The sequence below is a fragment of the Python bivittatus genome, unplaced genomic scaffold (genome assembly GCF_059951505.1).
Source record: "Python bivittatus isolate LINGU-HERP-01145 unplaced genomic scaffold, Pbiv_v1 ctg000330_np1212, whole genome shotgun sequence".
In the NCBI taxonomy this organism is placed as follows: domain Eukaryota; kingdom Metazoa; phylum Chordata; class Lepidosauria; order Squamata; family Pythonidae; genus Python; species Python bivittatus.
Window position 1 is genome coordinate 23,242,866 of NW_028277058.1, and position 140,511 is coordinate 23,383,376.

The window sequence follows — 140,511 nt, forward strand, 5'->3', positions numbered from 1 at the left end:
TGGGGAAAAACCTGTCTAAAGTCAGTTGTTTTTTCCCGCGCTGCATAACCCTCCGGAAATGAAAGAACACGTTATCGTTCATCATATTCAACACTTTGTTTGTCACAGTTCTGTTGGGGTGGTGCTTCTCAAGGAAATCCTGGCACTCATTCCATTTCGCCATGATGGATTGTATCACTTCACTGCTCACCTCCTCCCCCTCCTCCTCTGTGGAATGCTCCTCGCCAAGCGCTTTCTGTTGCTCACTCTGGAGCTCAGCAAGTTCTTCCGTGGTCAGCTCCTCCTTATGGTCCTCAGCAAGCTCCTCTATGTCTGCATCATCGACAACCAGACCCATGCTCTTGCCCATGGACACAATCTCCTCCACTACCTCTGCATCAGACCCTTCAAAGTCACATTCAGCGACACATTCTGGCCACAGTTTCCTCCAGGCTGAGTTTAAGGTCAGGCAGGTGACATCTTCCCAGGCTTTGTCAATGAGGCTGATGCAGTGGAGGACATTGAAATATTTCTTCCAAAACTCTTTCAGAGTCAAGGATGTTTCTTCAGTGACATTGAAACACCTGGTGAAGAGCGCCTTTGTGTAGAGCTTCTTAAAGTTGCAGATCACTTGCTGGTCCATGGGCTGCAGAAGAGGTGTCGTGTTGGGGGGGAGGAACTTGACCTTTATAAAGTCATACTCAGTGTCCATATCATCCACCAAGGCTGGAGGGTGTGCCAGGGCATTGTCCATCAGAAGAAGGCACCTTTCAGGCAGCTGGTTGTCAGACAGGTATTTTTTAACGCTGGGTGTGAACACCTCGTGCAGCCATTCGATGAACAACTGCCTTGTGACCCACGCTCTCGCACTGGCCCTCCACATGACAGGCAGTCTGGCCTTGTTCACATTGTGTTGAACGCACGAGGGGTCTGGGAATGGTACACCAGTAGCGGCTTAATCTTCAGGTCGCCGCTTGCGTTCGCACACAGCAAAAGGGTCAATCTGTCCTTCATGGGCTTGTGCCCTTGCAGTGCGGTTTCCTCCTGCGTGATTAAGTTCTGTTTGGCATCTTCTTCCAGAAGAGCCCTGTCTCGTCGCAGTTGAACACTTGCTGAGCGACGTATCCTTCCGCCTTCATGAAGTCCTCAAATTCTTTCTTGTAGGCTTCTGCAGCAGCCTTGTCAGAACTGGAAGCCTCACCATGTCTTGCCACACTGTGGATGCCACTTCTCTTGCGGAATTTCTCAAACCAGCCTCTGCTGGCTTTAAATTCCTCACTTTCTGCGCTGGTAGAGGGGTTTGTCTGCAATAAATCACTGTGCAGTTTCCTGGCTTTTTCACAGATGATAGCTTCACTCACGCTATCACCTGCCAGCTGTTTCTCATTCAGCCACACTAACAACAGCTTTTCCACCTCTTCCAGCACATGTGTCCTCTGCCTTGTTAAGATCGTTACTCCTTTTGCCACATCAGCTCCTCTGATGGCATCTTTATTCTTCAAAATAGTCGAGATGGTCGACTTTGCCATCTTGTACTCCGAGGCCAGATCAGTCACATGAATACCACGACCGTGCTTTTCTATAATGTCCTTCTTCAGTTCGATCGTCACTTTTTTCTTCAAAGCCTTATTCTTGCCAAGCCTGCTCTGCATTTTCTGTGGAGCCATGCTGACAAGCACACCAAAAACCTTCCAAAACGCCACAAAACACACCACAAGCCTCACCGAACATCTCCTTGCTACCGCGATGTGGCCCACAGGAAGCCGCGACCGCGTGGCAGCAGGGAAAATGGCCGCGGATCCGGTTCGTAACCCGAGGCGGAGTTTGCAAACCGTGGCAAATTTTTGCGGCCGGAGCTGGTCGTAACCCGAAACGTTCTTTAACAGAGGTGTTCGTAACCCGAGGTACCACTGTATTGGACCCGGAAGCAAACCGGCACCCAATGCAGCAGAGGTGTTACATGCCCAATCCTAGGGGCGCCAAAAACTGCCCACACCGCCACATCCTGTACCAGCTGCAGCTTCTAGATACTTTTCAAGGGTAGCCCCATGTAGAGCGCATTGCAATAGTCCATGCAGGAGATGACCCAGGGCATGAGTGACCAAGAGGCCTTCCTGATCCAGGAAAGGACACAACTGGTGCACAACACAAAGTTGTGCAATGCATTCTGTACAACTGGAATTAAGATAAATTTTGATTACCCTTTTGTAGTTTGGAGTAATCTATTTTACTCATAAAATACCACTTCTCCCTGTGACAAAAACAAGCAATCCCATCCTACTTTTACTGCTTTGTCTTACAGTTAGTCCAAAGTAAGTTCTGATTCTGCTTTTTAAATATAATAATCAATATATTCAGAATTAGCCAAATCTTAGTATACTTCCTCCAATGTCCTACTGATCGTTAGAGTGAAATATTTCACATGCCCTTCCTTGTATTTTCAAAAAGACTCAAAGGTCCTTTCATATGAGCTGAAAAAGACTTTTATATCACTATCTTTTGTGAACGTCCTTAGCATCCTATTATCTGTACGCTTACTCAGACATGTCTAATTTGTAAATTAAGCCTTTTTTCTTTTCTGTATTATCTTTTGCCTAGTTTTCTTATTTTCATTGTCACAACTAAACCCCTGGGCAGAATTCCACTGTTCTGATTCTGTTGGAAGCTGGACCACAGTAGATAAATTTCCAACTAGAGTTCCCCAATAAAAGATAATTATTATTATAGGCTGGGATAGGCTGAACCTCCTGACATACTCCAGCTTGTCCAGCTGGATATTTGTTAGCCTTTGTACAAAGGATTTCACCCTTCAACTCGGTTTTAGGAAAAATAGAAAGAAAATTACCTGGGATCTTTCTGCCAATGCCCAGATATACAAAACTGAACACCCTAAGAACACAATGGGTAGCTATGCAACTGTAAAGTGTAAACTGTAAACCTCAATAAGGTTTAATGAGAGGTTCTGTCTTTCCATCAGTGAAGCCAAATCTCTAAATATAAAAAGAAGCTAATTGGGAAAAAAAAAAGCAAAGACAACAATTACAGTTTAAAAAATTCAAATAATTCTCAACAAGTAAACTAGCAATATATTATCTGCTAGATTAAGATATTGGGTTAAGAATATGTTCACAGAGCATATCAAGAGGATGGTTTGAGAGGAATCATCTGGGCTTTCTGCTTTGATGTTATTACGCAGGCTCTTGCTCCTGATGCTGATTTTCCTCCTTTATTGTGCAGTATCCTCAAGTTTAAGGTTAGGACTAGTTTCCTGGCAGACCAGTTGAGTCTGCGCCCATTTAAGCAAAATGCTCCAGAAACATACTTATCTGCCTAACACTTTCTTAATGATCCTATAGTTCAGGGTTTCCCAAACTGTGAGGTGTATGTCCCTTGTAGAGGTGCAGACAGAGTCCAGGGGTGTAAAGAACCTTTTAGTTGTATATTGTTACAATAAATCCTTTTCCGAAAGTTTCACTGTATTGTTTTGATTGTTCATTTGTGTTCATTTTGGTGTTTGGATTTTTAGGGAAGGTGTGTACATTAAGATTACACTAACAAGAGAGTAGTGGATTGTGAAGCAGAGGAGATAGAAATTAGTGACCCTTTCAAGGGAATAGGGAGAATGTTTCCACTTCCAAGGAGGCAGAAACAGGAGCATCCTAATCAATGGTTCTGGTTGTAGAGCTGAGGTAGGCCTCCTCAGGACCAGCACTAAGTCCATATTGAGTCTTTGAATGAATTTCAGTTCAGATTAAAGATAACCTGAGACTTTTTTTTTTAATCAAACTATGTATTTTAAGTGCCAATTCCGTGCAAAACATCTGTATTGTATCTAAATGCTACTTAGGACATTTCTTCCTGCACTTTTTATTTTTACCATTAATCCTCTCTCCTGTCCCTGCTAGCAATATACATCTATTTTTTTCTCAGAATGATAACCTCATATGAAAGCAGCTATATTAGTTTTTAAGATGCCACAGGACCCCTGGTTATTTTACTATGTAGAGATTGACATGGTTGCTGGCCACTCTCTTGGAAACAAGACCTCTTCTTTATGATGGTTACTATCTTAAGTATTTTTATCTCTCTACTATTGACTTTACTATTCTACCTTTTCCTGTCTCTCTCCTTCTCCCCACTCCCACGGCCACAAACAACTGTTAATCTATTATATATTCATCTCTCAGGACTGTTCTCAGTATATCTGATAATACATGCAAAGGTATCCTTTAAAATATTAAGGCATTTGCTTTTGTGATGTTAAAAATAGCAATGTGTATGTTGCTATATCCACACTGCTCATGAGTTATAGCTGGTTTTAAAATCACAGGTGTGATTATCTTCCATTTTCAGTTTAAAATTACTGAAGTTTACGACTGATACATAAACATGTTATTGGTTCCACTTTTGAAAGTGCCCTTGATATTCTGTGGACAGCTTTGTTTCAGAGGTTACATCTGTCTGTACGTACTTCTTGTTTATACAACTGACATTTATAATCACTAGAGAGAAGTGAGACAATTAGGGCTAGCACATGTTTTCATCTGTGCTCAGAGGCCTTACAATATACAATATGTACCTATATTGATTAAAGACAGTTGTCCAAGTTGTAGGATTTGGATTTCAAAGATTTATTAGCTAATATAGTTTGGGCTCAGGTTATTAAGATGGGAGATTTGCTTACTTTTAAAGAACAGAAATCTTAGCTGTAATATAAAAGTGAGATGAGTTGAGATCAACAAAGCCTTCGGGCAGGTATTTGATAATTTCTACTGAGGTTGCTAAAACAAAGCTGCTTGTTAGACAGATCTTCATCTCCTCAAATCTGAAAAAAAAAAATCCAACGAAGAATATTATGGCACCTTAAACACTAACATAATTTTCTACTGTACAAGTTTTCAGGTAGTAAAAGCTGCTTTCTGAAAAAATAATATTTTGGGGCAGAGTAGGGAAAGTAATATAAGGAGAGGTGAAAGGAAGAAATACTGGAGGTGCAAATAATGCTAACTTCCTAGAAACAGTGGCCTTTCACAAAACATTTGGTATGTCACACAGACTGAATTCACAGGTTATCTATTTTTCTAGGCCAAAACATGTGAACGAGGCAGTTTTGATTTGTAAACCTGAACCCACTGAGCTTAAAGGGATTGATTCCTAATTAAAGGCACATAAGAGTGTTGCCTAATGTGTGGAAAAGAATGTAAAAATAAATGAATCAGAGATGTTGAAGTGTTTGTAAACAATTTTACACAGAGAATTAGAGTAGTGAACAAAAAAAAATTAGAAACAGGGGATAAAAGGAAGCTGAATTCTAGTTTGCAGCAATACAATTCATTACCTTTCCATAGTTTTATTTTGCACTCACCCCATTCATATACCGATTCTTACACTGCCTTTAGCTCTTTAAATTTCTTGCCCCCCCCCCTTTTTAACATCTAATCAACCCATCCACCTATGACTTTCTTGGTCTTCTATTTCCTCTTCCTAATATATTTATTTTGATCCACACTTTTTCTCTCTATGTAACCAAAAGCGTACAACATACCCAATTCATATTAGTCACTCATTTTTTCTTTCAGCAGACCTTTACATCTGACCGTATTCTCTCTCTTCTTATTTCACCTTACACCATTCCTAAGCGCTCTATTCCCACTTCATTCATTATGTTTCTCCTGTCATACTTAACACTCCCTATCACACACAAGTGGGCAGCAGTACAGCATGCTGTCAGTCTTCTCTTGATAAGTTGGACTAGAAACAGGCATTCAAGAACACAAAGCTCACATAAGCAGCTTTATTACAGAAAAGCCAGTGAAGCATTATGAAAGAATTCCAGTAATTGCTATGTCTCAAACGCAGACCCTTTTTATAAAGAAATCAAGGTTTTATTTCTTGTGCTGTTTTCTCCCACCTGTGGGATGTAAGGGTTTGAAGTGATCTCTTTAAAGCCTGGACCGAAAGAACAGTTTCTACCTGACTCTTGTTCTGATAATAAACTACAGTAGCTTGATTTCAGTCTTTTTGTTTTTGACCTTGTAAGAACTAGCTCCCTTATCACCTTGGCTTTCAAGTTGTTCCATTTCTCCTTCCTGCTTCCTAGAAGAGCCTGGTACTCCTTCTCTCCCTTCCTCTGAGTAGCTGGCCCAAGAAAGCTCTGTGATTCTTCCACTGTTTCTCCCCACGTCTGTTGAGGCTGAAGAATTTGCCTCTCTTCCCTGCAATTTTCCAGGGAAATGTGGCAGAAAAATAATTACACATTATCTATTTATATGCATGTAATATGAACATTTTATAAAAAATTGTTTTACCACCAACTGACCAATGGGAAAAGGAGGATCAAATTATATAGCTTTGGATTGGAAAAATGAATTGTATACAAACATTTTTTAAAGGGTCCCATCATAACAAACACATTATTCCTGTTATTTGTTTGTTTGTTTGTTTATTGGATTTATATGGCCACCCATCACACAGCAGCAACTCTGGGTGCCTTTAAAAACAATACTAAGACATAATGTAAGATACAACAACATACATAGCCAAGGAACCAACCCAGTCTAAATGGAACAATAAACATATCATGGGTTCCCTCTAGCACTCTCACCCCCTTTATTTATTTATATGAGATTTATCTACCACCTCTACACAGACAGACCCTAGCCATTGCACAAATACTATACTATACTGTACTACACTACACACTACACTATATATATAAAACCAGAGACATTCTTAGATGGCTCCACTGTGATTGATATTCTGCTGTCTCCATGGGGTTTGTATATTCTAAATTTTTGATAATGTTTTTATTTTAATAATCACTTTTTATCTTTTTATAATGATTGTTTTTATCTATTTGTTGTTTTGTTTAATTGTTGTACTCCACCCAAAGGTACTTTGTGGGAGATGGGCGTCTATATAAATGTGACAAACAAAAAAATACACATGCATACATACATACATAGGTAGTCCTGGGTTAATGACAGAAATTGAGACTGGAATTGCTGTTGCTAAGCAATGTGGTCATAAAGCATGACATCATGTGACCACACCGTTTAGTGACAGCAATTCCAGCAGTCCTGGTTGCCATTGTTAAGCAAGGACCATGAGGGTTATTAAGTGTGGATCTCACATGACTGTGACTTCCAACTTCCGACTTCCTGCTAACTTCCCCATTGACTTTGCTTGGGAGGGAACACTGGAAATCACAATTACATGATTGTGGCTTGCTGTGATGTCATAATCATGAGACAGGTACCAGGTACCCAGATAATGATCACATGATTGCGGGGACACTGCGACGGCCAGAACTCCAATGACTGGTCATAACTACCACTCATTCAGCACTGTCATAAGTTTGAACAGTTGCTGAATGAGTGGTCACTAAATGAGGACTGTGTGTGTGTATGTGTGTGGTGTATATATATATGCATACATATAACACACATAATGTGTATAGTGGAATGACAGTTGATGTATTAAGTATATATTAAGTTGTTCTGTATTTACAAAAAGTATGTTTGGGAAATTATAAACACTTTAATTTTAAAAAATGACAAGTTCATCTTATAATCAAATAAGACAATGGTAGTCAACTTGTAGTTTGCTAATCTGACCATTAAAAATTCATAATTTCCTAATATTTTGAGAAAGAAAATATGCAAGAATTGTATAAATCCCTTAAATAGGATTACTACTCTTTTCAAAAAACTTTCCACAAAGCCTGAAGAGAGAACAATATCTCTCTTCATATACATATACAACGGTATATGCTGCATACAGCCTATTTTTCATAGTTGTATTATGAGCAAGGTTTATCTGAACCCACATGGGATTGGTTGCTCAGCTCCTGCCCAACTGCATCTCACACAGCTATGCATTGAGGGATTTTTCCCCCCATAGCCCGGTTTCAAACTTGATCTTTCTTTTGGCCCTCAAATTTTCCCATTCTGTTCAGTTTTAGGAGTTATCTTGCTGACAGATAGACATATAGAGGCTGGTCTCCTTTACATAATTTATTTTCCACATCCTGTTTGGTTGGAAAGAATAATAAGATAGCCTCTGGAATTCTTTCCAATCCTTATTGAATATCCTTATTGCTGTCAGTCACATGACCAGGAAGGAAGCGAGAGGGAACACAGAATGGAACAGTTGATAATGTTCCGTGCTGCTGCTCAGCTGCCTCTCTCGTAGTGTTGTGCTGGGATTTTTTTCCTTTTTCTTTTTTTGCAGCACCTGGTGGATCTTTTTTAATTCAACCTTTCTTCCGCTGGCCTCTCCCCCCCACCGCACTAAATTTGATCCAGATCTGTTTTTGAGAATTGCCCTGCCAGTAAACAGACAGATGAACAGAATTCCAAGCCTTTTATATCATTTCTCTCTACTAGTTAATTGGTGTTGAGTGAAAGCATAGAGAACATGTCTTCTGGGTTTTCCCCCCCAACCCTTTAATACTATCTCCCTTCCCAATCACAGAACCAGGAAGGGAGAGAGATGGAGTTAGAATGGAGCAGTTAGAGGCATTCCAAGCCATTTCTCAACAGTCTCTCCTATAGGGATGTTTTGGGATAATTTGTTCTGAAACATACTTCTCTGCTCCCCCCCACCAGGCCTGGCTTATTTTTGAACTTAATCTTTCTTTTGTTGGCTTCTCACACTATAGTACACTAAATATGATCCCATTCTGTATCTGGAGACATGAAGAGACAGTCAGTATATACTGAGCTCCCTTTACATAATTTGTACAGTATTCAATTTTATATTGTAGCTATGGCTAGCCCCATAGAGGCCTTCTGCCTTCAGCCTCAGATTTTTCATCCTCTTGGTCTCTCCTTCTTCTTTTTAGTAATGTAGTAATTAAGGTTTTATATGTTTATATATTTTATGTTTTAATGTTTGTTGTGAATCGTCCAGGTTCCCCCATTGGGGGGAGATGGATGGTTGAAAAATTTAATAAATAAATATTGGGTTGGAAAGAGTAAAACAGACTGCAACCTTAAGACTATTTCTAGCATCTAAAAGCAGGGACTTAATCTGCCTTTCTTTCTTCCTCAGCAAATAAAAGTCAGTTAATATGACAACATATCTATACTGTAGTCTGTCAATACTTGCCTTCCATAGCCCTAAACATATTTATAATCCCATCTCTCTAACATCTTTTCTTAAATTAGGACTCTCTGAGCTTCCTTTGGGCTTCTCAATACCCCCCTCCCTCTTGAATATAAACCTGGAGGAGGTATCCTGCATGGACATGCTTTGATTAGCAGTTCTATTACTCAATCATCAAAGCTTGATATCATGCAATTGTGGTAATATATCTGATTTATAATGTATTACTGTGTAGATTTTAAGATGCCTTCTGAAAAATTATCATACACAATAGGTGGTGAAATTTGAAAATAATTAAATTATTAATGTTGTGGCAGTGTTTTCCCTAGCCCTACATAAATTATACAGGTTGTCCCCAGGTTAAGAACGCCTGGGCTATAGATGACCCATAGTTAAGAATGGAGCCTACTGTAGCAAAATTTGAGTTAAATACACAGTGGTTCAAGTTCATTACACAAATACTACTTATGTATTCTAAGTACAGCCCCTCACCCTGCCAGTGTTGCACAAAGAACCAAAAGAAAGCAAAACAATACAAAACTAGATTAAAATGTGGAGTCCTAACTCTGCGTTCAAGAGGTTTTTGCACCACAAATTAAGCTAATTTAAGCTTGCTTGTATGTAACTTAAGTTACCTGTATCCAGACATCATAGTTTGTAAAGTATGGCTTATGGCTTCATTTGTTGTGCAAACCCTACCAATTTTGGCTTTCACAATTCATTAATAGTGCGTTGTGTGAACACAGCCAGCGTCCGGCTTGGGTCGCTTGCATCTGACGCATCTTAAAGCACTTTTCTGCAGTGCCCTTTTCGCCATTCGGGACTGTGCCCATCTCGAATCCTGCCAGTGTCCTGTTCCCGTCCAGCACGTTCAGAGGGCATCAGGTTGGGAAAAGCGGCTCTGACTGGATTGATAGGGGTGGATAACCCCAAGTTTGGCCCGGAATGATCTGTCTCTTTCTCTCTCTCCCCCTCCAACTTCCTAGTACTCCGACCAGTTAGGATCAGGATAAAAGCACTTATGTGTGCAAATGAATCGATCTCTTACGGTCCGCGGAAATGGACTAACAATTTTGTGATGACTGTTAGGAGTTCGAATTCCAGTTGCTCATCCAATCCGCTGTCCGTTTTCATCCACCGCTTCCAGCCGGGCTGGCGCTGCCCACCGCCTCCCCTCCCCTCGCGCACAGAGCGAGCGAGCGAGCGAGAGAGGTCGTGAGGGAGCGCGTTACCCGGCATGCAGCAGGCAGTGCGTTCGCACCAAGATGGCGGCGCCTCTAAATGAGTACGAGAAAGAAGCAGGCTGCGTTCCTATTTTGCACTCGGAGGTGAGGCCCTGTGGGTTTTCGGCCGTTTTGCAGCCCCAGTTGAGAGAGAAGGATCCGGTCGAGCGAACGGCGGGGGAGGAGCAGATACCGGTGGCTGCCGCCGCCTTCCTTGACACTCCCTTCTCGGGCGGGGGCGGAGGATGGCCCAGAGGCACGGGAAGAATTGTCAGAGAGAGAGAAGCGGTCGGGGTGCCTTGTTGGGTTATGAGATGAAGGGAGGTGGGTGTAGAAACTCTTGTCTCTTGTGGACAGAGGATAGGGAGAGAGATTTTGTTTCCGGCTATTCCCCTTTTTATTATTCGGTTCTCCATATAGAAGGGAGAGGAAGTCGGTTGAGGTGGCTATTCTGAGCTTGCGCTCCCCCGGAGTTGTCTTTTTCTTCGGTGTCCGAAGGTGTAAAAGCTTCTCTGTTCGCTCAAAGGTGGGGGTGGGGGTGGGGGGGGGGGAGGCAGTAATGATGGGGTTGTACCATCCCTGTTTTGCTCTTGAAAGTATTCAGATTCTGAAACTCTCTCGTCTTAACAAGCAGTACAGTTATATGTTCTGTTATATGCTTCATTTAGTTTGTTTATTTAGAAAAAGGCTTCAACCTTTCTTATCGTTCTAGCAGAGAGTTGCACAATTTACGAACTCCAGAGTCTTTCACGGGTTTAATTTCTGTGCCTGCAAAATGCAAAAGTTCTAAAGTAGGTTTTTAAAAAGCTTTCTCTGATTTCATAGGATTATTGATCTACTTTCTCCTAGTGTTACATATACAGATTGAGGCCTGATGTTATGTCTTGACCTATGTATTTATAAGTATGATTTAAAAGTATATAGCAATAAGCATTCATTGTTGCAGCTTTATCTAGTAATTAGACAAACTTACCTGTTTCTCAGAAATCAGTTGCTGGGAAATAGTGACCTTTTGGGGGCTTGTTTGGTTCCTTCCAAGAAACTTGTTTATCCAGTATATTTTCAGTTAGAAAGATGATTATATAGTGAGCATCTAATGGATGATATTTTATGTTACCTGTATTTGGCACATCAGTTGCCTGCAGATATACTTGAAATAATAAAAAAATAAAAGTGTTATTTTTTCTCCAGAAGATCATATGTCATATACAATCAAAACATCTGATGTTAATTGCTTCACAAAAGTTATCCCCATTCCTTCCAATATTAAACCATATGGCTAGTGCTAACAGAACAGTGGAACAGTTTTTGTATGACTGTTTAGAATATTCACTAATTGTTTAATCTGAAGCTTGATATTAGTCCTCAGAGACTCTTTAGGACTCTAGCAGTTCTTTTTACAATATGGTAAATGTCTGGAAGACTCTTTTTGTTGTTCTTTTTAGGTTTCTCCCACCTAGTATGAGGAAGAACATGTTTTGGTTTAATATCAAATATTCTGTCATTAAAAATGTGCTAAATATCAAGGAGTGTTTGTAGAGTGTATTTTTCTTCAACAGTTTGAAGTTTTATTCGAGATAGTACTTTAAATCTGGAAACCCTATTTTGCAAGTTGCAATTCTATATTTATCTTAAGTAAGTCTTATGGAATTCAGTGGCACTTATTTCTGAGAATACATATACAAAATTGTATTGTGTCCCAAGGAAAATAGTGCAATCCAAACTTTACAGTGGACATACGTTCATCATACTGTGATGAAAATATACACAATAATTCCAAAATTATAACAACTTGTCTGGAAAAATGTAACAGATTAAGAATTTTTTTACAGAGCAATCATGTGCACTGATATACGGGAATTATGGAATAGAAGAGATTGCTCTGAATACTGTGCTCTCACAAAAATCCAAAGGTGTTGTGAAAATGTAGAGATATTCAGAATATACTAGGTGTATTATTTTTCTCCACTAATCAGAAATTGTGCTTATAATTATGCCCTAATGCCACCCATATCTAGAAAGAAACAGTGGACTTTGACAATGAGATATATTTCCAGCACACATATCTACATCACAACTTCACAGTACTCCTCATTCTGTCAGCTTCAGTGAGATCACCAGTAATTGCTTGTTACTCTGAGCCTTCAGGGGTCAATTTCTGTATGCCACAGACACCTACAGTTGTGAGGCCTAATTCATAAAGGGAAGAAAAAACAAGATAATTCAGTGGGCAGGAGGATTATAAAGAGGCTATAAACCTACAACATATATACAAGTTATGCCTGTTTTGGAGTTATTCATGAATGCCATGCTAGATAACACAGCAGGCCATGACGAACTGTGGTTTGCTGGTATCACATCTTCTTTATGATGGCAAAATGTCCACCACTTCCTCTATGGTAGAAAATGAAAATTCATGGTTGCTCAAATGAGACCAAAGCCACTGCATATGGAATGGAAGAAAGTTGAATCCCATCCCATCCTCTTACTGTCTCCATGCCTCCAGAATGAAAATCAGCTCTGTATCCAGAGGCTAGAATGGGATAGCTTAATTTTATTTAAGCATCCAGAAGCTTCAGCTGGTGCAAAATACAGTGTGCAGGCAGTTATGTGCACACCTAGATCACCTCTGTGAACTACACTGGTTACCAGTTTGCTTCCAGGTTCAATTCATGGTGCTGATAATGACTTATAAAGCCATACATGGCATGGGAGTGGGTTATTTGAGGGACTGCCTGTCCCTAATCACATCTCCCCATCCCATCAGGTCTGGCAGGAAGGGCATGTTACGGGTCCAGTCCACAAAGGAATTTAATCTGATGGGACCCAGGAGGAGAGCCTTTTTTGAGGTGGCACCCATCCTTTGGAATTACATTCCCCCTGAGGTCAGATTGGCTCCCATCTTGTTGGCCTTCTAGAAGGTCCTGAAGACATGGCTTTGCCATCTGGCCTGGTGATCCAGTAATGTGGGTATGGAGCCTGCAAAAGGGATGTGTCACTAGGGAAATTGAGTGACTGTGACACAGATTATATTGTTTTAATGGTTTTTAATAGTTTTTATTTTTAATGTTTTTAATGATTTTATTTATTTTTGTTAGTTTGTTGTATCGTTTTTGTGTTTTTAACTTTATATGCCACTCAGAGTCACATATGTGAGATGGGTGGCTATATATATTTACCAAATAAATAATGATATCACCATGAAAATGGAATACCAAGTCATTTGTATTGGGGTCTGCTAAATTGAGATTCTCTTGAATGGGTAATGCAATAATTTATGTCCCTAAATTACCATTTATGAACAATTTATTTTAAAAATTTTTACTAATTGTTTAGAACTAGATAATTGTTAACTAGATAATTGTTATCTAAATAAGCATTAATGATAATAGATATTACATAATCACAAAAATATGTATTGGTTTTCATTTTTATATAATTTATAGCATGAATATTGACCTTTTTAATATTTAAAATAAATGAATTCTACAGTATGAATTGATATGGACATGCGGATTCTCCAGGTTAGTGAAATCATTGGAAAGTCTACCATTAATTTTAATGCATGAATATTTTGGTCTAAAGAATAGAACTCATCTACTCACAGGGTCTGCCTTCTTTTGGAATAAATCAAAACTTGGTCCAAGCCAATTGTGCTTGAAATCACACAATATTTTTGACCTCCAAATACAGTGTTTTCATTAAAGGCTCTGGTCATATATCTGTTCATCTTATTGCTATATAAAAGTTGCATAAGCATAATGTCAAATAAGCAGGATTAATCAGTGAGTTAAAAGTTATGCTGAATAGATCTTAGCTATTATGTTAATTAGCTTTTGGTGTCTAAAAACATAGACATTTGTTAATGTGTGCTTTCACAAAATTGTTTGTAGTTGGGCTTCAATAGACATATTTTGACATCTGTTTATCCCAGTTTCTGCAGTTGGTTTTTACAGTATCTCCCTTTAAAACAAGTAACAGCTGACCTCATGCATAGGATAGTTTTGATTGACAAATTATACATGTGTACCACTTACATTGACTTCATTCTACTGTATGGCCTTTTGGGGAGGCTTCTTTCAAAATTAATTTTTTGAGGGAAAACAGTAACATATTCATTTTGTAATTGTACCTTCCTTTTCTGCTTGTAGATGCCTGGCAGCTTATATCTAGGAAGATGTTAAACATCTATCCAGTTAGCTAGGATTGATTTTCCCAATTCATATTTTCTTTGACCAAACAAGATAGTCATCCAGAGATTTCTGGCTGAGGTATGAATGGTTTCATGGGATATGAGAAAATGCTAGGTAGCTATTTTGGAGATTTAATTGGCAATTTAGAATGGTTAGTTGCTGGAGTTTTTATTTTGTGACTTGTAAAAACCCCTAAATTGAACAATGTCTGAAGGCTTTGAATCACATTAGGCACATACTTGTGCATACAGTGGTACCTCAGGTTACGATCTTAATCCGTTCTGTGACTCTGGTCGCAACCCGATTTGGTCGCAACCCGAAGGAAATTTTCCCATAAGGTTCAATGTAATTACCATTAATCCATTCCTGCGTCCGTGGACCACGCGTCAGGGGCGGAAAAACGGCCGCTGACCACGCGGCAGTGCAGAAAAACGGCCACAGGACCATGCGGCAGGGCAGAAAAACGGCCACAGGACCATGCGGCAGGGCAGAAAAACGGCCGCAGACCACGTGGCACAGGCGGAATAATGGCCGCAGACTACGTGGCACGGGCGTAAAATGGCTGCGGACCACGTGGCACGGGCGTAGAATGGCCGCGGAGCACGTGGCACGGCGGAAAATGGCTGCGGATCTGGTTTGTAACCTGAGGTAAATTTTTGCGCCCGGAGCTGGTCGCAACCCGAAAAGTTGGTTAGCAGAGGCGTTCGTAACCCGAGGTACCACTGTAGTTCTTGCTTAACGACCATTTGTTTAACAATGGTTTGAAGTCATGACCGCCTCAGAAAGGGTTCTTTATGGCCTGTAAAGCACTTCTGGCCTTCATAAAATGTTGTGCTGGCCCTCCGCAGTTACGTGGCCGCATTTCAGGCACCTGGTAACCTGCTCACGTTTAAGACCAGTTGCCAAGTGCCCCGTGAACATGTGATCGCCTTTTGCAATCTTCTCTGCCAGCTTCCCCAGAAAGTCAGTGCAGGGAAGGTTGCAAGCAGAGGAGCCGGAGGGAAACCTCTCAGGAGTGTGCAGGAAGGGAGCTCAAACCACAAACATCAGTGGCACATCCTGAAGATCTGAGCTCCATTCCTCCAGCCCCATGAAGGATTTCCCCTCCATCCACAGAGGGGAGGGCAAACCCTTCGGTGGGCTGCAGGAACATTTGAGAGTGAAAGGGTTGCCTGTCGGGAGGATTTCAGCTCCACACTTAACAACCTGGGAGATCGCTTAACAACCGCAACCGGATGCCCAGATTGTGGTCATTGAGTGAAGCAGTCATGTGGGTGTCTCTCTTAACGACTGCTTTGTTCAACAATTGACATTCCAGTCCCAATTGTGGTTGTTAGGCGAGGGCTACCTATATCGCATCTGAGATGTAGTTTTAGCTTTGAAAGGCTTGGTGGCGGCAGGTACAGGTAGCCCTTGGGTTATGATTGCAATTGGGACTGGAATTTCCATCACTAAGCAATGTGGTCATAAAGCATGACATCACATGACTACATGATTTAGTGACAGCAGTCCCTTTTGCTGACTTTAAGTGAGGGTTGCAGGTCGTTAAGTGAGGACCTCATGTAGCCTTGATTTGCAAGTTGCTGGCTTCCAACAAGCAAAGTCACTGGGGCAGCCAGCAGGAAGTTGCAAGTCCTGGTCAGCTTGCAAGCAGGCTGGTGGGTGGACGAGTGCTATGGAGCGCAGCCAGGTGGAAGGGGCGCTGCAGTGCTGCACGAGTGCAGATGAGCATACGCTACAGAGAGCAGGTGGGGTGCTGTGGGCAGGGATGCATGACAGAATACGAGATCCCTGGGTTCTCATATTCTGTAGCAGGCTCCTTGGGAGAAAAAGCGGTAGGAACAATTTAGGAGAAGAACTTGCAGCCTTCCCTGCTGGCTTCCCCATTCACTTTGCTTGCAGGGAGCAGGCAGGGGAGGTTGCAAATAGTGATCACGTGACTGTGGGATGCTGTAACCATCATAAGTACAAGCTGGTTGCCAAGTGCCCGAATCACGATCACATGACCACGGGGGTGCTGCCATGGCCGGAACTTCGCAGACTGATTGTAAATACCACTCATTCAGTGCCATTGCAACTTTGAATGGTTGCTGAATGAGTGGTTGTTAATTGAGGACCACCTACATACATCTGCCTCCTTTGGCATGAAAAAAACCCAACACTTTTTTGATGGTATAGTTGGCTTTATGTGCTCGTAATGTATTCCTGCCAAGCTCCAGAGGATTGAAAACTTATGCCAAAGTATTTGAATGCTGTAACTTGTTCAATTTTTATTATTTCCAATGTGCCATTGATGTTTGTGGTGACTAGGTCTTCCTGAGAAAACCAAAATTTTGGTCTTAGAGCAGTTGATTGACAAAATCTTCCTCCTTATAGAATTCCATTAAAGCCTACAGACTATTCTTGAAGCCTGCCTATGTAAGTTAAATAATCGCTGCATCCTCAGCATAAGGAGTATTGCCAAATGCCTCTCACAAAGTTTAGGAGGATAGAATTCTTTTTTGGTTAAGGCAGCTACCACTGAATTGACATAGATACTAAACTTAGGGGAGCTAGAATACAACTCTTTCACTCCTTGATAGATTGGTATGTCTGCAAGTAGGTGGCCAGCTCTTTCATATCTACCGTGGGGCAAAAAAGTATTTAGTCAGCCACCAATTGTGCAAGTTCTCCCACTTAAAAAGATGAGAGAGGCCTGTAATTTTCATCATAGGTATACCTCAACTATGAGAGACAAAATGGGGGAAAAAATCCAGAAAATCACATTGTCTGATTTTTAAAGAATTTATTTGCAAATCATGGTGGAAAATAAGTATTTGGTCAATATCAAAAGTTCATCTCAGTACTTTGTTATATATCCTTTGTTGGCAATGACAGAGGTCAAACGTTTTCTGTAAGTCTTCACAAGGTTTCCACACACTGTTGCTGGTATTTTGGCCCATTCCTCCATGCAGATCTCCTCTAGAGCAGTGATGTTTTGGGGCTGTCGCTGGGCAACACGGACTTTCAACTCCCTCCAAAGGTTTTCCATGGGGTTGAGATCTGGAGACTGGCTAGGCCACTCCAGGACCTTGAAATGCTTCTTACGAAGCCACTCCTTCGTTTCCCGGGCGGTGTGTTTGGGATCATTGTCATGCTGAAAGACCCAGCCACGTTTCATCTTCAATGCCCTTGCTGATGGAAGGACGTGTTCACTCAAAATCTCACGATACATGGCCCCATTCATTCTTTCCTTTACACAGATCAGTCGTCCTGGTCCCTTTGCAGAAAAACAGCCCCAAAGCATGATGTTTCCACCCCATGCTTCACAGTAGATATGGTGTTCTTTGGATGCAACTCAGCATTCTCTCTCCTCCAAACACGACGAGTTGAGTTTAGACCAAAACGTTCTACTTTGGTTTCATCTGACCATATGACATTCTCCCAATCCTCTTCTGGATCATCCAAATGCTCTCTAGCAAACTTCAGACGGGCCCAGACATATACTGGCTTAAGCAGGGGGACACGTCTGGCACTGCAGGATTTAAGTCCCTGGCGGCGTAGTGTGTTACTGATGATAGCCTTTGTTACTTTGGTCCCAGCTCTCTGCAGGTCATTCACTAGGTCCCCCCATGTGGTTCTGGGATTTTTGCTCACCGTTCTTGTGATCATTTTGACCCCACAGGGTGAGATCTTGTGTGGAGCCCCAGATCGAGGGAGATTATCAGTGGTCTTGTATGTCTTCCATTTTCTAATTATTGCTCCCACAGTTGATTTCTTCACACCAAGCTGCTTGCCTATTGCAGATTCAGTCTTCCCAGCCTGGTGCAGGTCTACAATTTTGTTTTTGGTGTCCTTTGACAGCTCTTTGATCTTGGCCATAGTGGAGTTTGGAGTGTGACTGTTTGAGGTTGTGGACAGGTGTCTTTTATACTGATAACAAGGTCAAACAGGTGCCATTACTACAGGTAACGAGTGGAGGACAGAGGAGCCTCTTAAAGAAGTAGTTACAGGTCTGTGAGAGCCAGACATCTTGCTTGTTTGTAGGTGACCAAATACTTATTTTCCACCATGATTTGCAAATAAATTCTTTAAAAATCAGGCAATGTGATTTTCTGGATTTTTTTTCGCATTTTGTCTCTCATAGTTGAGGTATACCTATGATGAAAATTACAGGCCTCTCTCATCTTTTTAAGTGGGAGAACTTGCACAATTGGTGGCTGACTAAATATTTTTTTGCCCCACTGTAATTCAGATTACTGTATTTCCATACAGAGAGAGAGACAGCTTCCACCAGAGTCTGTCCCTAGGAATAGAATTGAAGGCCGATTTTAAGTATATTAAATCAAGATATAAGGAGCAGTATTGCCCATTATGTGTTTCTCCATTAGAAATGGTAAGATGGCACATGTATCTGTTGTGGAACTGTTCTCTCCCTTCCCAAATCCTGCTTACTCATCAGCTAGGAGTGTTGATGTCAGTGAAAAAGAAGGCCAAGACGGGATCATCAAGCAGCATTTCCCTTTAATAACTCCAGTGGTATTAAAGCTGGGGGCTTTCTGACTTTTCAGTTGGTTAATTAGTTTATGAATCTTTGAGTAGGAAGCTTGGGGGCCAAGGAGGAATGCTATGCCATGTTTTGAGTGGAGTCTGGCAAATAGGGAGGAGCTATAGTGTGCTGTAGACCTTTCCCCATCTAACAGCTGAAATCCTAGCTTCCAAGCACTGTTCACCCTCATATGTGACTAGCAAGTAATTAGCTTCCAAAATAGGAAGAAAAAGTCATTCCCAATTTGCCTGGGCAAAAGCTTTGACAAAATATTTAATTAAACTTTTATAAAGTTTTTTCTAGTCAATTAATTGATTTCTGGCACATTATCAGTCTGTAAATTTTAAAAGCTGTCATTAATCCCACCCGAACAGATACCCAATCCTGGTCACATCAGGGTTTCTGGGAGATTCAGGCAGGTCTTCTCCTAACATGTTTGGAAGATGTTTATAACTACTAGATGATGCTTATGTGACCTGGACCACTATTGAGGGTGATAGTGAGTGTTCCTGAAACCAGGAGCATTCATCTGAGGTTAGCAGTAGTTGAACTGCCTGTGCTTGCTTTGCAGTCCACGTCTGCAATCCATGACTACACGTTGTCCTCAACTTACAACCCATCATTTAACAACTGTTCAAAGTTACAACGGCCATGGAAAGGGTGCTTTATGGCCCGTAAAGTACTTCTGGCCATTGTAAAACTTTACGCTCTCCACCCCCAAGGTCACGTGACAGCATTTCTGGTGCTTGACAACCAGCTTGCATTTACAAGCTGGTTGCCCCCCAGTCCTTTGATCGCCAGTTGGAAGTCTGGAGAAGCCTGCAGGGAATGTTGCAGGCGGAGGGGAGTTGAAATCCCTCTGTGGGCTGGAGGAACGGAGCTGAAATCTTCAGAATTTGAGCTCTGTTCCTGCAGCCTGCTGAAAGATTTTCCCTCTGTGCACAGAGGAGAGGGGAAACCCTTTGGTGGACTGCAGGAATGGAGCTCAAATCATGAAGATTTCAGTTCCATTCTTGCAGCCCCACGAAGGATTGCCCCTCCGTGCACAGAGACAGCAGCAGGAATGTTTGGGAGTGAAAGGGCTATCTGCTGGGAGGATTTCAGCTCCGTGCAGGGCTGAGGTCCTTCAGGCAGCTCTTTCTCTCCGTCAGCTAATGAGCCGGGAGATCACTTAGCAGTGGCAACTGGGAATGCCCGGATTGCAGTCGTTGAGTGAAGCAGCCACGTGGGCATCTTGCTTAACAACCGCTTTGCTCGATGATTGAGATTCCAGTCCCAGTTGTCGTCTATCTGTAATTCTAGTTCCAGTAGTGCCCTCATTGCTTTTAGCATTGATTGGACAAAGTGAGTAAGGGCTAAAGTTCAGAAAAAGCAGTAAAGATAGGTGGTGGTTGTCTGGCCAGAGCCCAACTTTAAATGGTCTGGTTGATTTTGGTTATTTGAAGTTGCTCTGGTACAGTAGTTAAATATATGAAGTTATATTTAATGTTTTCATTGCTATCTGTTGTTTTTAACTTTGGGTGCTTCTCTGAGTAACATGCAATTGGGTGGCTATGTAGATTGATCTAAAAAATATCCTAAAGATTGGGGACCATTGCCATAGTGCATCCCATTCTTCTCCTTTAATTGTAATCTTTAGTTCCTTCTCCTTCCCTCTAGCGTCCAACCTTCAAAGCCTCATCCTATTTTTTTTTTTTTTAAGAGAATCAAAAAAACAGCATTTTCCCATGGGAAGAATTCTTATAATTCTAAAATCTCATTTCAAATCCATCTGGACCCTTAGTCTGTTTGTAACTTTCCAAAATCAAAGTTCTAATCACCCTTTTGCTGTTTATTCCCAAAGAATTTTTTAAAGTTTTTAAACTTGTATTTAAAACTTTTTTCACTGAAGATTGAAGGAAATTCATCCAGTGTATTCAGACTTGACAATTCAGAGGTCCCGAATAGCTGACAAGCAGCTAATGAACAATTTCTGAAAGTGATTAGAAAAGGAAGTATGCAAACCCAGTGTCCTCCCTCCAAAAAAGTAGCTATGGTAAGCATACTAGCTTAAACACATAATTATTCTAAAATATGTCCCAAGTCAATTACTCAAGGCAAGAGAGTACTTCTTTGCATATTAATCAGGTGATATTCCCAAACAATAATATTAATATTAATTTAATAGTGTGTTAAATTTGGGGATGGTGTAACTAGTATAGTTTTAACTATCACATATTCTTGTTTTGATTCCCTTTCTCCTACAGATTTATTTTAATTTGCTTCCATTTTCTACTGACTGATATTTCATTGTATTACCAGGCAGTCCCCGGGTTAAGAATGAGTTCCATTCCTAAGCCTGTCTTTAACTCAAATTTGTATGTCAGTCGGAACTTGTACTTACAAACAGGCTGCCTGTTACTAAAATTAGCGGACGGTGTTCTCCTTCCTGGAGCCGATGAACTGCCAAAGCCACGTGTTTTCATGAACTGCTGAAAACCTCTGTATATTAAACAGGTTGTATATTCAAAACACACGGCTTCAGCGGTTCATGAAAACATCATGCGGCTTCAGCAGTTTGTTAGCTCCAGGAAGGAGAATGCCGTGCACCATTTTTAGTAACAGGCAGCCCATTTGTAAGTATGAGCTGTCCATAACTTGGACGTTCTTAACCTGGGAACTGCCTGTAACAGGAGTTTTGTGTTAGTGTATCCTTTGGAACTCTCTGATGTTGTAGTTGAGTATTTTTTACTAAGCTTTAGATAGAGTTCTCATTTTGAAGGATTCATTATCATCTGTAATGGAATTTTAAGCTGAGATTTTCTTGTCAAATTTTTGAACTTGAAAGCACTCAGAGTGAGTAACAAAAACTGGATTATTAAAGTATACACACTGTAGATGGGGTACAGCTGGGAAGTTTGTAAATAGTAAACAGGTACAAAGCATAATACAGTTAGTCTGGTTTGTGTGCCTCATCCTATTTGTGTATATATGTTAAATTTGCCTTGAATAAGATTCCAAGGTTTGCTGAAGAGTTATTTTATGCAAAATACTTGGAAATTTGGAAATCTTTGGCACAATTAAAAGGAGAGTACATGTGGTGTAATGGTTAGTGTTGAACTAGGAGCAAGGGGACCCAAGCTGTAATCTACTCTTAGCCATTGGAAGCTCAGTAGGTGACTGAGGCCAGTCATTCTCTCTTAGCCCAATCTACCTTACAGGGATGTTGCTTTGAGGAAAAAAAAAATAGGATGAGAGACCACCTTGTATGCCACTTGAACTCTTGAATGAAAGGCAGGATGTGAATCTAATAACATTAAACAAAAGAACTGTGTATCACATCATCTCTTTTTTCATGGTAATGTTTTAAAGTAATATTTATTTTAATTGTACATCACTTTGCACAGTAGCTAGAACTATAACTACTAACAAGAGTTATTAAAACAGACAGCATATAAATGGATACAAATAAATAAGATAAACTGCACTGAAATTAATGTGCAGTTTTTGCTAAAATTGTTGATGCAGGTGCTTCCTGACTTTCACGGGGTCTTAGGGTAGCCATATGGAAGCCCCAGATTTAGACTCAGTGTGCCTGAATACCAGTTGAGGATTAATAATGAAAGAGGATTGTTACTCTCATCCAGATTGTAATCTATCTAGAAGAAAGGGGGTAATCAGTGGCTCAAACGCTAAATGCAATCTTCCAAATCTCAATTTGTGACATCTACAGCACCCTGAGATTATCCTTTTTTTTTTTTTTTTAATATAAGTCAGGATGGGACCAAGATGCTCTCAGAAAGAAAATGACTCCCATTTCAACCTTTTAAATTACTCCAAACCTGTCCAAAATCATGCCGCTGAAATTCTGCAATGACATGATCACATTTATGCTGTACAGTTAGAGGCTGTTTTATGGACAGGGAGGTTTTAAAGATGGCAGTGGGAGTAGTTTGCTTATTCTCACTTTTATCAAAGTTTTTCTTTTTTCTTTTTTTAAAAAGAAAGAGGGAGAACCTTTAAAAAAAAAAAAAGGGCTATCTCCAAGGCCTTCTGTGGTCCTCTAGAAGTCTGGAAGATTAAATTGCAAAATTTGCCCATATTTGATCTAAGGATATCAGCTATTGTGGAAAAGAGTATGGATCAGCAGTCTGATTTAGTGGAACTTATACTCTTCTGTTCTAGAAATTTTAATATTTTAATATTTCAAATAGTTTAATAAAATTGCTTTTTTTCAGGAAATCAAACCTCAAGCTCACTATAACCACGGATATAATGAATCTCTTGGGCGCAAAAGTCACATTGATGATTACAGCACATGGGATATTGTCAAAGCCACACAGTAAGTGTATTTTTTTAAAATTAGCATCTAGGTATTTATTTCATGTGGAAAACAACATTTACAGTATTAATTTTGTATTGTTATGTAATTGTGGATGGAAGAGGTAGAAACAAAGACTGTTTAGGATTAAAAGGTAGGGAGAAGTATAGTGAATGGCATTGGAGTAGACTAGATTTAACTGTTTCCTTTTTTAGCTAATGCTTTGAATTTCTTTTGGTTATTTGTTTCTGATTCCTTTTTTGTGCTTTGAATAATTATGCTTACTCTGAAAGGGAATAGCGGGATGGGAAGTTTCAGCTGCAGGGGCTGTTACAGTAGGCCACACAATCCCACATGGGTCTGCTGCTGGTCGTTTTCAGTGGGCTTCAATTCCAGCACTGCTTAATACCTTAGGGCATTTTTGGCAGCCACCCCACTAAGCCTCTTCTAACCTTCCCTACCAAATCTGACAGCAAGCCTCTTCAAGCCATGCTAGTGGTGGACTGTCCTGGGTCTTGCTACTCTAGCTTCTGTTAGGCCTCTTCATAGCTGTAGCTTTAGCTTTCCCTCTAGTTTTTAGCTTCCTGGCTTGTAGCACAATTCTGTTTTTCCTCAAAGGAAAGACTTTCGGCTTTCTTCATTCTCTTCAGCCAGCTTGAAGTGCTTTTTCTCTGTTTGAGCTGTAAATTCCTTTCTTTTATTTTACCTATGCTACCAGCATAGGCAGGAGGGGCCATTTAAAAGGAACAGACAAAGGAAGGGCTGCAGGGTATTCCTTCCCCTGTGTTGTACAAATTTGTTCTTCCACATGTGGTATAAACTGAGTTAATGAAATTGCACATGTTGAGAGTACATTTTTAAAATCAGGATTGCCAAACTCTTTGCGTTTTCATTCTGAATGTATTAGAAATGTAGAAGCTCTTATAAATAATTCATTGATGAAGGGTGGAGAAGGAATAGAGAAAAGTAATGCTCATGAATAGTTATTACCTCCATGATTTACTATCTAGCTGCATCACTGCAGAAGACACACACAAATTTTAGGCAAACCAGTTACTGCTTCTTGGTCCCCAATGATTATTGTAATAACACATATGTTAAAATGGGCATGTAATAATTATTTGTTTGGGTATTTGGCAACATACTTATGGTAGCTTCATAAAATACAAATGGTTTTTTGTGATAACTCTGATAATCTAATCTAATAAACATTTTTTCCTTGTTACAAAAATGCAATAACTAACCTTGGCTTATATAATGAAAGTATATAAAGTTTTTTACTGAAAGTGTTGATTATGTAGGGCAGAAACAATAAGATTTCATCTTGGAAGAACAGGAAAGGATGGGCACTGTGTTTTAAATGTGGAAGTCATTTGGAAAAAGAAAATAAGAGAGATGGTCTCCATTTTGCGGGGGGGATTCTGTCCAGTGTTTTTAAAATTCAAATAGTTTTATTAATTCAAAATTACTAACTAATGAGATTTTTCTTCAAGGTATGGAATTTATGATCGTTGTTGTGAGTTGGTAGAAGCAGGCTATGATGTACGGCAACCTGATAAAGAAAATGTTACGCTTCTCCATTGGGCTGCAATCAACAACAGATTAGATTTAGTGAAGTAAGTGCTACTTTTCTGTCACAATCAGTTTTTAGTTTCCTTATATAGGATTTTAACTCTTCATATTTTTATCATAGTAGGATTAGGCATAAATAAGTTGTGTACAGTCATATACTTTAAATAATGATTAGTTGATTGGCCAAAGGCTGTAATAAAATAAATCATTCATTCATTCATTTATTCATTCATTCAAATAGTGATTATTCTTTTTGTTACAATATTTGAACTACTTCCTCAGCAAATAATAATCATAGCAATTAATAAAAAAATCAAGTCAGGGTTGTCTATAGCTTTTGATAGCCATTTTATAAATACTTATTCTATAATGGTCAAAACTATGGATGGCCCAGCAGCCAAATTCCTATCCATTTTAGATTAGTAAACTCAAAAAATAGAGCAGCTGTTCATTTTTTCTGGCTCACTAATAAATGTTATAATTTCCATTTCCACTTTAGTCATTACTGAAACAGTAGTATGCAGTGCCTTGAAATAGCTTAATTTGTTCAGTTTGAAATGTAAGGAAAGCTGTATTTAAGGAATGAATGAAGCTAATTTATGTTCATAAAAAATAAATGCTTAGTATTAAAAAATCAAGCAAAACTGATTAGAGACATTGTAGAGAATTGTGCCTCAGTCACGCTAATGGTTTGCATTGTTTTTATAATATATTTAAATTATTTTGTTACTGTCACCTTGAGAATCACTGTTGTGGAATGTAAATATGAATATTTTAAACCAGAAAATACAGATATAATATTTTATATATGAATACACCTGCATATAAATATATGCGTAAAATAAATACTAAAAATTTTGGAATTCATACATTCATGAAAGTTCCTTTTAAAAGTACCCACATTAAAATGTTTAAATATATTTAAAATCTCTCCAGTCCTGATTTACTTGGTAAAACTACAAAACTTGAATTTGCTGCTTTTAAATACTGTGGTTGGTGTTCTCTTGTCGGCTGACATTAACATCTATCCTACTTGCACTATGCAGTAGAGGAACATCTGTATGGTACAGAATGGATTGGAGAGAAGCCTGCAGTTAACTCCTTATGTAGCAATGAAATGATCAAGACTATTTTTCAGCTTTTTAATGTTCAGAGAGTTTCTAAAGAAGTAGGAGTGCCATGTATGGTGCTTAGGGGAAACTTTGTTTTATGAATATGTATAGTGCTTTTCATTCTAAGATTGCTGGGTAATTTATAACATTAAAAAATGTACCATAAAACAACTGAAATAGCACTTTTTTAAAAAGCAGGGAAACAGATTTTAAAAAGTGCTTGAAAGTCATTGGCACTGAAGATGACAGTTTAGGCTGGATTAACAGAAGTGAAACTTTCTCTCTCTGGTCATTATCTCCTTTGACAGTAGGATATCATGCAGAGAAGTGCATTGGAGATAGTCAATTGTCATGGATTCTAGAGTGCTGTCTTTACATTACCCTTGAAACTTTTAATGCTTCTTGAGCAGTGATACTGCAAATTGCTGTATCGCCCCCCCAAAGTGAATATAGAGGGTTTTAAAAAATTAATTAATTAATTAAATTTATTGGCCACCCAACTCCAGTGGACTCTGGGTGGTAGAGTTGCTTCTTAGGTTTTTTGTAATCTGATAAAAGCTAATGGTAACAGCATGAACAAACATGCATTTAAGATATTTTTACCTGTTAATTTCTATATATACTTTTGTAAATAACAGTTTTACTTCTAAAAACCAGTTACTGATTAAACATTGTTCTTTGAGATCTGCGTTCACTTTAAATGTACTTTGATTTCCCTAATCTTTAACTATTTAAAAGTAGTATATCATTTACTGATAATCTAAAAATAAAATGAGTATAAAATACTGCTTTATATTCATATAAAAGCTGTTTTTGTGTCCTACATTTCTTGATGACAGTGTTGTCAGTTTCTGTCTTCCCGTTATTAGATTTGTATTTATTTTATATCTATAGGTACTACATATCAAAAGGTGCTATTGTTGACCAGCTAGGAGGTGACCTGAACTCCACACCACTACATTGGGCAACTAGGTGGGAAATATTGGATGCTTTCACGTAATTTTATTATTATTTAATATTTATAAAGCATTTTTGCAACACTGTACTGCAAAGTTAAAGCCTAGCAAGACAGAGTTGCTGGTTGTGCATTGGGACTCTGTATCATCTTTATCAGACACTGAGGAAGCAGATCTGCAACTTGGACTCATAGCTACTGCTTGCTGGGCAGGTATAGGCCACAGGCAGGTCAGCCTTTGCTCAATTTTGTGGTTCTATCTGGAGCGGAAGGACATACCTACAATAACTCACTCTCATCTCCACCCACTTGGACTACTGCAGTGTTCAGTGCAGGGACTGCTTTTGAAGACCAACTGGAAGTTATAGTTGGTTTGAAACTCTGTATAGCTTGGCACTGAGCGATCTCTAGAACCACATTCTGCAACTGGAACTGACCTGGCTGACTCAGTTGTCCCAGAAAAGATATAGATAGTAATCCACTTCCACAAAGTGGGGGTGGGGTGATACACAGAGCTGCTGCTTTCCATGGGAGTACTGCCTCTTTGGACAGCCTCGTAGTTGAGATCAGACCAGCTTCTTTGGTGTGCTAATTTCAGATGCTGAAAAGAGGTGCTCCAAAGAGTAAGCAGGTGCCATCTGGGCTTTTCTTTTGTTGCTGAGTTTGGTTTTGATTTTAGTTTGGGACATTAATTTGCTATTTTATTTATATTTACCATGGATGTTTTAGGTATATTTGATAACTGTCAGAAGTCTTAGCAGACCACAGAGAGTTATCAGTCAACTCAATAAATCAAAAGTTCATTATTTACTCTTTAGTGATTCTGGATATTAACCAAAAAAAGGGTTTATCTATACATTCATTAAATTTCTGAAAATCATTTTAAGTAAACATAGCCAAACATCTAGTATATTTACAAAGTGAAAGAGCAAGCTGCAAGGCTGAGGAATGTAAAAACTAAAAGAGCTCTATGTGCTTATGGAGTATTTCCATGTTTGAATTGTTATGTCAAAAAACTTGTGCCACCCAGATGTGTTACATTCTAATTCTCATCATTTAAAGTTATCATGGTCTGTATGAAAATGTAAAGGTGCAATTTTTAGTGGCTCTTGTTTGACCAGGAGCAAATACCAGGTGGCTTTCTATCTTTCCTGCAGATCTAGAGAAATTTAGATTGACAGGGCTGAAGAACTTAAGGAATTTTCATTATCTAAAATGTTAAGGACTTGGAATAGCATAAAAATTCTTCAGTCAAGTTGGACACCTGGCTAGGTAAAGGTAAAAATCTCACTTTCAAGAAATTTGAAGGGAGCAACGTTTTTGAAATTCTTTTCTAGGATGATCTTGAGAACAAAGGGTCTTGTGAATAGATAGGTTTAAATAGGTTTTTATTTCTTCTCTAGTCATCTGTACAATAATTTAAAAATAAAGTAAAACCTACATAACAAAATTTAATCCTGATTTTTAATGTTTTAGACAGGGTCATTTATCAATGGTTGTACAGCTTATGAAATATGGTGCAGATCCATCATTAATTGATGGAGAAGGATGTAGTTGTATTCATTTAGCAGCCCAGTTTGGACATACATCTATTGTCGCTTACCTAATAGCCAAGGGACAGGTATGTACTCTTGTTTCATAACTTTAGGAGTGATAATTACATATGCAGATATCATTTTGCTGAATTATTAATGCTAAAATATATACATGTATATTTTATAATTATATTTCTGAGATTAACATATGCAATACTGTGCATAACTGGGTATAACTATTTGAATTCAATAGAATTTACTTCTGAATAGTTGAGTACTAGTAAATTGTGTTGTACTATCTAAATGGAAGCTCTTAATGGTTTACAAACTATACAGCAGCTGTGTATTGGACCACAATAGATAACCTGGAATTCTTAAGAACCAAATGCAAATGTGGAATTTTATTAGTTGAGATAATACTATGTAGCTAAATTTGCTAAATTGTCGTCAACATACTACTCATGTTGATAGATATATGCCTTTTCTTTGTCAAAATCTCTAGATATTTAAATTTTAAAATATATCCATGCTTATTATTCTTTTGAATCCTTTTACAATGTAATTGAAGTGTGCATATTACTAGATTTTTAAAAAATTAATTTAATTTGGTAGTCTGGCACCGTTTCTTTCACAACTCCAAGGCTACTTGAAATCTCCAGAACAGCAATTTCTTGGATACAGGGGACTGCAAGAAAAAAAATGAAATTCCTGTTTAAACTTAACCCTGGTCAACTAGTGTAAAACTGTAGTTTTACTACAAGTAGTGAAAATTACAGAAGAAAATTACGGAAGAAAATGCAGGGACTAAAGATACATAATTTCTAACTCATTCCCTTTTCCTTTTCAGTAGTTGAAGCAATTAAAAATGTGTTTTTATGCGCAAATATTTGTGAATTTAAGAAGATTAAGCTATAGCTAACCATATAAAATTAACTCATACATAAACAAGAGGAATTCAAGATAATAACTAAGATTGAAAAACATATTTATTTGTTTGTTTGTTTGTTTGTTTGTTGGATTTCTCCCCTGCCCATCTCCCCCACTGTGGGGGACTCTTACAAAAAACATTAAAACTATAAATATATATAAAATACATAATACATCTAGAATTAAGAACAATACTAAAAAAGGAAAATCCAAGAAGGTGGGAAATCGGGCCGGGGACAGCCAGCCACTATGGGGCTAGCCAACTCCCTGCTTGAGGTATTCCCTCCTGACCCCAGGCCAAGTGACAGAGCCAGATCTTCAAGGTCCTTCGGAAGGCCAGGAGTGAGGGGGCCAGTCGCACCTCTGGGAGCAGAATGTTCCAAAGAGACATTTAGTCGAGTTATGTGTTTGTTGTGGATTTTTAGCTTACTTTGAACAAAACCCCATTTTGAATTAGAAGCTTTTCTCTATTTTGAAAGCAGTTTGCTATATGATACAAAGATCTCCACTAGGGTCTTTTGTTCAAGAAATGAAAGTCTGGACTTTCTTGCACATGAAGAATTAGCTGAACGTTGCTTCAGATCTTAGCTAACATTCATGTCCCCCCAAAGTTTCTGTTTCTCATACTAGTTAGAAGATTTAGTATTATAAATTAATAATTTCATTTACAAAGGTGACTGACGTAAAACAGTAGATGGTGCTCTAACATATATTACAAACTGTGATCAAATACATTTAGACAAAATTGTTTTATATATTCTTCAGTAAGAACTGAGTCAATATCTAAAATACTTCATAATAGCTTTTGCCTTACCATAGCAGTACACTAGTCTTAGTTTCCTTCAGAGGAGATAACTAGAAGTTTTCCCTCACTATTCTCTCTTTATATCTGATTATTTCTGTTTTCATCAGGATGTTGATATGATGGATCAAAATGGAATGACGCCTTTAATGTGGGCAGCTTATAGAACACACAGGTAAGTTGCTCGTTTAAACTTATATCTGTGGTTCTTTTTAATACAGGTAGTCCTCGCTTAACAACCATTTGTTTAGCGACCATTCAAAGTTACAACGGCACTAAAAAGGTTACTTATAACTGGTCCTTGCACTTATGACTGTTGCAGCTCCCCTTCGATCATGTGATCATGATCTGGGTGCTTGGCAACCAGCTTGCACTTACAACGGTTGCAGTGTCCCACGGTCATGTGATTGCCATTTGTGACCTTCCCAGCCAGCTTCCAGCAAGCAAACTCAGCGGGGTACCATGTGATTTGCCTAATGATCACGTGATTTGCTTAACCATGTGATTCACTTCACCACCACCGCAAAAAAAATGTAAAAATCAAGTGCAGTCATGTGATGCCTCACTTAACGACCACCCCGCTTAATGATGAATTTTCCGGTCTCTATTGTGGTCATTAAGCGAGGACTACCTGTAATCAATATACATAGCATAAAATATATTAGAACTTTGTACTCTTAAAAATGATTTGAAAGAAGTGACCTCCCACAAGTACAGCACCTTTTTACTGTTCATTAAGATACAAGTTATCCTCACTTAATGACCGTTCATTTAATGGCAGTTCAAAGTTACAACAACCTCAGGAAAAGAGCTTTATGACCTGTACTTGTACTTATGACAATTGCAAACTGTTGCACCACCCCCACAGTCACATGATTGCAATTTGGGCACTTGGCAACCAGCTTGCATTTACGACCGGTTGTAGCATCCTGCGTTCATGTGACTGTGGGGGTGGTGCGATGGTTTGCAACAGTCATAAGTGCGAGTACAGGTCGTACTCTGGCAAAAAAAGTCCATTGAGGAAGCTGGATTCGTTTAACGACCATGTGATTCGCTTAAGGACCGCAGTGATTCACTTTATGACTGTCATAAAAGGGTCATAAAGTCAGGTCTGGTCACATAGTGACTCACTTAACAACTGCCCCACTTAACAGCCAATTCTACAGTTCCTATTGTCTTTAAGCAAGGACTACCTGTAGTTCAACTTTTTGTCAAGTTCTGCAAAGCTAGCAAACTCAGGAAAAAAGAATCACTCAGATTTCCAGAAAGATCTTTATTACCAGTAGGGTAATGTAACAAAATCTTAAAAGCCTGTCAAAGCAGTTCTCATACCTAGCGTAATTAAGGTGAAGTTTTTCTTAATCTTTTTCTCACACCTCCCCACCCTTCCTAGTCTCTATGAGCTGACGGGTCTCTCTTGCAACATTCTTGTTTCCTCTTCTGCTTTCCCTGGGACTATTCAACATTCTATCACATTTTTAGAGCAGCAGCATCTTTTTTTCAAGTTTTAATAGAAACTTGAAAAAAGTAATTCTGCTTTAATGAGTATCTGAGAAATGTATTTACGCAAGGGCTGACACACTTCTTCCAAATAATTTTTAAAACATGCATATTTATATTTTTTATATTTTTTACTGCTGTGGAATGTCATCCCGTGCAATGGAGTGGGCTGTCATTATTATGTTGATGATACCTAGCTCTTGCTCCTTATCCAATTCCAAGGAAATATTCAATAGGCTTGGACATCACTGAAATGTAATAATGACTAAATGAGGAAAGAAATTAAATCTAGGCAACATGGCAGTCCAATTGATAAATACAAAAATGGACTGGAGGACTGAGGAAAGTGAAGAATTAATGTCACTGAACAGGCCTACATTTGGCAATATACAGTGATGATCAGACCAATGAAACATTGTACTTCACTGTATTTGCATTCTCAGAACAGCTAGGAAAACTGTCCTGCTTGCCCCAGCATCCCATTTGGAAGATTCTTTGCAGATAAAATTCCTGACATTTGCTCCAGATTCAACAGCTTTTGGACAGTCTAGTGACATAACTAGAGCAATATTTTGTAAGGTAATTTGGGACTTTTTTGAATTAGTGAAATCTGAGAAAGAGGATAAGATTCTCAATAACATGAGGTTAGCTTCCACTAAGTTGGATCCTTGCCCATCTTACCTCTTTCAAGAAGCTAGATGGGGTGTGTGTAGTGTAGTTGGATTTGGGAAGAGATAAATACCTCTTTGGTGAAGGGTGCTACATCGTCATCCTCAAGGAAGCAGTGTGTAGCTCTGCTTAAGAGGCCATCTCTTGATCTAGTCTTCTTTAACAACTTCCACTCAATTTTTAGTCTGCCTTTTTTGGGGAAGATTATAGACAAGATGGTAGGACTTCAGTTACAAAGGTTCTGTCAGGTTCAGCCCAAGAACAACAGCGAGACAGTCCAGAATCAGTTCAGCTCCTTTATTAGCTTACACCTAATAGACAGAATCTCGCCAGACTAATTCTAATCCCCAAAAACAGCAACTATAACCATGATGCCCTTGGGGAGAGGCCAGTCTCCTTCTCTTGACTTTCCCACACTCTGGCTGGGGCTGAGGAAGTGCTTTCCCTGGAACCTCTCTTCCCCCGCCCGACAACCTTGAAGTTCCATTCCGGAATCCTCCCTACTCATGTCTTCCATCACAGGTTGCTAGATAAAACAGAGTATCTGGATCTCTTCCACTCATGTTTCAGACCTGGACTTGGGACTGAGAGACTATGTTGGTTGCTCTGGTGTATGACATTTGTTGGGATCATTAGACCTCTTGAATGCATTTGATACCATTAACCATGATACAGTTAGTTCTCAACTTAAAACCATTCATTTAATGACCATTCAAAGTTATGATGGTGCTGAAAGAAGTGACCTATGACTGGTCCTTGCACTTACAACCATCACAGCATCCCTGCGGTCACATGATCAAAATTCAGGCACTTGGCAGCTGGCATGTATTTACAACAGTTGCTGCGTCCCAGGGTTACGTGATTGCCATATGCAACCTTCCCAGGGACTTCCAACAAGCAAAGTCAATGGGGGAAGCTGGATTCGCTTAATGACCATGTGATTCACTTAGCAACTGTGGCAAAATGGGTTGTAAAATTGGGCATGATTCACTTAATGACCACATCACTTAGCAGTGGAAGTTCCAGTCCCAATCGTGCTCATTAGTCGAGGGCTACCTGTCTCTTTCGGGACTGCTTGTGAGGGTTGGGTTCTGCTTTGATGGTTCTGCTTCTTCATGTATGAGCAGTTCCAGTCAAGTGAAGGGGGGTTGCTATGGTTATTTCAGTGTGACTCTCTCCACCATGCTATTTAACATGTAAATGAAACCACTGAAAGAAATAATCAGTGTATTCTGGGTCCAGTTCAAAGTTCATGTGCTTAACTATTAAAACTCTACATGACTTGGTTCTCAGTGATCGTCAGGACCATTTCTTCCAACTAGAATCAGCCTGTCCTGTTGTTGAGATGAAATGCATATGTTCCTTACCATATAAGAGGTCATAGGTAATCCATTAAGGAACCACTTAGTCCCCAAGGTGTGGTTGACCATCTTACTGGGGTTATGGAAGACCTTTAAGAGATTCACCTTCTGAGAAGCATTCAGGTGCTAATAATGATAGTAGGCTATTTTCTGGTTTATTTTTTTATTGGGTTGAGATTGTTTAGATTATTTTATGTTTACGTTTTGTAGCTGTGTATTTTATCGAGGTTGGAAGGGCATAAATGTTCGTGATTCTTCATTGTGTTTTGTGTTTCTTGTAAACTGCCTTGAACAGTACAGAAGCTTATGTAATAAAATAAATAATTACTCAGAAATGTTACTTTGCTCTAACTCTCTCAGCATTTAGAAAATCATTAAAGATGCATCTCTTTTACTAGTCTTACATGATTGTTGGTTCTACGATTTAATACCTATTTATTTTATTAATTTTTGCTTGTGTTTTTAATATTTTATATTCTGTTTTAGCTTTTAATGTGAGTAGCTTTGTTTGAATATTTTCCAAAGTAGGCAGAAAAGGTTGAAATGAATCCAATAAAAACATACATAATCAAACAGTTGATAGCTAATTGATTCTCTAGATTCAGCCAAATTTCTCTATTTTTTTATTTCTTTGTTCTTAAGTCAGATTTACATTAATGGGAAGAAACTTTACTTAGACTATTTATATTTTTCATAGTAATTTAGAGGAAGTTAAGATTAGGGAAGCTTTCATCTTCAGAAGCCAATTGCAATAGCATTCTTTTGCATGTTTTGTTTGCATTAATGTACCAGATACTGAGCATGCAGTTATTCTTAGGATTCTATATTGAAATTGTCCCCTAGATGAGGAAGAAAATGTTTCATGCAACAAGAACAAATATTTAGTTTTATATTAAAATGAGTAACAATATTTTCCTTTTTCTTTCTTTTTTAGCACTCCTGTAAGACAGAATTAAAAATAAATCATAGTGCCCTTATTTGATAGAATATTCTGTAAATTGAACTGAGTCATTATTTCATTTGTACTTGAAATAATACAGAACCCAGCCTGATCCAGTCCAAAAGAATATATACTCTTTCTCCAAGGAATTTGTTCTCTAGACTAAAATGAATGTAATTGTAAGTCTTTGTTTATATAATGTTTTTGTTAATTTTCCAGCGTGGATCCTACTCGATTGCTGCTTACTTTTAATGTTTCAGTGAATCTGGGAGACAAATATCATAAGAATACAGCACTACACTGGGCAGTTCTAGCAGGAAATACCACAGTGATTAGTCTTCTATTAGAAGCTGGAGCTAATGTTGATGCCCAAAATATCAAGGTAAGTATGTCTTCATGTAGTAGAAATCTTCACATTCTCTTGGTTATTTTTAATAAGAATGAGATTGAATATTCCAATACGTAAATTCAGAAAAAGCTCTCTTTTGCATTGCATATACTTTTGGCTCTTTCCTCACATCCATTGCCTGGTGTTCATTGAGCTTTTCAGCTGTTTAACTCTTCAGGCACATTCTCTCCATCCCTTTGCTGTGGTCACATTTTTCATGTTTAGTTAGCTTTGTTTTCTTTCAGCTGCCTTGTCTCTCGTATTATACAAGACTAGCCCCATATCTTCTAGGACCTCTTTCATCTTATACAGGTAGTCCTTAAATTACGACCACAATTGGGACCAGAATTTCTGTTGTTAAGCGATGTGGTTGCAAAGCATGATGTCATGTGACTGCATCACTTAACGATGGCAATCCTGATGCTCCCGGTTGATGTCGTTAAACAAATTCCACCAGTTGTTAGCTGAGGACCCACCCCAATCCAAACCATTCTGGGCTTGGTCCCTCCCAGCCTTGAGCCTCAGTAAAGTAAGGGATTGCCTCAACTCCCCCCATTTGCCTATCTACACCCCATCTCTGCCCTTTGGCCGCCCTGCACCCTGCCTTATGGGGTGGCAAGCAGGCCCAGAACCGTGCAGTTCTGAGGTTGCATGCTACGCTGTGACTCGGGGACTTCTTGGCATGCGGTGCTGCAGTGCAAAGCCCAGCCCCAGCATGGCCCAGCAGCATGGCGCAAAGGGGCTTCTTGGCATGCTACAGCTCTGGGGCTACAAGAAGCAGCCCCTGAGCTGCAATGCAGCATGAAGCCCAGGCTTAGCCCAGCCCAGCAGCATGGCACAAAGGAGCTTCTTGCCACCCTGTGGTTCTAGGGCTGCAAGAAACAGCCCCTGAGCCACAGCGCATTGCGAAGTCCAACCCCAGCCCGGCCCAGCAGCGCGGCGCAAAGCTGTAGCCACCCCAGTCCCAGCCACAGTCGCCCTCACCACCCTGTACTCCAAAGCCCCTGCCGTTCTATGCTCTACCACCCCAGCTGACCTTCACCGTCTTTTTGCTCCTGCTCCTGTTGAGACATGCCCACCCTGGCCCTTCACAAGGCAGCTGCTGGTCATGCAAGGCTATCTTCCCCAGGTTTTGTGAGGAAACAGCCATGCGTGACCTGGGGAAGAAAGCCTCATGCGGCCAGCAGCTGTCTCGTGAAGGGCCAGGCTGGGCATGTTTGGCCAGCAGCGGGAGCAAGAAGACAGCAAAAGTTAGCTGGGGCGGTGGAGTGCAGTGCAGCAGGGAGCCAAAAGGGCATAGGTGGGGGGAGATAGGCGGGTGGGGGGGAGTTGAAGCACCCTGCAGTTGTAAGTGCGGATGGGCTACCATGCCCCTGAATTTTGATCACGTGACCACAGGGATGTAGCTTCAGGGACCAGTCATAAATCCCTTCGTTTAATGCTGCCATAACTTCAAATGGTTGCTGAATGAATGGTTAAGTTGAGGACTACCTGTACAGGTAGTTCTCGCTTCAGTACCACAATTGGGACCGGAATTTAGGTCACTAAGCAATGCAGTCGTTAAGTGGATCATCACATGACTGCTTCCCTTAGCGACTGCAATCCTGGCACTCCCATCTGCCGCCATTAAGCAAGAATCATGGGTCGATAGGCAAGGCAGCTTCCTGGTGGCTTTCCACAATCAGGTCGGGAGGAAGCCGGCAGGAAGTTGCAAGCCCCAGGTGCTGCTGGGTGGGGGAAGGAGTGAGGGTGTGTGTGAGAGGGTTGGGGAGGGTGTGTAGTGGTGTAGGTTGGGTGCACAAGGGCCTCAGAACTGCTTGGATTTTCAGCCCCAGAGCTGAGAGGCTTCTAAACCTTTCCACTCTGGAGCTGAAAATCTTTCGTGGCTGAAAATCCTGCTTGGATTTTGGCACGGGGCATTTTCAGCTAGCCTCCAGAGTCAAGAAGACTCTCAGCACGGAGCTTTTTCAGCCAGTCCCCAGAGAGAGAGGTAGTCATCTTGTCTCTGGGGGCTGGCTGAAAGAGCTCCATGCTGAAATCCAAGCAGGATTTTGGTATGGGGCGTTTTCAGCCAGCCCCAAGAGTCAAGAAGACTCCCTCCATGCTGAAATCCAAGGGAAGGTCACAAGCTGCTGCTGCCTGCCAAAAGGACTCCCTCTCATCTCTGGGGGCTGGCTGAAAAACACCCCATAAGTACAAATGGATTGCCAAGGGCCCAGATTGCAATCACATGACCATGGGGGTGCTGCAATGGCCGTGACTTCAAGCACGTGTTGTAAGTCCCTTTGTTCAGCACCGTCATAAATTCAAAAGGTCACTGAATGAATGGTCGTTAAGCGAGGACTACCTGTATCACTGTCTGACTTATATTAGGACCATTGTTTTTATCTGTGACATGACTCCCAGTATTATGAAATCAGTGCTAAAGACTATGCTTCATTAAAATCTCTTTTGACTTAACATTTTCTGTTTCCCATTCCTCCACTGAGTTATTATTTTATGAAATATTCAGAGATCCCCAGTGTTTTTGGAGTGGTTAACATATTTAGGATTTTGAGAGCATGTCATGATGCTCTCACAAAATTGCTACCTTGGTGGGTATGGCCAGTCTTAAAAACCCCTTTTTCCACAAGGCAAACTGGTATGGTTGGTTTTCTTTGCCCAAAGATGTCAGCTTAATATCTCAGCTTAATTTGGCTGTTTTTTTCTGGACAGATGGGCACCCTTTCAAATCAAGCACTGAGCTGCAAGCAGCAATAATTTTATTCTCTAAGACTGTTTTTGGAAATACTGTAATTACAGGCACACTGTTTGGATCCCTGAAAATAAAGTATTCATGTATTTATTAAAGAAAAAGCAAAGTGCCCTATAATACCTTGAAACGTCTGAATATTATTATTATGTAATAATATTTTGTGGGACAATATTCACTTTGTTAGATTGTGATCCATCAGAACTTGTAACATCATATTGGTTAATTTTTAAGGTCCTGTGAGACATTAGTTTTGTTGTTGAAAAAGACTAATAAAGCTGTGTTCTGGATAGATTTATCTAAAAATAGCTTCCATAGTCTGGAATATCTTTGCTTTCTCTTCATTAAATGGCAAGCAGCAGTTGGCCATGGGATATTTACATGTTTTTTTTTTTTAATCTGCAAGGTAACAAATAGATAGAAAATCCAATAAAGAATTTAGTGGTACCTTAAAAACAAATACAGATATAACTGATGTTTTCATGAACTGTTTTCAGCAAAGTGAATGTAATGCACAGAAGGTTGGGATATAACAAATTAATCTTTACAAAGCACAGTTTTTCTTGTTTTTGCTGCAGCAGGCTAACACATCCAGATATATAGTTACTTGTTCTGTAGCTGGTGTGGGTCTTCCGGGCTGTGTGGCCATGGTCTTGAAGTTTTGTTTCCTAACGTTTCGCCAGCACCTGTGACCGGCATCTTCAGAGTGCAGGGGCACAGACAGGAGCAGTTCTCTCTGTGCCCAGGGTGATACCCCACCCACACCCCCCCAATCCCCCCCTTCCCCCCCCTCAGATCTCTATAAATACCCACAAAAGGGTCACATCACCCTGGGCACAGAGAGAACTGCTCCTGTCTGTGCTCCTGCACTCTGAAGATGCCGGTCACAGGTGCTGGCGAAACGTTAGGAAACAAAACTTCAAGACCACGGCCACACAGCCCGGAAGACCCACACCAGCCATTGTATGCCGGCCGTGAAAGCCTTCGACAATACACTTGTTCTGTAGTTTACTGAAGAGGGGGAGGTAACTCAAGAAGGCCTGCAACATCTGGGCAGTGACAATTCCAGAGGAAAAACTGAGGTTTTCTTCAGTGTATTTTTATAAAAAGAAAAGAGAATAAATAATATTACTCCGAGATTTGAGCTGAAAGCTGTCAAATGAGATATTACTAAAAAAACTAAAAGATCTTTTTCAGAGTTTGCAGAAGTGTCCCTTGGAAGGCATATTGGATACTTGCTTTGTTGATAACTGAATGCTCGATGTCAACTGCCTCTCTTCCAGCCAGAAAAATAAAAGAAATTATGTGCCTGTGTCTTGTGCTGACTCAGTGTTTTATAAACTTATCTGGTTCTAACACGGTTTCAATTTGAATCCATTGTTAGAGTTAGGGTTGTTTTATACTGTACAGAGTGAAAGGAAAACAAGGACTGAAAGCATACATGCTATGATAGAGGTGCTGTGTCTGTGAGAGCAGAAGATAGTTGTTGCTCTCTTATTTATGGTTACTGCTCATTGTCTTTCTTTCATCTTCTCAGTTTCTCAGTTCTTGATAATTGATAATTCTGTTATCAATTGCTGCTTTACAGAACCCAGCATTCCCATTACTTTTTAAGATCTCAGGAAAATATATTAATATGACCTCAGGAAAATATATTAACATAATGACATAAAAATAAGACACTGAGTTATAAGTTTGTGTTGCAATATCTTGAATCCATGCAGTTCTGTTCTTAAAAATCCATGTTTGCATGTAGGTTGACAATTCAAGTAGACGTTGTTTTGGAACTTTAGATTCAACAACAAATTACTATTTATTTTACATTAAATGGCAAGTTTTTTTCCCCCTTAAAAAACATAGTATCTTAGTCTGCTTCCAGTCAGAATGCTCCTGACATACAAAACCTTTGCTTTTCCCACAGAGTGATTTTTGTTTTTACTCCAACCATACTAATAGTTACTTTTAACCACATGATGAGGAAGGGACAGATTATTTTCATCCTTCCATAATGTATTTGTGATTCAGATTAAGTTCTGCTAGGAAACTGGGTCTTGTATTATTTGTGCTTCCTTTTTCCTTTTTAACCTGGCTCCATTTACATGCTTTCATATGCATGGTTCCGATATTAAAAATGAGCTAGAAAACAAAACTGCAGTTCAGAACTGTTGTACAAGTAGTCCTTAGGTTAAGAACGCCCAATTTAAGGATGACCCATAGTTAAGAAAGGAGCCTATGGTAGCAACATTCAAGTTACATACACAATGGTCCGAGTTAATTGCACAATATTACTTATACAGTGTTATACAATAATACTGTTCTGGCTTACATACAAATTCGACTTAAGGAGAGACCTTGGGAATGGAATTTGTTCTTAAACTGGGGACTATCTGTATTTCAATATGTAAAAAAAGAGTACTAGTACTTCCTGCTGCATTAGAGGTTCAAAATAGAGTACTTACTTCTTCATTTCTCTAGCATTTTCTCTAAAAGTAGCAAGAGATCGAACTGTTCTTTCTGTTTTCTGTACTTTCTAGTAGGCTAGTTAGGAATCATCCACATTTGTATGAAACCTCATCCTGCAGTTAACATGTTTTGGGGCTGAGTTGTTGTAGTGTTGTAGTTTGTCTCCAGAGACCAAAGCCATAAGCTATTCTTTTATTGTATTTGCACAGCCTGAAATTGTATTTAGGTAGAACCATAATGGAAAGGTGAACCAGAGCAAGATGGAGGTTCCTTTAGTTTGGATTTGTCCAACCTGGCATCTCCAGATTGTATAAACGTTGATTTCCTTATAGCAAGTGATGTCTCAAGGGGGGTGGGGTGGGGGCTCCACAGCATCTCTTGATCTTAAACTGTTTGATGGGGTAAGCTTTTTAAATACATAGTGGAAATGGAAGGAAACTCCTCCTAGGGACCAGAAAATACTGTGAGCTGATTTTTATTTCTGTTGAAATCTCTCATGGTGGTTTGTTGGCTAAGATTTTGATGCTGCTATGCAGGGCTTTTGTGTGCAAATCCTATCAATAGAAATTAACTACCTACTTCTGAGTATATCTAGTTTCTATTGATGTTGGAATACGTATGTGTAATCCTTGCAATTTGTACTTTGTTTCAAAGGATTTATGCCTTTACTGGGTAACTTTTCAGTTTCTAGTACCTGTCTCATTTTTTTTTAGGCGGGGGCCAAACGATGGAGGATTCAGCCATTTTTCAAGCCTCCATGAATATTTGTTTAGGAGGGGAGTTACCTTCAGTAGAAGAGAGGAGGAGTGCAAAACTGGAGCTGAAGGTACCTTCAGTTGGTTGTCCTTTGCCTCCTCTGTTCCATAAGAACTTTTCTTTCTTTAGGTGTAAATGAGCTCTGTTTTGTCCCAAATCTCTGATAGAAAGCTGGCCAGCATTGTATTGCAAGTTTATTTTAATTTTTTGGACATTGGAAGGATTTCTGCATTTGACATGAATTACATAAAGAGATTGCCACAACCTCATAGCTTTGTTATTTTGTTATTTTGTGCAAAATTTATGAGACTTGCAGATTAAAGTGACCAGAACCCATTATTAGAGGAAAGATGAAACCCATTATCTTAGAGGAAGGATGAAAATTATTCATTATTAATTTGTATTTCTTAGCTTTATTGTAGCAATGATTTTGAAAACTAAAACATTTCTTATAGTTTAAATTTCATACTAATATTGGCAGCTCTTAACATGCCTTTTCATGTACACAGATGCAGACTAAACAGTGAAGAACTGGGATTGCTCAATTGTTGGATTTAAGCTTTACAGAATGCCCATAGAGAATTCTTGAATATGTGATCTATACACAATAAAGTGTATAGAACCTGCTGATAGAATCTAGGTGTGCAAAAAGCACATGTAAGCACCTATTCATATATTTAATTAAAATATGAACATTTTGTGGGAGAAAAATTGATGGGTAGAATTCTGATATTGCACCACTAATAAGGATGTTTAAAACATATTTTAATCTCTAATTGTTTTGCAATCAATCTAATGTATAGAGTGAACATCTACATGAGATATTGATAATAGCACAAACGTATCTGTTAGCTAAATCCTGTAAATGAAATTGACTTTTTCCTTGCCTCTGCTGCTTGTTAATATGTGAAAGAGAGCCTCTTGTTCCAGACTAGTGAACTACATAATATAGGGAACTAATTTAATATTTCTAAAACTTTTAAATAATATTTAAGTGAAATTGTTATGTATTTTCCACTTTTAAGCTAAAATTATTTTAAATATTTTATATTTTAATAGGGAGAATCACCACTTGATTTAGCAAAGCAAAGAAAAAATGTTTGGATGATAAATCATCTACAGGAGGCAAGGCAAGCAAAAGGTTATGACAATCCATCTTTTCTCAGGAAGCTGAGGGCTGATAAGGTGAGAATAATATTTAATAAAATGATAAACTTTGAGTCTTGTTGACATGTAATTTTTTGAGATGATGTCAAGAGGTACTTAGAATTTTGTGCTTTTGCTTCTTTTAAATTAATTGACTTTTTAAAAAATTACTTTTCCTACTGTGATGAAGTGACTGACCGTACCTAGGCCTCATATACTTTACTGAACATAGATCTTCTTTGATCTTTTTTAATTACAGGTACTGTGAAGTATTTGAACAAAAATTATACTTTTCCACTAGCTCATTTAAAAAATAGAATAATAAATATTTGCTATTTTTTGTAGGAATTCCGTCAGAAGGTGATGCTAGGAACACCTTTCCTAGTTATTTGGCTGGTTGGATTTATAGCAGATCTTGATATTGATTCTTGGCTAATCAAAGGACTAATGTATGGTGGTGTTTGGGCTATGGTTCAGTTTCTTTCCAAGTAGGTACCCAAAAATGTTACTTTGTTTATTATGTAATATATTGTCAGATACATTAAGGTGCTTCTTTTGAAAGGTATTAGTTTTATCTAGTTTCATTCTTTCATTATACATTAATATTAGTGTAACATTCACAGATAGTGAAACATGGAGATATTAGATGTCTTATGTAAGGAAATATGTTGTGATGTCCTTATATCCTGAGTTCTTGATATTTGGTCATGTTCGATGCTAGATGAAAGTAGCATTCATAATGTAGCTGTCAATGGAAAATAACTTTACCAGTTCAATCAACATATCAATCATTATTTCACTTTGTAGTATGAGAGTGAAGAAATTAATCTTTCATAACTTTTATATGATTATCTGTTAGCCATAAATGTTGAAGTTTCTTTATTAATGAATAAACACACTTTCTGTAGCAGTGGACAATATTTTTCACTTATTTCCATAATGAAATGTTTTATTGTAAATCTTATTTCCTTTAAAAGGCTATCTTAAAATTTTAAGAGTGGACAAAACCTGGATTGCTTTTATCCATATAATTTTAGTGGCAAAAACAAATGCATTCAATTTATTGCCAGTATAAGAAATATAATCCATGTCAGATTAGTATTTTAAACATTGGGCTCTATTGTGTAAAAGTAAAAAATTGTATTACTACAGCTTAATCTCTTGGTTTAACTTTTACTTAAAGTCAGTTAAATATCTGTCATTTTTGAGTTTGGCTGAGCGGGGTTTTAAAATAAATTTCACTCTCGGACTTTAGAATAAACAATTTTAGAGCTCTGTTTATTATTAGCAAAGAAAAATTTTATACTACCTGTATGCAGATGAGTTTAAATTAAAGGAAGTATAGTCTTTCCCTCAATTACCATTGAACATATGTGAGATGTACGTGTACGTGAATGATTGTTTTATAATTGGAGAGTAACAAAAATAGGGGTGGAGTCTATAGATGAAAATGCGGGAGCAATGGCAGTGTTGTTTTTTTTCCCTGTTTTTTACTTGCCACGTTGTAAATATTCTGTACATTAAGGGCAAGCAGTATATCCCTGTTCAAGCTTTACAAAAGGATTAAAACGATTAAAATCTATTGGAGAGCAGTGGGCATAAGCTCCTTTCCTTTCAAATCCAACTGGCTGTGGCTATCCTTTTTGAAAGTACCCATAGTACGTCTTTGAAGATTTCAGCCCAACTTAGGGGGGATGGGATTCATCCCTGCTACCCAAGTGGGAACACTTTTTTGTAATATCTGAAGAGAACTTCACATTCTCTGTTCTTTCTTTTCCTGTATAGTTCTCTCTTCTCAGTGTTCTTCTTCCTCTTTCTTTTTCATTGATTGTGCTAGAAAGAGGGAGTGTGTGAGAATTTTTTGTGTGTATGCAGATTGACATAACATTTATAAGCATTACTGGACAAATGTTGTTTAAAAATTTGCTAGTGTTGTTGTATTTGCTGGACAATGCATCTTAACTGTATTATTCACTGTTAATTCCCAGCAACAGTCATGGTGAATTCCAGTTTTGAAATTCAGTTACCTCAATGAAAATAATACATCCAGGAAAAAGAGAACAATAGAGGAAATTGACCCAAATAGAGTACATAAATGCCAGACAAAAGGGTGCTTATTCAAGTGGCCATATAATTTATAGTAAGGGTCACTGGGGATGAAAAGGATAAAATTCAAAGGAAAAGCAGTCTGGTCAGCCTCAGTGTTTATGTACATTTAAAAAATAAACTGGATAAAATCTTTTGATGGAAATAATGCTTAATTGGCTTAACTGATACTTCATATGAGGACTGCAGGCTGAACAGATGCAATTTCTGAATCAGTCACTTGGGAACCTGGCAGGCGTTTATCGAATGATGTTATACATCTTTTCCAGTAATGTTAAACTGATCTATTATTTTAGCCTATAACTTTTTAAACAGATTAAACTATATTCAGCAAGCAAGGATATGTAGCATATATACTAATCAATTATGTGATGTTGTTTCTCTGTTCCACAGATCATTCTTTGATCACTCCATGCATAGTGCTCTCCCTCTTGGAATCTACCTAGCAACAAAATTCTGGATGTATGTGACATGGTTTTTCTGGTTTTGGAATGATATCCTTTCTCTCGATCTCAACATTTATGCCAGGAAGACAGTTTGAGTATATAGAAGGGAATAGTGCAGCCTTTCTTTACAATATACAGCTGAAGTAGCAATGGTTAAAAACTATAGAATCATTGGTCTAATGAAGTTTACCTGGTTTATGGCAAAATGAAATTTGTCCAGGGTTGTTTGCAAAATTCTTTTAGTATCTTTTAGTATCTTCCTTTTCCTAGATTCCACAGGGTTTTTTTCTCCCTTTTTCACTGATTATTACATTGGTAGTGGAAATTTTTGGGTCAATTCTAGGAAGAACTGAAAACAGCAGAGCCTCGGCAACCCAACTTCACACAGGAATTATACAGAGGCTGACTGTCTTGCATTCCAAGCAAGCTACACTGTGTGATCAAGGAGGGATGATTGTCAGCCTCCCCTGATGGAGAGTTATAGTTGTGGAAGTGGCCCAGTGGAGGAAAAAAGATTATGACAGAACTAGGAAGAGAGCACTAGGCTGTTCAGCAGATGGTTCCCCACTAGCAGTAGTAGCAATTAAGGTCCCATTTCTGGCATGGGATTCTGCTTGGCAGCTCAAGCACATTAACCTAAACTTCAAAGAGCATGCTTAGCACATTGTCATGGAGAAAAGAAGTATCTGTGGCTTGGGCAGCAGTGCAGAATGCTTCAGAAGTAAGTAAGTAAGCCAGAAGGCTACTCAGACTATCTCTAGAGATGGTCAGTGATGATGTTGCTGGGCTACAGATTCTGACCCAGTTGAATGAAACTGAAGTTATATGCACTCATATCACTCACACATAAAACATGGAAATGCTCTAGACAGCAGTAACCATACAGCCCAGACTAAAGAAAAAGAACTTTATTCTTTCTTTGCCACTAATCCCATTGCCTGACTGCCTAAAAGATAAACTATGGCTTATTTTTGTAGAGATTTCTATGTAGAAGTTGAAGTTCATATGGGTGGGTTAATGTTTGTGACCTTCTAAAGAGCAGAAGATGAAATGCAGAGACAACCTCAAAGGTCTGTCCTTGCATGTGATACATGTTTAAGTTCACACATAAGTTATGTGCATGGAAAAAGTACTAGTAAATATTGTTGGTCTGCTGCTTAGAGATGTGTGTGCATTCTCTGCATGCTCTAGATTCCTGTTAATGATGAGACTGAAAATCCTTTGCAGTGAGTTTCTTTTTCAAAAGTACCATGTGCATAGCTAAACTCAACAAACTTACCATAAATGTAGTTTATTTACTTTTTTTCAGAAAGTTTTGCATTTGAAAAGCAAAAAGTAGCTCTGTTTGATTGGTTCTTGGAGTATTTGACTTTGGTGTTGCCATTGACTCATCTTGCATTATATGCATTGCATTATCTTAAGTCCTTTTATTTGTGGAGTCCTCAAAGTGCATTTAAAAATACAAAGGTCAGGGCTGGGTGGCCTGCATGTGCATCTTGTTCATGCTGTTTTGCACTGTTGGTACAATCAGAGCCAGTGTGGTTTAGTGGTTAAGCTGTTGGTCTGGCACCAGGGAAATCCAGGTTCAAGTCCACCCTCAGTCATGAAAACTCACTGACTGACTTTGGGCCAGTCACACTTTCTCTCTCAGCCCAAACAACTTCTTAAGGTTGTAGAAAATAAAAGGAGGAGGAAGTGCTATGCACACTGCCTTAAGTTCCTGAATGAAAGGCAAGATATAAATCTAATACTGTAGTGCAATTTGGTTGTAAATATATTTGAGCTTAGGTTTTTTACCTGTTTGCTGCAGTTTGTTACCAATTCAGGTGTAAAAAGTTGAGACATTTTGCTGAGGAAAAGCATTTGTATGACTTGAGTAATTTTACTACTGTGTGTGATAAAAAATGTATGCAACACACTGTACTATAGCATAGTGTCAGCTAAATTTAATTTCATTACAGATGTAAATGCTGGCAACCAGGAAAGGAGGTAATTTTGAGTTTCCCAAGTGGGGCCTCTCTCCCAGGCAACATCTAACTTGCTTGTTCAGTCTACCAGGGAAAGAGTGGAGAGACTTGGTTCATGTTCCTTACTGACTGCAAGGTTAGTTTTAGGGATACATGACCTATGTATTGTCGAGGGCTTTCACGGCCGGCATACGATGGCTGGTGTGGGTCTTCCGGGCTGTGTGGCCGTGTTCTGGAAGTTTTGTTTCCTAACGTTCTTCAACGCATATGCAAGACAGAAGCCCTTACACCCAGACTATACGGACTCCCCAAAATCCACAAAGACTCGATCCCACTCAGACCCATTGTAAGCGCCATTGGCTCCCCAACATATGAATTATCCAAACATCTGGCCACCCTTCTACAGACCCACGTTGGACAGACTCCAGCCCACATCAGAGACTCAGGACATTTCATCGACAAAATCAGCACCCTGAAACCCCACGGACAAACTGGTCAGCTTTGACGTGGTCTCCCTGTTCACCAAGGTACCAGTGAGGGACACCCTGGCAGTCATCAACAGATCTTCCCAGAAGACATCACAGCCTTATTTCAGCACTGCCTAACAACCAGTTACTTCCTATGGGATAATGAGTACTACGAACAGATGGACGGTGTCGCCATGGGAAGCCCCCTGAGCCCAGTCGTAGCAAATTTCTACATGGAACATTTTGAAAAACGGGCTTTAGAAACCGCATCCATTACCCCAACAGTCTGGTTCCGATTTGTGGATGACACCTTCGCAATTTGGAGTCAGGATGAAGAAGACCTAGAGAAGTTCCTGAACCACCTAAACAGCGTCCACCCCAATATACAATTCACCATGGAAAAAGAAGTGGACGGCCAACTTCCATTTCTAGACACGTTGGTCATACGCAAACCAGACCTCAAATTAGGACACAAAGTCTACAGAAAACCCACCCACACAGACCGGTACCTACACAAAAACTCCAACCACTACCCACGTCAGAAAAGAGGCATTATCAAAACCCTCATGGATCGTGCCAATCGGATCTGCGAAACCCAATTCCTAAACTCTGAACTTAACCACCTTAATTGGGTCCTACAAGCGAATGGCTACTCCAAGAATGAAATAAAAAGAGCCATCAAACCAAGAAAACAACATGCGACTGAAGAAGAAAAACAGCCACCCACCAACAAAGTATTTCTGCCCTTTATCAAAGGGGTCACAGACCGCATGGGAAAACTGATGGAAAAACACAATTTCCAAACAATCTTCAGACCCACCAGAAAAGTACAAGAAGTGCTAAAATCAGCAAAAGACAAAAGGGATCCCCTCACCGCCGCAGGAGTATACCGCATACCATGCAGTTGCGGGCAAGTATACATCGGGACCACAAAACGCAGCATCCATACCAGGATAAAAGAACACGAAAGACACTGCAGACTACAGCAACCAGAAAAATCTGCAGTAGCTGAACATGCTGTCAAGCACACTGGACACAAAATCCTATTTGAAAACACAGAGATACTGGACAACATCAACAGCCACTATACCAGGCTATACCGGGAAGCCATTGAGATTCACAAACACCAGCACAGTTTCAATAAAAAAGAGGAGAGTCTAAAAATCAACAAAACCTGGCTACCAATCCTGAAAAATACAGCCTGCAAAAGGTCAACGAACTCAGCTCACCCACCAGGACATGTGAACAGTTCACACAATGAACTTGCTAATCACCCCCAGCAGCCCCTCGTTAACAGTTCAATAGAAGAAAAAGCCCTGCCTAATCCCCAGGAAGATACACACAGATGGTGACACCAAAACAAGCAGCCACTCAGTAACCCAACCCCCACACACCCCTAATCCCCCTTCCCCCCCCTCAGATCTCTATAAATACCCACAAAAAGGGTCACATCCCCCTGGGCACAGAGAGAACTGCTCCTGTCTGTGCTCCTGCACTCTGAAGATGCTGGTCACAGGTGCTGGCGAAACATTAGGAAACAAAACTTCCAGAACACGGCCACACAGCCCGGAAGACCCACACAGCCATCGATACATGACCTAGTTTGGGAGGAAATGCATAAGTGTCACCGTGATGATATACCACTTGGAATTAATTTAATATTTTTTGCCAGCATGCACTCCTACCCTAAAGAAAGTAATTTATTGAAAGATTTGTGTTGTATGAGAGATCAGAAACACATAGAACCAGCCAATCACCCATCACACTCCTTTCAATAAGAATATCTATATCCTAGGCTAAAACTTGTTTTTTTGCCTGCTCAGCTCAAGGAAGGCTAGGGCTAAGGCTACCAGGACTGGGCTGCAAAATCTGGATTGATCACTAGATGGCAGCAAGGAGGTCGGGATTTTTGTCTTGCTTTGCTGCCATCTAGTGGCTGTTCAAATTTGTGCAGGCAAGGCTCTTGTTCTGAATTCAAATGTATAACTTATGTATAACTATAACTCTTCTGGGTTTCAGATAACCCAAACTTAGCACAGGCATTATGTTCCAGATTTAGTTTTTCCAGATTTTGGCCAGCCCAAAACAGGGTTAACACAATCCAGGGTTGTAATGCTGTAATCAGAATGAAGCAAATTTTTGTTTTATGCACATCCCAATTTTGAAGAACCTAAAACAAATCATTATATTGAGAAATTTGTCATTGTTCTTAACATTAAGAAATAAATTATTCAGTCTATATAGAAATATTTTTTTAATTAAAAGAACTGTGGAAATTAAGAGCATGGAAATTTTCCATTTCCATGTGAATGACTCTAAATGACACACACTGCTGTTTTATAGGTTGTTTCAGCCAACTTTCAGGGATGATGTTTTGATGCTACCACTTGTCCATTCTTTCAGCTGTACTAGACTCTTTTTCCAGTAAGACCTTTAATTAAAAGGTATAATTTCTTCTTTACAGAATAAAAGGGATTCCTTTTAATGAATAGTAGATAAAATTCATATAAATTAAAAAATAAATGAAAAATGCAGTCACTTGCTTTGTGAATAATAAAATAAATTGCTCATACTGTACTAGACTCTTTTTCCAGTAAGACCTTTTTTTTTAGAAGGCCATGAACAGGGAGTGGGAAATAATTTCCAATATGTTCATTTGGTTTGTAGATTCTTAGTTAAAAGTTAATATCTGAGTTTGAAAAGAGCTGACATTACCAAAACTGTAGTGACAGACAATGCCATTCATCTTTTTCCTAATAAAATATGTGTAGTCTTCTTTGCCATTTTCTGGAGAAGTCTATATATATACTTCAGTATTTTAGAATGCATTATAGGACTTTAATTTGGGGGAGTTTGTTGCAATCATACATTTTAATTTAAAATAAATTAAATCCACTGAAAATATTTGATTACTTGGTCTTAAATCATTTTCTAGATGCAGTCGTAATATTTTATTGATATTCAGACTTCCCCAACCTGATGCACGACAGATATCTGCACTACAGATACGTTGTGCTATAATTCTCATTATTACCCATCTAGTCTTGTCTTTGGGAGAAATATGGGCAGAATAATTCTACCATGTTAATAATTATGTTCTGATCTCAGAAGCTCTGATGATTCCAAAGACATGCCAGCACAGACCAGTAGAGTGGAAATGAGGGCAGATAGATGGTTGTTACTTGGTGGAAAATTAATTGTTCTGAGGCTAGAACTTTGGGGGAACACTGGAATGTTCCATTTTTCTTCCAGAATGTGCTAATCTAGCAGTGGTTCAGTAGTTTTTGGGAATAAATGTTCTAGAAGAAGAAATTATTTGTGTTCCATGGATCCCAGAATAGCGATGTTTACCTCTCACTAAAGTGTACAACTTTCAGTCTCTTTCCTGGGTGTGCTTTAAGTTTTTCATTCCCTTTGCTTGATGTTAAGCTTGGGATATGATAGTAAGTAGGAGAGGTTTGAATTCTTTCGTACAAATGCTTTCCTTAACCTTCCAGTGAAACTTCCTTGATCCTCCTCTTTCCCCTGTCTCCTGCATTAGGAACACTCTTTGGTATCCATAGTAGAAGTAAATTTCGTTAATTAAGAAAACTTTGCTTTGAAGGACACTGCACTGTTTTTAAAATAAAACTAATATTAATTTGAGAATGTTGTATTTAAATTCCTTAATGATAGTACATCTCAGTTTTCTGTTTATCCACCTTCCATTTCTTGCCAATAGTGTTGCACTTTTCTATAATTTTGGAAAATCCTGGAAATCAGACCCAGGAATAATTAAAGCCACAGAAGAACAAAAGAAAAAGGTAAACAAGATTTGGCACTTGTTAATGAATAGTGAAGTTTAGTTTTTTGTATTTATTCTTAAGGCACTGTTTTATGAAAATATTATTTCTTGTTCATAGTCTCTGTGCATCAGCCACAGGTAAGGAACTTACCGAAGATCCCAGAGGACATTTTAGCAGAAAGATAGTCATATAACAGCAGCATTTTGATTCTTCTCATTGTTCAGCTATTTCAGCAATGTTTGTATTGCTCCATTTCCTTTTTTTTTTAATGTCTGTATTTTGTGCAGTTTTGTGTAGCTCTTTCCAGCCATAAATCATCACAGAGAGACTTAGCCAGTTTGAGGTTTGAATCAATCTATCAGTAATCACCTTTGGAATCAGCTGGTCAGGAAAGAGTGAAACTACTGAAAAAACATGCTCCCAACCCTCCTTATCTGCTCCAGAATGAATTCATATAAAACGAACAAGCCCCATTTCCCTTCTATATTTAGATAAATATAATCTTGCTAAAGCTACACTTCAACAAACAGGAATACTATGATCTACAGGGCTAAGGACTCCTGTAAATTAGAGGGATGAATTTCACATGTTTCTTGCATCTGTTTCTGTTTTTAATTTTATTAAGCTTAACAGTTTTTGGAATGAGTTGAGTACTTTGCCTAAATGTAACCTGTAAGAGAGTTGAAATTCTTAAAAATTATTTTTGGAAAGGTGAGATTTAGGCTGCAGATAATTTAAGCACCATAAATACTTGCATGTATGAAAATAATTTATTCTGCCTAATTCAAGTCCACCTTTAGCTGCAAAAATTCACTCGGTGACTCTGGGTCAGTCATACTCTCTCAGCTCAGTCTACCATATAAGATTGTTGTTTTTTGGATAAAATGAAAGGAGTCCCCTATGTAAGACATCTTGATTTCCTGGAGAAAAAGTAAAATAAAAATCTACAAATAAATAAGTACATTGTCCTAACCAAAGATAAGTACTTTTAGACATTATGCCGATAGTGCTACTAAATCCATGATTGGAGTTACAGAACTGAGGTGTCATGCTTGGTCACAATCCTCTGGTCTCTGAGCAGAAGAAGACTTTCACTCTGAAGAGTGACTTGCAAGTTTAGAGCATGAAAAACACTATGTATCATTTGGGCCTTGCCACTCATACTGAGCAACATCCCTCCCACATTAGACACTGTCAGTGGGCTGCAGATCTGATTCAGAGCAATGTTTCCAGCCTTACACCTTATCATAGACTGGAGGGTTAGGGTCTAAATACCCCTTTCCTTTTTCTAAGATCATTTCTTTCCTTGCATGATGTTCGAGATAAATTGAAAAATCATTTTTTAGCACTTTGTATCTGACTTTCTAGGACTGGGACTAATGTTTGGAGAAAGTGGCTTATTTTAAAAAAACAAATATATTGTTGGGTCTCAAAATCATTTCAAATAGATGTGACGTAGAGTATGATTTTCCTGTTCTAGTGCTGATTTGGCACCCCTCCCCACTTTCTACTTCTCTCATCAGCTGTGTAACAACATTTGAGAGACAGTGATATAAGTGATACCAGAAATCAACACAGTAGGAGTTTTTGTTCTTGGTATTTCATAGTCTCAAAGAAAGCTGATGCTTTGCATTCCATTCTGCTTGTTTTCATATTGCTATTGGAACAAGCTATTCCCATTTTCTTTGGTTTTAGAGAAGCTGGAAACTACAGTAGTATCAGGTGCTACCCTTCAGCTTTGCAATTGCACTAAGTTTGTAGCAGTGGTGATTGCTCACTTCAGAATGCTGGACATCATAATACTATCTTTCATAGAGTGGCTTCTCTTAGGATAGTTCCCAAAAAACAACTTTAGTTGGCAATTTCCTTCATGGTGAAGTTGGGTTCTGTAAGAAGCCTAGCTCATATGAGTATGTTCAAATTTCTTGAAGTGATAAACATCTCTACACTTTATAGGTAATGCATCCCATTATGTATACCATTACATAGGTCATGTACTCTCAGACAACATGGTGCTTTTGATATAAATAAACAGGAAGAGATACTTTCTAGGATTCTACTTCCCATCATATTTTGGATGACATATTTTTTTGGTGGTGGTTGACATTTCTGTGAATAAAATGTCTTAGCAAACAGGTTCAGTTGTACCAAGGCCTTGACTTTCCATAAAAAAAAGGCACACTGGAAATCTAAAATAAACCAGAACTGGATTCTGCTTTCTTGGGCACTGCAAGATATTCAAAAGCTGGGGCCAATTTTAAGTGGATATTTTTGCAGATGCACATAACTGTCAGTGTGCTCAGCATCCACAACTGGATGATAAAAGCTCACAATCCACTGGAGAATGAATTCCAGTACAAATGGTTAAGGATTTTTTAATGCATTTTCTCCAACTCCTCTAGTCACCAGGATCCTTGTCAAACGTATCAAGCTTTGTTGCAACAGGATGATAAACTTTTTCATAACACCATGATGACCAAGAAGATCATGATTATGATTCTTCAACTCTTTCAACTGGCAAATCAATGATTCTGATGTCTACCATGCCAATTTTGTTGTGAGGTCCAAAATCTTTGACTGCTTAATGGATCAACCAATTTTAGATGAGTCTCCTTCTGTTAATTTTATTTGCCATTTTAAACACTTCAATTTTATATTCTTACACAAAAGTGGCCTCTTTTTCAGAATTTTGTGGATTCAACTGGAATCAGGGTTTATTTTTGTTCACTTACTACTTCACATATTTATTTATAAATGTATATGCTACTCCATGTGTAACATATATAAATTTTTATAAAACCATTAAAATTAAACACTAAAAACCTCTGAAAGTCTAGGATAAAATTGCACATTTTAAGCTGCCTTGTAAATTGTAATAAGGGCCTGGCTTAGCTCAAACAGTGAATTATTCCACAGAGTAGACCCCACCACTGAAAAACAGAATTTTTCTTTGATGTTAGATATTTCTATACCAGTACCTGTAAAAAGCACCTCATTAGAATCTAAGAGTGTGGGTTAAATTATAGAAGAGTAAGCAATCCTATAGGCAATTTTATTAATGTATTCTAAATTAATAAATAATAGAATTTTCTTTTAAGAAAGACCTTTCTTGTTTGAATATAGGTACAATTTCAGCTTCATATCACAAGGTTGATGGCTTCTTGGTTTTCTCCCATCCCTTGTCTGCAGATTATGGGCTGAGCTCCTTAACCGTTACCTTCTAGTCCCTGGATGCATTCCTCAGTGAAGCTTTGGTTACTGTGTTATGGGCTCTTACCACATTATAAAAAAATATAGTCTCCTGTCTTGGGACTGGAAATAAAGCCCTTCTATATATCAAGATAAAAGCAGCAACATTTGTACTAATAGGAAGAAGTACTAGGAAAGGTCACCAAATCAACTTACTATTTATAATGTTAGCACAATTTTACCAGTTAAAATTGTTGTTATTTAGGAGTTATTTCTTTGCAGAATTTGCTGGTATTTAATGTGTTTTACTTGAATATTTGTTCACTTTTCTTGAATATTTTTATAATGCATTGTCATTATTAATAGCAGTGTGATAGAATGCAATAGAGACCCAGGTTCTCGGGAAGGAGGGAGTGCATTCCAGGAAGAAAAAGGGGGAGACAAGAGACAACATAGTCCAGAGCATGAGGGTGGGAAGAAGAGACTTAAGATAGCCGCTCCCTAGATTCTCCCAGAGTATATTTATTAGTTTAGCATAGTTAAATTTAGTCTGGCAAGATTCTGTCTATATGGTCTAAGCAACAAAGAACTGAACTTGGCTGGATTGTTTCCCTGTTGTTCTTAGGCTGGGCCTGACAAGCAATGAGTGAAGGCCCCTTTAGGTGGTGTGAGTTTGTTTTTGCTCCTGTCCAGTTTGCTGCCTTTTATTCCTCGTTCGTGTTTATTGTTACATTATTTTATTTCTTTTAAAGTTGTTTCCTTGTGAAATGCCCAGAGTTTTTGGGTGTTGGGCGGAATACAAATATTTAATAATAACAATATTCAATACTTAAATCAAAACCAACAGTAAGTAGTCAAAATTGTTAAAATAAAATGGTTAAATTTACAATTTAAAGCCTATACTGACATCAACCAGTATGTTAAATGAATGGTAAATAACCAATTTTTTTACAGTTCATTTAAAACATCAGCAATTTGATCCATAATTATGAGACCATGATTAAAAAGGCAATGGCATTATGAACTTAAACAATATTGTGTTAACTGAGACCTTAAAGGTTTAAGAGGGTCATGGAAGTGCAGACGGTCTTTCTAGTAACAGATACAAAACATATAAAACTGAATGCTAACAGTCTGGCAACAAACACAGCTGGTTAGAATCAGTGTTAACATGCTCTAATTGCTTGGCATCCTGGCAGCAGAAGCGTAGTGAAATTTCACAATTTGATTTACTTGTCAGACACTGAGATAGTCTATATGCTAATCTGACTGTATTTATAAAAATCGAGATACTATGTATAAAGTCAGTTCTTAAAAGATTTAATGTGGTTTTTGTTTTATTTTTTACAGACAATAGTGGAACTTGCAGAGACAGGAAGCTTGGACCTCAGTATATTCTGCAGTACCTGTTTGGTAGTATGCTTTTTACATTACACGCACACACACACGCACACACATCACACTTACATGTATTTAAACTATACATTTTAATGTTGAATGTTTTTAAAATAAATGTATACTTTAGGATTGCAAGAGGACATATTCACATAGAATAACATCATTCTTTGTTCATTCAGAATTCAGACATACAAAAGCTATAAAGAGCAGTATCGGTGTTCTTGTTGATATGAAACTAAAAGTAGGATATCAAGGTTTCTCATTAGAGTCTTCATATTGATGAAGCTGCAGCATCTGAAAACTAGTTCAGGTGACTAGTTGTTAGAACTTCAAATTAAAATATCTGTAACATTTTGTAATGGACCCATGTTAAAGTAGATAGAGAAATTCTGACAGATGTTTATACCAGAAGTTCAAGAGTTCTTTTTTTTTTTTAACTTTCTGAAGAGAAATGCATTTGGAAATTACAGGGAATGACAATTCTATTAAGATTTATTTAGTTAGTTTTTGTATACCTTTCCCAGTCACTAGGACTAGGACTGAAGGAAAAAATAATATAAGCAGCGTTAAAAAAAAACAAAAAACCAGTGGGTGCCCAATAACCATATTATAGGCCAAAAGCCTGTTGGAATAAAATTTTCTTCAGGGCCCTTCTGAAGGCATGGAGAGTTGGGCCAATCATGCTTCTGAAGTCAGACTATTCCACAGTGTGGGGGCTATAACCACCAAGGCCTGACCTTTTGATCCTGTTCAATAAGCTTTACAAGGAGACAGGATTCTTAACCGATCTCTAGATTACCATACTAGAAAAGCAGAATCATGCTTGGTAAAGTGGTCTCTCAGACATTCTAGTGCCATGCCATATAGGGCTTTATAGATACTGACTAGCACTTTGAATTGGGTCTGGAGGCTTATGCAGCCAGTGCAGCAACCTAAGAATAGGTGTAATTCTCAAATAGGTTTCCCCAGCTGATAATTTGCTGTCTCGTGGTCCGGTTGCAGTGTTCAAAGGCAGCTCCCAATTGAGTGCATTGCAGTAGTCCAATCATGCAATGAGCTGGGTGTGAGACACTGTTGCAAGAGCATCCTGGGCAGAGCTGGGTGAATGTCCTTCAGGCCACAGCTTCCATCTGCTATTTTAGCAGGAGCCATGAGTCCAGGAGGACTCTGGTCACAAAGTAGCGATTTCACGGAGAGTGTGCCCATCAGAAGCAAACACAAGGTGAATATTGCTGGATGCTTGATAACAGACAGTGGCTGTATTTTGATAGGGTCTAATCTGAACTTCTTTCTCCCCATTCAGACCCTTACCTCCTTCAGACACCAGTACAAGACTTCTGTAGCATCTCCAGCTTGGCCTGGAGTAGCGACGTACAATTGAGTGCCATCAACATAATGATGACACCTTACTTCAAACCAATGGATGATATCGTCCAGCAGCTTCATATAGATGTTAAATAATGTAAAGGATAGGACTGAGCCTTGAAGCATGCCACAGCGGAGTGGCCAGGGCTCAACCATTCATCCCCCATGACTACTGACTGGAACTATCCATTCAGGTAGGAACAGAACCACCATAAAGCAACAACAACACCCCTGAACCTTGCAGGCAGTCCATCAAAAAATACCATGATTGATTATATCAAACACTATTGCAAGGTCTAAAAGGACAAGGAAGGGTGTACTTTTCCTATCAAGGGCTGTCAAGCTTCAGAGCAATTAATGCTGTCTTGGTGCCATGATAGGCTTGAATCCTGCCTGAAATGGATCAAGACAATTTTCTGTAAGATCGTCTATAGCTGCATCCCGCCATCTTCTCAACAACCTTACCTAGAAGGAAGGTCGAAGACAGGGCAAGAGTTGTAAAATATGATCAGATAAAGAGTTGGCTTCCTCAAGGGAAAATGAATCACACCTATTAAAAAGCCAGTAGCATAATACCCTCCCTCAAGAAGCATTAACTATCTTCCAAATCGCCCAGCCACACAAAGGAGTCAGGAAGGACAAGGTCAGGAGCTCTGTAGATAGCAGAGCTCATGCTATATTGAATACCTTTTTATATAACTTTATTAAGATTTTAATAAAGATAAAAACTAACAAATTAATACATGGAATAAAGAAAAGAGGGGGGAAAAAAAACAAAGCCAAAAGTGCAGGAAAAAAAATATAAAGAAATAGCTTCCAGTTTTCTTTGTTGTTGTTCAGTCGTTAAGTCGTGTCCGACTCTCTGTGACCCATGAACCATATCATGCCAGGCCTTCCTGTCCTTCACTGCCTCCTGGAGCTTGCTCAGTTTCATGCTCATTGCTTCGGTGATGCTATCTAACCATCTCATCCTCTGCCGTCCTCTTTTCCTTTTGCCTTCAGTCTTTCCCAGCATCAGGGTCTTTTCCAAAGAGTCCTCTCTTCGCATTAGGTGACCAAAGTATCTGAGCTTGAGTTTTCTTTTTCTTTTCCAGTTTCCAGTTTTCTTTACAGCAGTTATAAATATAAATATAAATTTACCTCTTACTCTATGGTTACAGCATAACTTTCATTTTTTTCTATAATCTGTTTTTTTCTAATCATCAAAGCCATAAATCAAAAGTTCTTTTTTTTCTGTTTCATGCAAAAAGTCTGTAAGGGGTTTCCAGTCCGCAATAAACTTAGATAATATCTTTTCTCTGATCAAAGATGTCAATTTAGCCATCTCAGCAAGCTCCATCATCTTCACCATCCATTCCTCCATTGTGGATAATGTCAAATCTTTCCACCTTTCTGCATATAATAATCCTGCTGCAGTTATATATAAAAACAACATTCCATGACTTTTTTCCAACTGTTTATCATTCAGTCCCAAAAGAAAAGCCTCTGGTTTCAATTGTATATTAATCTTTAAAATCTTTTGAATTAATGTATGTATTTGCATCAAAAACTTTCTGGCTTTTTTACACATCCACCGAGCATGAAAAAATGTCCCTTCTTGTTCACATTTCCAATATAAATTTGACGTACCTTTATACATTCTAGTTTCCCCAGTGACATACACCAACAATATATCATTTTATAAGAATTCTCTTTAAGATTATAACATAATGTAAATTTCAGTCCTTTCATCCACATATTCTCCCACTGTTCCATTTGTATATTGTAACCAAAAATTTTAGCCTGCTTTATTTATTTATTTTATTTATTTAGATTTCAAATTTGGTCACCGCCCATCTCACTAGGAAGTGACTGAACAAAAAGGAATTAATTAAAATACAATAAAAATACAATAAAATACAATGTATATCATACATACTTTCACTTCTTCTTCTGTTTCAAATTTCAATAAAAGTTTATACATCTTAGCGATAACATGTTCATCGTTTGCACACAATTCTATTTCAAACTCAGTTTTACATTGCTCAAAGCCAAAAATTCTTTTGTCTAGTTTAAATCTTTCTAATAATTGTACATAAGAGAACCATTGACAAGTATATCCTTCTGCCTCCAGAACTTCTCGTTTTTATTTCACACTCCCCTTGACAAAATTTTAATATATCACAATAAGTCAACCATTTGTGTTTACATATCATCTCTCGTCTATAAAAAGCTTCTTGTATTGAGAGCCACAAAGGTATGTTTGGGCACAACTTGGGTTTATATCTATTCCATATTCTCAGTATGGCATGTCTAACAATTTTTTTTTTAATCTACATTAACCTTAGCTTTATCATACCATAAATATCCATGCCATACAAATCTCAAATCATGGCCTTCTAGCTCAAAAGCCTTCTATTTCTAAGCAACATCCACTCTTTAATCCAAAGCAAACAACAAGCTGCAAAGTAGAATTTCAAGTCAGATAAACCCAATCTTCCTCTTTCTTTTACATCTTGTAATACCTTATATTTAACTCGTGGTTTTTTTCCCTGCCACACAAATTTAGATATATCCTTCTGCCATTGCTTCAATGATACATCAATTGCCAGAACAGGTATTGTCTGGAACAAGAGCTCATGCTATATTGAATCCTATTCACTTTCTTGGGTTTAATAATTTCAAAAGAATCTCAGATCATGATGCAAGATGCTGCCCCACGCACCTCAATTGTGCCCTCCAAGCTGATCTCCAAACTAAAGGAAATATAGCAACCTCATCCACAGGAAAACCTACAAACTCATCCAAATGATCTGCAGGTGTCTTGTCCCCCTCCCCCCCTTCAGTCATATTCACTTTTGGTTTCCTGCTGTTGTTGCTCTAGTCGTTTTTCAAGCACTTCATCTCCCACAGCGTCACAAAAAACAAAACAAAAAACCAAGGAGCTGCTTGGGGTTTCAATTGGAGAGTGACTACACGAGAACAATATCTGAGCAGCAGCTTTGTGAACTCCCAGACCTCAGCTTGAGGATGGTTTTGGAATCCCAAGGCTTGTGATCTTGGGTAATTTCCATGTGCATACCCTAAAAGGGGATTTCAAGACTAGTTTAATAGTTCATGGCTCCATGGTGACCAAGGGCTTGTCACATGTATTAGTGGTTCTAACATATATATGGTCTTTTACTCTGAAGCAGATGAGACATGGTCTCACTCTCCCTTTCACTTTGTTCACTACTCTACCGCTCTACTTTCACAAACAGCCCTCTGTGCTAGTCTCTGCCTGCATTGCTGCCCTTCTTACTGGTCTTTCTGGAGATGGCATCTTTGCAAGGTCAAAGCAGATTTTAGGCTCTTGTCCTGGGTCAGTGTTCTCTTTGCCACTGCTAACATGATAATGGTGGCTGACATCTTCCATTCTCCTATGGATTCCCACACTGATGGTGTCACAGTGCAGCTCACCAACCATGTTGTAATCCAAGAACTTCTGTGCTACCTTCTGGTCCAATCCAGGCTCAGGGCTATGCTGTCATCTTTCTCCTTCAATCAGAGGACCATTACCATATTCCATCTGCTCTGTCTTGATACTCCTCTCACCTTCATCAGTCAATTACTATCTAATACCTCTTCTTACCTTATGCCTTCCTTTTCCCTTCTCTCACATCCATCTGGCTAACCATTTCCAAAACAACAAATACATCACAGCAGCTAAAATGCTACCCCTAGCTGGGCACCATTTTAAATATAGATGTTCCATATCTTGAATGGGACCATTTTGTCCTTTGTCTTCATCAACAGAACATTTTGCATAAATTCCATTGGAGCCTTGGGGAAGACATGCCAATGTATTCAACCTGTGTGTCACCACTGAGTTCCATAGCTGCTTACCAGCAGTTGAATTTCATTTGGCTACAGTAGAAGTAATGGGAAGGATAAGTACTATTCCATTTCACTTTGGCTAGTTCATTCTACTCAATTACATGTGTGCATGCACCCATACACATATATTTTCTAAAGGAAAATTTAAAATTTAATTAACCAATTACTTAGAGATGTACAAGTAGTTCAGTGGCTAACTTTTTAAAAAAACATTACCTTCTTAGCCCTTGGGAAGAAGACATGTTGCAGTGATGTTGAGGACACATTTTGAATGCCTACATTTTGATTGTATCAGGAAGCAGCTGTTTGTAGTGCTTGTGCTATCTCTGTGATAGCTGTCACACTCATAAACTGGCTTCAAGTACATCAGGAATATGGAAAGGTTTGCAGCTGTGCAAGCTAATCCAATTATCTCTGTTCTAATCCAAACTCTGGTCAGAAATACAAAGTCATCTTACTTCAGAATGTGAAGCAAATGAATTTCCCTAATTTCCTAAGTGCACTGTGTATTGAAACCATTAATGATAAGATTGCTGTTTCTACAGTATTCAGTAGACACAATTGCAATAATTGCTTGTACTTCATTATATTGTGTCATTCGTAAATATCATCATGGCAACTTTAGGTTACAGTTCTAAAGTCTGGAGTTCTAATTCTATTGCTTAAAATTGCTTCAAACTGTAACTAGACCAAGGGCTATGTTACTGTCTGGTTCTGGTTCTTGAAGGTATCTCCACAGCAACATGAGTACTAGTGTTACTTGCTTTCACTTCCACCTCTATCTTAGCTAACTGCATTGGATGTGAATCAAATATTTTATAATATTTATAATTTTATGAGGCCTCAGTGTGTGACTGAAACTGCTTTGGTCACTCTTGTTGAAGACCATTGGCAGGACTAGAATGGTGGAAATCAGATTATCCTGATGCTGCTCAGTCTTTTGGCAGCCTTTGATACCATTGACGGTGGTATCCTCCTGGGCCAGCTACAAGGTTTGGGAGTGGTGAACACTGTTTTTCAGTGATTCTTGTCCTCGAGTGGCCAGTGCCAGTCTGTGGTAGTAATTAGAGAAAGATCAAATTCTCAGCCATACCATTATGCTGCACAGCTTAATATCTACATGAAGCTGCTGGGAGAGGACATCCTCTTGAACAAAGTGAGGTATCATTGATATGCTGATAATAACAAGTTATATATCACAACCTTGGCCAGGCAAGAGATGTGGAGATCCTGACTTGGTGCCTGGAGATGCTTAGGGTCTGGATGGGAGAAACGGATTTAGACTGAATCTTACCAAGACAAATATGGCTGTGGATTTGTAAGACAACTGAGTCCAGAGTTAGTCCATCTTTGACTCTAGGTGGGGTAGTGCTTCCCCAGGTAGAGCTCGTTGTCAACTTGGGTGTCCCCTTGGAGTCATGGCTCCCACTTTAACAGCAGATGGAGGCAGTGGCCACGAGGATCTTTGCATCATTTCATCTCATGGTCAAGTTGCTGCCTTTCCTGGATCAGGAGGCTTTTCTCAAGTCACTCATGCCCTTGTCACCGGCTTAATGCAATGTGGTGTATATGGGGCTGCCCCTGAACACATATGGTGAAGCATGCAGCAGATGGATAGTTACAGGTGCACCAAGGTTTGCCGATGCAACATCACTACAATGAGAGCTGCACTGGCTGCCAGCTACCTTCTGGGTACATTTCAAAATGCTCTTTGCCACTACCTGGTTCAGGATCTTGGTATCTCTGTGACTACCTTCTCTAAGTTGAATTGACCTGTCCAATAAGATCTAGGAGAGAGGACTTGCTGAGGTTCCACTACTGAGGGATGCCACTTTAGGCATCCCAGAATTAAGTTGCCTTATTGATAGCTCCTATCCTTTGAAATAGTTCAACCTCAGATATCTGGACCATCTCTTTTTTCTTATTGGACAGCCAAAACAAAAACAAAGCATGGCTCTTAAGAAATGCACTTGGGGACAAGTAAGATTGTGCTACTTGAAATGGTCTCACGTTGGACTGAACGGTTATATTTGTATTAATTTTTGTTTTTAATCTTATGATGTTGATACTGCAAGCCACTCAGTGTCTCTGGAAATGGAACAGCATATAAGTTGTAATAAATATTCAATTCAATTACTGCTACCAGACTTTCCTGTTATTTTTGCTGCTAATTTGTCATTTTCATTCCACCCATTAAATTATTGCCCTCATCCTACTCCCATATTGTCAGTCTAATATAACTACAGTACTTTTATAATTATGCATGACATATTTCATGCTGAGTTCCAGATGATGGCTAGGCTGCATCATATACATTTTCTGTCTTAAGCCTGCTTCTTTCATTTTTCCTTTGGAAAGATGGAACATTCAAACTATTACATTGGTTCATTGACATGTAGATGTTACCTTTCTGTAGCTTGTTTTCTCATCTACAGTACTTCTAAATGTTCAGTATATGTAGTCTAAATGTGAAGTATCAACCATGAACTATGAGTATGTTTCTATCAGCAATTACAGATGAATTTTGCAGTTTTATTATAATTCTGTAAATCATATACAATATGTTTTTGTATGGAGCTTAGTTATCCAGTATATAAGCTTAAGATTAATCTGAATAATGCCCTAAAGCAGGGTGCTTTGGGCAAAATCTATAGTTTTGAAAGGAAAAGCACAATCATGATGTGTCAAACTAAATTGGTGGGCTTTATAAGTGATTCAGTACATAGGAATATTGTAGAAACGCCTACAGTTTCTGCAACATATACTTCTATATATGAAGTAAAAAAAAAAAAAAAGTATTGACACTACATGTGGCAGAATGTTAATCTTGATAGTTTTGAGACATTAGATCTAACTTTTATATAGTTTCTAATTTAGGAAATTAAAAGCGTAATTTTATACTTCCTACACTAATGTTTTACTTCATTGGTATGTGTGATATAACATTTGTTTTGATGAAATATGTTCATGCATAATACTGAAACTTTGTCTCTTGTTCAGTTTTTTTCCCCTGTATCTTAAAATTTATTATTCACGGGTAATCAGTTGATCTTTAGATAACCATAAATTTCCTTAAGACTTCATTATTAATCAGTAAAATAATTTTTTCATTAGTAAACTCTGAGCTATTTATATCTCAAGATCAGGATTCTGTCAATGTTGACAGCTTAAAGAAAGAACCGGGGAAGAGGGGATGAAATTCCAGTTCATGTTTGGCTATTTCAAAACCAATTATTCAGTTTCAAATTATCTATATTCTTTTAAACCACTGAATTTATATAAAAAGGAAGCTCCAGTTTAAATTAATATTCTTTCCCTCTGTCTCCCTCTTTCTCTCTCTCTCTCTCTCACATACACACACATATACCCAGTGCCACATAGTGAAATAGGCTTAAAATCTAAAGGATTTTTTTAATAAGGTCACATCTACAATTCTTGATGACACTGCATATTAAAAATTTCATATATATTTGTAAAGTTTTTGTTACATAGTATGCATATTAAAATCTGTCAAACAGATACGGAAACCAGTGAGGTCCAAACATTGTGGTGTATGCAATCGATGTATAGCCAAGTTTGATCACCACTGTCCATGGGTTGGTAACTGTGTAGGTAAGTAAGTATTGTTTAAAGATACTGTCCAGTGTGTTTATTTTATTTATCAAATTTGCTTTTTATTTTAAACATAACATGGTACTTTAGTTTTTATGTACCCAGCAATGCATTTTTATTCTGGAGAAGTAAGTGAGCATAGCCAGTCTTTTGCCTGTGCATTTGGTATGCGCAGAACTCCAGAATGTTCCATTTCAGCTCCAGGCCATGCTACTCTGATTGTACCAGGTATGATCCAATAGTTTTCCAGATTGCTTTCTTTCCTGAAGATATGTTTAGTTATTTAACAATATTTATAAGCTGTCCCAATCCATACTGACTCTGGGTGGCATATAACAGTTCAGAATACAACACAATAAAAACAAAATTAAAATGATAAGGACATTCAAAAAGAACAACAGGCTAAATTTCACTCGCATTCTACCAATTTAACAAACTTCCTAAAAGAAGGTAGTTGCAGCCACCTGAACTTTTGGCAGGTAAGATGTTCCTTAAACTGTGGGCCATCACTAAGATTTGTTATCTGGTCTACACCTCATGAAACCTATGAGAAGGGGGGAGTTTCAGCAAGCCTCTCCTTATGCCTGAACTGGACAAGCAAGACATTATTGCATCATGAGGGCTTGAAAGATAATGACCATCACTTTCAATTGGGCTGCAAAGTCTATTGGTGACCAGTGCAGTGTTATTCTATGCTAACAGGATAATGGGATCAGCAATCTTGCTGCTCTGTTTTCTACCAGTTGCAGCTTCCAGGTTATCTTCAAAGGAAGCCCCATGTAGAGCATATTACAGTAGCCCAATGTCTAATGTTGGTAATCAGGTCATAGGTAACTGTCAGCAAGGCATCTTGTTCAAGATAAGATCATAAGTGGTCACCAGCCAAAACTGGAGAAAGGCCCCTACCTGCTGTTTCAGCAGAAGCCAAGAATCCAGGAGGACTACCAAGTCCCATACCAGATTTTCTTTTGGGGTGGTGGTGGTGGGGGTAATCCAACCCCATCAAAAGTAACTATTGGGACTGCTGCAGATGTTCACTGATAAACAGCAACTCCATCCTATAAGGATTTACATCAAGAAAACTGTACCTTCCTAAAACAGCCTGATCTATGTTCTCCAGAATAGTCTACCCCTGAAATGGAACATTTTGCATATATCTATGCAATGCAGAGCTTGTCAGAATTAGTTTGGGCAAGGCAAGAAAATGGATGTGTGTACTATTTTGCAGCCAGTTCCATTATTGCAGTAATACAGAAAAATGTGTAAGAAAACAGTGTTGGGAATGAGAGGCCACAGACATTTTATGTATTATTTCAAAAGGTATAATTTTTAGCTGTTGTAGAGAATCATTTATGCATGTAAATCATTCCACATCTCAAATTATTTCCATTTATGAGAGTCTTGGAAAGCAATGTTTTCTTCTTCAGATTACCCAGTAAAGTTTGGCAAGCATTTTTCTTCATAGAGACATACAATTTAAATAGTAATCATATAATACAGTACAGTTGGGTAGGACTACTTCAGGAATGATTAAGAAGCTCCAATTCTTGTCATTCTAAGTTCAGGGATGTTATAGAAGTAATAATTAACCCTATGCTTTGGATAAGTCTTCTTCTAGACAGTGTTTATGATATTGGCACTATTATTATGATAGTGTGCTGGATTAATGTTGCAAAAATGTAAGAGGAGTAAATAAATCCCTTGGGGGTGAGGTGCTTTAATGAATTTGAGCCATTAACAAATACAGCCATACAGTACTTTATATAATAATGTAGGTAGAAATTGATTGTTAAATCTGAAAAGAGTCAAATTTTTAACTTAGTAGTTATCTCCAGCTTTCACCTAACATGATATTTAAATACGAATTTGGTAGAAACCTTTGAGATGAAACATGTTGATAAAAACAACAGAATTCAATAACTAACTGCTAAATAATTAGAGTAGGGCTAGATTTGGGGTAGAGGAAGGTACATTTTATAAACAGTATGATTCATAAAATAGTATGATTTATAAAATATTGGTAACTGCAAAACTTAAAACGTAAACTTGGGAATCAGCATCTGTCAGATAGACAGGATCCATTTGTTCAGATCTCCAGGAGAAAGTTCTGGGGCTATACAAGGTTGAGAAATCTGCAGGGCGTATACTCTCCTTTTCAGCAGCTGTAGCATCTTGATTGAAACTCTTGTGATGGATTATTCTCATAGGTTGGTCAAAATGTAGAATGCAACCCATAATTTTAAAGTTTGCATTTGAATAATTTCCAGTACTAATTTTTGTATTGTGTTGCCATCTCAGGGGATAATAAGAAAAACATTGAGCAAAACATCTGGTTTTATATTTCATATTTATGCTCATTAGTACAATTGATTCATTTCAGTATGTCTGTCTTCATTGGTTGAGGCTTGTGATTTATTTGCAAATCACCTGATGTGGTGCAAACAACATTCTCTTAAACATTATGGCAGAAGAGTTAGGCCTGTGCATTATCTTTGTTGTCTTAATAATGTAGTACAAAAGTGAATGTTTTGTTGCAATACTTTATTTTTTTTCAGGAGCAGGCAATCATCGTTATTTCATGGGGTATCTATTCTTTTTACTCTTCATGATTTGCTGGATGATTTATGGATGTATCTCTTGTAAGTTTAGTTTTCTTGTTTCACATATTTGCCTAGCTTAAATCAATGTATCTGTGCTCTGTGCATCAATTTTGTATATTTTTCTTCATATTGATTTATCTATTTATCTGATTTTTATTATTAAATCTCTTTCATTTTGAAATTATTATTGTATAGTTTACTCTTGGAGAAAAAAATTCAATTTAACCACCGAAAGGAAAACAGTACGGAATATTTTCTAAAACTGTGATATATATGTATATTTATTTTAGACTGGGGAATCCATTGTCACACCAGTTACACAACAGATGGTTTTTGGACATACATTACCCAAATTGCCACTTGTTCGCCCTGGATGTTCTGGATGTTTTTGAACAGTGTGTTTCATTTCATGTGGGTTGCTGTACTACTAATGTGTCAAATGTATCAGGTAGGAAAAAAAAACTTACTATGTACACACAGTACAGGAATCTTCTGTTGAATATATGGAATGTTTCTTGCCACAGAAAATAAGTATGTATATATTCTCTCCTAGCTATTCTTCTGTTTAATACAAATTACCAAATCTTAAATGAATTGATTTCTTAAGTTTGGATGGAACTGAATTTGACACTATTTCTGTAGGTTGTGGTTAGTTTAGTAGATCAAATGATGAAGGGCAAATTGTGATTTTAAATCTGTTCCCATGGATCTTTTATTATAAACTATTATAAGTGGAAGAAACATATAAGAAGCTAGAAAAAACTTACAGAAGTACATACTAGATGCAACTGTTCTGTTTGTGAAAGATAATTCCATATTGTCAGTAAGACTTTACTCCCAAAATTTCTGAGAACATGAAGTTGAGCTGAATAATGAACCTAAAATGCCATTAGTGTTTAGAAAGCCCGGGTCTGATCTTGGAAGTGTTCCTTCTATTAATAGTGAGAGCCATTGATCTGGTCATCCCTATCTGAGTAATATTTTAGTAGTTTGATTTCATGTTTCACTGTTTTGTTTTGTGTGTGTATGTGTGTGTGTGTGTGTTTGTTAGTATTGCTAGTCCTTGAAAGTTCAGCTGAATACTTAAAAAAAAAAACACCTTTCCTGACATTTTTGTTTGTACAGTTTGGTTTTAAGTACTATTTTAATTTATTCATAAAATGCACATGCCATTTTGTTAAATTACACCTATATCTAGTAAAAAGCAAAATACAGTTAGATGAAGAGAATTTTTTTTTATGAAAAGGGAATACTTTAATGCTAATTATATGTTATCACAACCCCATAGTTATTAGGACTGTACAGTGTTTTGGGTTCCATTAAGAATCCCGTTTTGGGAAATGTGTGAGTGCAGTACCTGTCTGTAAAAGACTGCCTGGAAGGAGGCATGGTTGTTTCATGAGTCACTGGCACCAAGGGTTGTGTTCACACTGCTCCAAGTTTTGAAACTCCTTTGCCCAATCAAATGTATTACACTGTCCTATTAGTTATCTCTTAAATATTTCACAAAGGAAGCATTGACTCAGATGTTGGCTTGGTATTTAACTTGGTTCAGAGTAGCTATTAGGGTAGCTGTAATGTATTGAAAATCTAATTGTGTGTGAAAAAACAAATTATGTTGTCATACAATCAGAAAAAATAGTAATTTTCATTATTTTCTGCAACTCTAAATGAATATTGATTCTGTTTTTAGTGGCTTGATATTCCTGTAATCTCAATGTTTCTAAATATTGGTTGGCTGTTTTGTTTTTTCCTAGATTTCTTGTTTAGGTATTACTACAAATGAAAGAATGAATGCCAGACGATATAAGCACTTTAAAGTTACAACAACATCTATTGAAAGTCCATTTAAGTAAGTATATGAATAAGATAGTGTTTAAATGCCTGTTTATTTAAATGTTCATATGATACTTAAGATGAAACAGGTTAGATATGAGAGACCACTAATCAATCAGCTTGTGTAGGTTTTTAATTTTTTTTTAAATTTTTCAATGAAATATAACAAACCAAAAAAATAATACTTCACGGGTTTATGTGGTGATGGTATGGAATTTTACATGGAAGAAAAAACAGCTAAGTGGCCAAAAAATAGCTTGTGGATTAAGTATCCAATTTTACTAGCTGCTACTCCATTCAAATTGACTTAATTTGTGACTTAATTTCAGCTTTTTAAATCTAAGAGTCTGCTCAAATTATAATCTTAAGGATGACAAACTTTGGATCCAACCAGGGTTATAATAGGACTGTAAGAATCATTCACTGAGAAGCTTCATTCACAAGTTCCAGTTGGCTTTGCTGCTATCATGGCAGGAGTGTTTTCTGGATATGCTGGTCCTTGAAGCAGCTTAGTTGTTTTGTAGCATAGATACAGAGGAGTACTTCATTTGTGAATGAACAAAAACACCTCAAAATATGCTTTTAAATTACTTCTTTATGGCCCATGACAAATGGTCCTATTTTCTAATATTCCCTTGAATTCCTCAAACTTTGTCTAGTTCCAGATCACTGTACCTCTGTTATCTCATTTCTCTCTCCTCAACTCTTTGAAATTCAGATAATACCTATTGTATGGTCAAAACAACAGTAATCTAATTTCATCAAAAAATTAATAGTCTTATGCATGATCTGAAAAATATTACCTGCAATTTACATTAATCATTATCTATGAATCTACTTAAATTTCCAAGTTTCCCTTTCCAATAAAATTCCAGAAAAGATTTCATTGCATTTGTTATTTTTTCCTTAAGTCTTTACTCATTCTCCCAGCCTTCATATAGCGCTCCATTTTCACTCCCAGCTGCTGTTCCATGCTTTCTTCTCAGAGCTATGTTCTACTGCCACTTCTGTAATTTGGGTTCCATCAGAACTAATGCTATATGGCATGTATTACTCCTTGAATATAGTATCAAATTAGTCCTTTTGGAAACCCAAAATACTGGATTGGTAGCACAGTCCCCATGACAAGGCTGAGAAAAGACAGTGTATGTAAGTCTCCTAACAAGCTATTTGAATCAGGAACTCAATTAACAGCTTATAACTGCATCAGTTCAGTAACAGTGAATGTTTTCAGTATCAACAGGCACAATACTTACTGTGAAAATCATATTATTAATATAGGTAACATTGCATATGTTAATTGCAATATTAAGTACATATGCCATTTTTTGTTTTTTGCTTTCTTTTTAGCCATGGATGTATAAGAAATATTATAGACTTCTTTGAATTCAGATGCTGCGGTCTTTTTCGTCCTGTTATTGTGGACTGGACACGACAGTATACAATAGAATATGACCAAACATCTGGAACTGGCTACCAGCTGGTGTAACACCCACTTCCAATCTGTGAGCGTATCATATCTGAGTGGTGCCTGGAAGTTTGTTTCTTTTGAATCCACGTCCCTTGAACAGTAGCATGTTATGAATAGAGCTAACAGTGAATCTAATGGCACCTTCTTTGCATCTGTTTTATTAACAGAAGTTTAAAAAAGGACAGAATAAAGTGACAATCCTGACAATGAGGAAGAAGAAGGGAATTTTAACTGTTCTTAACTACAGGAATAACTCAGAAAGACATATTCACGCAATTATTTTTTATTTTCACAATGAAGCATGAATTGTTAAAAGTGCAAACAGAATAAAATCATGCTGTGCTGAAGATTCAATATTTATTTCATAATTTGAACTGTTTCATTCAAAGTTAAAGTTAAATTTTTTGAAGCTATCAGATCTTGAGATCATTGTATTATATTTACTGCAATGGAATTTTTGTATAGATTTGCTGTAGTATTATGTGCATTGAAAAATGTGCATTAAATACTGTGATGAATCATGTAATTTTGTTGGGATCTACCATAAAGTGTGAAGTTGCAGAAGCAGAATGTTGGTCACAAAACTCTTACCTAAATATAATGGTAATTGCTATCAGTTGTTAGGGCTGATTTGTTTCTGATACAATAAATTACTCATAATAAATCTTATATGAAATTGTATATCCTGGGCAGAAAAAGCAACATAAAAGAGATAAACTTCTCTGCCTAACATAAAACACCACTTAGGTGCATGGTGATACTTTTTAAAATTAGACTACAAAATAAAATATGATCTGCAAAAATTAAGGAAAAATGTAATATATGCTGTTAATACAACTTTGTTTCATAAGTAATGTGAGACATTGTGCATGATATATTCTACCGTTATTAGAGAATTGGAAAACACAACAAGATGTTATATGGGAGCCAAAAGTGAAAAGGTAAATTGATAGTAATTATGATATGATTGTTATTGGATGCAGTTCCCAAGAAGTACAGATAGGTTAAAATAATTTTTTAAAAAAGATAAATTTAAGCTAAAACAAATTCCTGTAGCACATGTAAGTGAACAATGATATTACAGGCGTCATGAATTATATAGTATGTTGGTAAGTTGGAAAATACAATAAACATTGTATTTGTTCGTTTCAAATTATGAAATTTATGTATATTTGAAAGACAAGGAGTGGTGTAAAGTCACATTCCAGAAGCGATTTTTTGTTGTTGAATGTGATGCACTGATTTTCAGTTACAGCATTTTATATATTCCTTGTGAATTTTTCACTGCTTCCTTAAATATTGTTTACAGAGAGACTTGAAATATGTTTAGTTCTCTTAAGTGCTGTAGCAACATAGTGGTTCAAGAATCCTGTGAGGAGGATTTGGGGAAGGGATCTTTAATACAGAAATAGAGACCAGTGTAAAGAATGTGTATCTGTATATAAATAATTTATCAACTAGTTTTCGTAAGTGTGTGTGTACATGTGTGTATGTTAGTATATTTAAAAGCTGCTCATTTCATTTTATTCAACAAAAAATGTAGGATGATATCTAATGGACTTTTTAGTAATGATCAATATTGCTATTAATAGGCACTGTACCCTGCATCTTCACTGCATGTTTGATGCTTGGCAAAACTAGCATTTCCTGTAATATCAAGATTACAGGTATTAAAGCAATCCAGTGGTATTCCCACCCCTTGCCTTAGAAAGAGGAGCAGTGAAACTGTAAATAGTTGATGTTCAGTATTTGCAAGTATGCTTTTCCCCCTTCAAGGTGTTTCTTTGATTGCCAGGTGTCCATAGTTTGCAAGTACCAGATATCAAGATTTACAGAAATGCAACCTTAGTATAACTTGGCTATTGGGAAACTTCAACTTATTTATAACATGCTAATGTTGAGGTTAAGAAATTGAAGTTAGGTGCAGGGAGGCAAAAGGCCTGTGCCAGTTTGACAGATACATGTTAGAAAAATAGTAAGAATTTAATATTCTTGCATCATTCCTTCTAACTTTTAATTTCAAAGGTGAAAAAGATTGGGCAGCACTGTGTTTCATATTTTAATACCTCAATCCTCAGCAAGCTTAATGAGAAGTAAACCCTACTTATTTTCTCCTTTAATAAGCATGTTTAGGATTGCAGTCTTAATACCCTTGGTTCTGTTTTGGGGGAAATGTACAGTGGTACCTCAGTTCACGAACTTAATTTGTTCCGTGACTCTGGTCGTGAACTGAATTGGTCGTGAACCGAATCAAATTTTCCCATAAGGTTCAATGTAAATACGGTTAATCCGTTCTGACCCCTCCGAATTTGGTCGCGACCCGATTTTTGATCGCGTCCCGAATCAAATTTCCCCATAAGGTTCAATGTAATTACGGTTAATCCGTTCTGAACCATATGTTGTTGTTTTTTAAACCGCAAAAATATGACACAAAGTACAGTACGAAGAGAGAGAAAGCTAACCTTGCTCGACGCGACTTCTGGCGTGGAGGACAGGAAGGTGGGTGGGGAGGCGGTTACTGCTTGGAGGGAGAGTCCCCCTCCCTATAGGAAGCCACGACCACATGTCACGGGAGGGAAAATGGCCGCGGATCCTGTTCGTCACCCAGTCCGGCGTTTGTGAACGGAGGCAAAATTTTGCGAACGGAGCTGTTCATGAAACGAATTGTTCGTGAACAGAAGCGTTCGTGAACTGAGGTACCACTGTATTTCCACAGAAACAATTACTTTTGAAAGGCCTCAGAAGATTGATGTTACATATATTTGTAGTTCTTCTGCTATATCTAAAAATGTGTACCATATAGTCCTTGTCCGAATAATTGTGTCCTTCATTACAAGAAAAAGTAAATCCTACTTAAGTGGGGAAGAAGTATAAATCGTCTTTTTGCACTCTGCATAATTGTCAGAGAAAAAATAGTGGAAGATAAAGATTCAATATTTAAGACACCTAGAATTATTCTATTGCCAAAAATTTTGAAATGTATATTCTGAAATTTGAAAGGGGAAAACCTGTAGAGCATTTTTCTGCTTGTTGAATGTATTGCTGCACAATACATCACCTTAAGGCCTCTGTGAACCCAATTAAAAGGATTAGAAGTTTGACATTCATTGATCTACTAAGGATTAACATATTGTCTGTGACCTAGAAAAATTATACATATATTATGCAGGTTTTAAGTTTTCCAGTGCACAACTTTCTCCCCATGATTTTCTTTTCAACAATTAATATGCATTAAAAGTGCATCACTGTTTTAAATTGAGTATTTTGCTTTTCTAATTTATTTATAACTGTGCCAAGTATTATTTTACTGTTAAGACTGATGTATTACATTGTGAACAAAATCTGTAAAAGGTTTAATAAAATAGTTCTCCTTCCATAAAGTTGTCATTTTTGTAAGTTATTAATCAAATATTTGTCTCCTAGATACTAGTGTTTCTCTTAGCTTTTGCACTTGCTTTGTTTACTGTCTCTGCTTGTTATGGTCAAGTGGCCCAGCTCTGTAGGATCTCTTCTCTTAACCTTTAGAATCTGACTGAACCCAAATTAGGAGGCTCTTGTTTCTCCTCAAGTGTCAGGTTTCTATCAACTTGACAAACGACCATAGCTCTTTTAATCTATCCTGATTAAAGTAAAAAAAATTATCTACTTCATTAATGTTTTTACTAAATACATGAGAAAGAGAAGGAAAAATAAATGCAATTGTTGAAGGGGGAGAAAATTATTTTTACAGACTGTCCTGCAGTTCTACCTTTACCTTCTTATCACCTCCCTGGTCTTGAGATCCAAGAAAAAGCAGGAAGTGCTTAATGGCAGTTAATCTTGCCTTTTGCAGATATATCAAAACTGGGAAAACTCACACTTGCTTTGGTAAACCCACCTCATAGATGTCACTCGTGACATTAGCCTCAGAACACTGATAAATAGTGCATATGTATGCCTGAAAAAAGGCTTCCTGCAATTCTGTTACTCAGGACCCTTGTTCACCTGCAAAGGGCTTTTTGCTTATGACACCTGTGCTATTACTATGCATGTCCTAAGGAGGCTAATACTATTTGATTGATAAAAGGAGAAAAGTTCCCTCAATTTTTGAACACCTGAGTAAGAATTCTGCCTTAACTATGAAATGCACATCACTCTACAATTTGTCTTGAAAGTTAACGAGTAAATGTTTTGAGATACAGTGGAATAACTGTTGTGCATTGTAAATAGGGAAAAGGACAAAGTTCTCAAATGGATTGTAATGTTTGCTAGCAGGGATATTTTCTTTGCTCTTGGTCATATATGTTGTGGTACTTCCAATACAGCTGGAATTTGTGGGAACAAACACCTTCACATAAGGAGCAGAGACAGCGGTTGAAGTTTACGCAATGACAACTGTCTGCAAATGGTCTGTGCAATTATGCAAATTGAATCACAGAGATTGATTCCTGCAGCTTTGGTTTGTAGACAATTGGAAAGGGACCAAGAGCCATCTAAACTTTCATAGTAACTTATTGAATATCTGTGTGGAATTGCCTCAACTGTACAGATGTAGTATTATTCAGCTGAACAATGTATCTGCTAGAATCAGATCAAATGGTTATATATTTCACCATATTTAATATGTTGAATGAAATTACAAAATAATGAAAATTCTGATTCATTGGAAACCAGTGTATCCATCTTCATCCTTTTGTTTTCACCCACTACTTTTAGGGGCTTGCATGATTTACACAATCCAAATAGTATGAATATGGTGGTAATCAAGCAAATGCTACCTCCCATATGCCTAGGAACAGACAAGTGTTCCCGTGATTTTGGTTACAATAATCTTGAGGATATAAATAATTACCATCAGGAGTTCCATTAAAAGCATCACTAATAGGTGGGACTTCAACATCCAGCCACAGAACCACCACCTCTGGCTTCCAAGAGCAAATTCCTGGAATGACTTGTATCTATTTTGTGCAGAAAGTCACCCTTTTATTTCATGGGTTTGACGTTCTTAGTTGTGACCTTACTCTAAAGTGTGTGAAAAGTTGGAATAGAGATAGTCTATTACAAATTCCTGTGCTTAGATTCTCTAATGGGCTGGTAGTAGACTTCAATGGTGCTACACAAGATACAAGGGCTGTGCAGAGATCCCAGTTCAAAGGGAAAATTTTTGGAGTGTGCAAAAACATGCACACGGCATTGCATCTTTCCTGGCTTCACGGGCTGCCCTCCACAGTTGACATAATCTCAGAGAAACACTCATTTGGTTGAAGGTATTTCCCAAGAGGTCTATCTCTGCTTGCAGATATCATACTGCAGCATGTTATCTTAGCAAAACTAGTTTTTACGTAAAAGTATGTCACTGGCTAGCATCAACTTGTCTTTCTGAAGTTTAGGGCTCTGCATTTGCTTCATATGACTGAAGTCCAAAGGGCAGGGTGGAGCTGGTGTCAGTTGTTAGTATTTTTCCTAGAGTGCTGAGAAGGAAAGCTTTTGCTGAATTTTCAGCAGCCATTTTGTTTTTCCTGAAATGCCTCTGAGTTCTCTGGCATTCTGGGAAAAATACAGAAATAGTTGGAGCTTTAGCCAATGCTTAATTCTATTGCCCACCACTACTTTTCCCCTTGATGCAAAAATATATGATAGGTCTGAGATCTCTGAAGCAGAGAGCAACGTTAAGAGATACATTGCTTCTCAATCTCTTCCATCCTCTTGGCAAAGTTCTGCATTTTCTCCCCAAATGATAATTGTACAACTATCCAGTTGCTATGTTGGAAACCAATACATAGTTAAATTCAACGTCCAGGCTTTCTTCCATGTGGAAGGCATTGTCCTTCTGTATTCTTCAGGCTTTTGAAACTGTACTTAACAGAGATCTTGTTTGCAGCTTCCCAGCAAGATTGGGCAATGGCCTCTTCCCTGAAGGTAGGTCTTCCTGTTCATCAAGCTTGCAGCAGAAATGTTTTACAGTTTCAACATACTCCAAATTTCCTACATTTCGAATAATTCCGCTGCAAGTGCTAAATCCTAGATTTTTATATTTTGAAGACTGTCAGATGTCAAAGTATCCCAGAGACATTCACCTATCAATTCATAGAATCCTCAAGAATGACAGCATTCAACCCTTTGAACACTGATATAGTTAAATCATCACACAAGGCAAGATTACACAGTTTTTACAATCCTAGAATGAGAATAATGTTGCTAGGATTTGTATTTTTGTAACTTTGCTTGATCCTTCATCAACCTAAAGTAGCAGTGGGTGAAGTTGTGTTTGAGTGAACTAGGGACCTAAGGAATTCAAGCAGGAGAAACACTTCAAACATTGAAATATAGTTTTAGCCCCAGAGTGAGGGACAGCATTAAGACTGGATGAAAAGAGGCAACAGGCCAGGCAAAAGCCACATGTCCCTCAGGACACAGAGATTTGGGAACATTTACATTAAGGTTCAAATAGAAAATGCAATAGCTGATTTTTGAAATAAATATAACCCTTCCCGGTGCTTATCATGTCTGAATTTAGACTGATCAGTTAATCATTTCAAAACCATGTACAGGATTTGTGGGACAAACAAGTGGCAATTCAGTTAAAGGTCAATCTAAAGACATGATACTTCATAACTGTAGGGTATTTCCTATCACATATTGTATATTGCCCAGTTCAAAATATGCATTTTCTTTTCTGCAAGGATGGACAGGTAGGCACCTCAATGAACCTGAAGTTCCTGTGCTTGCCTACTGGCAACTTTTCAATACAGTTTAGACACGTAGGTCATGACTATGGAGTTCATTAACTGTCCACAGCTCAAACTTTACCATCAGTTAATGCCTGAATCTTTTGCTCCTGGCCAAATCCACACCTGTTGTTCTAAGACATTACAGGTTTGACATTAAGACATTACAAAATACTAGTAAGATTGTTACAAAACGTAATTGTGAAAATCAGCCTGGCTGGTTCTGAATGAGATGGCACTCCCATTTAGAGCTGATGCGCTATTCTCTGTTCACTGGTGTACCTAAAGTAAGATGCAAGTATGCTTATTCTATTTAAAACATCATGAGCCTGATATGAGAGCAACACTGCAGGGACAGTGATTGTGACAATGTAATATCCCGGTCAAACATTCCAATGACTCTACTGGTAGAGCTAGAAACTTAATGAGATGGGAGAGAAGTCAATTAATGGGATTCAACGTGTGCCAAGTGTCTGTATAAATCTTACTTTTCTACTACATGAGCATTAAAATTTAAATATATGTAAGTTCTGATAATAAAAATTAATTAAGTAGCTTAGTGCCCATTTGGCTACTGTGGGGTTAATAAACACCCATATTTGATGGCTCCTGAAGCCCACAAATCCTTTTGCAGCCTTCAGCCTTTCAAAAATATTAGGCCCAGGCATTCGCCACCACAAAGAGGCACACCTCTGTTCTATCTAAAGAGTTAATGTTGTTGGCTGTAGCCAGAAAGGAAGCAGTGCAGCATTGATAAATATGAGGCTATTTATTTATAAGTTTAAAAGATGTGGCAAATGGCATTAGCAGAGAAATTAAGCTTCCGAAGGTATGCTACGGAGAGCTTAACAGACTACTTTGAAATGGTTTCCTGATCTATCTTTATATGTAAGTAAATTATGTACTAGTAAATTCAATATCCATTCCAAAAATATTCCTAATCTGATGTCTTGCAAGACTTCCTTAGTGTCTGATTGAAGAATTACACATTAAGTGGGTTATAAAACGTGAAAATAAATAGTACAATTTCCACATTCAGATTCTATTTCCGTGTTGGTCAAGGGTTACATTTTACTAAGCATGTTCTATTTGGGCTGCAAAAATCCAGATGAACACTTGAGAGCAATGAAGTAGAGATAACTTCTAGCCTGCTGCTGCCTAGACATGGTATACCTAATTTTGCTAAATTCAGAAACTCCATGTAAATGACCTATTCCTTACACACACCAATTCAGGCTGCAGTGGAATCTGGACTTTGTTTCAATGTTTCCTATTAGGTAGTTAATAAAAGGCCAGCTCATCCTAAGTGGTTGCTAAGCGTCAGCACTGACTTGATGGCACCTAATCACTCAACCAGTTAATATGTTAAAGAGTAGATTTCTAGCTGAGCTTTTCTAACTTCAAGGGTAACTTTCTTTGTTGTTTTATAACACCAAGTCAAGATTTCCTTTCCTTAAAAGATTAAAAAAAAAAAATTGATTGGGAGCGGTGTCTGCAAGTCAGTGTTGACTCCCGGCAACTGCCTGGACAAGTTCCCTGTAGTTTTCTTAGCAACATTTTCAGAAGGGGTTTGCCCTTGTCTTCTTCCCACATGGCCTCCCAGTTTTTAGCTCAGCACCTTTAAGCACTACACCAAATTGTCTTTTTAAAAGGTTTAAAGGCTGAAGTGATATTTTATCCAATGAAATTTTTGAACATTTAGTTTGGTTAGTCACTCCACTTCAGAATGCTGGAATCAAGTATTAATTAGAATGAAATATTATCATTCAGGTGACTTATTTCATGTCAAATGCCTCCAAAGTGTCTTTAAAGCTACATGCTCAATGCGCACAATTTGTTTTCTTTTTTGGGGGGGGAACAGAAGTTGTATCCTTGGAGGATATTAGGGATATCACATCTTTTGTTTCCTGAACTTCTGGAACACTTACATGGTGCACCCCAAACATAGTTGTACTGGATTAATATACTTTAACACCAACTTTCTATGATGTCATAAAATACTTGCATGATGTTTCAAATGTATTTTAGAAAGGAACAGTTGCAGTTCTTTAAGAAATGGAATCTGAATGATTTTCTCCAGCAGATCTTTCAACACAAATGAGTATCTAAATACAAAGCTTTATTGAAATTGACTGACAAGTTATGTAAAACTGCTTCAAGACTTGAAAACATGCAATACCTAAGGCAAAAGCAGTAGCATAAGCCAATAGCTGTTTCACAGTAAATGGCAGCATTTTAAGTTGTGCCTTGGAAAAAGAGAACCCTCTTCGTGCCAAGAAGCTAATGTGTCACTGAGCATGAACAAGAGCACCAGCTCCCTGACCATACCCAAATCCTTTGGGGCCAAAGTTCTTTGCATAACAACCTGCAAAGATGAAGAGTAAACTATTAGTTCCATTCAACTATAAATATGGTGGCTTTTAATACAGAGAATATCAGTTTACAAAGTGCTTTTACATTTATTGATGTGAACTAATCGCTCTATATATGTATCTTGTGCAGATGCTACATCAAATATATATAAAGATCTCTCACCATTCAACAGAGCTGTCCCATATGACAATAACTGGAGCATACTATCACTTATATTATCTGCTTAAGGTAAATCAGTGTGATAAACGACACCCTTTCCTTTTTAGATTCAAAGCTACATATCTCGCACTAGCACAATTCAGACACTTTATCTTACCTTTGCAATAGATTTCGCCCTCCTTCTCTGTCAGAGTTGTTGATTCAAGACTTTTACCACACTTGGCACACCGAAAACAATTTTTGTGCCAAGGCTAAAAAGAAAACAAATTATTTCAGACTTGCATTCAGTTACAAATACATTTGAGAAAATGAATTAGCCACCATTCCCTGGTGTGTTTTTTTACCAAATTCATCTAAAGCAAAAAACAAATAATCCAATTCTAACAAGTCAAGTTTATTAGTTTCAATTAAATTACCAAGCAAATCCAGAATAGTTTGGCAGGGCATTTGCAAGAATATGTCGCCTTACCTTTCCAGCTCCTATTACTTTCTCAGCTGCATACACAGAGTCATCACATCTGGAACATTTTTCTGCCCCTCCAAATTTCTGAGCAAATTTTGAAGTATTTGGACTTGTTGTAGGTCGATGAGAAGGTGTGCTAAAATGAAAAGAAGTCCTGAAATAAGTGTCTTCCTGAATCAGCAGTGAACAGGCAGGCTAGACCAAGCTCCCATTAACAGTACTGCAAAATCAGGGTCTCTTATTTTTCCTCCTAACAGTAACTATAGCTCTACTTTAGAGTGACAGCAAGGGAGGATATATTGTCCAGATCTGGTTGCCTTTATCCATCCCAGTAGGGTCACAAGTCAGTAATGAGTGAGGCAGCAGCAAATTTGAATCAAATCTTTATTGCGGTCAAAGACGAGCATAGCAACTCCAATCCTTCCATGTTTCTGTGGCAAGTGAAAGAAGGAATCCTTAGATAAATGATCAGGTTTGCTTGAGTAAAATGGGCTGCAAAGGATATAACACATTGGTCTATTTATATAGATCAATAAGTCTTTCAATGCTTTGGTTACGATTGTTACTAAATTTGTCTATCTCTATGACCAGAAAGCAAGCCAGTACATGCTGGTTTGGATACAAGAGGAAGTAACTACAGCCAAGTTTGTGAGCTGAAGAACATACAACCATATTCCTCCAGTAGGAAACCATGGTTTGTTGCATCTGAACTATAAGACTGCTCAATCTAACACTAAATGTGGCACTTAAAATTTAAGATCTTACTTAACACGATTCAACAAGGGACTAAATAGAAGTCTACTTCTTAAACATTCCTCACTGTCTTCTATCTGATCATAAAACTTTTTAGTCAATAGCAGGAATTGATCTTTGCAAAAAGATATCCTTGCTTTTTTGAGCTTTGCTCTCACAGGATGTAACAATCCATTACATACAAATAAAAAAAGAACTGACAATTTTCTCAAGATGCTGGTCCCTTGAACAGCCTCAGATCATCACGCTCAAGTATAGAAGCAGGGTGATCTTTTTATTTCATTTTCCTTTAGGGTGGCTGTGATGGTATGTATCTAACGTCTCAAGCTAGGACTAAGAGAAAGAGATTGCTATTTTCCGCATCCGGTTATTTGCTACAGTTCAAACTGCAGCCAGCTGGAAGTAAATGACTGTTGCACTTACTTGTCATGTTTTATGCCAAGCCTTTCCCCTCTGTCCATGTTGAGAGTGCCTGCTCCTTGCCCATAGCCATATCCTTTGGGACCATATTTTTTCCCATAGCAAGACTTGCAGTATATTTCTTCATCATGCATGGCCACAGTCGTGCTATCCAGGTTTTTCCGGCAAATCACTAAGGAAGAAATTAGATCTGTTTATTACCTGAAAGAAAGTTTCTTTTACTTGTGGCATCTTTTAGTAAGCTACTGTCTACTGAAAAACTGAGGGGGCTGGTTCTTCAAATGACTATTACATTTTGTTCTATTAAGACACTCTTAATAGCCCTCTTTGGCTTTTACGATTTGCATCTGCAGAAGGGAAACCTGACTCAGTTTACTTTGCCAGGCTATGAAAGAACCAGCAGTTTTTCTTCCTTGTTTCAAAACTCATGGAACTATCATTTATATCAGTGCCAATAAGCTTAATCATGCAACAGTTCCCAAGGCCACTTCTTTACAAAATATCCACAACTTTATGCCAATCAAGGACTACATTTTTGTAGCTGTTCCATTAATACTTCGTGTGAAACTATTAAAATACAAAGCCAACTTAAATCCATGTCCTAGAATATCATCACTAGCTTATTACTTAATCTTCTTTAGATGTAGATTGCTTTAGTTGGCTAGGAAACAGGCCAGTATCTCCATATTAATGAGCAAATAAAAGCAGCTTTTATACAATCACTTACAGTTCCCCATTATACACATTTTATGAAAGTGCAGAGTAAAATATTTCAACTTAGACTTGCTGAAAACAGTATTGCTTTAAGCATTTGATCAAAAACAGGCATTTTAGAATAAATATAGTAGTAGACTATAATGGTTACCCAGTAAATTAGATTCACCCACAGCTAAGACTATAAAAGCATCTACATTGAAACACTGGCATCAGGGCCAAACCAGATGTTAATACAAATGAAGAGCCACTCTAAATTTTCAAGCTAAGGTCAGTGGAAAACAGGATTGTAGCATGAAAGAATTAACTCTTTGTGGAATTATGTCTGTCTCCTTCACCTTTCCCCCACCAGGTTGTTATTGGCAAAATTTAGTGAAAAGAGATGCAGTTTCATTGACATGTCCTGTCTGGAAGTCACTTTTTCACATCAGAGCTTAGCTGCATCACTGCAGTGTTTCAGAAATGGTTTTGTTCGTTTCTGATTTCATTTTGTTCAGGTATTTAAATTGGATTCCATGCTTCAGTTTAATTTTAGATTGTGTACAGTGTACATTTCATACTTTCCTAAGACACTATCATGTTTCTAATTTTGAAACTCATTGGATTTACCAATTACAAGTCATGTATTTTGACAAAGAAGCTCTTGAGCTCAATCCCACATCTAGAGAAGCTAATTTTAATTATGTATTCCTTCATTAAGTATACAGTGGTACCTCGGTTCACGAACTTAATTCGTTCTGCGACTCTGGTCGTGACCCGAATTGGCCGCGACCCGAATCAAATTTTCCCATAAGGTTCAATGTAATTACGGTTAATCTGTTCTGAGCCATATCTATTTTTTTTTTTAAACCACAAAAATATGACACAAAGTACAGTACGAAGAGAGCTAACCTTGCTCGACGCGACTTCTGGCGTGGAGGACAGGAAGGCAGGTGGGGAGGTGGTTATCGCTTGGAGGGAGAGTCCCGCTCCCTACAGGAAGCCACGACCACGTGTCACGGGAAGGAAAATGGCCGCGGATCCTGTTCGTCACCCAATCCGGTGTTCGCGAACGGAAGCAAAATTTTGCGGACGGTGCTGTTCGTGACCCGAATTGGTCGTGAACAGAAGCGTTCGTGACCCGAGGTACCACTGTATTTTGTATATTTTAGAAACCTATTCCTTCTTTTTTTATAGTAATTGTATTAAAGTTTACAAGATAAAAGACAATACAAACTAAGAAAAATATAAAGCATGAAGAAAAGAGGAAGTACAAAGAGAAAAAAGAAAAGAAAAAAGGGAAAAAAGATATATAAAAGAATGACTCCCCCCTGCCCCCAGGCAAGTATAAACAACTTCAGTAACTTAGCACCTTCTTTAGTGTTTCAATAAAAAAAAGGTATCTTCTTCCCATATCTCATCTCTTATCAATAAACAAATTGTAAAAACTCATCATTCAAGTCCTGAAACCTATTCCTTCTCAATGTTCAGTTTTGTAAAATGTGAAGAAGCAATCTGAAAGCAGAGTGTAAAATTTTTAAAAGTATTTCTTATTCTTCTCAGGTCTTCCCATTTACCTCTTGGATTTTACTGCAAGTGTTATCTTTCACAGCACTTGAAACTTGACCCAGGTTCTACTTGAATTGGAATCTTTACAAGGTACATTCAACTTTCAGTTTAGTCATTTACCCATTTATTTTATATAAGCTACAATTAGCATTTATCAAATGACAGTACTGTTCGTGACAACTGCATCAGCTGATTGTTTGAAATTATTCTTGTTTTAGCATCTAATTCAGTTTTTTAGTACAAAAATTCAGCATTTTAACCACCTGCTAGGATGAACGATCACAATCAACTCTGCTCTTAAAGGCAGTCAACAACCTCTGCAGCAAAGCCCAACAGAATTTTGCCTCCACTAGGCTGAAATAGAAAATCAACTAAATGACATCATTAACTTATTTGGTATAAGCACTGAAGAGAGCCAAACTAGTGAATAACTTCTCAAAATGATATTTAAAATGTAAATTGCTACAACAGCTTATAGTATGAGAACTGCATCTTGATGGAATAATTCTGCCTTCTGCTAGTAAAGCTGAAGTAATAAGGTTTATATTCAAAGCTGTCTACATGGATCAAAGTGACAATCTTGTGTATCATTATCAGGTATGGTGATACATTTCAGAATTATATTACTTTGCTGTTCTTTTAAAACTGCTAGTGTTAGTCAGAGCTAAATGACTATCTGAAAGCATTCTCTTAACAATACATTTGTTCTGCAAAGGCAGAGTCTGTATGAATCACACTAGAGCTATGTGACACAAATTTGCAAAAGACAAGTTATATCACTTTACATTCTGACATTTGTTCTTCAGAGCCATAAGATGGCAACTGTATAGCTCAATACTAAATTCAGGTTCTTGCTATTTATGATCTTAGGACTCATACTGCTCAAATGCTGGTACATCGTTCAAAAAGAGTTTCATAGGTACTTACTACAAAGAAAGCAGCATCTGTGGAAGCTTCTCCCATCACACTGGACTTCTTCTGCATGGTATACTATTCTGCCACAGGTTCCACATTTGTTTCCACCTCCCCAGTTTGGCATTTTGAGTCTGCAGAATAAATGCTAACAATTAGCAACAGGATAAAGAATGAGTTCCCATTAAGGGCTCTTTTGCACAACAGAACTAAAGCACCCTTATGCATGGTGCAAACTAGTTTAAAGTACCAACCATACTTCCAACCCTTATTCTGTCTTAGCAATAGAGAAAGGGGGTCCTGTCTGCAAAAGAAGTTGGGGGAGAAGAGAGGCATGTGACCAATGCCTCCTTTGATACCAATTACTAGTGCTGAAGACCCACTTGTTGGGATGGAATGGGCAAGGATGGGTCTCTGGGAGACAGGCTTTAGCCACATTTGCCTGTACGGGTAACTTGTTACTTAGGCTATTTCTGAACACAAGTCCACCAATTTTCTAAAAATCTGAATGAGAAGAATGGTAACCTTGTCTACCAGTCATTCAGAAGACTGGTAAACTTTTGTCCAAAAATAACCAGTAGCAAACATTAGGATGGAGGAAGGGTGTTGGGTGAAGCTTCCAGCTGTCTTCCAGTCTATTGATCTTTCAGCTGAGCTATTTTCACACATACAGTACTACAGACACTTGATAGACAGGTTTACTGTTCTTCCTGCCACTTAAGCTATAAGTGAAAAGTAGAACAGTCTGAATGTGTGGTTCAGTTTAATTGTGGTTTACTTTTCTAGTAGAACTTATATGTAGGAGTTGCTGAGCAATGATTCCTAGACCACTGTTTAAATGTAAACATGCTTGGAATGTGGAAAAGTTTAATAATTCATCCAAAATACAACATCATCATCTTCACCCAACTGTTGCACTGCAACACATACATGATTTAGTAGTAATATGCTAGTAATGCTATATTTTTAAGAATCTTAAATTACAGCATAGTTTGGCATTATGTAATGATCAAAATGAGGTGGAAATATTAGTGCCATATACTTCAGGAACTTGTAATTTTTCATAAATTTCAGTCTAAAAAAAGGATATATTTTATCCTATGGTTTGGTTTCACTACTATTCAACATCTACTCAAAGTACGAGCCCAAGAAAGAGACAACCTTGTTTCAAAACCTTTGCATTAGAAGACTGCTATATTTTATAGCATCTCCTAAAGATTAAGAACAAACTTCTTGTCATTCCACGCTTTGTTTTGACAACAATCTAAGTAACCAAGAATTATACACAAGTTTTTCTTCCATTTGAAAGTAATTATTATTACTAATAATTAAAATTGGTGTTCTTGCATTAAGGAATATTTGTTACCTTATCAAGGTATCAAAATTCCTGTAATGTGTAAGCAAGAAATTCTTATGACTCTAAATATTTAAACCTGTTGAGATTCCTTAATCTGCATTGAGATTCCTTAATCTGTACTATTCCCTGAATGGTTTTACAAATGATACATATTTTCATTTCTATGACACAGGCAAATACATGCTAGAATTTGGTGCTTCAGTCTATTCTGATGTGTTTCAGAAAACTGTTTTTCTTCATGAAGCAATTTAGAGATTACTATGACTGCTCCTTAAATGATGTGTTTCCTTACAGACCTACATTTTAAAATGAATATAGGACAATTTGAAGAGTTTGAGAGACTTTAGATGCAGTTGGCCCTCAAATTTCATGCAATACAACATCTCACTGCTTGATTTGTATTTACATTTCACACTTACAGTGATATGTATTCTGTTTACATCTCAGACTTGGCTTGGTTTACCACTGTAAGTGACTTAGTTTATGACTTAATTAGAAAATTGTTATCTCCATCAGCTTTCTATAAATGGACAATGCCCAAGATGTAAGAGGCAGCCAAGATGCCAGATGTTTTAGTCAATTGTTATGTTGTATCCAGGTTCTGGGTTACTGTTCACATAAACCTTCTCTTAAAAAAACAAATTCCAGCAGGATTCTATCAAGCAGCATTTAATACTATTCTGCATGAAACAGGGTACAATTGGGAGCCCTTTCAGCGACATACCTAGAGTCCCTTATAAGTATTTGTTTTTGACTTTGGTGCTGCCCAACTCCAGATAGCTCACAGTATAAAAATAACACAAATACAACAAAATAAATAGAAATACAGAAAGGGAAATAAAATGGCAGATCCAGACAACTACATCAAGACATATGTGACATATGACAAACATATCTAACAAGGGGGTTCTATAAACCCTATCCCAAGGCCTGGGAAAACAGGGTCTTTAAAGCCTTCCAGAATGCCATCAGGGTGGGAGCTGTCTGAATCTCAGGGAGAACCTCATTCCAGAGGGCAGGTGCCACTTCAGAGAAAGCACACTTCCTGGGTCCTGAAAGGTGACACTGTTTGACTGAGGGGATCTGGAGCATGGCTACTCTGTTGGCTCCTACCAGCTGGACAAAATTCACAGGAGACAGGCAGTTATTCAGATGACCAGGCCCCATGCCATATAGGGCATTATAGGTGATAACCAGCATCTTGACTCACACCTAGAAGCATTCTAGCAACCAGCTCGCAAAGCAGGAGTGTCACATGGGACTACTGAGTAGGCCCACCACTGCTCCCTCTGCTATATTTTGGCCCAGTTGAAACTTTTAAGTGATTTTCAAAGGCAACCCCACATAGTGCATTGAAATAGTTGAGCCATGAGGTGACAAGGGTGTGAGTGAGTGTCTGGAGAGCCTCCTGATTCAGGAAGAGGTACAATTGGTGCACCACATGAAGCTCTGCAAAGGCTGCCTTGGCCGCTTCCGCTCCTTGAGCAGGAGCTGTGAGTCCAGGAGTACCTCCAGATTGCCTATCACTCCTAAATGTGGAGTAAGGATAGAAAAACCTCCGGCTCAGATGGTCCTAACAAGAACAGCCATTTGGTTTTGGTAGCATTGAGGCAGAATCACTCCTCCACTGCCAGGCCCACACAGCTTCCAGGCACTGGGACAGGACTTCAACAACCTCACTTGGCTGGCCTAGAATCAAAAGGTATACTGGGTATCATCAGAATACTGATACCAGATCCCAAACTGCAGATGATCTCTCCCAGCAGTTTCATGTAAGTGTTGAACAAGAGGGGAGAGCATTGAATCTTGTGGCACCCCACAAAAGAGAGGTCTGGAGAGCAACCTCTCCCCCTCCCCACTAACACCGACTGCAACCAGCCTTGAAGGAAAAAAAAAAAAAAAAGAACCATCACAATACGGTGCCCTCAATTCCCAACCTTTGGAGCCAGTCCAGAAGGATGCCAGGGTTGACAGCATTGAAAGCTGCTGAAAGATCAAGGAGCACAAGGATGGGTTCACCAACTGCATTCCAGCTCTGCTCCAGATCATCAACAAGTGTGACCAAGGCTGTCTCTGTACTGAATCCCAGCCTGAAACCCAGACTGGAATGGGTCTAGCTTTCTCCAGGGTCCTCTGCAACTGCAGTCCCACCACTCTTCCCTAAAAAGTGAAGGTTGGAGACCAAACGGTAGTTGTCTGATAGTTGGGTCCAAGGATAGTCTTCTGGGGAGGGAACATATGACCACCTCCATTAAGGTGGAAAGCATCACTCCTTTTCTCAAGGAGGCCAACACCACCATACACACTTAACTATATATAGGTCACCGCCCGGTTGCCTTAAGGATCCCAGAGGGGCCTGGGTCCAACAAACAAGTGGCCAAACTAACAGTACAGAGAACCTTGTCCACTTCTTCAAGAATTACTGTCTCAACTTCAGCCCAGATCATACCACCAGTCCAAGCCCCAAGCACCTCTCCCAGACCTGCCTGGTTGGAGTTCAACACAGTATGGATCTGAGCAATTTTAACCACAAAATAGCCAGAATAGTCCTATGGCCCATTTCTGCCTAACAGAGAAAGGGTCACCCTAAAAAGGTTGCTTTTAATCTGACACATGTAATCATTTAATATTCTAGCATTTATTCATGTTTTGAAAAAGAACAGCTCTGCCGGATGAGCAAGATAGGATGCAAATTAGTACCAGATTTATTTTTTGTTATAAAAGATGACAGAACTCATTCTGCTCATACTTGTAGGATCTAAACTTTGGGATTAGTCCTCTAACTCAATCCTGTATGGTACAAAGAAACACACAGCAATTAAATGTGAAAGATAACCTTCTTAAAGTGCAGCTACTCACCAATTCAGCTCTTCATAGTTCAATAGATAATAACTAGGCTCAGATTTTACACCATTATCCAGAAGAAAATTTACACATACCTAGAGAATGAGAATACAGAAAGGCTGTGTTCACACAACACAGTACCCACGGTTAATGGAATTAACCAGATTTCCAGGTTCTCACACCACACTGAACCATCAACTAATCACACCGAGCTGCAAACTGGTCAACATTTTTGCTTACAATATATTGTGAACCCAGGCAAGAAAAACATTTATGGCAGTGATAAAATAATTTTCCAAGCATTGTTGTGCAGTTTAACATATAAAAAGAGCTTGATTATTCATATTTGAAACAATAGCTTATCTTACTGAGCATTTGCTATTGTTCAGATTTCAGTACCTGCTGTGTTAGATCTAAGCTCTATCTGAAGCTACTATATTTTATCAAAGAATCTTTAATCTTTATCCAATGACAATATTTTCAGTTTCTATTTTTAAAGTGTACAATATAAGGGCAATGTAACATGTACTTTGGTCCTAAGCCTCTAAGGCTGTTTTAGGAAAAAAAAATAAGTGCAAGGCACTTCATATATTGTAATGAGTTATAAAAAAGGACCTTATTTACTGTATTTCTCTTAATATGCATTTTATTTCATCTACTTCAAGAAAAGAATGACATGTTTACTAGTTCCATCTCCCTACAACTGTATTCAGTCCATTGTTTTGACAAAGTTTGACCAAGAAATTCTACAATAGTATGTTTTTATTATAATTGTAAAGCAAGATAAAAATGTAATGTCTATTTCCTTACCATTCAATTTTATCTTGAGTATGCTCATCACAGGAAAGGCAAATAGGGTAAAAGAAGTACAGTAAAACACCTTAAGTTAGCTTCTGTTACCCAACCATTTTCATTCTATTTAACACATCCAACCTTGAAAATATTCTACAGTATGACATGGAGGCGGTAGAACAAGTTCCATGAATCAGATATGATAGTTGTGTAATTTTTTGGCTCTATCCTCAGAAAGCCACAGCACTAGATTTTCCATCCTTCCTTTATATCTTCACAACAAAACCTGTCCTGCGTGTTGACAAATAAGAATTCATTCTAAAAATAAGATTTTGGTGGAAAAAATGGAAAAACACAAATTCCAGAATTCCTTGTGTTAGATTTTGTATGCTGCTCAAGATAAGAGTTCCTAAGAAGCTTCTAAATATTCCACTGGCAAAATTCAAACAAAACTATTTTGAAAGTACAGAAGGAGACAGCATCAGATTTACAAATCCATCCAGCAAAGGACAGTCATAATTTTGTTTCTCATGAATTGGTTGGCACAGAGGTAGAACATATTACCAAGGTTTATTATTACAACAGTATTCATATTTTCATATTTCTGCTTCAATATGTCCAGATATTGGGATAAGAAGCCTCCAAAACCACTTTCACTAAATAGCTTATTCAGCATTTTTGTTACACTTACATTTTCAATATGTACTCATTCATTTTCAGAAGACTGGAATTTCCATTATCACAGCCTTTGAGCACAGATAGTTAACATCAGCAAGCCAGCCACACAGACTGTCAATGAATGTGATTAAGCTACATTACATGCATCAGTTAGCTTTCTATTAAGTGGTTTACCACAAGTACTCCTACTTTTACTAAAGTACATCTAATTAAAAAGACATCTCACAAAACAGAAAAATGGGAATGTCCAGCAGATTAAGAGGCAGGCTGCATTTAAAAAGAAAAAGGACAGCTACCTTGCAATCTCCTCTATTATAAATTAATATCCAACCCCAATGGACATCCATCATAACTGAAGATATCTCAAAACATTTCCTCACTAGCACTAAAGGAAATAGAGTTTTACTCAACTATTTATTTACATCACTACTTCCAGTGATATAATTCAGAGTCTACATTACATGAGCAGCATACCTTTTAATAGCAATCTGCTGCTAGACATAAACTAGATGAGTTACAGTTCATGAAAGTGGATGCCTTTTAATAAAATGTGTGAGTTTGAAAAGGTGTTGTTACTAAACTCCTAATTTTTAGCTAGAGGCTACAATTCCACAAATATCCTGCTTTCTCATAAGCAGTACACTTCACACAGATTTCATAAGTGGGATCAAGCTAAACCCTTGTTCTTTCATTCCATTAAGCTAAATATTCACACCCATGTCACAAAATACAACTATCTTCAGGCCAAGACATAATAGATCCCTTCAAGTAGATTACTGCTCAATTAAAGATACAACTTTTCCAAAATATGCTCAGAAGGGGAACCCAGCAGTTGATCTGAAAAGCAACTGAAAGAAAAGTTCAGCATCCTCTAGAAAAAATCAAGTCAGGGTGGGACGCTGATGTCGTGCAAGACTCTATGGGAGGAAAGCTTGCAGTGCTCCAACACAGTGAAAAAAAAAATTAAGTGGAAGACATCTGGGTTGAATGAGCTCCTTACTAGTGCAATTAATGACGGGTGGGAGGCCGAGAGGAGACTGCAGGAGAAGAAAACAAAGACAATTACCTACTTAAGGGTGGGGACAGGATTTGGAAAGATCAATTTTAGAAAAATAATGAAACGCCCAAAGACACGGATGTACAGAGGTTCTGCATCCACCCATACTTAATTATGAGAGAGCCAGTTTTCCAGGCTAAAGAAGTAATTCATTCAAGGAGACGCTTAAAAAAAAAAAAGCTGGCAATACCTTCCATTTTAGAAATAAGCACCTTTGGAAAGGCCCCCGCCCCCTTGGAGGTGGTCGCATTTGACGGCCCTTCCAAAAGACATTCCGTCCGAGCCCAGCGAGACCTCCCCACACCACCTCTCAGGTTGGCCAGCCGGCAGCTAACTTCAGGAGTCGCCAGGCAGCGCTAAGGGGGAAAAGCGAGGGTAGACGAGGCAGATGAGGAAAATAACTCGCGGGAAAAGTCACGGCGTTGTTATTCCTGCCTCCCTATCTAGCCCGCTACGCGCACCTCGCTTCAACACCTACCCACCTACAGCACTGCAGAACGACGCCGCAACTCTCTAAGGAACAAATCACCGAGGCTCCAGGCGATCCTCCTTGGTGGCTGTTTATAGGCTTTCGCAAGGGGGTGGAGCAATCGCACAGCGTATCCAACCGAGTCCCCGCCTCCTACTGACGTTCGCCAGCTGCCGTCAAATCAGCTCTTCGTGCTGCGTTTTGTGGGGGTAGCGGCTTTCCTTCGCCTCCTCGGTTGCCCGCGCGTGAGCTTTTGATGTCTTCTGTGGAAGGCAACATCTTTTGCATTTCGCCAGAGTAGCAGGCAGTCGTGGAATTCGATAATCCTAGGATGCAGAGCGGAGTAAACTTGAAATGTGAAATCCGTTACTAGTTAAGTAGGAGCATTTCTTGATATTTTCTCAGCATCCATATTAAGAATATATTTAATAAATGATTATTTTGGATATAGGCTTGTATTTAGCTTTGAACACTGATGGGATATGGAGATTGTACCAATTGTTAGAGAGCAACTACAGGGAAGGGGGTTATAAACTTCTCAGTTGTGTCTTTGACTTATCCATTATGGCTTTTCTTACATTCATTTATTGTACATATAGCCTGCCTTGGTGGTGGTCATGACATCAACCATTCTTTTATTTCCATAGCCTTAAACCAGGTAGATTAAATAAGTAAAGTTTGGCCCACCTAGTGGCGCTATGCCTTCATCTATCCACAATATCCCCAGTTAAAAGGTCTCCTATATCCTTGCATGTTGCATATGGGGACATGCAAAGCCACTGTGGCATATTAACCTAGTTGCATGTCCTTTGCACCTTACCCACAATGAGGCTTATCTGAATCCACATGAGTCATGTAAACTGAGAAGGGCTGCCATTTTGGTTTGCAGAACTGATACTTGAAACCAAAGCTTCTCGCTGGTTGTCTTAAGTGGAAGACCATTACGCAATCTTGTGGTAGTGAACTGTGTGCATTGGTTCATCTTGAATCCATTTCATTTTATAATATTTTCTAGAGCTGTAAGAGAGGAAAAAGTGTTTTCTAAAGAACTTGCAAAAATGTTGTAAGCCACCGTTCTTTATCCCGCTAGGTGCTTTGTTTTGTTTCTAAATTAGACAATCTCAAACAAATTAGCCTTTTCTCTGTGAGAAAATTGTTCAGCCTACTTACTATTTTGTTTCCTTGAATGTGCATATTTTCCAGTTCTGCAATTTTGGTTTTGAAAAGAACTGATTAGAATGAAATATACAATTTATGTATATAGTCTTTTTATATAGTATGACTTTTTTTAGCTAATTTAATGTGGATATTTATATTTTTACTGTTTCTAATGTTTGATTTTAATTGTGAGCCACCCAGAGTCACCCTTTGGGGGAGATGGGCAGCATATAAATTTAATAAATAAATGATAGATATCCCAAAAAATAGGTCTCACCAAATATGTATATGTACACACACACACACACACACTGTTGTTTCAGTTCATTTTTTAACCATACCTAGAATGAAGTACATTAACACAGCACATTAATCTTTCTAATATTGTCTTGATGATTTTATTAATGGGTAGCCAGTGGACAGACCTGTACATGACTCTCAAATCCATTTTTTATAGCCTCCAGAGCCGCATAGCTGCTGAAAACTGATGGTACAATTTCCTTCCATTTTAAGGTGGGAAACATGCAAATTGCAGTGTATACCCTAATATTTACATATCACTTTCCCTGAAAAATAAAGTCCCATTTCTAAGTGTGATATATATTAAACCTCCCTGAAAATGTTAAGTTATGGGGGCTGGGGTGGCCTCCCTACATTTCCTTCACCCCACTAAACTTTTCTGGTTAAATGGTATGGCCCAGGGTGACTCAAAAAAACATGCCTCCCCCCCCCAATTCTTGGCCATAACCTTTTTAAAAGTTGGGTGGTTTAGCTATAATAAAAGTACAGAACTTTCATCTCGGTCTTTGCAAAGTGGCAAATATTAACAATATTATTTTTCTTCCCTTGAGAGCAGTGCCTTGTTATTTTGCAAGACCTTTGCTGATTATAGTTTAATTTAGTTCTGTGAAACCTAAGATTGGTCTCTTCCATCACTACATTAAAGATTTGCAAGAAAGAAACAGAGAATTGGTTCTATACCTTTCCTTGACCTTATATACAGAAAGCTACCTTCCTGTATCAAGACTGCCTTAGACTAAAAGGCATTAATTCAGTTTGCAAGAGGTTGTGCCAGCTGAAATTTGAGGATCAGTGTTTGTATCATCTGAGTAGTATTTCTAAACACAAGGCCCTCTTTGTTTTATTTTGTTATCCAGGCATAACTTCTAAATAACACTGTAATAGAAAACCATTGTTTTGGTTTGAAGGTAGGCATATTTTCATGAATCATTTAATTGCTTTCTATTTTTCTGTTAACGGGTTTGAATTGCAAACACCCAAATATGCATATTTATGTGGACAATGCATACTGTATAGTTAGCCTCTGTAGTATGAAATTAATATTCAAAGTGATTAATGTTGTATAAGTCAAGGGCCCAGAATGAAGCTATTCATTAATAATCATCCAACCATGCTCGGCAGGAAGCAGTGAAAGGGTCAGAGCCTTAAAGCAAGAAGTTTTTTAAATAAATGTTGGAAGAGATCATAGTGAGTAGAGCTTACTTATGAATTAATGCCTTATAGAAGTTTGTTAACAATAGCAAAGGGCATTGCTATTTAATATAGGTCAGCATTCAACACGGTACTCTTAAACTGAATTAGATTTCTTGCTTTCAAAATTCCTGTCCAGCAGAGCTATTTGCCATACGTTCTACAGATTATGAATAATGAAAGTCCTCTATCTGGGGTGGACACCAGGTTGGGGAAGATTAGTGTAGATTGGGTTCACACATCTTACTAAGTTGTAATGCTGTTCGTTTGATTTGGGCCTAATCAGTGTATTGATAAATGATGATTTATGAGAGCTATATGCATTGAACTAAGAGTAGGAAGACCTAGGTTTAAGGCAAGAAGCTAATAGGTGGTTCTGGGACAGTCATTATCTCTCAGCCCAAACACCTCACAGGGTTTCTGGTGGAAAAAATTGGAGGAAGGAATGTTAGATTTACTCTACTCTCAGAGTAAAAAGGGTCTATAAAACAAGCCAAAAAAAAAAAAAAAGTGTGTGTGTGTGTATATGTGTGTGCATGTGCGTGTGTGTGTTTAAAACATTGTGGCTTATTCTCTATATAAGAATTTCAGTGTGATTTAAAAATTCATCAATTAATGTGATGTTGTGACTGTAAACAGAGGATGCACTTGAGAGTTGTACTATACAGAATCTTTGATCATTCTGTATCCATCTAATTACTTAAAAATTGTGCTAAAGATTTCTGCTGTGGAAAAAAATACAAATATATAAAAATAAATTTGAAGAATTTTAAATCTGCATTGGCTCCAGATTGTCTTGCAGTCTTGCTTGAATTAATATGGTGCTCCTTATATGTATCTAGTTTCCTCCATGAAACTATTATGCATGATAATAGTGTCTAATGAGTTTTACTTATAGTCTTAAAAGTGAGTGATTACATGCTGTCTAGTCAGCAAAACTCTACAGTCTTATGAAAAATATGGTTGTTCATTAAATAGGTGAACATAGAGGATATTTTTTTAACCTTTAAGTTAAAATTTAAGTTATAACCTTTAAGTTAAAATTTAAGTTATAAAAAATAATTTTATAAAAAGCACACTCAGAAAGATAATATCTTTTAAAAAATGTTTCTTTTACCCATAGTTTTATCTATATGGAGGTGTTAAGCAGATGTATTTAAAACAAGAAGAACAGAGTACACAATTTCTAGGTAATCCTAAATGTAATTAGTGAAAATGTGCAATGCAAACCACTGATTGCTGATGCTTGTTTTCCTGGTCATGAGTATGTGACCCTCTATTTCTCCAAGGAAACCTGAGCTAAGATATACTTTTTTATGTTTGCCATTTATATGTTGTTCTAATGGGCTACCCAAATTCTTTAATGCTTCTCCCTCCTTCCTAGCTTTCCTGATAATACCTCATGAGAGTGCTGTGTGATTGCAGCCACCTAGAGCTGCAGGTACAGCTGAGCAGAGAAGAGGCATGGGTGATCATCACCACCAGATAAAGTGACCTAAAGATACAGTCAATGGAGAAGGAGGAGAAGATAGAGAAACAGAAGCGAACAAACAAAGCTTTGCTAGAAATTAAAGGAAGGCCAGGTAGGAAGTTTGGGATGAATCTGTGAAGAGGCTACATAGCTCTGGGAGAATAATAAACCTTTGCCTCATGGGCCAGAATGAAGGCTGTCACCACTGAAGTCCTGTCATTTAAACAACAATCATCTCAAACTAATATTTATCTTAGGCGACACCTTTTGCCTGAATACTTAAATACCTGTGCAATTCTTTCATATGTTCAAGTTTGTCCCCTTCCACATGGCAATGTTGGTATACTGATCTGAAAAGCTTGAGAGTAAAGTCACAGAAAAGTAGTTGCACCTAATTCCAGAAAACATCACAATATATAATTGTGGATTTCACTCTCTTATAGGAATCCAAAGATTTGGAGCTATGTAAGGATGTGATGAGTTAATAAAAACTAATAATATCAGTTGGCATGTTGCATGTCTTAGACCACACTGCAGTTGTATAAAAAGTGAGTCTATGTTTTCCTTTTAGGGAATTAGAAGACAACTGTCTTTCCTCCAAGAAGTTTGGTGTGATGGGCATGGTTCTTTCCTCATTACATTTAGCAAAACCCTGGTGGGATGGATTAAATTAAGGCTGGGTTTTCCTATTACTGTTATTGAATAAATCACAAATGTCTGGGTCCTTACAGTACACTAAATCATAAACCATGGTTTAAAAATCACAGTGGTTGGATTTTCTCAGCATACTAATACGGTTTGTTCAATTTTTTATTAGCATGATGTATGAATACATGGTGAGGAAATTAAAACTGGTTCAAGATTACCTACTGAGTTTCATGGCTGATGAATTTTGGAGTATTTACACTTAACTTCTGGCTCTACCATCATGAATATATCTGTTCATAGATGTTTGCATGGTATTAAATCAAGATGTCTAGTTAACAAGTGTAGTTACAGCATGATCATATCCCTTCAGATGTACCTCACAGCCACACCTTTTGCTTTAGGGAAACTGAAGTTGTGATATGCTGTGATGGAATATATCTACGAAGGGGAAGGTGATGTGATGGAATACAATAGAGCACCTGGTTCTCAGGAAGGAGGGAGCACATTCCAGGAGGCAAGGAGAGACAAGAGACAGCACAGTCCAGAGCAGGAGCATGAGAAGAGGAAGATATTTAGGATAGCCACTCCCTAGAATCTCCCAGGGTATATCTACTAGGTTAGAGTAGTACACATTTAGTCTGACAAGATTCTGTCTATATGATGTAAGCAATAAAAGAACTGAACTTGGCTGGACTGTTTCCCTGTTGTTCTTGGGCTGGGCCTGACATATACATAAAGGCTTAGTTACAAATCCTCATGTCCATAAATCCTAAATGGTGGCACTCTGGCTTGGACACCAATACTGGGATTTATGAACATGAGGATTTGTAACTAAGTCTTTATGTTTAGGACTTTGGTAAAAGAGCCACATATGATAAAAAGAGTGTATCATAAATTGGTAGAGTGCATATACTATACATATTAACTGGACTTTTTGGTTTAGCTGCATTTCTATTGCCATTGATTGATTGATTGATTGATTGATTGATTATGTGCCATGAAGTTGTTGACTCTTAACAACCACATAGATAGATTTTGTCCCTGGCGGTCTTTTCCTAACCTTGTCCTTCAGGTCTTCCAGCAGTGCATCCATTGGCACTGTAACTAAGCATCCACCTTGCTGTTGATTGTCCTCTTCCTCTCTTTTCTCCACCTTTTCCATCATTAGATCCTTCTCTAGAGAGCTAGGTCTTTGCATAATGTGTCCAAAGTAGGATAATTTGAACCTAGTCATTTGTGTCTCAAGTGAGGACTCTGGGTTGATTTGTTTGATGATTCATCAGTTTGTTTTCTTGGCTGTCCATGGTATTCTCAGGAGTCTTCTCTAACACCAAAGTTCAAAAGCATCAATACTCTTCCTATCTTGCTTCTTTCAAGGTTGCATTGCCTTTACTGATCCAAAAAGAAAATCAAGATTAAACTTGGTTCACTACTTGATTATATCTCTTAGATTCTAGTTCATCATTGTAATCACTACCCCACATTGGTGGTTCTGTTTTTTTTATTGTTTGGAATTACATCATTCTCCTTGCCTCCAGTATTGAGAGATAATAGCTTTGTACCTAGAGGGCTACTTGTCAAAACATAGCCTTGGCAATAGTGTCTCCTTTCTTTGAAGCAAGTTGTATAGCAGAAGAATGACAAAGACAGTAAGAATTTCTTTTATGTCTGATGACAATCTGTTATCAACATTTGTTCAGTAATTGTCCCCAGCAATACCACTTATAAAAAACATGGTTATGTAACACATACTCCTATAACACTACACAGTGACAGCTTCCTCAGACAGATCACAGCATAAACTGTAAATTTTTCTTTGACTGCAAAAACTAGAAACAGAAAAGTAGAGTCAAGCTCTGTGCCTGAAATCTGATTTGGCTCAGAATGTTTAGATTGAATCAGAGAAAAAGCAGAGTGGTGTTACATGTCAGGAAGCCCTGGATTTGTGTTGGAAGAGAGCAATTTAGAACATGTGATTTTTTGCCACAGACTTTGCTTATTATCTTACCTATCTACTTGTATGCATTGCCTTTTACAGAATACTGAAACAAAGTCCCTGTTCCTGAGTACTTTTAGTCTTGTCTTCTCATAGACTACTTTTGATTCAAAAGCTAATTACTGACAATAATTGGAACCAGGAACTCCATTGCTAAGCAATGCAATCGTAAGATGCAACATCATGTGACATGCAGGCACAACAAATAGCCCCTTTTTTTAAAAAAAAAATTCTTACTGGCCTATTACTTTCTAATGTCTTTTAGAACCTTCTATAACAGCACAATGATTATAATGTTTGTTGTGTAAATAGAAGGTTGCTGGTTTGAAACCTGCAGATTTTTTTTTTAATTACTATTTTTCTTTCCTATGGGCTATTTGGGAACAGGGGGTGAAACTCTTCTCAGGTGACTGGAAAGCAATGAAAACAGAGCACCAATGGATTTTTTAAATCATAGGGAAAAGTAGGAAGCTCAGGAAAAGAAAATAATAATAAAAATCCTCACATCTCTGCTGAGGTTCAAACCAGCGACCTTCTATTTGCAATGCATGTATTATAATCATTGAACTATTATAGTATTCACAATAAAGGTAGCTCTAAAGACTATTACAGACTATGGCACCTGTTTGTTTCAGGTAGCGTGCTTCAGTTTGTTGCAGGCTAACCCCAGGAATTCACAAAATAGCCAGTGAACCAGTAAAATTAGGCTGCAACAAACTGGACAGGAACCTTAAGGCAATATAAGATGGAAATGTGTACTTTGGAAGTGGAGCATACAAACATACCCTCAGGTTACTTTGATGGTGGCTGGGGAATGGTAAGGGTGGTGTTTGTTTCTGTCCTCCAGAAATGGTTGTCAGCCAATTCTGGCAAAGGACAATGGGGCAGTGTGGATAAGCCCAAAGAAAAGTGAGGTAAGTCAAAACAAACAAACAGCAAAGCAAAGACTTCCATGCATTTTTGCTGAACAATCCAACTCTACTGAAAAATATTCACTTTAATGAGAAATAAATATGGGCATCTGAATAAAAAAGAGTGACTTACGTTATCACTTGTTCTGTTTTTGTCTAATACTCTTGTTCTTGCCCTGATGTTTTGGGCTCCCTACCCAAAACACCCTTAAGGTGGTCACTTAGAGGCTAGGTTTTATTTTCGATACATGAGGAATAAAAGTTTGTTTTTTAAAAAAAAGTATTACAGATGATTGAAACAAAAAATAGTAAATCCAGCCAAAGGTATAAGCTGGGTTTATTGGGGGCAAATGACTAAAAATGTTACTCAAACTAATAGAAAAATTATACAAATGTTACATAAATTAACACATAAATCAATATATAAATGTACCCTCTTTTTTTAATTAGGTACAATCTAGATCTTATTTTTGTTTTATCCAGTCCCCCAACTTGACTTTCTTGATTGCTTTGACAAATTAACCAATCCCTTCGTCCTAATATACTAGAAGAGGATACATTTAAATGCCTCAATTTTTTTGCAAAGTCAGTACACAGAGGAGTTTCTATTTCTAATCTAAACTTCTGCCTGCTGCCTTCAATCTTTTGCTACTCTGCAGTGAGGTTCTCTCTGAGATCTGGATGGCTCCCACCTTGCTGCCATTCTGAACAGCCATAATTATCAGATAGAAGAGGTGACTGCAGAATTATCAAAGCAACAGATTCTTAACTCATGATGTAAACAACCTGGGAAAAAGAAATTAAAAAGCTTCAAAGAGACCCCACCTTACTGAACTCATTAAGAAAAGAGGGCTGGAAGGTTCCTACATGAGGTTAAAAGTCTGTACTCTCAAAAAGTCTGTACTCTAACCTCCAATTTTTGTCATTAAATCTCCTTCAGGAAGATCGCTTCTTTGATTATGCTCTGAAGTTAATGGACTTGAAACTAAGGCAAATGATTATATTATAGCTTAGTACAATGTATGAATCTAGCCATAACTAGACTTTGGCAGTTATAAATACTATTTTCTGTATTTATTTCTCTACAAAGACGTGTTTTGTTAATTTCATAAAATTAGTTTTTATTAATTGAACCAATGCATTCCAACCTGGATACATTTTAATTAAAATTATGTCACCCCATTTGTATGCTTTGATTTTATTAGCAAGCTATGGCTCAATTCTACAGGAAGCCAGCAGAGTTGTCACTTAGTGCCTCAGTAATTCTTACTTCCCTGAGGAAAATGTTGTGTCAATATGGATTTTGCAGAAAACTATTTTTGTCAGGTGACTTGCTCTGGATTCCTCCACACTGCAATATTAACACATCAGCAAAGAGCAGGCCTTTATTTTGGTGGTTCTGTAACACTGCATCACCAAAAGAGATTAATTTTTTGTAAATACTTGCTAGTTGTGAAAACAGGGTATTTCACTTGTGCTCTCTTAACATTATCTAGCATTCTATTTTTTCATTCCCAATAGTGCTAAATTTTTTGCCAATTAAAAAACCTCAATAAATAATTTACTGATTTGGAGACTAACTTTCCATTACTATCACCTGTAAGAAATGTTATTTTTGAAAGTAAAAGAAATGTATGTAATAGTAAAATTCATAGAAGCTGATATTGCAAGAAGGATGCTGAATAACCTTTGATATATGCATAATGAATCCCACGACACATTTAATGTGGCAGGACTGTGTATTGAAGTAAATATTGATGGTTTAAATAATAGCTCCTTTCCTCTCCAGTTCTTCAAAAGCGTAGTTTAGGCAGGCAGGCAGGCAGGTTATTTTGACCATTTTCTTTTCCTTTCTTTGGGCTAAAATTAAAAGCTGTTTTTCATTGCTGGCTGGGTTCAGACATTACATTAAGCTATAATGTGGTTGCTGGTTTGTTGTTTAATGAGGTATGTGAATCTAGTCAACTGTGGTTTATTCCACAAAGCATGCTTAAACAAATCATGGCTTAGCAATGATTTCTGAACCAAGCAATGCATTGATTAATGCAATTTGTAAACCAAGCTCCTTGTTCTCTAGCAATTGTTACTCAGTAGTATATGATGGTTCCTCTGATTTATTGTCCTTCTGATGACTCTGTGCTCTTAATGAGTGTTGTGTTTTACATTTGTAATTAGTAGAACATAGATTTCTGATTGTGTTTGAGATCCTATGCACGCTTCCATGAATTGTTTACCCATTCAATCAATGACATTTCCAAGTAAACATGCATAGAATTGTGTTGTTACTGGCGCCCTTCAAATGATTGAATTTCATTCCAAGAATTTCCAGTTAGTGTGGTCTTTGGTCATACTGGTGGTACTTAGTCTGACATATTAGGAAGGCTCGTAGTTGAGAAAGGCAATGCTTAATGTGTTGAGTAAGAAGTAAAACCTATTGATTTCAATAGAACTTATTGTCATGTTTACATGAGATTGGAGTATGTATGCATGTAGAGTGGTGGCAAAATTAGCTCTTGAAGGAGAAAATACATGTTCATAAAAATAGGCCACCTTTGGTCTCTGTTGCCTGTCTCTTCATGATTTACATTTTTCTTTCCAATGACTTTATTTCCTGCTCTATCTCAAGTGAGCTTTATTTTGTTTGAAAATTTTATTGGTTTTAGGTCTTTTTATGTAGCCGTCTATTACTATCATTTTTATGTCCCCACTGCTTTAGCCAGATCTATTCTCAAATGCATTAGGAAAGTGCTCCCATGTATGTTTTTTGCCAGGTAAACTGAGAGATAATGCCTGAAGAATTTTGACATTTGTTTTTGTTTGGATAAGGAATTTCCCTTTCTCACTGGATAGCAAGAAATAAATCTTTATTGACATAAGGATTCAGTTACAACTTGAATATTCTTGTTGAAGAATGTTGGTAATGCATCTAACTCTGAAATCTTACACATACCTACTTTGAAATGTGTCCACATAGCACACAGTAAGCCAAAAAACAAACCCTTTATGGCTTAGTAAACTGTGTGAATCCAGCATTGTGGTTTATAAACTACAGTTTGTTGCATTTCACCAAAACATGGTTCAAATTAACATAGCTTAGTGTGGCATAGCTACTGATATCTAGCACAATGTTATAAATATCATTGCATTATGAAGGATATATATGAAGACTGGCTCATTGCATAGATAACCTAGGAAGACCTACTGCAGTTTATATTCCAAAAGCAATTCTTTATTCCATTGATTTCTCACAAAGCCAGTTCTTGCCTAAGGTTCATATCCTATCATCTCCATATCCTTTTCTTCTTCATTAAAGTTTGAATGACACTTTTTTTTTTTATGCACTAAAAGATTATTGATCTATCAAAATCTCTGGGTTGCTTACATTTACTTTTTTTTTTTTTAATCCATTCAATCGTGTCCAATTCTCAGAGACTGCTTGGACAAGTTTTCTTGGTAAGGTTTTTCAGAACTGGTTTGCCATTGCTTCTTTCATAGGGCTGAGAGAAAGTGACTGGCCCAAGATCACCCAGCTGGCTTTATGCCTAGGTGGGACTAGAACTCACAGTCTCCCAGTTTCTAGCCTGATGTTTTAACCACTACACCAAATTGGCTCGCGCATTTTCTTTAGCAGCTCATTATTGATAGAACAGAAATTTATGTTTCTTTTTTAGGTACAAGGATTCAATAATCTTTGGACAAACAAATATATTATAGAAAATACAAATGTATTATGGAAATATAATTTAACAGTGAATTATTATATATAAATATGACTATATACACAATTAAAGTTATAGAAAAATACAAAAGTTTGCTGTATTTTGTCTTAAGTAGTCGTATAATAAATAATTGGGAAGACATACTTGATTAAAAGTACATATTACTGTTGGCAATAATTATATATACTTTTCATCAAAATATAGAGCAGTTTGGAAAAATAGATAGTTTTCCATATTTTTTTTTGGCAGCAGTCACAGTTATTTAAAAGTCTCCTTTACTCTTTCTATTTTGTTTAACTTTCTGTGGATTTTAGCTTTACTATGATATGTAATGGTTCTGATTATTTTGAAAATAGCCCCTTGCACAGTAAAAGGCATGTATTCATTGAAATGAAATGAAATTTCTTTATTCTGGTCTTTGACCAGAATACAAATAAGAAAAAGAAATTAGATTGTTACAGCAAACCCATTATCCTGCTACTGCCCCTGAATTACCATAAAACAATAGAACAACATATCTAATTCAAAAATGTCCGCAATTGTATTGCTCAGTAAAGGTATTTGGCAACCCAGAATGTGAGTGAACAGTTAACATCCCTTAAAAAATACTGAACATTTATTTGTATGACCTTCACATATACGCTCATTTAACTGGGTCTTGGGAAGGTTAGGTACATGGTGTTTGCAGATCACATATACTAATGTATCTGTTTGTTGCAGTGTCAGTATTTAATACAGGCAGTCCCCGGGTTAAGAACAAGTTCTGTTCCTAAGCCTGTCTTTAACTCAAATTTGTATGTAAGTCGGAACCTGTATTTATGAATGGGCTGCCTATTACTAAAAATGGTGAACGGCGTTCTCCTTTCTTGAGCCGACAAACCGCTGAAAACAGGCTGTATATTAAAAACACACAGCTTCAGTGGTTCATGAAAACATTGCATGCCATTCCTAAGTATGTTATCCGTAAGTCAGACATTCTTAACACAGGGACTGCCTATACTTGTGAAGGAGGGACTGTCAATCTTGTTATCACTCCTCAGTATCAGGGTTTCATTTAAAGTATTTCCAGATATTTTAGCTGCCGTTGCTTTAGGCCAGCATGAAACTTCATAGGTGTCATTTTCTATTTCACATACAGTAACTGATGAGTGCTTGTATAACTGCCAAGAAGTATTAGTCCTGAGAGGTAGTACAGAAAGAAGCTTAACCAGGAGTACTAGCTCTATCTTTATTGTAAGGTTACATTAACAGAATCTTGCAAGACTGAAAGTATTTCTCCCCTCCTTTCTTTTTACTCTCTGGAGAACTAGGGAGGATCCCTTCTGAAACTCTTCCCATGCCCTCCTTCCTTCTGTGGGCTGAGACATTTTTTACATGCTGGTTGCCCAGTGTCCAGCTCTCCCTCCTGTCTCCCAAGGTCATTCCCATATACCATTACAAGGAGAACAGCCAAAAAGGCTGCCTAGTAGCATGGTGAATATACTGTGACCTTCTTAGCTGATAATCAGTTTGAAAAATAATCCATAATGCTAACTAAAAGCTATTTGCGGGTGTCTTTGAACTTGGTCCTGCAAATATTAGCGTAGCACCCATTATTATTACTATTATCAACCGTTAATCATGAATGTCTAAGCAGAAATCTGTTTATATAAAAACAAAGCAATATATAAAAGTCATAGAGAAATACATGCACAATTAATCATAGGTGTCAGCAGCAGCTTTCTGCTTTTGTCCCTTCCCCACTCATATGCCACTGCAATTAATAGTAGTCTTCCAACATACATATTCTGCCAATGATAATGTAAAATATGTAAGTTTTGTAAGCCCCTGAAATGTCAGCAGAAATATGCAATTTCTTTTTTTATATATATATAACATTAAGAATTTTGAAATGTCTCCAGGAGCATGCAATTTCTGACCTTGCTTGCAAAGTTATTCTAAAACCATGGAGAAATTATGGCAAAAGTATTTCCTTCCTTTTCAATTATTTCTCCCTTAACCCAGCCTCCCAAAGAATAAGGATAATTTGCCCGATATTTTAAAGGTTTATGGTTTTAAGCGGCACCTTAAACTCTACAAGGCTTAAAATACACATGTTGCTTCTTAAACCATCACCCCAATACAAAAGTGGCTAGTGTTGATAACCTTGTTCATTCTGAAGTCACATCCAGGATGCATGTGACCCATAGGCCCATCTTCTCTCAGCTAAAGGATAAGTTAATGAGGACATGCAGACCTCCATCTTTCCTTGTTGTATATGATTCATTAGCTAAGTCAGGGGCTTATCTGAGATTTATTACCTGAATGGCCACCATTTTGGATTTGTGAAACCAACATTGAAAACTACAGGCTTTGATTTCAGATTCCAAAATGGCAGCTGTTCTGGGTTGAAATGATACCTAAGCCTCAGGTAGGTCTTCACTTACGGTGAAGAATAAGGATTGCAGTGAGTTTATCCTTATTAATCCTGATAGACTAGCAATGCTGGATAACATCATGCATCTAATTGTAGAGTCTATATAAATTTATGTTAATGTGTTTTTATGTGTGGTAAAACACTTGTGGGTTGTTTTTTTTTTCAGCAATAGACAAATGCATGGCAACTACTCTGGATTTTATTTAAAAAACAAATGGATATATTTATGCACCTTTTCCTTGAAACTCTCATACATTTCAGAACCAGATTTTTTTGACTGATTACATGCCATCAAGTTGCTGTTGACTCTTAGTGACAACATAGGTTTTCTCCCTGATGATCTGTCCCAAACTGGTCCTTCAGCTCTTCCAACGGTGCACTCATCACCAGTGTAACTGAGTCCATCCACCTTTTATTTTATTTATTTGATTTTTATTTATCAAATTTATATGGCCACTCATCTCATAAAAAGTGACTCTGGGTGGTATATAACAATTAAAACAATATATAAAAACATTCATTATTAAAATATATAAAAAGAACAAGAAACAAGAGAGGATAAATGTTAAAAACAGTAAAGTCATCTCAAGATCTTACTGGTCCCCTTGCTGCTTGTCGTCGTCTTCTTGTCTTTTCTTCTACCTTTCTCAGTGTTAAGAGCCTTCTCCAGAGACCTAGATCTTTGTGTAATGTGTCCAAAGTAGGATAATCTGAGTCTGGTCATTTGTGCCTCGAGTGAGAACTCTAGATTGATTTATTCAATGATCCATTTGTTTGTTTTCTTGGCTGTTGATGGCATTCTCAAGACACTGAAGTTCAAAAATATCAATACTCTTCCTATCCTGCTTCTTCAAAGTCAACCTTTAACTTCTATAAAGTGCCACAGGGAATACTATGGCTTGCATGATTCTGATCTTTGTAGGTATAGACATATCATGGCATTGAATATTTTTTCCAAGGCCTTCATGGCTGCTCTACCAAGTGCTAGTCTGAAGTGTATTTCTTGACTGCTTGTTCCTTTACTGTTGATCAGAACCAGATAATTCTCACTAAAACTGCAGCAAACATGTTTTAACAATGCTTGTTCATAGTTATTAATTAATTTGAACATTTTTCCTATGTGAATCACCTTTTAAATAATTTTAAAACACATTTTTGCAAAAAAAGATCCATCTGTATGAGTTAACATTGCTATTGTTACAATTATTACAATAACGAATCACTTTATTTTGGATTAACATTTTAGTTTTTTGTATCACTTCTTTTCTCAAACTTATGTGCAAACTACTAATGAACTCTTCATTTTTAAAAACATAGTATAGTTTGTACTGTACTTTTTTATTAAAAAATCTAAATATTAGGAAAAGTGCATATAAATGCATACATTAGAAATGCAAACAATTTTACAATTATGTTTGAAAATTATGTTTGCAATTATGTTTTGTGAAATTTGCAGAACTAAACTTTATAAATTCATCCATCTTTAGTTTTGCTGAAGAAGATAGATGTGATGGCAGGTTTAACCAGTTCTTTGTTTTCTATATTCTGCTCTCCGTTGCCTCTTTAATAGTTATATGGATGAAATATTTCAGCCAGTATTGATTAAATGAGAAGTGTAAGGATCAGTTTTTGATTTCTGTGCAGTATAACTACATACAATGAATGCAAAATAATTTTGCCATCTCATTTCTTAGCCACTATTCTTGTTTCTGGAAGTATGGAATTTTGTCTGAAATTAGATAATAGGGCTATTCTCTTAGTCATGAGACAAGCTCAGGCTAACATATGGCCATCATCAGATGTTGTTTTATACAAATCATGCTGTTTTTATGGATGTTCCATTGGTTTATTCCAAAAGCACAAAATGAAAGGTAAACAAGATCACAAGTTCCAGAGTCACTTGCTCTGGAAATTGTTATTTAGGCTTTTGTAGGGAGAAGGGATTCAATCTGCATCTATAAATGTACACGTAGCAAATTAATTATCTAATATGCCATCATACAATCATGTCTTATATAATTGTATCCAATTGCTACTGAAACTCATTCTGATTAGCAGCAATTGTTTATAAATTATTACCATTCATTAACTTTGAAGCAGCAATGACAGCTAATCAAGAGTATTTCACTACAACAGTACAAGCCAACTTTGGACTACATTGCTGTGTATTTCACATAAATCAGATTACTGAGCATAGATGAGATGGGGGTGGGGGTTTCCTACCCTTTATTCAGAAATGCTGAAATTAAGAATCAGTTTATCTGATAAAGCAAACATCCCCTCCAACTCTGCAATGAATAATTAGATTTCTGGCTTTGAATGGTGTGAGTGGAGGGATGGATGTGGAGAAATTAATTCAAAACAATACCTCATCAAATTGTATTTCCTCTGGATGGCCCTGTCTATATGCTGCTGCTTGTGTAACTCACAGAAGGCACAACTAATACATGTAGTAACATATAATCACAGGTTGTGAAAAATATTGTAATTCTGTTAGCTGAGACGTTTGGTGGGCCTGCACTAGCTTAGTGCCCTCCATATATGTTGAATGTCAACCCCAGAGTCCTTAAACAGATTAATTACTGGCTGTGTTAGCTACAAATTATAGATAATAAAATCAAAGTATTTAGAGCGCACTGAGCTGGAAAAAGCTGTTTCAAGTCCACTCAGGCACAACTATGCACCAAGCATGATTCCTAGTAAGAATGGCTTCAGAAGTTCCACAAAAGAGAGAATATGGAGTTGAGGTAACTTGTGGATTTATTTCTACTGTTTTCAGTGTAAAATATAAAGCCATATTGCAGGGTTGTGAACTGTGATCTAGCTAAAATACTGCCTGACGTAGGAATCACTGGAGGAAGAAGGAGTATAGAGCAAAGTGCCAGACAATCCTGACTCTATGAGACTGCACTCTAGGCCAATGGTGAAGCAGAATTGGGTTTCACTACTGATTCTGCCCATTGGAGACTCAAATTTTGAGCAGAGTTTCAACTACCCAGCGCTACTTCCTTATGAAAAACAAGGTGGCAGAGTGACAAAGAAGGGCAAGATTACTTTTGGGAGCCCATCTCATAGAAAATAAGACAAATTTTATAAAAAAATTAAATCAAACACACATCATATTACATATGTAATATCATAAACTAAAAATAACACTACTTCATTTAAATTTAGAAGTACTTGTATTGCTGTACAAGCTAAATCCTTTTTGACATCTTCTCACATTTTTTCTATGCTCAGTTCAAGTATTGATTGCAACTTCTTATGTAGAAATGCATGTTAAGTTTATTTTAATGTTTTAATTTCAACTAATTAATTTTAGATTAAGTCTCATGGGAATCTATGGTGTAATCAGCAGGATAAATTCCCAGATGTAGAGTAATTTGATTTTTTCTTGATAATTTATTTATTACATGTTGAGATGTAGATCACAGTTTTGGCAACCTTCAAACACTGAGTTTGCCCAATGTATTTTAGTCCACTGACTCCTCTTAGCCATCAAGCTCAATGGGTTACCTTAGGCCAGTCATACATTTTAACTATACCTACATCATAGGCCACAGTTAAATAAAAAATTGGAAAGGATATGTGTGTGTGTGTGTATTTCTTATTCTTTATTTATTACAGTCTTTGACCAATATGAAGAGATATAAAAAAGAAATAAAAACAGTAATACTAAAATCTGAATTAAGAATTATATGTTAAAATAAATTGTGTGAATATTGGGAACACACATATTAACCTACTTGTAAAGTAAGATAAAGTTTTAAATACATACTAAAAATAAAGAAAATGTTAAAAAGTAATACAAATATATGGATAAGGCTTTAATCTTTTTGGTAGATCAGATCTTAAATTTTTTAAAGTGAGAGAGAGCGAGAGAGAGCAAGCATTATAATATTATTGTATTGTTTAATCTTTCCTTAACCTATCTGCATCTAACTATATGGTTCCATGTTTTTAAATGCTAGTAATGCAAATTAGCAACCATGTACAGTATATCATTTTGGGATCTTTATCTATAGCATATTTTGAACATAGAATTCATCTGAATGACCAGGAAATAGCTTAACTAAGGTTTCCAGTGAAGAGCTATTAAGATCTGTATAAAATTGCAATATAACAGAATGTAACCAAGGATTGAAGGGCCCCTGAGCTGTATGGACAGAGTCTTTTTTATGTAGGGGATCTTCCTATATCTGCCTTTGGGAACTGCTGATGGAAAAACATTAAATCAGAGTAATGAAAAAACTCTTCGATATTTAGCAGTTGTTAGCTGGTCTAAATATCTTGCTGGCTTGAAGGAGTCTGTATGTATGTCATTCTGAGCTCCTTAAAGAAAAAGATGTACATATTTAATAAGCATATATGTAATGTCAGTACTGAAAATAATCCATGCAGCACTGTATTATTAATTGATTGAAAAATTCATGTAAATGTTTAATATGAAAATTCTGATCAGACAAGATGTAGATTATGTACAAGGGACGTTATTAGTGATCATTCAACATAATTAATACTCAATAATTGCGTTCATACATTATACTAAAATTTGTTTTGCTTTTGCTGGGTTTATACAATTCACTAAGCTATATAGGCTTAATGTGATATGTGAAGCATGCCAATATTTTCTTAGGTCACTACTGTGGAACTTTGGAAGGCTTAGTTCTTGCCTGAACTAAATCACTTTGTTTCCTGATGATCTGGAAGCATTGCCCAAACGCTAATGGACTTTGGTTCTGGAACTCTACCTTCATCAGTCCAAGAATAGCTGTGTACGTCTACTGCATACTACAGAACTTTTCCCACCCCTGACTGCAGCCAACATTGACTTTGCTATGGCCACAGTAACAACACTGGATAGGAACTTAATGGATTAAGCACAAAATGACCAGTGAACATCAAGGTTTACAGATTAGCTACTGGGATTAATTTACTTAGAAAAATAAATTGCATTAGCTTTGCAGATGTATCTCACAGTACAAGCTATATAATTAGTTCAGATTTGTCATATTCTAAGCTGACGGCCCTCTCGCTGCACAGGGCAGTCTTTTGTTAGAACTGTTGCTTGCATTATAAATGCTGGCCTTTAACATTTACTGTGAGAACAGATTTCCCATACATGGCAGATTTTCCATATGTCACAGTTATATGCACAATATCCAACTTTATTAATAGCAGTCTTGTTACAATAGATTCTGAAGGAGTTAATAATAATTTGCCACAAATTGTACAGTGGCCTTGATAAAGTTTCCAAATAAATGGATTCTCAAAACACATGTTTTCCATAATCTAGCTGGTAAATTTTAGTCAGAGAACAATACCACCATTAACAGTAATGTCAAATGCCATCTACAGTCACTCACATCACTGCTTCGTTTGTATCCATTTTTTATAACTGTTTAATGCTTCAGTTCACTCATTGGTACTTTTGTAGGAAACCATCATATAGACTCCCTAGGGGAGAGACACAGACAGACAGATAGATATTGTGCCTTTGAGTCAGTGTTGACTCCTGGCGACTGCTTGGACAAGTCCCTGCAGTTTTCTTGGCAAGATTGCAGAAGTGGCTTGCCATTGCCTGCTTTCTAGGGCTGAGAGAGAGTGACTGGCCCAAGGTCACCCAGCTGGGCTTTATGCCTAAGGCAGGACCAGAACTCACAGTCTTCTGGTTTCTAGCCTGATGCCTTAACCGCTACACCAAACTTGCTCTCAGGAATTATATTAGGTTTCAGAATTACAATAGTTCAGCATTTGCCACGGAGAAGTACAGTAATCTTGTTGGTAGTCTGGCTTTCATGCTGTTAGCATAAATCCAATTGTAGCTCCTCAAAAGATCTGATGCATAAAGGAATTCAGAAATGAAAATAATAAATGGTTGTTTTTTTTAAAGTGATCCTTCAACATTAGAACTAGGATTGTTTTTTTAATAGATAGTATGAGAGATGCAAATGGATTCATACAAATATAAATAAATCATCAAATAATTTAACAGCACAAATGCAATATATTAGGACTAGGGTGCAAAGGTTTTACTTATTCAACGCAAACCTAAGATTCTGCAAAGATAGATGATTCTATGGGTTAAGTTTAAGATGGCTAAGTTTAAATGCTCTCCACTGGTCCTTGACCTGTCAGAAAAGTATGCTGGCATAAATTGTGCCATCCCTATTGCCAATCCCTGTTTTGCTATAATAGTAAGATTGGCAAATGATGATTATATTTATTTATGGTGTGCCAAAGTTTGGTGAATTCCCGTGGCTTTGTTTCTCCTCCCACCAAGTGTCACTTATCAGCAGGAAAAACAACCACCATTATTCTTTTTAATATGGGGTGGCATGTGGCAGGACAAACTTAGATGTGTTTAGTCATCTGACAAGTTTCCCAACTAAGAGGTGGCAAGTACTAAGAAGGGCCATGAGGTGAAGCAAACAGGAGCTCTCTTGATGCTCCTAGCAATACCTTCTCAGCACCTGTTATCTGTCAATCATACTACTGAATATAGGTCTAGTGCTGTTCTGGAACAGTGCAAAACCATATTTAGAAATAACCCTGTGCACTATGCCTACTATGACCATACATCCTTTATTATAAAGGACAATCATTAATTTCAGAAAGCTGTCCTTTAGATTTACTTAATTTAATTATTTATTTTCTTGGTTTTGCTCTTGAATTTTCCTTTGTAAGGCAAAGTTATAAACATAAACAATTACATTTTTTTATCCTTATGAATCTCTTTCAGATTTGCCCCCTTTTTCAATTTGTCTTTTATTTTTTCCAAGAAAATATGGTCACTTTAACCATGCCCCTGATCAGCACATCCCCTCCTCCATGTCTGCCAGATGCTTCTGAACATAGTTGTAGTATTAAACCTATGAAAAACTCAGTTCAGGCATTATAGAGATAGATCCCTTTGTAGAAACCAGGTGTCCAGTCTTTCCTGCAGCACAATCAAATTGCTACTAATAGGAGGGGAGAAGACATGCCCCTGTAGCCTAAAGTGGGGAGTAGATTCTGGGCACATCCAGCCCCCTGATGGATCAATAACCATGATGGGTGCCAAATCATATGCAAGTCAAAAATTTGTTAATAGAAGAGGAAAATCTAACTTTAAAATTGGAACTGTTAAGGACTTTAAGAACACGAGGGCCACATTCATGAGGACATAGCAGTAAAAAGCAGTTATCCAAGCATGTTTTTGCTGTGGCTATCAGGAATAACCCACAATTACTATTACTGATATTGTTGTCATTAAAATAATTGAAAACATCATAGACCAGTTAATGGCTTAAGATATTAATTTCAAAGTCATGCAAATAACATAAATTATGACAAATTATTATTCAAAAATTCACTAAAAACTTGTTTTAAAGGCCTTCTCAAAGATCATCAATCTCTATAATTCTGAAGAATGATGTCTAGAGCTTTTTATGTTTTCTTATCATTGTCTGACTTCAGAAATAGGTGCAACCATACCTGTACAAGTAAATCTAAAGGGTAATTTAAACATATTAAAAATCTTTAGATCAATCCTAAGTTATATACTCCTGTCACAATGCATTAGTTTATAAATGTATATTGTTTGATTGTAATATTGACAAAATGGCTTATTAGCATAATAGAAAAGGAAAACAGGCTCATGATAGCAAATGAGACAAAGTACAGAATGTTAAGTAGCATGAACTAAAATTATGCTTACTTCATCTGATGTTTATGTCACTTCAAAGATGACATAGCATAGGCCATTGCATAGACATCCACATAAGAATAAAGTGAGAAGAAACTGTTTTTTTAAAAAATCTGATATTTAAACCATTGAGTACAAAGACTTGTATGTGCACAAACCCCCAAACACATTCCACTGAGTTCAGTGGAGCTTATCCCAGGTGTGTCTGCATTAGATGCAGTTCTGAGGTAGAATTCAATGTCACTTGAGTGAACTTCCACTCATATAATGAAACTATATCCTTCTCTTCTCTCCCAGCATCCCTTAAGTGTTGTTCTGGAAGAGATTTCAAGTGTGAGTTGGCAGAAAAAATCAAACCAAACCTTCCATTCCATTGCTGGAAGCCATTTTCTCTGATGGAAACTTTCTAATGAGATTTTGCAAAGCTGTGCCTACGGATGTTTCTGATAATCTATTTATTGAAAGATGATGCTCTTGCTTTTTTAATGATGTATTCTGAGTTGGTTTCCAACCTCTTAACATGTAGACTCAGAAGCATTTTTAGGAAATAAAGATGCTGGGCCCTGGCAGCTGGCAGCTACCATTTTGTTGTTGTTGATGTCATTAAGTCGTGTCCGACTCTTTGTGACCCCATGAACCATATCGCGCCAGGCCTTCCTGTCCTTCACTGCCTCCCTGAGTTTGCTCAGTTTCATGCTTATTGCTTCAGTGATGCTATCTAACCATCTCATCCTCTGCTGTCCTCTTCTCCTTTTGCCTTCAATCTTTCCCAGCATCAGGGTCTTTTCCAGGCTACCATTTTAGTGGCCACCATTTCACTGAAGAAAGCAACAGATCTGTCAGGTTCTGAGGAACTCAGTGAGACAGTTCAGGAACAGTTTAGTTACTTTATTAGTTTACACCTACTAGACAGAATCTCACCAGACTAACTCTAACCCCCAACAACAGCAACTAAACACTCCTTCCTTAGGGTGGTGCCAGTCTCTTCCTCTTAGTTTTCACCCACTCAGGCTGTGGGCTGAGGAGATGGTTGAGATTCCCCTCCCTATGACCTTGGACCTCGCTCAAGTCTTCCATCACAAGATCCCATTATCACTGCCTGGTAGGAGGGAAGGCTTAGAAATGACTGTGGGGCACTTGGTGCAGGACTGGATCAAGGTTGAGATAAATCCAGTGTAGTGGAAGGAAGAAGTAGGGAAAGGAGAGTTGACCTGAAGGCAACAAAATAGAGTAGGAGGAGGCAGAGAAGAGCTTGGGCATGGATAGAAGTGGCAGGAGAATGGGCCTGAGGAGTGGGGGCGGGAGTCTGTGAACAACCCCAAAGGGAAGGGGAGTTATGTGTCTTGGCTGTGTGTCTGTATGACACCCTGTGAAGAAGAGAGTGAGTTGGAGGTCTGTTTCTGAAAAAGAGAAGAAAATTAATAATTAGTATGAGTGGGTTGAATGTACTGGGAATGAGAAACAGAGAGTTTGGGATGATTGTGAATAAGAGCTAGAACTCTGTTCAAATATTGTATGAACATATCACTTCTAATTATGTTGGTATATGAGCTGAGGAAAATTTGCAGGAAGCATTATTTTACTGATGGACAAATGGCAACTGGAGAAATGTGCTCTGACTAGAAATGTCTTGAGTTCTTCAGAAAAAGTAAGTAAAGAAAAACTACTTTTGGAATACAATCTTTAATGTACTCTATACCATGAATGGTATTTTCCTAAAGAAATTAGCAAATGTTAACTAAAGTTCATTTGTCACTTTGTGTAGATTCCCCTTAGCAGTACTAGAGGTTCTGTAATAGAACAGTAATCATGTGACAACTAATACAAATATGAATCATTGGCTTTTGAAACTCTGAATTTGACAATCAGCCATCCTTCCTTGCCTTTGGCCTTTTCCAACCTTCAGTGGACTCTTTGTTAAACGGAGATAACTGAGAAAGCCATAGGAGAGCAGCGGATGTGAAACAAAAGGATCAGAGTGGAAAGTCCTTCAGGATCATACATTGAAACCCTGCTTGGGGAAATATCAACGACAGAGAGCTAGAAGAGATTCTGAACCATATTCTTTGGAGGAAGCAAGATGACTTGTCCATCTTGATTAGTAGTGTCTACACTGAGTGGCAGGCAATATTTATTAGGATTTCAGGTGGGAAGCTCCCTGAGTTCTGGAGATTATATGAACTAGACTAGAAACCTTATGTTATGTCATCTACTGTTTAGTTTGCTTGTGCTATGATTCTTTTGCAATAAAGTTTAATGTGTTCATTTGAACATTCATTGCATCCCACCAAAGATGTGTGTCAGCTGTAGCTAGCAGATGAAATTTTCTGATTTTCTGCTGTAGAAGATATAAGAGTTTTGCCACAGAAAAAGCAATAGTTCTTTATTGTGGTTTCTGTAATTGGCCCTGCACAGATTCCCATTTGGAACTTTCTGGAGCTTATATATTTTTTATGAGAGTCCATCCCTCGCTGTGTACCACAGTCGTTTAGGTGTGGTTCATGTTAATCTCCTTAGTCTGTGTTGAGTAGCCTGTTTGTTGACACAAAATGCTGTTTTCATCCACACATTTTCTTGTCAAAATACAGAGAAACAAAAAGAGGATGAAAGAGATAAAAAAAGAAATGGTTTCATCTCTATGGCCTTGAAGGCTCCATTCCACAAGTGCTAAAGTTGCAGTAAAATGCTTCCACCCTTTTGTGGCTTGGAAAAGAGGACATGGTGTAAGCCTGTAAGTATTTCTAGGCCTTCCTTTACTAAAGAGGCCTACTATAACTATCTGTCTTGACTAGAAGTGAATTCTTGGGATCAGACTTTGAAACTGACAGGCTCCAGAAATTCCAACCTCTGATACCTCTCTCATTCTAGAACAGTGGTTCTTAAACTGGGGGTAATTACTCCCAAGGGGGTAATTTGGCCATATCCTGGGAGTAATGGTACAATTTATAATTGCTTTTTTTGAGTTGAGGATCCAATTTGGGACTGCCACTGCTGATATGCTCATGTAAAACAACAGAGTCTGATTGTTTTGTGAGGGTAATAACATTATTTGAGACCAGGAAAAGGGGTAATTGGGTCAAACAGTTTAAGAACCACTGGTCTAGAATATCTGCCATGTCTCAGAAAAGCACTGATGTTCATCAGATGGTTTTTTGATGCATGTTGAGATCGATATCCTCCTGTAGGACTTATTCCAAAATACAAAACCAGGGAGATCATTGAACAAGCAATCAAAACCACAAAAATGGTCAGCCAATTCCAATCAGGGTAAAAAACAAAAGAACACTAAATGCGATTTCTGTCCCATCTTGTGAATAAGCTCTATACATCAGACCTCTTTATCAGAGCAGCCATCTCAGGCTGTGACCTGTGCTTTTTCTCAAGATTGTCTAAGTAGAATCTTCCATTCTCCAACAGACAACTAAGTAAACAAGAATCTATCTTGAAAGGAGATATCCTAGATCAGTTAATGATTACATCTCTTCAGCTATGCAATGCCTCTGTAAATGTGTAAACACACATTTTCTGGCTCTGTGTTATTATAAAGTGGTTCCCTATTAGGCATATATTTTCTACCAAAGTCTGTCACTTGGGACAAAATCTTATTTTACCTGTTTTCTTCTGGAAATCCTCAATACTGATGAAGATATCCTTAGATACCCTAGATGTCCAGCAGATGAGAGGCTTTTATTTATGAAGAACTGTAGTGTTCAGAAAGGATCACCAGTTGTTCTTGTCTGTTCAAGGTCTGTCTAAAGATTTAGGGCTGCTGCCTCAATGTTTCTCCAAACGGATTGTGGCTACCATGAAACTCCGTTGTGAGCTTTGAAGCCATTTTATAAATTTGGCTGAGCAGCTACCTGAGCCCAATCTTTTATGCTTATTCATCACTGTTGTCTAGACCTCCCTTCTTAGAAGATGCATTTTATAAATACTGTCTTCCATCAGGTAAGAAACTGACTACTCAGCAATAATGCAATGATTGCAATGAAGAAGAGGTTCTTCAAGTAATCATCTGTGAATTCATGCAACTTGCCCTCTAACCCTTCTTTGGTTTTGGTGACATCAGCTTTCTTGGTTAGGGAGATTCTCACTGTTCTTAGAAGCTGAGAGGTTTAGTGGCAGCTTATACCTGGTATGTGTGGCATGTAATGAAAGCAAAAACTTGTAAGCTATAGAAAGTTCTGAATCTGGTTTTGTGTAATTGCACAAATGACCACTTAAAGAACCTCAGATATAGAGAATGAACCAAATCTTATTCAGTATGCATGTTATGTATTCTGCTTTTATTTTAACCAAGACTTTCCTTTTAATTGGCTATATGTCACTGTTTCTTATTTAACATAATCTCTGCTGAAAGGATTGCTGCCTTGGAGATGGATGGAAGTTGTAGCATAGACCAACTGCTGCAGAATTGTCCTCTATTTTTTTTTTTTATTATTTTCAGATAGATGGATGGATGGATGGATGGATGGATGGATGGATGGATGGATGGATGGGCAGGCTCTTAAAAAACATTCTTTTTTGCATTATTATACAAAAAGGCACACAAATCTCCAATGGCAGTATGAAACCAGCCTTTTTATGAAACCCAGTTAACAAAGCTCTTAACGCTATAATCATTTACCTCACAAACAGCTAAAGTTTCCAGGATGTGCTGCTGAAATGCAAAAATTGGATGTTAATTACACATTTGGGATATACTAAGATATTCAATAATGCTAGAATTTGTATCTCATGTGCAGGATTGCATGATAATACATGGAAAGTGATTTGAATGCTCGTACTAAATAAATGTCAAATAATGTATGATTATTATATTTATAAACCAAACTTAACTGCAAGTTCTTGAAACAAAATTGTTCCATAGGTTTGCAAAATGTATCCTGCATTGACATATACACATACAAATGGCTTTTTAAAATAAAGAGTCTCTCCTTTGCATAAGTTTTGGTCCTTTCCACAATACTCTTAATTTTCTAACTGCATCCCCCACTGCATGTATAATTAAAGACAAGCCAGATTAGGTTGATTAGCATAAATTATAATCCATTTTACTAATTTGTGAGGGCATATCCCTGTAAGGGGTAACAGATACATTAGAAGGCTCATTAGGCCAAAATTATGTTTGCTAATTAATCTTAGCAGTCATTAAATCCTCTTATGAAGGGACCTTTTTGTGTAATAAATGCTGCAGGTATAATTCATGAAATTACTGGGCTAGCTATAATTTTTCAAAATTTAAAGGTTATGCAAGAAGTTTTATCTTGAAAAACATTTTTTGTGGAATTCCAAAGATTCTACAGTCATTTGTTCTCTTCATTCTGCTGTCAAACACCAGGATTCAAACTGCATCCAAGGCAACCTTTGTCTTGAGAGCAAAAACTGAATAGTAACTTTGGATTTAACAATGAAATAGCTGCAAACAACAGCAGAACAAGATTAGGGTCTCACGTTGCAACAAACCAAAATGTGATTTGATGGTTTTGACTTCCTATGTTTTCCTAACCCTGCCATTGTGTAAACTCAGTCAATGGTAAGTTTATACAACATAGTTTACTCAATAAATGGTAGTTTAACTGCATCTTAACAGAGAAGTAAGCAACCTGTGATATTCCAGATGTTGCTGGGCTACAATTTCCAGTACTGCTTACCATTTGCTACCTGGGCAGCACTGTGAGTTGCTTACTTTGATTTAGCATAATGTGTGAGTTGTAATGTGTTAGTGCTGCTTTGCGAAAGCTAGAACAAAGCTTTTGCAGTGCAGTTCTGAATGCATCAGGAATTGCATTAAAATATGAGAAATTGGGTACAATACATATCAACTGTTGGTTTTTTTTGTTTTTGTTTTTTAGGTTGTAAAGTGTATGTTCAGTCTTACATAACAGTTGGTACAATCGGAGGAATTCCTCTGGATGTTTGTGTCACTATTCTTCTATTAAATCAAAATTAGCCTTTCCATACATGAAAGGATGTTTTAAGGTCCATTCCTGTGTGTTTATATTTAAATGTATATAACTGGTGGAAGTAATTTTTAAAATAAATATTCAAATATTTCCTAGTCTAAATTTCATCCTATGGGAGATTCTTATTATATATAAAACGGTCCCAGGCTGTTTTGGTAGCCAGCCAGAATGTTTGAGTTGCTGTTTCAAAATATGATCTTACTGTGCTTAGAAAACACTGAGTGGAGTCATTCTTAAGGAAGACTGCCAATGTGAGAATTGTCTAATGGGCAGTACCATAAATTCCTGTAATTACAAAAACTTTTAGTTTATAAGACTAAAACTTAGTCATAAGTAAACTTAGTTGATATGATGCATCAACTAAGAATACATTAACATGTTATTAGGGCCTCATGTGCTAGATGTGAGCATTGCCTGGATTGTATGAAATATGAAAAGAGACAAAAGCAGAGATTGTTTAATCCTATTTTAATGCTGCATAATATTGAATAGAGGTGTAACTCTATGTCAGTTTAGTTCATTTAGTCAGGCCAAACCTCTAGCAACTGTGTAGACAGATGTCTGCCATCTTGACATGTTGCTGGCAACAATCCTTAGTTCTTCCTAAGACATTCTAGTGTTTTCCTTGATCTTGTCTGTCCACCTTATCCATAGTGTTTCTCTTCTTCCCTCAATCTTCCCTAGCATAAATGTTTTTTATAGTCCATCATATGCTTGCATTACATGCCAAAATATGTGAGTTTCTGCTTTGCTGATCATCACCTCAAGGAAGCAGTCAATCTTTATTTCATCCAAGAGCAATTGATTGGTTCTTCTTGCAATCTACGGTACTTTTAGTAGCTGTCTCCAGATCTACAATTCAAAAGTATTTATCTTCTTTCTCTGACTCTTTCTTAGTGCCCAGTTTCCACAGCCGTTCATTAATATGGAAAAAAATGTTGCTTTAACTGTTAAGACCTTTCTTGCTATAGAAGTATCTTTGTTCTTCATGATCTTGTCTATATTTATCATTGTCATCCTCGCTAGAATTAATTTCCTTTTTACTTTTGCAGCACACTTTATCTATTCTTAAGCCTAAGAAAACAAACTATCTACTACCTCATTTCTTTGTCATCAACTGTGAGTTAATGGAGCATGCAGGCTGACATTACTTTTGTCTTCTTAATGTTTAAAAATCACCCATTTTCCTCTTTCCCTTTTTACTTTAATAATGAACGTCATATTTATTTTTCAGCTAAAAAAGTGGTGTTTTCTGCACGTTTCAGACTGTTAATGTTTCAGCCTCTAAATTTGATTCCAATCCTCCCATACTTGTTATATATTTGCTGGTCAACTTAAACAGATAAGGAGAAAATAGACATCCTCGTTTTATTCCCTTTCATACTCTAGCTACTGTATTTCTCCAAACTCATGTCATATTATTCCTCAGAAGAACAATTAGGGGTTTTACAACACCCATTAGTTTTAATATATTCCATGATCCATACAATCGAAGGTCTTGCTGTAGACAATAAAACAAAGGTAAACTTTTAAACAATTTCTTTAGCTATCTGATCTCATGTCCCTCTACTTTTTCTGAAATACAATTGTTTATCCACATTTCTGTGTCCATATATAACTTTATTCTATAGGATGTGCATGTGCGTGTGTGACATTTTTCTTCCTGCTGGCTGAGTTAAGGGGTTAAGGATGTTTGCACTTTAAACACCTCTACTGCAGTTTCAGGTTGTTTCAAGTGGAGTCACATATAAGCCTTAATAAATAAATGACATACGTGAATAAATGTCAACCTCAAGATGTGTGTTTTTTAAAAATAGCTTGCTAGATATTTTAGTGCATTTCATTCTACCAAGAGGATAAGGAAATAAGTTGGTTGCTGACTTGAGTACTTCTCCCTTAGACAATGTGTACTTCAATTTTTACATTTTGATTTCTGAGATTTTTCAAATAATTATATTTACTATATCTTGTAACGAGAAATTTGGTAAATTGTACACACATAAAATGATATCACACATTGTGTTAGGCTGCAAATCTTGGTTTACAAACCACTATAGCTGCATCCCCCTTATAGGCTAAGCAACATCAAACCATATTTGCATTAGCATGATTGAGAATGTAGCCCATAAGCGTACTAGCTGTGTGTATGAAAGCTCTTACCACACAGAAGAAAACAACCATAGACTTTTACCTGAATGCATTGACAGTGGGAACAAAGGTAATGGATGTGATCCAAATTTTTCTTCCCACAGAATAGCTGTGTGGGGGAGCAGATATTATGTATGTTTTCAGAGTCAGGAGTGGTGCAATCCACTATAATTGGTAGTATGATATCCTACTGATAACTAAAGTAAACCTAATCAAGATTAATGATAAAGACTGAATCAACTGCTAGCAACTATTTCAAATTAAACCAGAATTATAACTTAAGAAATGTGTACAGCAAGAAAAATGCCTACTGTTGCTACACATATAATGGAGGTTACATCTCATGCAATTCTCCACTGTGTTCAAAAGTGAAAAAATGAGCTTTCAACCACATACAAAATAAAAAATTGCTCTATGAGCCAAGGAGAAAATTATCTATCTATCTATCTATCTATCTATCTATCTATCTATCTATCTATCTATCTATCTCCCTGAACCTTAAAGCTTTCAAAAGTTGTCAGTCATTTTTAAGTTCTTTCATATGTTATTTTTGATATTATAAATTTCTGTTGCAGCTGGAATATACCAATTTTTTTCTGCTTCAAGATTTTGCTTTAATTTGTAATTTGTTGAAATGTTCAGTGCTTCAAATGGAGAATTTCCACATTTTAAAAAATAGTTTAAATGATTTTATAAGGAGTGTAAGGTGTGGTAAACTCAGTGCTTAATGTCTCATATACATGCACATAATATATATGCACACAAACATATACAACAAACATAGGCTATGTTAGAGAGTACTGAGATTGGGTAGAAAACTGAAATCTAATAAGAAAATAGCTAGCTGGAAAAAAAGTACCTTACAATCTTGTACTAATAATAACAAAGTTATTTGAAGGTTACTGCAACAATTTTAACATGCGTAATTCTTTTTCAGTAATGCTCTGGCTAATAAATACTTTATGTTAGCTTCCCCCAACCTTGTGCGTTTCAGATGTTTTGTAAGTGCAGCTCCCAGAATTCCAAGCTAACAGGAATCATAGAATGTAGTGGGATCCTAAACAGTGATTGTCCGCTTGAAATATTTTGGATGGACCAAACATGCAACGAATGAAGCAACATTTGTGTACAGTATAAGCAAAGGACAAATTTCATGCATATCTTCTCCTTATTTAGATTAATGTTACTTTGTAGTCAGCAAAATAAATCTAAAGCTTGAATGCTGCTAGGTTAAAAGATACAGTTAGATTATGATTTTTTACACTAAGCATGTCCACAGTTGGACAATGGGATGGTACAACAGATAGCTAGCATATCCTCTCAGCTGGGAAAGATAGGGATTTGTTCTCCTTCAGGTAATATCATGCCCACTTGCCATGCCATATGTCTGAGTAATTTTCTCTTCATTTCATATATCAAGATGCAACTTCAACAAATGATATTTTCCCAGCATCACTCCTAAATAAAGGAAAAGGGAAATAACAGGTTTTTTTTATCTATCCCGTAATAATGCAATTAAGGCTCTTAATGATAATGGGCATAGCTTAAGGAAAAAGATATATAATTTGATTTTATTACAGACATAATGTGTTTTAACATCTTTTATCCATTCTGACTGTGTGTCAATCCTGGCTGAGCCCAGTAAGAATGGAAAAGTTCCATTGTATTAGTTCCTAACTAATAATTAGGAATGCACCAAATCTTTCTTAACAAAATAAGCCCTTAGAATTCAAGTTTCTGCATAATTGGTCTTGAATAAGGATAGTAAACATATAAAATGCAACATCCACATCTTTGATTTTCCACTTTGAACAACTCTGTACTCAGGTATCTAGCAATTTAGTTGTCTTAAATTCAGCCTATAGATTGAACAAATGAAGGGATCCTTTGTTGGCCATAATTCTTATAGGAGCAATGACTATTTAGCCAACATTTTGCTTTTCCTGCTGCAGCACATTTTTTTTTAATGCCTTCAATTGTGTCCTATTCTTGGAGACTGCCTGGACAAGTCCTTGCAGTTTTCTTGGCAAGGTTTTTCAGAAGTGGTTTGCCATTGCCTCCTTCCTAGGGCTGAGAGAAAGTGACTGGCCAAGGTCACCCAGCTTGGTGGACATATAATAGCAAACTAATAAGAAACTGTTGAGGTTTTCCCCATTGTTTCATTCCTGCTCAATTTTTATACAATCGTTTACTGTAAGTAGCACAGGAGCAGGAGCAGCAACCTTCTTCCCCCCCCCCGCCAACAATGAGCAGTTTTTAAAGAAGTTACTCCATTTCAGTATTGTTACCCTCTGAACAAATCCTTCAGCAACATAATTATAACATCATGTTAAATTTGTCTCATTGTATAATTACAGTGCAAAGTGTATTTATAAAACTAATTTGGTCAGACTTTAGTTTTATTTTATGTTTGCCATGAATTTGAAGATGTTTTGCAAAATATTCTGGGTAAAGTCTATTATGTTAGGCCTTTTCTCATAGTTTATGTGTATGTTCCAGTGCACGTGTGACTGGCGCACTTGTTTCAGAAAAAGTAATTCAGTCTAATCTAAACTGGTTGCCTGAATCACTGTTTTGTTCCCAGTGTACATTTTGGAAAACCCTAGGGCATATATTCAGTACATTCTGAGAATAAAAAGATAATTATGGGTCTAAAGTGAATATGATATGAATGTAAATTTCAGTGTTAAAAACAAATGACCTGTGAATTGACTGAAATAAATGTCAAAACATATCCATGAGAAAGGGTTCCTACAAACTTTTCTTAGATAGGGAATTTCACATTCATTACATTTTTACATGGAATGGAATGAATTGACTTAAATTATGTGATATGAGTTCTGGTTCTTTAAGCAGGCTGAGTATGGTTACAGATGAGTCATCAATTATGTATAATTGTAAACTGACAAAATTGAAAGATCATTTACCCAGTCTGGCATCATCATTTGCATGTAATCTTCATATTGTTATTGTTCAGTCGTTAAGTCGTGTCCGACTCTTCGTGACCCCATGAACCATATTGCGCCAGGCCTTCCTGTCCTTCGCTGCCTCCCTGAGTTTCCTCAGTTTCATGCTCATTACTTCAGTGATGCTATCTAACCATCTCATCCTCTGCTGTCCCCTTCTCCTTTTGCCTTCAATCTTTCCCAGCATCGGGGTCTTTTCCAAAGAGTCTTTTCTTCGCATTAGGCGACCAAAGTATCTGAGCTGCAGACAAATTTGTGTGTGTGTGTGTGTTTGTGTGTGTATGAATGCATATGTTAATCACTGTTACACAGCATCACAAAATAACACATGCAAAAAGCAAGATTTCCTATCATGTGAGACCCTGCAGATGTAGACCCTATAGTTGTGTGTAGGCTGGGATCTGTGTACTGTATAAGAACTGATATATGCATAGAAACCAAGGCAAGGTCTGTCACTGTAATTCCAATGTCATTTTGATGCAGTTTGTTTCCTGTGTTTGATTTGTGAACAGGGCTTTTGTCTCCTGCAGGCTTACTTGTAAATTGTTTTTAATTACAGTGGGAAAACAAAATAGAACCTGCCAACTGGTTATGCTGAAAACTTGTTTTGAAGAACAAGTGGCTATTTAAAATGAGGCTTGAAAATCCAAAGAAATTAATGTCTGGTGCCAGCGTGATTTCAGAGATCTAAAGGAACTAAATGAAAGACAAACGTGCTCCCAAATCCAAAAGTCGGAATGTGTTGCTGGAGCTACAGGACTACAGGAAGGAATTAAGCCAACAAAGGTAGCACTGTTAAAAGACTTGCTCTTAGACAGAAACGGTGGGAAGAGGAAGAAAGTCCCCAAGTTTACAAGCTGCAGGAAGTCTGACATATGATGGTAACAGATTTTTCACTTCCTATTTCTGAGCTGTGTGAAGCACAAGCAAAAAAGCTTTATTTTTTCAGTAATAATATATTCTCCCATCACTTATATGTATTTGCTGTAGGTGTGTGTGAGATGGGAGGAGGGGAGAGCAAGAAGAGAATTCTTGCTGTAAAAACAATCTAATGCTTCTCTGAGCTTATAGTGCATTTAAGAAAACTATGTCATTGGTCCTTTCCCTTTTTTGATTTGCCCTACAGTCCTTAAGGTGTTTTGTTGAAGCTCTATGAATTTCAGCGGAATATAGAAGGTCTCTGTTTCTGCACCTGGGTGTGCATGTGCATTTTTATATGCGTGCACCCTACTTCTGAGCAGTGAGATATTTAGGGGGTGCTAGAGTTCAGGGTTTATAGAAGCAGCTCACTGGAGATCTTTACACTCTCTATAATAACATTCACAGCATATACATAGGCATTGTCAGACATGAATCCAGATGTGCTCACAAAGTAAATTAAGCCCACTGGGGATCAGCGATGCCACCACTGGATGCTTATCCTGGTTTAAATCTTATATAAATTAAACTTCTGTGGCTGTCATTGCAGAAGTGGATTATAACCATGGGGTGGTACGGGATGGCCTGAGTATTCAATGCAGGAGACATCTAGCTCATTCCACCTCCCAGCTGCTGTAATCCAGCCATGGCGGGGGAATGGTCTGGCTGTATCAAGGCTTGTCGTGTGGAGGGAGCATATGCTACCATGGCAGGCAGATGGGGGCTTGCCATTTACTTTGTTTTACCGTCTCTTTTTGGTGGGGGAAGGATTTGTTTTTTGGTTGGAAACAACAGGGGCAGGGTGATATTGGCTGATAGCTGAGCACTGACTGGCAGAGAGATCTCTGTGCTCATCTATTAGCTAATAAATGGCAGTATCCTGGCAACTGAAATTGCTCAAGTCCTGCTGGCTTCCAGCTGTTTGATGATAGGACTTGGGGGATAGAAAAGTTAATCCCAGAACATCAACATTGGAAGCAGCCAGTCTAGCTAATGGGCTTCATAGGTACTTATGGTACAGGGATAGGAAAGAGGAGAAAAATTTTAAAGGACATATAAGAAGAAGCTTGATAAAAGTATGGAACCTTACAAGAAAAATAATTAGTCCAACAATCTCACCACTAGCCTCTCCTGTTGGTGAAGATAACAGAACTAGCAGAGATGGCAAAATTAACTTGTTTGATTAGAGAAAGGTCAATAAATACATTTATTAGTGACTGGAAGCCCCTTATGGACTTTTTTGCTGAAAAAAGAGAAAAATGTAGTTGTGATTTATGGGTTTGAAGATTAAAAAGGGTAGTCTATACCTTAGAGAGAGAGAATAAAACAGAAATGTATCTATAACCACGGTCAAGATCAGAAGCCCCTTTCCTTTCCTTTCCTTTCCTTTCCTTTCCTTTCCTTTCCTTTCCTTTCCTTTCCTTTCCTTTCCTTTCCTTTCCTTTCCTTTCCTTTCCTTTCCTTTCCTTTCCTTTCCTTTCCTTTCCTTTCCTTTTTTCCATATTTCTTTACTTTCTTACTACTTTATTCTTCTTTAATTCAAAATTTGTAATGTTTGTAATTCTGTTGAAAAACTTCTTCAATAAAAATTATTTTAAGTAATGAGAGAGGGCTTCTAAGAAAAATTACTGAATTTGAAATCCTCATGTAGAATCAAGACCAGGACATATATATAAACTGTTACACAGATGTGACATAGGAGACAGAACAAATAAAAAAATTGTATGATAAAATGGATGCAAAACATTAAAGAAACAGTCACAGCACAACAATGGAAAGAACTATGGAACAAATCTAAAATTTATCCCAAGTTACATCTTAAGACAAAACTGGAATAAAATGTTATATAGATGGTGTACAACTCTGTCAATAATTGCCAAGATAAACAAATCATATAGTAATAAATTTTGGAAATATAATGAGACAGAAGGAACATCTTACTATATGTAGTAGAAATGTTAAAAAAAAAAAAAAACCCTCAAAAGTACTGGAAAGAAATACATAGCACCATTCAGAGAATTTTAGCACAACACTGGAAAAGAGATATGTTACTGAAGATAATAGAATGGGAACTTAAACTTGAAAAACATGCAGTAATAGCAAAATTAACAGCATATATTCACAAAAAAAGCCTAACCAAATTTAAGCAAGAATGGCTTCCATTCTTACTATATATTATGCAGAAAAGCAAATAATTGGATTTAGAGTGTGGTTTTTAAGGGGAAAAAAGACTGACTAAAGAATTGAAAGCAGAAACACAAAACATTTTAAAAGTCTATTAATATAGTCGCAATACAACAAAGGGGAAGTTAGAAAGTAATATTTATAATATTTTTAGTAGTTTTTCTTCTTTTGTATTCTTAAATAATAAATAGTGGAGATCTTGGCATTTAGCTCAGAGATTCAAATCCTTATATTGTTAACTAATTTAATGTACTTTGTTTTTTATGGTTAATTTCTCATCAACGATATACTGAGCACTAACTGTACAATCTGGGTAATTCCTCTGTACACTTATAGATGCTATATTTCTGTTTCAATTCTTTTCCTTTTTATGTCCTCTTTCCTTTTGCTTGCTGGTTCACTCTTTTTTTTTTCCTTCCTCTTTTTTTTTTAATATCAATAAATTCATTTTAAAAAAGAAAAAGAAAGGCTAGTTCTCTGGAGGTGAGAGTTGATTGCATTAACTTTCCAAGCAGTTGCTGTCCCACATCAGATTTATAGAAAAAATCATTGAGCTTTTTACCGAGAACAAAATCAGTTTTCTGTCACCAGTTTAAACACAGAGTGAATAAAAGGATAGGTTCCTATCTCTTTTTCTCTGGGTTAATCACTTATGTTAATTGGCTGTCTTTCCATTCATAATAAGCACTACCTTGAAACATTAGAACTAATAGTTAAATGGAAAGATACAATAATGGTTATGTCTGGCACATTTTAACCAGTACACAATACAGTAAGTGCCCTTTTATCCCAAGCCTGCTCACACTATTCTATGCAAGCTAGGATCTCCCATCTAGAGACTATCTTGAAGGCCAACATATTGTGGCCTTCATCCTATCTACTACAGAAGCACATCACATTGTAATCCTGTGTTACAGATCCTACTTGCAGAATAAACATTCAAACACCTCTAAAGTACTACTTTACTTGGCATCTGTTTGCTTTCACTGGACTAGTATAAACCACTGTCTGTCAGGTATTTATAGTGTAAATCCCATATTTGGCTAGAATGCACATAAAATGTGTTGTTCATCAGCATGTTACCCAAATAAAGCTATTGTATGAACATACAATTAATAGATAAACATGTTGTATAAAAAAAGTGTTCTGATGTTACTAGATGTTGCATTTCTGTTTCTTGGCATTTCTTCCATAAAAGAAGGATGAATGACTTCACCCAGATGGTGTTTCCACCACAGATTTTAAATTAACTGTCCAATTAATTGGGATGTCTTTTCAGTAAAATTTAAAAGATCCATCATCAATTAATATAACCCATCCTACCCCAACTCCCATAATTTCCAGATAGCATGGCCAATGTTGGGTGGGGATGATGGGAGTTGTAATATGTAACTTCTAGAGGGTATCAGATTGGTGATTAATTGGTGAGCCTGCAAGGAGCTATCTGCACTTATGTAGTTCAGGCTCTCCTCCTTCCAGAGCTGTAGTGCAAAGCACACCAGCTGTTTTTTTCTACCACCACGCTCAACCTTTTGCACATTTACCTATTAGCTAATTCCATAGATTTTAAAGGATATACTCCAGGGTGCATTTGAACCTAAAGGTTAAAATGCTATTGTCCTATCTGTGAACGGGTAGAAAATTAAACTAGTATAGACTGTGCTGCCCCCATTGCCAATGCCTTGCAGCCAGAGAACAGTATCAACCGTCTTTCCTGCACCTTCTCAACATCAGCAGCACTGCTGGTTGGCAGTGGTTTTAACAGGTAGCTAGACCACAGGTTTAACCATCAAGTTAGGATCCATTCCCCTGTTTAACACCTCTCCCAGCATAAGGATCAGCTACCAGGCTGAGAGAGATGGCAGAAAAAAGGGTAAAAGAGGCTGTTTACCCATCAGTTCTCTTGATGGAGAAAGAAAAGAGACTTGGAGGCCTGGATTTTATTTATATATAAGCCACAGAATGTACCTGCCATTCCATTTTCAGAGACACTGAAACAGTTGACAGATGCTGGGGAAGGAAGATGTGCAAACCATCCCTTTCTCTTCATCTGCTTAGTTCTGCAGTCCTCTCCACTGCCTCTACTGGTTCCTTGCTCTTTGAGCTGATCTGGATCTCCAGGCTTGGAGTTGGCCCAGAGATCTGGTGTCCCACATGAAAGAACTGGACTCTCCTGCATCCCAAAGCAGAATGGCCCTGAAAGACAGGGCCTCAGAATCAAAGAGAAGGGAAAATGCCTACAACAGCCTCAAGCAGCTAATAGGTATAGGACTGATCCCACCCCCTAGGGATCACCTGCCAGCACCACTGAGAAAATGGTTGGTGAAGCCCAATCAGATTGTATCGATGGCAAAATGTCCTGGCCTTGTTGGCTGGTTAAGGAGGGGAAATACCAGAATAGCTGACAACAGCTAGTATGTAAATAAAATTATAGTGCTTTAGTTAAGCATTTCTTTCACACTTGTTTCATTTAAAGAACTCATAGCACAGAGGGAGGCAACATGCAGCCCTTATCCCTTTCTCTTCTACACCTGAGAGCCCCTCTGCCCATTCCTGATGAAAATCCACAGAAGCTTCCTGTTTTGGGGGTGGGGGGACATGCAACACACAAAAGCTACATTGAGGGCCCTTAATTAAGCTTTTCTCATGTATGTGGCAGCTTCATCCATTTTTCCTCACTGTCTTGCCTACTGGGGTGTTCAGCTACCCTTTCCCCAAGTGTTAAGTGAAGCCCTTCATCATTAGAAGGTTGCTCATCTTTGTCTTAGCAATTTAGACTGATTCTAAACAATTTAGAAATTGCTTATATATATAATTTTTATTAAGAATTTGATTATAATAGTAAAATCTAATACAAACTAAACTGAAAGAAAAGATAATAGAAAGAAGGAGTAAAAAGTGGAAGAAGAAAGAGAAGAAAGAGAAAAGTAAGACTATAATAAAGAGAAAAGAAATATATAAAGTGATTTCCAACCTTCATTACAATAAGTATAAACACATTTAGTGACTCTTCACCCCCTCTAAGGTTACAAACATTTATCTCTTCATCCCATTTCTCATCTCTTATCTTTAAACAAATCCATAAAACATCATGTTTTCAGTCCTGGTGTCAGCAGAAACTCCATACAAGGTTGCCAGAAGTAACAACATATCTTGTTTTAACTTTGATCAGATAAACCAGCTTTATGTTCCTTTCTTGTACTTCTAGCAGCCTTAATCTTTAGTTCATTCAAATATTGTTGTAGGATTTGATTTCTCTTCATTTCTTTATCCCATCACACAGAGTTCTTCAAGGCTTTAACAAGCCTCTTTTGTAAATCCAATAGGAAAAAATTATCTCTCTTGGTTTGCCATTTGTATTTCCCTTTTAAATCTTAAAACGCCAGCCTTTTTGTTTTGTAGATCCAGTGAAATATCCTTTTCTAAGTCATTCTCTTGATCTGTCAGTTTAAATCCACTTTCAATACCATCTCTATCTTGCCAGCTAAAATTTGTTCTACATCTGTCATTTCTTCAATAACAGCTTTTGGACATAGTTTATCCATAGCAGCAGGCATAATTACTGACATTGTTAATACTGTGACTACTATTTTCTGATTTCATTTTTTAAAAGTCTCCTTCAATATTTTTATTGTTATAATGTTTTGCAACATTTTACAGGCTTGTAAATATTTCGTCTGCCTAAAAACTTTAGTCCCCTCTAACGTCCAGTTTTTGAAATCATGAATTTGCTTATTTTTGTTTTGTCTTGTAAAAACCAAAACAGAATCTATTTCCCATGAGAAGCTGTCTGTACTTTATAATTAATTCCAAAATCTTATTGTAAAAATTTCAATATTCCAATTTTATCTGGACCCTTAGTCCTTTTATAACTTTCTAAAATCAAAATCTAAAAATTCTAAATTCAAAATTCTAAAATCAAAATTATTTAGCTTTTTGTTGTTAATTTCAGATTCGTAAAATTCTTAGCATATAATTTAAAAATTTTTTAATTCAGGATTGAAGGCAGACTCACCAGGCATTTTCAAACTCGTTCCGAAGGTCTCTAATAACTTAGAAGTAGTTAATGAACAATTTGCAAAAGTGATTAGGAAGTGAGATTTGTGAACTTAGTGTCCTTTAAAAGTCTCTGCTGCAGTTGCGAGCAAGTTAGCTAATCCTGTCATCTCCTGGCTCTCAAACCTGCAGAAAACTATTGTCCTGTGGCCTTTTTGCAAGAAGCAGCTGTCCAGAACACATGTGAACAATCTCCCATCATCTCCTTCTCTGGAGAGGTTCTAAGGGACTGGTGTACTCATGGTTGTGGCTATGGTTGTCGGCTCTGCTTTTGCAGAGCCATCTTCAGTTCACCATACTTCCCCCAGAAGTTCGATACAGAAGAAATTGTTAATCAGAAATCCTTTCCCCCCCTTTTCTGGGACTTCAATAATCTGAAAACACAGTGCTTGTAAATTTCATAAACTGCAAATCTGCATATTAATAAGAGCAGTACAGCAAACTTTGGTATTTAGACTATTTGTTTAAAGTATAATTTGCAGGAAAAGTGGGATTTCTCTGTTCTTAAGGCAAATTATGTATTATTACTGAAGTTTACATTGTATTCAAACCATATGTTTCCTTCTTTTCTTTGCCTAGCAAATGTATATTTTAAATTTTTAAAATGACCTTTGTTGTTAGGATAAGCTTCCATTCTAAGTCTCTTTTATCTGTTTGTTTAATTAAGGTGTGAAGTTGTGAGAAACAATATGAATGTGCTTGTCTTCCCTTTAACCCTCTCTGTTTTCTTCCAGGTGAGTTCAGTATTTCCTTGTGCCAAGTCCAGGGCAGAACTAAGACAAAGGATAATATGTCCCCCTTTCCCCCTCCCCCTTTCTATTATTACAAGCTGACCAGACTGACAATTGCATCATACTCCAATACAGATGATGGGAGAGCAGCTTCCACGGCACTTGAATGTATTCCTCCCCCCCCCCGCCCAGTTTTGGGGATTTTGGGTTGGTTGCCTGGAATACCCAAATCTGTCCTTGAAAAGTAGAAATATGTAACCACTTGGTCATGGGCCACACATGACCCTCAACAGCACATTTTTGGCTTCCAGAGCACAAGTCCACACATCTTAAAGTTGTCAAGGTTGCGAAACACTGAAATAGAGGAAACTGGAGGTCTGTACAAGAATGATATGGGTACATTGGCCTGCCTTAAAAGAAGGCCTTTCTCTATTCTTCTGCCAGATGACTTTATAAGGCTGCTCTTTTCTTGTGTACTTAATATACACATCTTTGGAGACAAGTTTCCTGTCTCCTGGTGATGCTTTGATGACTCTTCAGACGATGTAACAAGGAGAAAAATTCCTTGGGATGTATTTTCCTAAGTTCATATTGATTCGTTTGTACCTCCTGCCGCAAAAAGGACACTATATTCAACACTGGTAGTTATTATAACATCAGTGAATTATGAATGGATTATAACAGAAGAAGCTGCTCAGGAAAACTGCCTACCAGAGCACAGCTATCTAGGCAGAGCAAATGTTTGTAGGTGTCCATGCCAAGGGTTCCTGATGACCCCAGAGACTTCTCTTTTGGCAGTCACATTCCTTTCTGTCTCCTGTTTATTTTGCCTGACAGTAGCATGAGTAACACCATGGTTAAAACAACAGAACGAAGACAGCAAAAAAGGAAGGGAGGGGGAAGGTGCATTCAGATTTGCAAGATTAATGTCAGCCCTTCAAGGTAGACCATTATAAAACCAAAGTCATGCATGCTAGGACTACTTTTATAATAAGGTTATAGTAACAGAATCTTGCAAAATTGGAGGAGGGAGTCTGCTCAACAGCCCTCCTATCAGCTGTTCCTAGAGCAAGTGAGAGATTGAGAGAGGCAGTGTGCAAGAGAACAAGCACAAGAGAGGCAGCATGAAACACTGAATGAGTAGGAGAGCAATAGAGAGGGAGTAAGAGTGAGAAAGGTTATCTAAGAAAGCCTATGACAGTGTGAAAGAGGCTGAGCAAGAGGCAGAGATAACCCAGGAAAATCTGGGTGGGTGGGTGATAGGGTTTCACAGTATGGCAGGACAGGCAGACCTGCTCCCCAGTAGATCTGGTTCTGACAAATGGCTAAATTTATAGAGCTAGTCATCTGCCAGATCTTCCCTCTTCTCCCAGCCCTACCCTGCATTAAGGAAAGTGATTGTCTTTCCCACCCACAGAGAATCCATTTATTACTTTCCTTATTCTACTTTAAAGCTGTCAAGACAGCACCATTTTCTGTTTGACAGAGCAAACTCAGGAGCGTTACTGAAGGAGATTGGAGTCCAGTGACAAAGCCAATTATGTTGGCATTCTTTTGTGCCATGTCAAGGACTGGAGAAAACCCTATTCAAGCAGCTGCCTGGATGATCCCTAATTTTATCCTGGATTCAAGTCATTCCTTAGGCTTTGGAGTTTCCTGGATGGTTTTGAGCCAGTCACTACCTCTCAGCTTAACCTTCTCCTTAGGGTTGCTGTAGATTGCCTTAGCGCAAGAAAGGTGGTCCTGCTGGAGGTGCCTTTTAGACACATCCTCTGAAGAGAGGGAAAAACTGAGCAGAGGCCACACTGTGCCTGGAAGAGATTAGGACTGTCATAAGTTCATGTACATTACAAACTCAGGCAGGACACTGACTACTCCCACTGGGAAAACTCAGAAGGAACTGCTATACTATTACTTAAGAGTGATATATTCTTTACAATATAAGTCCTTTTCTTTCCTTCTAGGTCTTTGCTCTCAGTGTTTCTCGTTGTCTTTGATGGGCTCTTTTCCCTTTCCTTATTTTCTTTCACTTTGACTCTTCCTAATCCCAGTGCTCCTTATTCCACCACAGGCTTGGGCTTGCCTTAGCTGCCCTTTTCCTCCCTATCTCTTACCCCTTGTCCCAGACCTGTCTTGCAGGTGGCCTTTGCCACCACTGGGGGCTGCTGGGGCCAGACTAGTGACACGCCTGCTTCTTTAGGACTTTCTCATCCCTTGGGCCCGTAACATGGGAAGGTGAAGAGCAGTTTGGAACTGTTGCTGATCTCTACCGCCCCCCTGTGCTGAGCCCTGGCATGGCTGTAACTTTGTGCCTGCTGCTTTGTTAAGCTAAAGCTGAGCCCTTTCTTCTCATGACCCTGACTGCCTTTTGTCACCATCTCTTCCACCTTTGCTACAGTGATCCCTGCCACTGCAGCCACCCATTCCAGCATCTCTGCTAGCCATCCTCTACTTCTGTCAAAGGACCTCTTCTGCAGACCTCTGCTAGCCAGCCTAGGAGTCACGCTGTTACCACCTAAGGATCTCTCCCACTGACCTGTGTTAGCTGACCCAGTAGCTGAATGCCATCTCCTCCTGATTGCTTGGCATATTTGGGCACCCTGCAATTTCTCAGCCTCTTCGGTGTCTCTGAAATCACTGCCACAACCTCTCCTTGTCTGTAGGGCCTATAGCCATACAGTGAGTGTGGCAACTCAGTTGGATTAGGAGGGCAGCATGTTTTATTGCAGGCTATGCCATGCGATGCTATACTAGCAGAAAATGTGGTGCATCCCTGCACAATTTGTGCTATGTCTCAACAAGCCTTTGTTCAAAATAACACAGTGGAAGGTGAATCTCTTCTGTCCCCCCCCGCCAGGTAATTTTAAATGATTTAATAAGGTTTTTTTGAATAGAAAGTACTGTGAATGAATTTATCCCAAATGTTATTGGCCTGGGAATGTGTACCCAAAGAAATGTTGAACGGACTCCCTTCCCTCAACTCCCTTGCCCTTAAGAATTTAAAATTTCTTGCCTCATTTTTTCCTTCTGCAGATGTGTTGCTGGGAAAGAATACTTGCAACATGGTTACATGATTAAAGCAGTTTTGCTGCTCCAAATTCCTTGCTTTCAAACCAAAAGAGCAGAATCAGCACTTTTTCTTCATTCTTATGGACTCTGGCCACATAGGGCATTAGCACACCCAAAAAGGACTTTTGGATATTTCTTTGCATTCCTAACTGGCAGGCCTGAATGTTTGTAGGATCAGATAAATCCATATGATTATGAGATTCAAAGAGCTTAAAGAAAAAGCTTGGAACTGTAAAAACCTGATTATGGTACATCAAGTTATTAATCAATTAAAATATATTAGTATTGCTGATAAATAATGACAACTTTTAGCAGAGAGGACTGAAATCTGGCTTATGTTGTAAACATTCCATACCCACTGTATATTCTTCTTATAACTCATGTTCAACATGCTTGGGGGGAAAATATTATAATGCCATAGGTATTTGGAAGCCTAAATGCATTATCTTATGGCTGTTCCAGATTCAAAACTCAATTGACTATTTCACGCTGGGGCTATTTCTTTTAATGGCTTCAAGATTATGGACTCATAAAATATATGTCATAAAGAACAGAGAAGATAATTTTAAAAAATTGAATGCTGAATTGTTCACAATGGCATATTTCATTTGAAATGGAATGATAAGGAATCACTTGGGGTCTGTTCTCATTACTGGTGTGTTCAGAGAGACACTAATGCTTATAGGAATATTTTACCATAGTAAAAGTAGCACGTTTATCCCCAGAATGTGAAGATACAGCCAGGAAATGACATTCACATTAGTTTGCCCCTTTGTTCATAATCTAGAAAAATGCTTGATTTCCTCCTATATAGCAGAGAGCTGTACAAGAACGAAGCTTGGAGATGTGCACGCCTCTCTTCATTGCAGGACAGTTGAAAATGCCCCATGCATTTCTGTTTTATAAGTGGCACTTCATTAATGACTCATCTTCAGCTATAGCTTGGTAAACAATTGCAGTACTTATTAATTTATTTATTAAATCTCTGTCCTGTGTTAGCTCTGAAAGGTCAAGAGGGCTTTCACAGAGTTTCCCCCAAGTCCTTACAAGAACATGTGAAATAGATTGGCTAAGAAAGAGTGATTGGTCCCAAGTACTGTCCACTATATTGCTGGCATAAAATGTGCTGCCCTGATTGCTGAGCCCAATTCTGCTACAGTAACGAAGTTCAAGACTGATGCTGTCTTTACTGTTTTAATGTCAAACAAGTTAAGGAAAACGATTGGTTGATTCCGCTGGCATTGTTTTGTCCTGTATGAAGCATCACCTACTGATAGAAAAACAACCATCAGCCACTTTCCTTAATGTGGGGTGGGGCACGGTTAAGTGAATGTAGGTATGTGCTTGGAATTGTGTGTTTGACAACTGGTCAGATTGCCAAGTTAGAGATGCTGTGTGCCTGTGATCTGTCAGTTGGCATTTTCTGAACATGGGTGTAATGTACTTCTGAAAGATTGGCAAACCTATGTCCAAAAATAGCGCAACTGACATATTGAAGAGGAACATGGAAGAAATGGGCAGGAGTGACAGATAGCAGCAAGGTCCATCCTTAATTAGTCCTGCAAGGGAATGGCAGTGCTAGCAGTGAATCCAGTTCCCTCCTCATAGGTGGCAGCATCTGGAATTAGCCTGTAAACAGCCAAAGTAAGGGAAAGAGTAAAAAGTATGGTAATGCAAAATGCCCTGTTGTAGAATCAGCAGAAAACCTATAATGAACCCAGGATTAACAAAACCAGGAACATCCAGCAGACCTCAGTGCTTTCCTGGTTTAAATTGACCTACTGCATGATACAGGCCTAGCATTCTCTCAAGACAGCCAGGTGTTGTGTCTCTTTTGCATCTCAAACCAAAATGGCCATGGAGGGTGGTTCTGGAGTCGAGGGAACACACCTGCAGCAGGTTACGGCTCAACAGGAGCTGAGCAGATCTCACAAACGAGGATGCCAATATCCAGATCATTGATGAAGTGGGCCTTATCTCATCAATGTCAAAAAAAGTGTGTTGGGAAGCTTAATTTTCCTCATCTGTGGTATAGGGATGAGACAAAGGCAACATCATGGGAAGATGGAATGAAAAAACAATTACCAGGGCACATTCACATTGTGGTTTAGTGGATGGGAGGATGAGCTCACAGTGGTTTAATCTCAAATGACTCCGGGTGTTACAGAAATAATGGTAGAATGGTACATTAATCATACCTTTCATACAACTCTGGGATAAAGGGAAGTTTATCCCAGAGTTGTAAGAAAGCAAAGACATGATTTCATTACAGAAGCTTCAGCCATAAAACAAACAGGATTCGTTTTGATAAATTTGAAACAAAGCGAAGCTAAAACTGACAATCTGACTCCCAAGGAACTATAGTTAGAACCAAGCTGCAATGATTAGTTTCTCAGTGCAAGTGTGTGATGCTGAAATAAACACATATTGTGCTATAGCACTTATTTCTTTTAAGAGTGTGCTAGCACATGATCCAGCAGCCTTTTTAACATGGTGGCCTCCTAGGACAGTAATTCGAACCCATTTGGTGAGCAGCAAAGTTTTGAAAAAGTGCAATAAAGTCTGCAACAAACACAGTCTTGCAGTGGTCTGGGATGTAGTCTCAAGGCAACTCAAGCGTATGTGTCAGAAAATGAGGTGATCACCCAGAAAGAAATCCCAAAATGCAGAAGGCGACTTGCCCGTGCATTTTTTTTTTTTTTTAAAGTATGGAATTATAAGTGTCTGGTTTGTCACACAAACACTACTGCCATCATGTGGTGAATCAAGGCACATCCTTTGTATGGGAGTGGTACAATAGAATGGGAACCACATTCTTCAACAACTTGTATCTAGCATTTGAGAACAAGACAAAAGGAATTTTTATACTTGTTTTCAGTATCTGTAGGCACAACAACAAAAACTTAGGAGTCCTTGGTGTTCTCTGAGCTTGGTTGTTTTCTTGCAGACATTTCGTTACCTGACTAACATCTTCAGCCCTGAAACCCTGTCTTCAGACAACCCACACCAATCAAGTACTCCACTACCAAAGCAACAACCTGACCTCCCACAAGAGGAGCTGCGTAAGAACATCATTCAAGCGAGCTCAAATGCATTGCAGTAACCCAGAACAGCAGAAAAAGGAAACAGACCACCTATACAACATATTCCAACAAAATGGATACCCACGTAATTTTATCAAAACGTGCCTGGCCACTCAACATACTACAAGACAACCCACACAAGCCATGAAAAGGATCACACTGCCATACATCAGAAACATCTCAGAAACCACCAACAGATTATTACAACCATATGGCATCTCTGTAGCGCACAAACCAACAAAATCACTCCAAAATATCCTAAGTAAACCAAAAGACCCAGTTGCCCAAGAAGAAAAAACAGGAGTCATCTACAACATACACTGTAAGGACTGTAACAAACACTATGTAGGACAAACAGGCAGAAGACTAGCAGAGCGCATCCATGAACACCAACTAGCGGTCAGAAGACATGATGAAAATTCCTTAATTGCGCAACACATGGACAGACTCAACCACAGTTTTAACTGGGAAACTCTCAGCATTTTAGACCAAGCCAAATCCAAATATGCAAGAGAATTCTTGGAAGCCTGGTACACAGACAAGGCAGCAATTAACAGACACACAGAGATAAACAGCATCTACATAGTATTCAAAAGAGACAAAAGACCAGAAGATTGCCTCACCAGCATTCAATCACCAGCAATCATCTCCAGCAATCAGCACCCAGATAAGCAAAGGTCACCACCAGGCACACAATCAAGCAGTCAACATATGCTAATCAATGAACTACCAGAAGAGCAAAACAGAACCCCCACCAGCACTGGCAAAGCAGGCCACAGCAGATAAATAGAGAAAAAACCTCATCCCATTTTAGCACTGAAGATGTTACCTAGCTGGGTAATGAAACGTTTGCAAGAAAAGAACCAAGCCCAGAGAACCCCAAGGACTCCACAGTTCAACCCTGAGCTACACATATTCGCCTCCATTGCTGAAGATGTTACCTAGTGGGGTAATGAAATGTCTGCAAGAAAACAACCAAGCCCAGAGAACCCCAAGGACTCCACAGTTCAACCCTGAGCTACATATATTCTCTTGTATTGGTAACAAAAACTTAGTCTCAATAAACACTAGGTGGTTTTGGCTTTGCACTGAAGAGCTTACAAAAGTTAACCGATTTAATTAGAACTTTAGGCTCAGTGAAAAAAAAATTAAAAAGGAGTGAAACAAATCTCTTTAATATTAAGAACATTTATTTCACTCATATATATATATGACTGAAATACATACATGCATACATGCTCTTTGACTAAGTTGTTAAAGCATTATTATATAACCAACTATGCTCTTTACATTTACCAGATTTCTGTCTATAATGCCTCAGATAAAGACCTGTATTTAGCTTGAAATATTTGTTTCCAAGTTGTGCAGAATTATAGCAAGGAATCCATGTGATTGTATGATATGATGTATTTCATCTAATTAGCAAAGGACGGCTATTGTAAAGAACCAGATTCAACTGTGGCCAGGAGGAGGCTTAGCTGATAAAAGGTTCATTCATATATACATATGGAAAAGGCACTAATTAAAAAAAATCAAATGATTTATGTTGACTGAGAGAAAACAAGGGAAATGATAGACTCTGAATGTGTAGCAGACAATCTTTTGCTTGTGTCAAGTTTGGATCTTGGAAAGAAAAGGACAGAGAAGGAAAAAAGAAATGAAACAAAACGAAAGCACTGGGGAAGTACAGCAACTGCAGGAAGAGAGAGTAGGAGTCCCATATGATGCAGTGTTACAGGGTAGATTATTCTCCCAATAAATGAGTGGAAAATATTCCTAAGGAGGAAGGACGCACAAGCTGCTTAGAATAAAGTAAAAATAATTATCTTCCAAAGTGCCACAGTCTCAAGGAGTTGGGCTAATAGGAATTATGAACAAAGGATGATTGGTGGAATTATGAAGCGAAAAGCACTGTAGATAAGGGAAAAGGGAAAGGATTGCTGCAGAAACTGAAGTTGAGAGAAAGATGTTGTACAATGCATATATAGATAAAAAGCAAGTTGCAAACAACATAGTCAAAAAGAACATTGAACCATTCAGATTAAAAGGGAGAATTAATGCAGAGTGATTTTGATGGAAACAGAAACAAGTATTAGAAGAGGGTAAAAAAAGCTGAGTGAATGAAATTATCCGAGATGAAACAGAAGTGAGGGCATACTGGAATCACTACTTTTGGAATTCTACAGGAATTATAGTTATATGTTGAAGAGTGGAATTGAAACAAATGCTATAAAATGATACAACTAAGATAAAATGATGTGAGAATATTGAACAATGATTAAGCAGCAGGCATAGAGGTGTAAGTGGAGAAATGTTACTTTATGGATGTACAGTAGTTTGT

General features: G+C 37.7%; 3 protein-coding genes and 1 long non-coding RNA gene across 10 annotated transcripts; 2 read left to right on the forward strand and 2 right to left on the reverse strand.

The window, feature by feature from the left end:
- Positions 1-4,042: 4,042 nt before the first annotated feature.
- LOC148215916 (uncharacterized) lies at positions 4,043-10,448 on the reverse strand. The gene is made up of 3 exons (XM_088141841.1): positions 10,157-10,448; positions 6,038-6,194; positions 4,043-4,804 (listed from the first exon to the last, which is right to left on the reverse strand). Exons 1-3 carry the CDS (start codon positions 10,324-10,326, stop codon positions 4,799-4,801), a joined length of 333 nt encoding a protein of 110 aa, XP_087997967.1. The 5' UTR covers positions 10,327-10,448; the 3' UTR covers positions 4,043-4,798.
- On the forward strand, positions 10,273-70,660 carry ZDHHC17 (zDHHC palmitoyltransferase 17). Its single transcript, XM_007425232.4, has 17 exons — positions 10,273-10,415; positions 23,249-23,352; positions 24,825-24,947; positions 26,910-26,987; positions 28,447-28,591; positions 30,345-30,409; positions 34,924-35,086; positions 42,123-42,248; positions 42,555-42,697; positions 44,709-44,809; positions 50,874-50,998; positions 55,520-55,582; positions 64,306-64,399; positions 66,955-67,038; positions 67,290-67,447; positions 68,757-68,851; positions 70,186-70,660. The coding sequence occupies exons 1-17, from the start codon at positions 10,353-10,355 to the stop codon at positions 70,322-70,324; spliced, it is 1,869 nt and encodes a 622-aa protein (XP_007425294.1). The 5' UTR covers positions 10,273-10,352; the 3' UTR covers positions 70,325-70,660.
- An 8,451-nt stretch (positions 70,661-79,111) lies between these two features.
- Positions 79,112-91,662, reverse strand: CSRP2 (cysteine and glycine rich protein 2). Of its 7 annotated transcripts, none has more exons than XM_088141836.1 (8): positions 91,566-91,650; positions 88,572-88,651; positions 84,371-84,489; positions 82,787-82,972; positions 81,185-81,353; positions 80,015-80,144; positions 79,703-79,796; positions 79,112-79,378 (listed from the first exon to the last, which is right to left on the reverse strand). In XM_088141836.1, the coding sequence occupies exons 3-8, from the start codon at positions 84,480-84,482 to the stop codon at positions 79,302-79,304; spliced, it is 768 nt and encodes a 255-aa protein (XP_087997962.1). In that variant the 5' UTR covers positions 84,483-84,489; positions 88,572-88,651; positions 91,566-91,650; the 3' UTR covers positions 79,112-79,301. The 7 variants fall into 7 exon arrangements, with proteins under 7 accessions (XP_087997962.1, XP_087997964.1, XP_087997965.1 ...); XM_088141838.1 differs by having other exon boundaries at positions 91,562-91,637; XM_088141839.1 differs by lacking the exon at positions 88,572-88,651 and having other exon boundaries at positions 91,566-91,662.
- A 28-nt stretch (positions 91,663-91,690) lies between these two features.
- On the forward strand, positions 91,691-126,656 carry LOC148215917 (uncharacterized). Its single transcript, XR_015796420.1, has 3 exons — positions 91,691-91,929; positions 95,586-95,784; positions 124,689-126,656. It is a non-coding gene; the product is annotated as an uncharacterized LOC148215917 (long non-coding RNA).
- Positions 126,657-140,511: the final 13,855 nt, after the last annotated feature.

Coding starts and splice junctions, on each gene's coding strand:
- CSRP2 (XM_088141839.1), bottom strand. CDS start 84,482: ATGCCAAACTGGGGAGGTGGAAACAAATGTGGAACCTGTGGCAGAATA. Junction 81,354..82,786: donor CAGAAGTCGCGTCGAGCAAG/GTTAGCTCTCTT, acceptor TTTCTTCCTTAG/TGATTTGCCGGAAAAACCTG. Junction 79,379..79,702: donor GGGCGAAATCTATTGCAAAG/GTAAGATAAAGT, acceptor TCATCTTTGCAG/GTTGTTATGCAAAGAACTTT.
- LOC148215916 (XM_088141841.1), bottom strand. CDS start 10,326: ATGCCGGGTAACGCGCTCCCTCACGACCTCTCTCGCTCGCTCGCTCGC. Junction 6,195..10,156: donor CTAACAGTCATCACAAAATT/GTTAGTCCATTT, acceptor GGAAAATTGCAG/GGAAGAGAGGCAAATTCTTC.
- ZDHHC17 (XM_007425232.4), top strand. CDS start 10,353: ATGGCGGCGCCTCTAAATGAGTACGAGAAAGAAGCAGGCTGCGTTCCT. Junction 28,592..30,344: donor ACCTAATAGCCAAGGGACAG/GTATGTACTCTT, acceptor TGTTTTCATCAG/GATGTTGATATGATGGATCA. Junction 64,400..66,954: donor ATGGGTTGGTAACTGTGTAG/GTAAGTAAGTAT, acceptor ATTTTTTTTCAG/GAGCAGGCAATCATCGTTAT.